This window comes from Thalia democratica, chromosome 9, assembly GCF_965202585.1.
Source record: "Thalia democratica chromosome 9, ktThaDemo2.hap1.1, whole genome shotgun sequence".
NCBI lineage: Eukaryota > Metazoa > Chordata > Thaliacea > Salpida > Salpidae > Thalia > Thalia democratica.
In genome coordinates, this window is record NC_139173.1 from 39,754,344 (window position 1) to 39,898,522 (window position 144,179).

The following is a 144,179-nucleotide window of genomic DNA, read 5'->3' on the forward strand; positions in this document are numbered from 1 at the left end:
TGTTCACTAGAGCATGACGAAAGTGAAAAGGTCGTCACGTTTCAGTGGTTTCGGCCTCAACATGACGAAAAAATGCTGCAAAATTTCAACTTGATTGCAAGGTTGTTTATAAGAACTACATTAAAAAAAGAATTTCAATTTTTTTTTGATTGATTTATCAATTAAAGTATTATGTTAGATAATAAAAATTCTAAAATACATACTAGTTTTTTAAAAACAAATGCAAATTTTTAATTTATTACATTTTAACTTATAACAGCGGTACAAACCAAGGAACAGTTTATTTATGGTTGGTAGAAAATCCAACTAAACAGAAAAAAGTGTCGTTAAAAGAAGCTTCATCTTCTAATAAGTTGACTAAATTGAGCAAAATTTCTACAAATAGTTCAAGAAGTACTTCTAATATTGCCGGTTTATATACTTTATGTATATGTATATAAATAAATTAAATGAGTAAAAACTGTTTACAACAACTTAAATAACTCAGTTTTTTAAATTAAATTGTTTTATTTTCGATTTTTATATTTATATAAATATTAATATAGCTAGTTTATAGAAAACTTTTATAGGGTTAAATGTTTAGATTAAGAGATCATAAACTAATAGACTCTTTTTAAAGATGTAAGGACGTTTAAAAATGCTGTAAGGATTTTGTTTTATTTTGTCAAATGATTAAGGTTCTATTTTAAAATTTCCAGCCCTGTAATTATAACAATATTTACAAACAGATACTTCAGGTAGAAACAGTTGTGAAGACATCTACAAAAATTATTCCCTGCTTTACAAACTACAATGTTGTTATGAGGGGGAAATGACCAAAATAACCGAAATTAAATTCAACAATCAGGCTTCATTATTAGCTGTTGGCGATGAAACTGGATTTGTGTCTGTGTGGAATATTCAAGTTTGTTTTTGATGTTGTTACATTTTTTTTAATTGGGAACAAATACATTCTCTGACGTGAATATAGTCTTATTATGATAACACAAATTTATTTATGTTTTAGGAAGGAACATTAATGAAAAGAATTCGAGGAAATGGAAAATGTGTAGGAATTACATTTAGAGATACTCACATAATATCTTCATTTCAACATAACAGCAACATCACTTTTATTAATGTAAGTTTACAATTTGTTTTACTTTAAAATAAAGTTTTAAAAAAGTATTTTATTCAACTTTTTTCTGTCCTTTCTGTAACTACTAATAGTTAAACTCCTTAAACTTATTTTATTTTCTGAACGGATAAATTTCTTAATAGCCTAGATAAAAATCTCAAATGTAGTCTAATATCATAAAGTAGACCTATTTTTTCTAACACCCAGATTTTTCCAACAGATGTCGCCAAAATGGTTGAAACGCCACCGTGTGGTAGCAAAAGCTCGTCACGTGATGGAAATTCACACGAATAACATAAAAATGAAACACGTGCAGTGTTTCCAAATATTACTGGAAAATTTACACGATTGCCTACATGCCCAGTATAAATACGAGAAAGTTTGTTGATTCATTTCAATTAAATATCATTTCACACTGTACAGCTAAACTTATACAGAACTTAGGATCATAAATTTTAAAGATCGATAGAAATATAGTTGTTTAGTTATTAGTATAACAGCTTTATTTGTTTTAGTTTGTATTTTGTAAGACTTTGGTATATATAAAAATCTTTCGATTTTAACTCTTACAACTTAACATTTATTTTTAACTTTCTTGTGTTAGGGCTATCATAAAACATTAAGTAAGTTTGACACTATTTTCAAAATAGTACTTACAGTAAACTTTATTCGTAAATTTAAACAAAATCTAACCTAACAGTTAGTAGTAATGTGTGGGGACCAACTAACACATTCATCATTCTTGAAAAAGATGGCCTCTCTCTGTATTGGATTACAATTAACTCCTTCTATCTGCTGCCCTCTAACGACCAATGCTCTCACTGTTCGTTTTAATTTTATGTATTTGTTGAATTATAATACATTTTCAGCGTAATAAGAACACTCTTACACTTTAAAAATTTGTTTTTACTTGGTTAAGACCAATTTGCTACTAATACAGAAATTAGACTTAGTTTATTTTTGTATTATATTTTTTTTTCAAAAATGTTCTTTATTGTAATGGTATTTCAATTCGGATTTGGATACAAATTGTAATTTTAATTTTATTTTCTAATTTACTAGTTTGTTTACACTGATAAATAACTAATTAAACATTTAATCGAACTTTATACTTATTTGCACAGAGCACAGATTGGAAGAGTTTATGTAGCGATGTATGGGAATGGATGGTGAAATTACACACAACTTACTCAACAATAAATTCATTTGTAAATAAAAACAAACTTCCAAATGATTATTTATCTTCCGATTACACATCGAATTTTGATGAACCTTCTACCAGTTCTAATATGGATCACCAACCTTTTGTTAGTATTATCGTAGATTAGCGACCATTTTGATTATTTCTTATTAACAACTTACTGAATTTTATTTATTTAAACACTTTTGAACAAGAAATGGGTAAAATTAGAATAGTTTTTGCCACTGGATCTATCTTTTTTAGATTATTTGTGCATTACGACAGCATATTACCAATAAAAAATTATTTGAAAAAGCAAACAAAGTAATATTATTTTATATATTATCATAATATATATTCTAATAAAAATTATAGTAAAGTAATTTATAGTATATTTTTTACGTCAAATAATCCTTATACTACGTCACAATGTTCAGGACAACTCGAAATGGACGATGACGAAGGACGAACAATTAGTCACCTGGGTCAACCAGAGACCGCAGGACTGGCAAGTTGACGGAAAATGTCAGGTGTTCATGTTTGGAAGCGGACGCCACGGACAACTCAGCGACCAGACCACATCGTCTCACTCCCCTGTCCTTGTTAACCAATTCAACCAGGCCAGACAGGTTTATTAGTCACTTATAAAAGTTATTGAACCAATTAAAAACTTTTTGAGCTACGCAAAAGTTTTAAAATAATATTTTTAGAAGTCTAATTAGAAGTTTTTTTTTTCAAGAAAAAGTATAAACATTTTAGGTAGTTAGTTTAAAATATATTTCAATATACAATAAAAACTCTTGTTTTAAAACTGTTTGTAATAAAACAATTAAGCTATTTTAGCAGGACGTCTTAATTATAACTATTTTTAGAACATCATTAAAAAGTTTTTTTATAATAATGTAAGTTAAGGTAAAGCAAAATGTTTTAATTCTTAAAAAATAAGGCTCATCTAGTATAAATTATATGTATAACTTTTATAATTAAAACACTAATATTTATTTTTATTTTTTTATTTTAGGTAATATGCGGTCAGAACTGCACATTTGCGATCACAAGTAACGGAAATGTTCTGTCCTGTGGTGAGGGCAGTTATGGAAGATTGGGACATGGAAATTCTGATGATTTGAATAAACTCACTGTTATTAGCACTTTACAAGGTTTGTTTAAATTATAATAAATAACATTATTAAAAATATTTAAATTAGCACTCTACAATAGTTTAAGTTATAGAAATAAGTGAAATTTCAACTTTAAGTGGTTTGAAACATTTTTAAGTATAAAGTATTTTTCTTAAGTGTTTTAAGTTATCTGTAGAATGGTTAAAGCATATTGTTTTTTTTTGTTTACTTACAGAAACATCTAGCTTAAAATAAAACCTTTAAAAATTAGTAACCTAAAACGTTTTAGTAAACTTTTGTGTTGTAACTACAAATTGTAACTACAAATTGTAAGTAAATATTTTTAAACAATTTATTTTCGTATTTACTCAAGTTGAAGTTTATAAAGTATAATTTAACTTTATATAATAATAAATTAAACAAAATGTAATCAAGTTTTATGATAAAATACAACTGTTACTAATAATAAGTGTTTCTAATATGTAAGTGCTTAGTCATATTTTTTTGAGCAAAAATTAAGTTGCTGAAAATTTTTTTGATACAATTAAAATATACTTGTTCTTTTTCTAAGAAGTAAATATCTCGAATTGCTTTCTAAGAACTAAGCCTACAGTATCGTTTCTTATTTTTTTACTTTATATTTTTATTAAATTTTTCTTTTTTGTTAGTTGTTTTTTTTTGTAAGATGTTTGTAATAGTTTTTTTTTTATAATATAGTATTAAAGTTTTTTTATTCGTTCGTCATAGCAACATTTAGAACTTTATTACTTAAATTACTAACAACTAAAGAATTTTATTGTAACAAAAAGCAATACATATATGTATTTTATTTACTTTGTCAATTTAAGTATTTAAGCAAACAACAATGTTCTTATGTTTACCTAGTAGACAAAACATTGTATTTGCTTTGTTATATTTTATGCTAATAAACTTCATAAGCTTAATGTTTGATATAAATTATACAAATTTCAAAGCTTGAAATAACATATATTTTATGCAAATACAAAGCAAGCATCGAGTTTTGTATATTGTGTCGAGAGTAGATTAGTGACGTAACAAGAAAATTACCAATAATTTCAACAAGCTCCACATATAAATAGTAACTGAATAGTGGGTTAGGTAAAAATCACTATTACTTTAACGAGTCAATTCCCATCAATTTGACCCTGCCATGCCGTATGAGCAGGAATAAAAAATAATCGACTAAAATAGTAAAACATTGAACACTAAATCTGTCTGATCAAAACTTACCAACAATAAAAAAGTAATTCAGAAATATACGCACATACTTTTGAATTAACTATATACAGTGTTGTTATAAGCTTTACTTTTAAGTTTTAAAAGTTATAAATTTTAATTTATAGAAATATAACTATATTTTAATTGTAAACATTATGTACTGGAATTTATTTTAACAACATTTATTATTTTTTTTATATACTCAATGTTTAAATATATACTTCAAGTAAAGTAATTAGTATTTTAGTTCTATATTTATGTACCAATTAGCTATAAGGAGTTTTTTTATAAACATTACTTTCAAGTTTTGAAACAATATGTACAAATAGTTATAATTTTAACTTAAAAAAAAATTACATCTTGTTTAAAAAATTAAATACTAGTGCTTTATTTAAACAAATTGTATTAAGTTTTTTCAATATATATTTAATGTTTAAAAAAATATTTAAAGTAATATAGTTATTATTTTAGCTTTATACTTGAGAACTGGTTAACTATAAACCAATTACTATTCATCTAAAATTTAATAACTAATTTTTTTAAGACTTTTATTAAGTAAATAAACCATAAAATTAAATATTTTATATGGATTTGTATTTACTTTAATGTTAAAATTAACAAATAGTTAGTTAATGATTTTTAACATGTTTTACATTAAGTATAAACCACGTTTATTAAGCAGTTAAAATTTAATTACAATACTGTTTACTTAACTACAAAATTCAACGCGAATTGCATAACTTAGCCGGCAAACCAATTTCTCACTCATCGATGCGATTGAAGACTATTATGACGTAAGAAAGCGAAATTGTCCGGTTTAAACGCGCTCACTTGAATAAGTTGAAAGAAAATGTGAAGCTAATAAACAAACATATGGTTTTACACCCATGTGTGTTCTAATGTGAAAAATTTTAAAGCTGTGAAAACAGTAATACTTGCTTTGTTTTATCAATACCAAAAACAGTTTTATATTTCGTTAGTATTTTAAATTTAAGCTTTTTTGTTTTTATGCAAAAATTCTTTCAAAAGTATAACATTTATAAAATATACTTCAATACTGTAGTAGTTTAAAAAACTTTTTTGCTTTTATCCTAGTTAAACATGTTGAAAGTTTGAGTTTCAAGTAAATTAAATGCACGATAATATGTATTATAAATGATATTTGTTTTGTTTTTTATCATCTCATTTTATTTCCTTTAGTTGTTTAGAAAAAGATTAGTCATTTTTATAAATGATTTTATGTTAAAGTTTTTTATTAAAAAGTATTGGTTGTTAAACAAATTTATATCCCAAGTTAAAAAATGAAGGCCTTATTTTAACATTTATTTATATGTAAAATATGCTTTATTGTGCTTTAAGTTGGAAATAATAACAATAATTTTAATGATTTATAATCAATATTAAAAAATAAAAATTCCAAGATTGAATTCAGTCATTATACATTTAAATTGCATTTTAAACACTTACTTAAAATTTATAACTCATTAAATCCTTTCAAAAAAAACTCAAGCACCAAACATGACAGTTTTTACATAGCAACGAAATTTTCAGGGTTCGTTGTCAAGCAGCTGGCAACTTCGGCGGGTAGCGACGGACATTCTATCGCCCTAACAGAATCTGGGGAGGTGTTTTCGTGGGGCGATGGGGACTACGGCAAATTGGGTCACGGAAACAGCGACAGACAGCGGAGACCCCGTCAAATTGAAGCTTTGAGGGGAGAACAAGTTACTCAGGTTTAGTTGTTTTGTTAATACATGTATCTTATTAATCATTAACTAACTATTTAAATATAGTTACATAATAATATATAGTCTAATTATTGTTTACTCCCAGAGTTTAAACAAAACTCAGTTTTTTTATTAATTTTTTTAGCATCTTTAAAATTTAAGCTTAAAAGGTCAAAAAGTCTGATTATTAGTTTACTAGTTACCGAAAAAATATCTATTTTAGGTTAGTTTAATAACATTTAATTCTGTTTTTATTTAGATTTTTATGTCTGTGTCGACTATATTGTGCTATACAGTTACAGGCGATCAAATTATTTTTTCATTATTTTAAATTAAAACTAGTCAACTTATTTACAGTAATATTTCTAAACAATAAATATTATAATACAGGTAGCTTGTGGGTTCAAGCACTCGGCAGTGGTAACTTCAGATGGAAAGTTGTTCACTTTTGGGTATGGAGATTATGGAAGATTAGGTCATGGGACCACTGCCAATAAAAAACTCCCTGAAAGAGTCAATGCTCTAATCGAACACAGAATTGGACAAGTTTGTTATTAACTGTTGTTGCAATGTTAACTATAAAAACATTTAAACACTTTTTTTCATATTTAATGTTTTGATAACACTTTTTTGTATGATGAGTAATACTTTCTAATATAGACATTAACTTAATATAATAAGTTTTGCTTATTGAATTAAAAGTTTTAAACAACTATTCTGTTTTTAACTTATTACAAGAGAACAAGTAAGTTTTCTTTACCAAAAAGAAAATTGATATTTTTTTTATGTCAAAAACCCCTCTAACTCTTGTTTTTTAACAAAGTTCCTCTATTTTTTAGGTTCGCTGCGGTCTGAACCACACAATTTGCGTGTCGCAGGACGGAATGACGGTCTGGTCGTTTGGTGACGGGGACTACGGCAAGCTTGGACTGGGCAACAGCGCCGCAAAGTCCCTCCCACACAAAATGGACACAATGTGTGGGGTCGGGGTGAAATCTGTTTGTTGCGGGTCGCAATTCTCAGCTATTCTGACACTAGATGGCAAACTCTACATGTGTGGACAAGGTTTGTTATATTATTAAGCAGTTATGTACTCGTAAATTTATGACAAACTAGAATAAATAAAAGTAACAGTATTTTTAAAATGATTAAAAATTTAAATTTTTACAGGTATAACTATTTTTAAATACAGGTATTTCCAAACTTTACAAAACGAATTAATATTTTTCAACAAGTATAAAATAATACTATATATTTAAATTTATTATTATTATTTTCAGACCGAATTTGTGGAAACGCTGAATCCCGCCACAACACGACGAACAGACCTGTGCAAGTTTCAGGACTGGGGAATACCGAGATAGTGCAAATATGTTGCGGGTCTGAGCACATGGTGGCGCTAACGAGTCAGCAAGATGTTTATACGTGGGGATGCAATGGGGAAGGACAAGTTTGATGTTTTATTATAATAGATAGTAATAAAAATGTTTTAATTAGTTTATTGGTTTAAGTTAAAATCTAAAAAAGTTATATTCTCTTTTATTGTTAAGTTAAAGGTATACCAGTAAGTTATTTTAAAAACAGTCTATTGAAAATAAAGGTCTTTATATATTTTTTTCAACAGCTGGGTTTGGGTCACACAAATGCAGTGACGGAACCCACAAAAGTCCAAGCTCTGTCCCAGTCCAACATAAACCAGATTTCTGCGGGCCGAACCCACACAGCGTGCTGGACATCGTCCATGGTCAACATTGAGAAGTCCACGAGGCAGCTTGGAAGCCCTGACAAGGTTCCGGACCAGTTCGAAGCGCTGGCGCACGTCGGAATGGGAAAGTTGAGGACCAGAATCAAGGTCCTTCAGCAACTTTCGGATCTGGTTTCAAACTCCTGGTCGCTAATTGACTTGAACGACATTACAAATAACAACAATGTTTGTTTTTCTTATTAGAAATATTTTAATAAACAAAATTATACTGATTAAAGTTTATATAATTTTGAAACTGTAATAGTTTCAAAGTTCAAATTTAATACTTTTTATATTAGTGAGTTTTATAAATAATAAAGTTTATTAATATTTAATGGTTTTTAAACTTAATGTATTCCACTCATATAAGCTTATTAAGTCATATTTTTTCCATCAATAAAGTACTTTTATGCTTTACTTATCTCACATAGCATAAGCTTCTGTAAAAGTTGTATTTTTTTAATTTTTATTAATATTCAGTTGTTTTGTAGGTAACTTCAAGCAAAATAACGGATTTTAATGCGGCCAGTTTTGGACTTTTGTCAGGACTAGTACGTCCAATCTTGTTTCCAAGAGTGTCCAATTTACCAATGGTCCGTGCATTGGGTAAGTATTTTATTTTTTTGTTTGATGAAGTTTTGAGAGAACTAGCAAGTTCTAAATACTTTCAATCCTCTTTAAATCTATTAAGAAGGCGGCTTAAATTGTTAATTATATTGTTTGAATATAATATTAAAAAAAATATTAAAAGATTATTTTTCTGTATGGAAAAACTAACTAGTTATTTATACATACCTGCAAAGTATTACTTTTGTGTCGTTTAGAAATATCTATATCATACAGGTAAAACGATGGTACAAGGTAGAAATTACGGTCCATATGTGACAGTTAGAAGATTGGCAGTTAGGGGTAAAAAATCGATTCCCGTCTACAAACAAGTTGCACAACAGGTTATTATTTGATAACTTGCTTATAACAACCAAATATAGATAATGAGTAAACGCTGAAGGTCAAAAATATTTTATCAATTTTTAATGCTTTTAATATTTATCAAGTATTATGTTCACTCTTAATTGTTTTATTTTTTATGCAAATAATAACACATTTTTTAAATCAAAGAAAACTAAAATTTGTTAATTTTTGATAGCAGTACTTTATAGTTCATACTGCTTTTTGATACATAAATGTTAAAAATTTAATTAATTTTGCGTTTCACCATCAAAGTTAATTGCTCAGCAAAACGTTTCAGTTAAAAACAATTTAACTTGTACTAAAGTATTGATTTGAGTATATATCTCAAATAATTAAAATATATCTTAAGTTAAAAACAAATTACCAATTATTTTTTTTGTGTTATAGAATTAGAGTACTAAATTAATTTATTAAACTTTTAGATACTCCGAATGAATGCGGCAAATTTGAGGCTTCCATCTAGAGCTTGGAAAGTTCGGTTGATTGGAGAAGCTGCAGACGACGCTGGTGGTGTTTTTGATGACACTATTACAGAAATGTGTCAGGTAAAATGTCATTACTAATATTTATAAGATAAATTAGATGACACAATTACAGAGATATTTAAAATAGCATTACTAATGTTTACAATTTATTTTTGATAACACAACTACAGAGATTATTTATTTTTTAAGTTTTTATAATTTTTAGGATAAATTTCTTGTTTATCAGTTAGTTAAAAAGCTCTTTGCAAGTATAAAAATAGTTACATTTTTGATAAAGTTAGGAAATAACTTTAATACTTTTTTGATTGCAAATAATTTAAAACAAAAAGTAAAAATTTATTCACAGGAATTAGAGAACGGAACATTGGATTTGTTCATTCCAACTCCGAATTCCAACGAAACGGGGTTGAAACAGAAAGACAGATTTGTCTTCAATCCGTCTCTGTCGTCTTCAGAGGAAGATTGTCAGATGTTCAGGTTTCTTGGTATCCTGTTCGGAGTTGCCATCAGAACCAAGAAACCTCTGGACTTGCATCTTGCCCCATTTGTGTGGAAGTTACTTGCTGGTAATACATATTTATATCATTTATTTGTTTATTTTTAATTAAACAAAATTACATGAGCTATGTAATACACATTTATTTTTTTAAAACACAATTTAGGTTTCAGGTTTTTTGCAAATAGATTTTATTTTGAATTTAATTGCTTTTTTTTTTCTTTATTTTATCTTTTAACTTTCTAAACAAATATACATTAGGTTTGTTTTTCGATTTTCAGTTTATTTTCCTATTCAAAACTTAAAGATGTTAAACATTTTTATTCCGGTAATACTATTAAGATTCTAACATTTCTGTAAGATCTACTTAGTAATATGTAATATTTTTATTTAAACTTTGTTTATTATTAATTCCAAATTATTGCTTGTAATCATGTTTTTGTGTAATGTTTGAAACTTTTTATTTAAACTTAACACTAAAAACGCAGTAACTTTTACTTATTTATAAATTTTAAAACAGGCATTCCAGCCACAGTAGCAGATATTGAAGAATGTGACAATTTATTTGTTCAAACATTAAAAGCACTAAAAGATATTCACAATGCTGGAGTAGATGCTTCTAATTTCAATGAAGTTTGTTTTTATAATTATACTTCACCAAAAGATTACTAACCTTGCATTTAATTTCATTTAAAATAAACTTTTTAACAAGAAAAAAACAAATTTTGTTAACAAAAAAATGTTTTCATCAACTTTTTAGCTAGTGCTCTTAACAAATTAGTTAATTTTTAAACAATTAACTTGTGTTTAACAAAAACTCCACTTAAAATTTACGTTTTAAACTATGTTTTAAAACTAAAAAATCTTTTCAAAATAGTTCGTATTTTAGGTAATTCCATTGGATTCATTCAGGGCACAATCCTGGAATAACGGAAAATTTGTTCCTGTGATCACAGGTGGAGACGGAATCCCTCTGACATTTCATAACAGGCATCAGTATGTTGAAAGAGCTCTCTATTTCAGACTCCATGAAATTGACAAACAAGTTTGTTTAATATATTTGTCTATATCAACTACATTTTTATGAATTTAAAGTGTGGTTTTTTTATATTTTAAACTCAAAGTGTTTTTTTTTATCGATGTACATTTAGTAAAAAAAAAATTAACTAACTTTTTAAACTATTATGTAAACTCCATAAACTTAGTTGTTTAAGTGAAAAAACTTTAACATATAAGTTAGTAAAGTGCCAAAACTCTATATAGGTAAGTTGGGTTCGCGAAGGAATGTCACGGATATTTCCACTTCCAATTGTGACACTGATGACAGCTAAAAGATTAGAAGAGCTCGTATGTGGAATGCCAGAAGTCGATTTCACTGTTCTCAGATCTTGTATGAGGTATATAGATTTTTAAATACTCAACTTATTTATTTTTAAATAGTATTTAATAAAATTTGAGAGTTAAAAGATACTGCGTAAAAAATTGAAATTTGTAAAGAACATATCAATATTTCTAAACTAAAAATTAAAACCAAAAGTTTAGTTTATGAACTTTTATTGTTTTAATTTTTAAACATGACAATCTATTTATAATAGCAAAAGACTTTTGATCAAATCAAAACTAACTTTAAACTCATAAAAAGTTAAACTTGCTCATAAGACTTAAGATATTTTATAAATCTTTAAGTTTCAAATATTCAAGTTCTCTATAAAATTGTTGTTGTTTTTTACTACAAACTTAAGTAGTTATCAATCTAAGATGATCGAATTTTTTTTGTGTAAATTGTTCTGAGTATGAAATTATTAGATTTATTTAATAAAGCATTCAGATAAAAAATGTATCAAAAAAAAAATCCTGTGTTATAAGAATACTTAAGTATTCTCCATATTTTCTATGAACACTAATTAAATTGTTCACACTTACAAAAAACTTTTTTCTAACAGATATCGCGAAGTATCTGAAAATTCAGTTCTAATTCAATGGCTTTGGAAGACTTTGGAGGAATTTGACAGAGAGGAAAGAGTTTTGTTCCTGAAGTTTGTTTCAGGAAGATCCAGACTTCCTGTCGTGGCATCCGATATGCCTCAGAGATTCCAAGTCATGAAAGTTGACAGGGTATTTTATTTTGTTTTTTATTAAATTTTTTTGTAAGTTTATTACCGTGAAGTTTACTTAATTACTATTTACATAAAAACTAATAAATATTAAATACGTAAATATAAAGTTGTAAAAGTTACCTTATTAAAAAGTTTTTTTTTGTTGGATAAGTTGCAACAAAAAAAACTAAGTTTCTATAGTAGCAAATAATGATTGTATTAAAGTAAACTTTTATTTTTTAACCTTAAGTTTTTTTTTATTAAGTTTAGTATTAGTTTTCCTTACGTAAAAAATATTTGTAATGTAGTTAACAATTCAACGCATTTTGCAGCCAGTAGACTCACTGCCAACAAGTCAAACTTGTTTCTTTCAGCTCAGGTTACCAGGATACACTTCTCAGAGAATCATGTCTGAAAGACTCAGGTTATTACTTGTATTATAAAAAAAATATATGATAATAATAAAGCGTATTTTGTTTATTTATAGTAATTATTAGTAGGAAAACAAATCATTTAGTAAGAAAAATGTAAACACCATTTTAGGTTAAGTTTAAAATGACGTAAATTAAAACATGTAAAAAATTGTTAGCTATTTCATGTAATACTTTTAACAAATTTATAACATAACATACAATCACAAAATAAAATCTTACATATATCAGAATTGTTGATATAAATGATTACATTTAAACCATAAATTATTATTATTTTAAAAACAGATATGTAATAAGACACTGCAGAAGTATTGATATGGATAATTACATTTAGTTAACTAATTATTATTATTTTAAAAACAGATATGCAATAAGACACTGCAGAAGTATTGATATGGATAATTACATGTTGCTGAGAAACGCTGAACAAAATGAAGATAATGATGAAGGTTTATGATTGGATAACAACATTTGATACTTGTTTTTAATTGGATAAAAATGTTCGTTACTTGTTTGTCATTAGTTTGTTCAATTTCTTTATCTATAGTAAAATCAATTAAATTTAAATTTTTCTGTGATTTTTTTAATCTATGTTTTAAAAATAACTTTTGATAGGTTGTTATGCAAATCAAATATTTAATGAAAATACGTATATTTATATAAGAAATTGATCAATAAGTTTTTTTTCTTATAAAACTTTTTTAGTTGTTAATTTTTCAAGTAAAGAAAAATGTTCTTTTATTTAGCTGCTTTAGTTTTTTTTTAATTTCATTTTATTTAAGTTAAAATGTTGGCACAAATTCAGCACTGATGAGGTTAGAACACTTCTTAATTATTTTTTATTGATGTTTTGTGTTTTATTTATTAAGTCCGTTCTTTTTATTTCTTGCCTCTGAAAATTTCCAACTTTTTCTGTTTTATTTTCAGATTGCTTCAATTAATTTCATTGTTTAACAATAAACTTTGTTTAATTGAAGTTTTGTCTTTCTTATAAATAAGTATGTTTCTACATACTTAAAAGTTTTTCTCATCTAAACAAATTGAAATAGAAACTGGATTTTTATGGTTGATGAAGTTTTCACAATAATATTTATCTATCTAGCAAGTATACTAATTAAATTTAAACAGGTCTTAAGCAAGATATTTATTTTAGTTAAATTATATAACTTAAAAAAAAAAACTTTAGTAGTTTCAAAGCTGAGTTTAGGACAAAATGTTCAATGGCAAAATAAAAAGCAAGATTGCATTAAAACAATAATATGGTAGTTGTTCTTATCATAGTTTTTATAATTTGAGTTCATAAAGATTCTAAAACAAATATACATCCAAGACAGTTAAATAGCATATCTGGTTCATACGGGAGCAAATATAAAATAGTTTGATTCGAAACTTCAACGTACATTAAACATGGGAACCGCTCAGTTCCAACCCGCATTCATTTCCCACTCGATCAAATCCGAGAACCACTTAACGACGAAGGATTAGGGGTAACAGTAAAAACTAAAATTAGAAAATAAAAAAGATTTGGGTGGGAAATGTATAAAATCTTACCGTGAAATTTGTGGTTTTAAGTTTTGACATAACAAAACTAATATTTGTGTTAATTTATCTGTATGAGTAAAAACAACTGTTCTAATTAAGCTTTTGTTGTTTAAGTTGATTCAAAATAAAGCAAACAATTAAACTATTAGTTTACTTAAAACTTATAAGTTTTATTGAGTTTTGTTCAATAACACTACTGTTATTTTATAAGAAGAGCAGCTCTTTTGCTATGCATTTAGATTTGAAGTAAGTTGTATTTAGCTATTCGATACATTTTTAAATGTATCAATTCAAGATTATCATAAGTGCAGCTCTTAATAACTCAACAAACATATTAAAGTTTGTACTGTATTGAGAACTGAGGAGACTTTGGTTATTTCTGTTATACTGTTACGTCCATAATAAAAGTTTTTTTAATAATTTTAGAAGCTCCGGGATTTATATAAATCATCTAAAAACAGTATTTTGCTTGTCTTTTATTAATTTAGTTGCTTTAGGACTGAATTATAAAGTTTGTTTAAAAAACAACTAGTTGCAGACTTCAAAATTAAATAATCGTTGAGCACCTACAGTTGTTACTAACTATACCATAAATAAATTTATCAATCAATACTTTTAAGTATCTATATGGTTAATGCACTAAGAAACTATCTCATTTAACATATTGATATAATAAGCAACTAAATTCCTCTTAAACGTACTTTAATAACTTTAATATTGATATTGTCTTTATTAGATGAAAGCGAAATTAAAGACATTGTGTCAAAAAGAGTCCTATAAACACAATTTTCAAGTTTATAATTACTTTCAAGTAACTTGTCGCAAACGAGAACTTTTCATAAAGCATAAATACAAACAAGCTATTTTTAATTGAAAAAACATACAAGTAAAGTAGCTAAATGATCACTAAAAAAATAATAATAAAACGGATGGCTGTTTAATAAAAGCTACTAAAAGTCTTGAAATTAATAAAACATTCTTTTTACAATTAATTGTAAAAATTTTTTTTTGCGTGGTTCAAAAAAACGACATCAAACTATTTTTTAACAAAATTAATTTCCAAACAGATTTTAGCTGAAATCTAGTTTATACAGTATAAAATACACCTTTTGATTTTTTAAATTTACTGAATAAGTATTTGCTGATGTTTAAATTTGAACTAAATTCTGTCAATGAATCTGTAAAAGAAGCCTTCTGTTCCAAAATAATGTCTTTATGACGAAATAAACTACTTATAACAAAATATGACTTGCTACTAAATAGATAACAGTCAGTAATTTAAATAATAAAGCGAGTCCTGAATTAAAACCAAGAATTATACTAACTGAAACATACTAGCCGAGCTTGGTAATTTACACTAGATACAACTAAACTTCAACATTTAAAATACTCTAAGTATACTTTCATGATAACCTAAAGAAGCTTAGAGTCCTGATAAGTGTGAATTATAATTGGTTTTCAAAAAATTTTACCCACAGTAATACTAAAATCTGTTTTTAAAAATTATTAAAACAGCAGTTTGAACGAATCAACAAAACATTCAAACAATTATACAACATTAAGAAACTGTTTTTTGTTCTAATTAAAAGCTTTAAAATAACAATCAAAGATACTGGTATTTATCTGAGTTTCTCATAATAATATATATATGGTCTTTTATCATACAGTCTATTTTAACATAAAACACTTAAAAAATAGAGATTTTGAATGTGAACATGATTTTAACTTGAACATGATAGCCACAAACTAGAACTGTTCACTAAGGTCTAGACTTAAATAAAATACTCTCAATTAAAAAGTATACAGGACTCAATAAAGTTAATATATTATTACTAAATAACTACTTATAAAAAACTGAATATGTAACAGGACTACTTAAAAAAAGATATTAAAGTTCTTAAAAATAGTAATTTGTTCTTCTCACACTTTAATGTCATAATCTGGTTTTGAAAAAGTATTCAAACAAGGCATCTAATTATTTTTTATTATTTAATACTTCATACTGGTTTAATAAAAACTATTGAGTGAACTTTTATGATTCAAGTACATAATATACAAACAATACATTAAATTTAGAATTATATAGACGTTTAAATTTTAATTGACTTGTTAATCATGTTAGTAATAAAGCCTTCCGTTGAAACAAATATCTTTATGACGTAATAAAGTACTAAACACAAAACATAAATTCTTGTTTCCGAATAAGTAATCGTCAATTTTTATAAAAAAAGCAAGTCGTTCTTGGCTGCTAAGTGTGAACCAAGAACTAGACTGACAGAATAAATTCATAATGTTTGGTAGTTTACCTACAAACAACCAAAATTCAAAATATGCTAGTGTGTTTTTACTTTAAACTAAAGACACTTGAATTGATGATAGAGAGTTTGATCTGGTGATCATGATCATTGTTTGGATTAACTATCCACACCCTCCCACCCTATATGTCTCAATTTGACTAACATTTTTCTGACAAGCTTGCTATTGTTGTGTATTACTGTTTACGTCATAAAGCAATAATTATTCCTTTGATCAATGACAAGTAGAATATACTATCATAATGTGGAGAGTCTTTAGAATCGACCTTTATAGATACAAAAAATAATTTAGGGCATAACTTCGAGTGTCGAGGAGTTATACCCATATATGGTGCTATTCTGATGATGTGGAATAAAAACTTGGATTAAATAAAAATCATGCTAATATTTATACTACGTTGAGAAAACCTTGTTTGTGCTTGTTGTATTATTACGTCACTTAGGTAGGAGTATTAAGATAATATTTATTATGGACTTATTTAAAGCTTCTTATTTTACAGTAAACTTTCTATATCTTTTGTTATTTTATTTATGTTACTTTAGGACTTGTTTTATAAAGAGTATTGTTTAAAACAATATTTTAAAAACAACCAATCGAATTTGTTATAGCTGACCAAGATTAGCAGTAAAAAAGTCTTTCTTTTTAGATGATCTTATATATTGAATAAAAAATAGTGTTTATTGATAGTCTATACATGTTTTGAAAACTTTCATACATGTACTCTCGTTATGAAACACTTAGTAAAAGAATTAATAACCTTATAAAAATTAAAAATAGTTCTTAAAAATCTATACTTTTTCAACTTTAGTAGCTGACGTAAACCCTTAAATTTTATTAATTTTCTTTCTTACAGGGTTGCCAAATGTTTTTGGCAAATTTTCTCCAGGTTTTCAAAATTTTTTCTAGATTTTTAAAAGTACACATGTCTGGGTCTATTTTTAGTTTGAACTTAAGTTTAAGGTAAAATACTGTGTTAAGTAGTACAAAAACATTGAAATAATATTTTAAAGCTACTTAAAATGTGTTTATTAATAAAAAACTTCATCGATGGCAAAAAAAAATCTATCTATATGACAAATTCTAACTATATGATAGATTTTTTGTGTCAAATCGAAATTTTACTACATAACATGTTTTAAATTCCAGGATTTTTTTTCAAAATTTCTCAAACTCCATGATTTTTTTTCAAAATTTCAGGTTTTTGGCAACCCTTTTCTTACTAGTTTTCAAGTTGTTTTTAACTTTAGCTATATATTAAACTTTATTAAAACATAATTTTTATTAATTTTATTAGTTATTAAAAAAATTGTTTTATTATATACGACTTTCGTTGATTAAAGGCAAAACTTTCTACAGGTAATCTTAAGTCTTAGTTTTAGTGGGTTAAGTTAATTTGTAAAGTATTTGATATACTCTAAGTATACTTAAAGTATGGTTGCATCTTGTTTTTGAAACTAGTTCATATTTTAGATTTCTCCCTTACTGCATTTCTCTAAAGAAACCTTAAAATCTATACCAAATGTAATAAAACGATTCACACTAAGTACAGACTTTTATAAGCTTGTAGCTGAATTATTTTTTAGAAATTAAGTTAATGTACTTATAGCCGATAGTTTAGCTTTTACTGTAACGTGGTAAATTATAAAATGTTTTTAATTGGCTAAGTTTGTTCAACTTTTCGCATATTTCTGTAAAGATAACACTCTTACCTTTATTCACTTAAATTTTAAAATAGAACATATTTACAGGTTAAGAACGAGCAACGTACGGCCCTTAGGCTGGACCTAGCTCGCAAAGCAGAAACAATATTTTAAATATGTATATATTAAATATATATGTATGTAAATATGTTTCGAAGAGTAAGATTTTCGACAAAAAACGTCTGCTGTTATTTTGTTAAACTAAATAGATTATTATGAGGCTGGCGTTTTTTACAGAAAAGTATCTTTTATGGTATACACAACATCATAGCTATAAAAACCACACAATACTTAAATTTTAAAATGACTTAAACTTACATCCGTAAAATGGTAACAAGTTATAAAATTGATAAAATCATAACGAATCAAAGAAAATGTTTCTGAACTTTTAAGTTAAACAATAAATAAGTAGTATCCAAAAAAGTGTACATTTACAGTTTTTTAGATAAATACCACTGTTTTTATCCTTTAACTCTGTCTGATAATGTACTGTGCAAATACTAAAAAAGGTTCATTTGTAAGAATTAAAAAAAGATTATATATGCTTTTTCAAAAGTTTAAATAAAAAATATATGACTATAACAGTTTATATTAAAAAATTAGACCTATAAGTTTCTAAAACAAAATGTATAGAAAGACTTAAGCTTATTATTGTATTCAAACAAAGGTTATCTAAATAACGTTGTATAAAAAATAACTGTTGTATATACTTTAATTTCTAATTAAATTGCACATATAATTAATACAACTTAAAAACTTTAAAAGGTTGGCTAAGTGTTTAGCTGTTTAATAAATTTTAATTCTCATATAAAATGTGTAAAAGGTAAACTTTAAACAAAATGTAATACTCTTTTATAGAGTAAGCTATTTAGTTTATTATTTTAAAGTTTGTATGCTTAATTCGGACTTTTATAGCTACAGACTTTCTAGTTTAAACTTTAATTGAATGTAACGTATTATTAATATTAAGTTTAAAATGAATTTGTAAAAAGTTTTGCTTTAAACTCTAATTTTCTATATAGTTTTATTTCAAATGATAAAAATACAGAGTAAGTTGTTTTGAAATAAATATTACTTCGTACTTAAATTTAGTTGGGTATTAATTTTATTAAGTTATAGACTAAGATATAACAAACAATTATTTCTTTAAACAGAACAAATTACTTTTATTAAAACGATAGTTGCTACACTTTGATTAAAAATTTTTCAAGGTTCTTCAAAATTTAAATCTTTCATAATTAGAAACTTGTAAAAATAACTTTTTTTAACACAAATTACTTAATACATAAAACTTTTTTGCACCTTTTTTTTCGAATATTGCACATAAAATTTGAAATTTTTATCTCATTTGTATGCTTGTAATTTTGGTTGTATCAAAAAATATTTAAAACTTTTACAAAAAACAGTTTTGAAATTGAAAATATTATTTTTTATAACGTATTTTAAAGGAGCTAAAATAATTTCATGAAACAATATATTCAACAAGTACAATTTTATCACTTCAAAAAGCAAACAATGTATTAGAAGTTCAGGTACTACCTTTACTTAAACTGTATTTAGATTTGATTTTTAAAAAAATTTTATCGATATGTATTGAAACTATTGCACTTAGTAAAGAACTTAGTTAAAATATTTATTTAAATTGGTTTTTATTGTACAAATGTGTTGGTTTCAGCTTTCAAACAATCAAATGATGCTGATATTGTGAATGTTTTAGTCCAAACGAATACTTTCCATTTCTTTTGTGGACATTTGCCTAAAACATGACAGTTTAGTTATTTTTAATAAAAAATTTAAACTCAACATATATATAGTAAATTTTAAATTGTTGTAAATTAAATCAACAAATAATTTAAGAAAGTTAAATAGTTTTTGTAGTCTTATTTGTAAATATGTATTTGTTATTTAAGATTCAATATTATGATAGCGACAATTGAACATAATTAAATAAATCCTCAGCTAGTCTGTGTATGAATTCAAATTAGTTTTTATAACGAAACAACATAAGTTTACAAAAAGAATCTGTTTTTCAAACATAATCTTTAAACTATATCACTAAGTAAAACCAATTTAATTACTCACTTTATTTATATTTTACCATACTTTTTACTACTAAACATATAAATATGTAACTACAAGTTTTTCCTTATTTTTTAGACTTTAAAACTTTTTTAGAAACATAAAATTAGCATATCCTTAAGTTAAGTGGCTTTTGAAGTTCGATTGTTATAAATAATAAATTAATTATTCATTAAATTTTTTTACGACATACTTGTTGACTTTGTTAAAAACTTTCTTAATAAAATTTATAACTTTACAATTGATTCTAAATTTCTATTATTAACTGATCAATAAAAAACTCATAAACATAAGCGTTTAGAATAAACACATACATATTTATTGAACTAAAAAAGTTTTTGCAGATAGCAATATTTTGTGTTACTGAGAAAAGTTTGAAAATTTTATACAATCTGAAGCCAGAGTTTTCTCTAACTTTTTTTCATGAGGCCCCGTTAGGTTAAATCAAAAAACTATGGCCCCTTCCAACAAGATTTCTTAAAAAACTTACTTTCAATACGTCTGAAACTTTTTTTTTTGCTCTTTTTCATCAATTCCAGAATATCTAAATGAGTTTCAATTTACGGCCTTATAGCGCCTTAATTTCTGAAACTTTCCCACAATATACAGTAAAAGTTTCAAAACTACCCTTAAAATACGCCTAAACGTGTGTTTTGCTCTTCATCGTGAACTTACACCACATTATAATTCAAAAAAAATTTCCATTAGACAATATTTATTTGAATAATATATTTGTTTAGGCTTTTTACAAAAAGTGATGTAATTGTATTACCCTGCATTAAAATTTAATCTAGCAGTCTATGGATTAGCTTGGTGTCTTGTTACACATAATTTAATTTGACATCAACTTAAATACTGGTTGCCTGTATTTATTTAGTTTGAGTTTTTCAGTGTGGTGATGGCTTACACAGTAACACTTAAAATCCTAGTAAAATATATTCTTTACTTGAAATTTAGACAGGAACAACTTAAATTTTTGAACTAAGTTTTACAAAAAACCTTAAAGTAATAGTTTCTAAAGCTACTACATAAAGAAATTAAATACAATTTAACTTTACCATACTTTAATTAAACAGAACTTGGACTTTTGCAATAAAAAAGTCAAGAATTTATATTTTAAGCCCGAACTATTTGTGTTATTGTAAAGTTTGTGTATTTTTAGTTTTAAATAAAATGTGATTATCTAAATTTTTAGTTAATTTTAAGTGATTTACTGTTTATGGATAGAATAAAGTAGCTGTAGTTTTTCTAGTTCTATTTTTTATAAAAAAAGAGTAAGTGTATTTGGATTTTATATAAATAACAAATAAATTTGTTAGTTTTGTTTATTGCTGTAACTTGTTTTTTCCAATTTGGAATTAAATGTCATCATGGTTGAATTTAGGAAGTCCACAGTAAATACTGTGTCTGACACCAAAAGATTTTTGAGGAGCTTGCTTGCCAGTTCGGTAATACTGAAAAAAATCACTCAACTAAAAACTAGAACTTTAAAAGTTTTTCTTCTCAAATTTTCTACAAAACAAAATTTCTAACAAAATCTAAACTTCATCTAAATTGTTTTAATTATTCTATGATACTTTTCTATTTTCTTGTTTAATTTTATAAAACTCATTTTTAAACTAAACCTTTTGACTCAGTCAAAAAAACAGTACAGAATAATATTGATGAACTACATTTTTAAATGATTTACATGATCAAATAAGCACAAACAAATTTTTCTACTTAGATATTATTCTAAAAAACTATTTATTTTATCTTACTTCTTCGGGGCGATGTTGACCAGGTCCTGGACCAATAGACTTTCCGGTTGGCATGTAATTTCTGGAGGTCATGCTGTACATTGGGTCACAGAATTTATTAATACAAGACTTGGTTGGCCCATAAGCTGCAGGACCGGGGGACTGAAAAATATAAATAATATTAGTGATTGAGAAAGTAGTTTTTTTGACATATGCAGACTTTATTTTAGTTAAGGATTGTAATTAAATTTTTTCAATAATTTCATTACTTTATTTGTTACAATTTCTTACAAAAACTCTAAAAAAAATTTGCTAATTATCACACAAAACTGAATTTAAAAGTGAAAAAAAAAATAGCTTTTTACATTTGTCAATACAAAAATGGAAAATTTTAGTAAACAACTTGGTTTCAAACTACATAAAAAAAGTCTAATAATCTTTTCATTCTTCGACATAAAATATTAACAACAAAAATGACAATAAAAATTCAAGACATAAAAGCGTTACTAAATTAAAAAACATTAATATTTTATTAAGAAAATTTTCTTTACTGTAATACTCATGCATATTTAAACAAGATTTTGAAAAAGCTGTTGAAGTATCACACTTTACATATAAAAGTTAAGTTAAATTAAAATTTGTTTTCAGCTTAAGAAGTTTATAACTTTCAAAAGTTAAGATTGCTTTTATAATACAGAAACATTTTGAGCCTTTACTTTAATTTTAAACAAAAAAAAACTAAATTTAAACATAAAAAACTAAAATAATACTAAGTAAACAAGCTTTACACACTTCGTTATTAAAAATCTTTTTTTTTACGTAAGATTTTTTAAACACCTTATTTCAACTATCTTGAATTTTATAAGATCTTTATAATATTTTCTATCACTTCAAAATAAGCTAATATAACTCTGTTCAATATTTATAATACATACTAACTAATTAGAAATATTTTTTAAACTGTGCGAATAAAAGTTTTATCTAAACTTTCTCAATAAAAAATATTCAACTATCTGACCTTAAATTTATCTTTAGTACTTCTTCTAGCATACAAGGAATACTTAGGAGCAGATCCAAGTAAGTCTCTCAATCCGTAAGCAGCTGGTCCTAAAAACAACAAAAAACTCAAAAACTTTAAATATTAACTGTTCTTAAAGTTATAACTTTCCTCCATAACTTTTATTAAGTTTTTGAAAATAGGTTAAACAAAACTGGTTAAAATGAACTAGCTGTACTAAATAAATAAGTCTATTAACTCTTTAATAAATAGATATTAACAAAATCCACAAGATTAATTAAGCTAAAGAATAAATACTCTGATTTAGTACTCCTAACTTATTAAGTATATTCCAATTATCTATTATTTTAGCAAAATTTGGTAACTTAACTTATTTTTTATACTTATTGCTACATTTTAAAACACATATAAAGAAACAAAAGTAAAAGTTTTTAGCTTATACTAAAAAAATATTATTATTAAAAATACCCTAAAAAGTTTGTTTTCTAAATTAAATTATACAAACAAGAATACACAAGTCAATAACTTACTAACTTTTTGTTAAGTATGTATGTTATTCAAGATTTGGTAAACTTAAATTAAAATAAAGTGCATATTTTTCTAGAATTTTAATCAAAAATTTTGCTTTACTCACAAAGTTTAAAAAAATTCTGACTAAATATACAATATAAATTCACTCAGTAGTAAACACTTAAGCTTTCACATTTCTAACAGACATTTTTACAGTCAACACTATACATGCAATTGATATGTAACTGACTTTTTCATCTATTTTGTAAATAGACTGGTGTTTAGTTCTACCACTTGTAAAAATACAAGATGTTTTTTGCATTACACAAGGCAATTTGTAATCTGCTGCCCCTTTTGATGACATTTATCAAACAATTTAATTTTAAAAATGTAAATGATATTTTAGCAGCATACAAAAAGTGTAACTACCGTAGAACTTTATATTCATATTACTTATACAACTTGAAAAAAATTATCAGGTATGATAATGTTTGTAATTAAAATCAATTTTAATCAAAAAAGTATATAAAGGTACAGTCAACTAAGTTTTTTACAAGTATATTTATTAATTTAATTTATTTAGTTATGAACTTGTTTGTTCTTAAAGTTGTTTTGGTTTTATATATAAATTTAAAAAATTTATACAGCAAAACTTTAATAACGTTTAAAAATGAGACGAATTGAATTTTTATTGATCAAAATTATTTGTAGAATTAAAAAGTATCAAGTAAATTAACAAGTGACAACTAACCAGGACTGTGGTCAGCTTTGGACAGTCTGGTCCTCTCATGAAGTGTGTAAGCTGGTGCCATGAATTTACTACTTGGTCCACACATCTCAGGCGCGTATGTTCCTTTAATAATTATAAGAATAATTGTAGTATAATAAGTATAATATTATACTTTCAATTATTATACACATAAATATCAGTTCATTATAAATTAAACTTTGAAAATATTTTAATTTACTAAATTCAGATTATAATTTTTTTATCAGTGCAATTAGAAACTGTAGTTACTTTTGGAGGCAGGTATTTAATATAACAAAAATACATCTTCAAAAAAATTGAAAACATTTAATCTACATTAACATAGAAATAATCTATATACTGATATTTTGCAACTGTATACCTGGTCCTGGATTATTGTAAACTTTCAGGTTTGGAATCCTTTTCTTTAGAGTGAACTCAGGGACTCCATCTTTTCCGTATCTTGTGAAATTCTTCTCAATTTTGTAGATGGGTCCAGGACTTCTCCAATGTTCCTTGTGGTGAGTCCTGTCTCCAAAGACGAAAGCTGGATTTACCTGCTTACGAATATCATGGTTCTGTTTACCTGGAAATTTTGAAAGATAATTAAAATGTTATATAAACTTACTAAAATAAATAACTTTGAATAACTTTTATTAAACTAATGTTATATCTACACTTGCAGTTTTTAAAAACATTAAATATATAAATGAAAATATTTGTTTTATAAATAATAAAATATCAAAATGAATTATAAATATAAGTGGTACTATAATAACATGTGAGAAAATTAAAAAAAATGTATAAATTTAAAAATTACATTTGTTGCTTAACATCTATTATCAAACTAAATAATTAAAATTTCTTACCAATTGAACCAGGCAACATGTATTTTGGTCCAGGAGAATTGAACATGGCAGCAATTGGACCTCTTGGTCTGTGAGGTCTCCATGATCCTGGGTAATTGTCTACCATTTTAGGGGCTTTTTACCTATAAGTAAATCTTTATTTTGATAAAAGCTCTTTGCTACAAGAATATAAAAAAGTATTTAGATAATGTATTGTTAAAATGTTTTGTAAGGATAACAGTTTTGTACTAAATTTGGGGAGCTATACAAAATGGGAAGGTGTCAAATATACCAAAGGAAACAAAGAACTTTCAACATTTTAAGTAATAATATTACTCCTTTTGATAATAATTTTCTTAAATTGTTAAAATAAGACTTTTTTTAATAATGCAAGGATCATGTTCTAAATACTTAAGGTCAGTTTAAAAATAAAGGAGAAAATAGAACTTTAATAAATTTCAAATTCTCATGAAAATTAACAAATGTAAAAAGTATGCTCAATAATTTTATAAAAAAAACTTTTTATGTAATAAATAAATCTTATATCATAACAACAAATTTTCACTGTACTCTTTCATTAGTAAAATAACATATGTTTCTGTGTGTTAACAAACTTCAACAGAGCTTCAACTTTCAAAGATAAATACTGTAAGAAAAGAATAGAAGCTAAAGTATATGTATATTGTATAAATGTATTCTTTTCTTATGATATTTATTTTTTTACAAAGCTCTGTTAAAGTTTGTTAACTTCTAAACGCACAGAAACATATGTTGGTTTTATAAAGAAAGAGTACTGTGATAATTTTTCATAATTATTTATTTCAGTAAACTTGCTTCACTAGGATCTCTATTAGCAAACAATTAACTTTAAATTTTGAATATTTATATCTTATATTATAATTAATACTTTTATGATCCAACACTGACATATAGTTTATACTTAAAGCATTTATACAAGAGCCAACTATTATTTAAATAAACAAAATGTCATTAAGGCCATAAGGGGGTCCAACACTTTATTTTACAAAAATTAACTTTGGCTTTTATATGAAAGCTAAAAGTTCAAACTACAAGTCAGTTTTTATAGAATTCAAAAATATCATTTAACTTTTGGGATATCTTATTTTTTGTAAAAAGTTTCCAATACAAGCCTATGGACCGCAAAATTTTAGGAACTATTTTCTTGGAAATTTTAAATATCACTAAAAATCTATCTCCTCCTTCATTTTTTCAAGCAATCTTCTTCAAATTTACAGGAAATGTTCCTTATACTAAAATAAAAAAAATTTACTAATAAATTTTAATGATTAATAAAATAAAAACTTTATGACAAAAATAATTAAATAAATATTTAAAAATATTAAAATATTTTTTATTATTAAAAACTAAAGTCTAAAGTAGCATTTTTTGTTATTGTATAAAGATTAGACTGGGAAAGTATGAAGAAGATTGCTTGAAAAATGCAGGAAAAGATAGATTTTAAATAAAATAGTCTTTTTTGCTGTTTTAGTTTTTCCTTCCCATAGGGAACCTATTATGCGGCCGGACTTTGACTGGACATACCTCAAAAAATAATTCAAGTTTTTTAAAACAATAAAAAGCATCTTAAAGCTTAGAAAAACTCTATAAAATAAGGTCAACTTGTAAAAAACAAGGCTCACCCCCTATGGCCTTAACTGTCTTACTTTTAAACACATTTAGTACATACACATCCAAATTCTAATTCATAATTAAGGCCAAAAGGAAGTCACCTTGATTTTCACAAGTATATCTTATTAGAGCTTTATCTGATCTATCACAGATTTTTAAGGCCATAGGTGGAAAAGGAGGTAAATAACTTTCTTCACAACTTGATATTGACTTTTACTTAAGCTACAAGTTGCTTTTTACAGATTTTAAAACATTCAAAATAATTTTTGAGATATAGTGGGTCAAATATGGAGAATATAATAGGTTCCTTATGGGAGGCCAAAACTAAAGATGCAAAAAAAGACTAATTCACCAAAAATCTATCTCCTACTACGCTTTTTGAGATAATTAGCTCTTACTTTCAGGAAGTGTTCCTTGGACTATTTTGAAAATTCTATTGTAAAAATATTTTAAAAAAAATTTGAAACAAAAATAAACAAAAAAAACTGTTTTTGTTTTTTTTGTCAAAAATTATTGTTACTTTTATATTTTTAATATTTCAAAATATATTAGATAGCTTTTTAGTGATTTTTAGTTATTTGCTGTTTTAGTTTAAGTCTCTCATGTAGTCTCTGACTCTGATTGGCTATGTCTCAAAACTATTTTAAATTTTTTAATTCTGTAAAAATCAACTTATATCTTAATTAAACCTTATCAGAATAAGATCAAGGGTAAAAAAATAATGATTTACACTCCCCTGCCCTTAACTTAGCTACAAGTTGCTTTTTACATATTACAAAAAGACAAAATAACTTTTGAGATATAACCAGTCAAAGCCAAAGAGTACAATAGGTTTCTTTTGGAAGGAGAAAACTTAAACAGTCAATATTTAGAAAATTTTGTTGCAACAAAATTAAAGAAATAAAAACTTTTAAGATAATAAAAAAAAATGTTTTCTTTTTGTTTTATGTCATAAAATTGTAATTTTTTAATTTTTTTAATTAAAATTTATAAAGTCCTTATAACAAAATTGTTTTAAAACACATAGAAACTTTGAACTATAATATATGCTTACAATTATTCTGGCTTCTTTATCTTAAAATCCCATAATGAAAACATTTGAATGTTTTATAAATGATAACTAAGACTAAAGTCAAACAAAATTGTAAAACATGATATCTTTTTAATTTTTTTTAAATAAAAATGTCAACAAAAATATACAGTAGTGCAAGTTTTGTTCATTGCATAAGGAACTTATACAAACTTAACTGTATGGATTTGTTTTTTTTAATCCAAAACTTATCTTTATAAACTATGAAACATTTGTCTTAAAAGTTTTCTTTTAATATTTTAAGTCCCAAAAAAAATTTTTAAAGAACAAAATTCAACAAAAATGTTGCGCAAAACATTAGATAGGCTAAAGATAATACTTATAGTAGTAGAAGCTTCTCTTAGAACAAAGCAAATGTAGATGTTTTAAGGAATGTTTTTTAACATATTTTTAAGTTTAATATTTTAGAAAATCCAAAACTTTTTTCTTAAAATTTTCAACAGTTTAGGTTCTTTAATGATTAATAGAATTATCAAAATTCTATAACTTTCCATGATTGTAAATTTGTATCTACATATAATCAGCTAAGAGAGGTTGTAAATTGTTAAATAGTTGGAATATAAGCTTAATTTATAACTTTAAAACAATGATAAAAATATTATTATACTTCAGTTTTTATATGAAAACTAAAAAAATGTGTCAAAAATACAAAATTATTTTAAAATTGATATAAAATTCATTTATGAAATTTGTTATTTTGGTTTTAATAAAATGCACACTAAAATACACCATTGAAATTTATATTTAAACCAACTTTTTTTTTAGCATTTAAGTTATGTGTTGTGTCAGAATAAATACAAACTAGTTAAGAACTTTTCAAACTAAAATAAATACACTTTTATTGGGTAAAGGCTAAAGAAGTTTTGAGTTTTGAAAATGTAGTAACAAATTAAAGTTATTATGATTCCGATGTAATTTTTGTTTTTATGCAATAAAATAAAAGTTATTTTTAATATATTAAAAATAATTAAACTCACTTATTTAACAGAAACACAAATATAATGACTCCAAACAGTCAAAAGGGCAAAGGCTAGAGCTTGCTAATAAATAAAACAAACAAACATGAAATGTTAAATGTAAATTATTTACTCTGTCAGTTGGTTACTATATGATGACAATCAACATCTTAATTCTAGCTGTTATAAAGTGATTCAGTTAGAGTCAGGGCAAACTAAGTTTTCAAAAGTGAAGTTTAGTTTTACAATATCATATAAGGGTTCTGTACTGTTTAACTTCGCGAATTTCACCGATACCTTAAGAAAACAAAAAAATACAAAATAAAATCTAGACGAAAACTGAAAAATATCTTTTAAGCTGTTTACTGATAAAGAATAGATTTTTGTTAAAAATTATTGCATTTTCATCTAAAATGTAAGGAATACAATCAAAAAAAGTTTTAATAAAAAATGAAGTCATAACATAACAAAATACGCTTGTAGAAAAGTTACAGCTAACTAATACAGAAGCAAATTATTTAGTACAGTATTACTATTTTTATTTCATACACTCTGGTAATACTAAATTAAAAGTTTGCAAACTTAAGTTAAGTTCAAAATAAGATATATAATTAAACTTTTAAGTAATATGATTTTAGATGTTACTATAATACGTTAAAATTTCATACGCCGCATTCTAAATTGAACAAGTTTAGAATTAATTTCGTAGTGTTATACCATAGATAATTTTAACTCAATGCTTTTTACTTAAATTTAAAAAATTATAAGCTTACTTATTATTAGTTTTACTTAAACTACAGGAATTTTGAAAACTAAACTGAGTATAAGTAGTTTAAATTTCAGAAACAAGAAAATAATTTTAAAGTTCTGCAACATGCTCGCTAATAAAGTAGTTAAAAACACTTAAATACAAAACTATTTTATAAACCAATAACCCTTAGACGTTTAATACAAAGTTTTCAAATTTGAATGTAGACCAATGTTTTTTATAAAGTCTCTTTAGTTAAAAAATAAATTGGCTCCTCTAATTAGATTTCTCGAAAAAAAACTATCCTTATACACGCTTAAGACCTTTTTTTGCTGTTCATCATGAACTCCAGAGTGTATAGTGTAAGTTTTAAGTTATGGTTTCATGCCCTCCCCCCTTTTGCAGCTTATAACCCTCTAACTTTCTAAAATGGCCCACTTTGGCAAACCTTGGTCAGTGTAATTTCAAATTTTTCGTAATATCTAGTGTAAGTTTCAAAATGTTTCTCAAACACAATTAAGACCTTTTTCATATTCAATCACGCCCTCCCCCATTTTTGTTCTTTTGTAGCTTCTTGCCCCTAAATTTCTGAAATGGCCCCAAAGGGGAGTACATGGCCCATTTTTGTAAACCTGGCATAGACTTTTTACTTAAAATAAGAAGTTATTCTAGTAACAATAGATACATCATTCTGAAATTAAAAAAGTAGTGTTAGCAAGGTAAACCTCAAAAAATCTAGCAAGAGAGTAGTTTTCAGATGTCTATGATTTTATAGCAATACAAAAAAGCTTGACGTCTAACATTAAAACATACAAAACTTAAGTAAGTTTTCAGAACTCTTAATTAATAAGAGATAAGCTTTACCTAGATTAAACAATTTTCTTCAGTTGTACAAAAGTTTTTAGTGCAAAGATTTAAAAGCTACACTTAATTTTTAGTTTAAATTAGTTGAAACATGTTTTGTGTGATGTTGTGCTTTGATGACATATGAATAGCCTATAAACTTGTTAATTACCGTTAAAAGAGTAAAAAACTTCATAATAAAAATAAATTAACTTTTTAACAGAAATGTTTTAGAATTTTCATTAAACGTTATTAGCAAAACTTGATTAAGTAATTTTTTGACTTTTTTTATATATTTTATGTAGTTTATTTAAAATTGTAGCCAAAAATAACTAAACAAAAAATCATTTGATAAAATTTTTACACAATTTTGTATATATATTTAGTTTTGTTAGAAAATTTTTCAGTACTAGCTTGTTTACGAAAAGAGTATTAACGGATTTTCAAAAGTTGCAAAAAAACTGTTTAAATGCGTACAAAAATTTTCAAAAATGTTTACACTTTCTATTTAATATTAATTACTTTTAATAAGTTGAACTACATTAAATTTTACTACTAAAATTTAAATCATGTTATAACTTATCTTGTAAAAATAGTTATATATATCTACATATGGTATTTTTGTTTTTTTTTCAATAAATTAGTATGTAAACCTTTTAAAGTTTTAAAATCATTTTATTGCTGACATTAAAAGCTTTTTATACCTAACTTAGTAATTAAACATTTTATCATTTGTAATTTATCTTTCAAAAATTAGTATAGATATCAGTTTTTTGTACTTGTGTTTAAAGTATTGTATACATAGGAGTTATTACTTTGTTTTAAACTTTTAGCTAGTTTCTATAAACTTACTTTTTGTAAGTACTTTTATTTCAAAACATAATCTTCTAATTATAAAATCAACAAACTCATCGACCATAAAAGTTTGAAATGCTTTTTAATAAGTTTTGTTTCGTTAAAATATCATAAACTGCTTCAAGAACAAAGCAAAGGAAAAAAATGCACAAAAAATAAAAAAAACTGATTTGCTGTATAAAGCAGCCAGAAACAAAAAATATAAAAATAATAAGCATCAAATGTTTTTAACAAAGTATAGCAAGAGCTTTCTAAATTAAGCAAATAGCTTTAATAAATAATTTAGTATTAGTAAAATTTAGGTAAACAATAACTAACTTTTAAAATTTTATTTGTTTTAAAAAGTTAACTGAAATTGAGGTTATATAAGAAATTAAAAAAAAAAATTGTTAAAGTAGCCTTAAATGCAAAAACTATAATCAGAATTTCTAAAAACTTGCTTTTGAATATACTTAAAACTAAAATAAGTAATTTAATTATATCAAAACGCAGCAAATACAATTGGCTTTCATTAGAAATTTTGCAAGTTTAAAAATATTATAAAGAGCTGAAATTAAAAGGAAAACAATATAAAATAACGCACTTAATACTTGAAGGCAAAATATTAATATTAAGTAAAATAAGGTAAAAAAACACTAATTTCAAAATAAGGTTGTCGTGATTTAAACTTGCAAAATTCTTTATAAGTTTGTTTACTATTCTAAAACTTATTTTGAACATACATAGTATTTATTAAGGCTTATCACAAACAAAAAGAACAAAAAAGTAATAATTATCTCAAGAATTATATTTCTAGTTCGTTTAAGATTAAGTATAAAAAATCGGACTAAATTATGTTCAATGCAACTTGTAATAACTGTAAAAAGAGCAATAAATTATCTTTATAACAAAAATAAGTTTGCTTACTAAAAAATAAAAACAATTTGTTTTATGTTTGGTACCATCAGAAGTATTTCAAAATTCAACACAGTCTTTTTAATCCAGATAACCTTCTTTTTTCTTCATCACAGAGCATTTAAGAAGTCTTCTAATTCGTCTCTTTTTTCGTTTCTTTTCTTTTTGATTGGTCGTTTCATCGGTTCTGCATCAGTAACCACTAAACCTAAAATAAAACTTTCAGTTGCGTACTAGTGATGTTTTGCCATTGTTGTTATAAATTTAAAACTAACACACATGTCGTTTAAATTGTTAATTTTTTTACATTTTACCAAAGATAACATAGAAACTTTTTAATGCTGTATTTAACTTTTCTATTCTAATAAACCAGAAAACATGAAAAATTTAATTAGAGCAAAATACCTAAATTTACAAAAATTAAATAACATAAACAAAGTTCTAGTTCAATTATCTTGAAACTGTCATTACTTAAGGAGAAAATAGCGGTAGATAACAGACACTTATAAAAAGGAGAAAGTTTGTAGAAATCGTGTGATACTCGGAAAAGATTACGTATTTAATTCAGACATTTTTTATACCTGAAGGTTGTTGTAAGTCGATTGATGATGTGATTATGACGTCATTACTGACTAAATTTCTCCTACTACGTTGTCTGTTCACCATCCTTCTTTCGTGAGCATTTCCACCTGTTAATTGTTAAATAATAGTTTTGTGAGCTTCTGTTTAAAAAAATTACATAAACAAGATAGATGTTGTCTTAAGTTTTTTATTAAATTAAGGATTTCTATTGATTTGAAGAGCAATTATGATTTTAAATTCAAACAGTTTTGTTGAATTTATAACTCTTGGTAATGTATACACGTTTAAAGTATTCTTTACTTTTTTCATTTGTTAAAAATGTTTTAAAATGAAAAGGAGGTATTTTAAATTTTAAACACTGACTGTAAGTTTTCACAAAAAACAAAATTACAAACATATTTTTTATTATTAATTTGTGTGTATATACTATTTATTGAAAGATAAAAAAAAGCTCTCAAAAAGTTTGGTTTAAGGACCTGGTGTACGAAAAAACCTCACAATTATCGAGTTGTACACCACAACTAAGTGTAAGCTAAAAAAATTGTTATATTTTGTTTGTTATAATACTTATTCGAAACCACTTGTTTTTCTGTTTTTCCGAAAATTGATAATTTGTACTTTTAAAAGTTAGAAAAATATTTATCGTAAGTTTGTAAATTTTTTGCAACGTATACATCACAAACCACAAACATCTATTTGAGGTTACAAAATTTTTACTGAACTGCTTAATATGTTTATAAATACGTCAGTAATTTTTTAATAATTATTTTAATGAGATAAGTTATGCTTTTGTATTTTTTATCCAAACTAGCTTACTATTGATATCAATAAGCTTTATTAACAACTTAAGTGAAATATCTAATACATTATTTTAGAACAAAACATTTTGACTTATAATCTCTCTTTGTAGCATTGAAACATTATTTTTAGAGATTTATCTTAAAAAAATCTAAAGTTTTTAAATTTAGATGATTGAAAAAAAGGTTTTTTGTTTGTATAAATTTTAAATCACATCTAAAATAAAACAAGAAATTTAAAGTTGTACTCTTAATTTCTTCATCAAATTAAAGATACACTATAGAAGATATTATTTCAATCAAAAAACATTTATTTTTTTGAAATTCATTTTTACAATACAGTTATTAAATATTTGTTAAGTTGTATTCTACAAAATTTTAAGATTTTAAACAAAATTGTTAGTTAATTACTTTTTTGAGTATAAAATAATGTAGAAGAAAATTACAATTACTTAATAATTATTTTGTACAAACTTATTTTTAAATATTAAACAAAAATAAGATTTTGAAAACTACTTATTTAACTCTAGTAGTATCTAAATACTTTTATGAAATTCGGAGTAAAGTTTGCATATAATAGCTGTAAACTAAATATTTATTCACTAAAAAGTTATTTAGTAAAGAGTTAGTTAGCTTTGTTAATATATTTAAAACAAATATTAAAATTAAAATAGACATCAAATAATTATGAAAATTACAAAAGTTTGCTATATAACAAAAAACACTATTTATTTGTGCACTCTAAATTGTTAAATAAAAACTAACTAGGATTTATCAGAAATTTTAGTATACTTCTTGCTTGCACTTCTTTATTAAATTCATATTTGAAAATAAAATGTTTAAGGTGCACCAAAATTATCAAATGATACTTTTTTGATAATACATTTTAAATATAATAATACAATTTTAGATACAAGACTAAATTTTTTTTGAAATAATTCATAAAAAATCTAAACTGTAAAGTTAACTAGATTATATAAAACTTCCACTTTTAGGGACAAAACTTTAAGATTTCAAGCAAAGTTTTCATTATTATATTTTTTTACTTATTTATGTCTTAAACGCACAAGTATAAAAAAGTAGCTAAGTTTAAAAAAAGAGTAGTATAAATAAAAGTAAACAGTCAGTTTTTGACACTATTTTTACTGAAAAAAGTTATTGCGCTTAATGGTAAAATAATTTATCAAAAATGTATTCTGAAGTTTTATTTTTATCAGAAAAAAGTCCGGTTAACATAAAACTTCCCACTTAAAAGGAAGCAGTAATCAAAATTACTGAGCTACATTTAAATTTAACCTTTAAACAAATAACTTATTGTTTACAATTTTAACAAATGATGTATTGTGCAAACTCGTTTGTAAAAGTTAATCCTATTTACAAAATTAATTTACTACGAATTTAAATGTAAACAAATTATTTGCTTTCAAATTTGTTTATACTTTCATTAAAAATTAACTTATTATATCAATATTTAACTTGGTAAACTTTTACAACATACATAGCTACGGCTTTTTAAAGTCTGTTTTTACTGTTAAACATAATAGTTATAAAATAATAGCTTCAAAATATTGTAATTTAACCATTTAAACTACATAGTATGTACGATGAGTTGTTAGAAAATTCAATATTTACGTTGATATATTTTCATAAAAATAAAACCGTTAATTTTGAAAACAATTATTTCTAATAAATAAAAACTTTTTTTTCACATTAAAGTTACAATTTCTTGAAATATTTATAGTGAAGATTTTTGTAAGTCAACTTGTTTTGGTCTTAAGATATGATGTACAAATATATTCTGACTTTTTTTGTGCTCAAAGTTGAGACTACAAAAAAAAAACAATAAGCGGTTTATTAATTATATTTTACTTGAAAAAGCATTTTAAATTTAATAAATACTTAATTTTTATGAGGATTGTAATTACTCACAGCCAACGAAATGCTAACAAATTAAAATTCAGCCGGTAGTAACCTAAGGACTATTTTAAATTTAAAAACAAATAAAGGCTATTAATTGCAACCTAAACAAATAAAAATTATCATAATTATACAAAAATTCTACTTCTAATAAAAAAAAATACTTGAAAAAACTAATTAAATCTTAATTATTGTTTAAGTTAATTTTAAATGCTGGGACAAGTTTTCAATAGTTAGTTGCCAGTATATGCCTTAGGTTCAAAACTAGATAAAAATCAGCCATTATCTTAAATATTAAAATAATTAATTTAAAATAGTAACCGGTGGTTTTACACGAGTTTATTGCAATTTGCCCATAAAAATGATTACAAAACAAAGAGAAGGCAAATTAATAAAAAGTACTAAAAAAAGGTGGAAAATTAACAAAAAGAGCAAAAATATTCTTAGCTATATTTGGTATTTTAACTTAAAAAATTCAAAATATTGTTGGATTTAAAAAAAAAGTACTTAATTTAAGTGACGTTTAACAAGAAAATATTCACTAATAATATTATAGAGAGTATTGAAAGAAAAGCTATAGATAAAAACTTACATTTTGTAAAATACAGAAATTTTATATATATTTAAATTTCAATTATTTCAAAAAAAAAGTTTCTATTACAATAAAAGAAACATTTCTAAATAGTCATTTTATATGTATAAAAAAAGAAATTAAACAAAAATATTTTCACGATGAGAATATCGACTGCGTTTTAATAAAAATAAAACAAAAAAAAAATCCACAAAAATTTTGTGAATTGTTTACTGAAAAAAAATCCCCTGAACAGAAAGTCTATGGGAGGTTTGGGAAGTCCCCGGCGGCAATTTTTCTAGTGGAGAGCTTCCGGGAACTCCTCCTTCGTTGCGGGTTGCCGAGTTGGTTGTTGCTAGGGGGATCTTCTTGCATGGCGACCGCTGCTAGGGAAAGCTGCTGGTTGGCATGGATGTTGGCGCGAGATCTCGATCTGCTTCGCTGCACATTCGAACCTGATGGTGTGATGTCATAATTAAGAATTGAGGGCGAAGTGTAAAAAGTTGGAAGGAAATTAAAAGTATGTTTTTATTATTGAACAACTATGAAATTATTATAAACTTTAATGAAAAGGTTTAGAATAAAAATGTTTTTATTTTGGAAAGCAGAAATATTTTGATTAAAATTAAAATTTAAAAGTATTAATGAAATTATATTTTTTTAAATAAAATATTTGAAATAAAATAACCCTTTTAGTTTAACAATCTTATTAAAAAAAAAGTTTTATTTAAAGAAATAAACTGAATAATTTTTGTTGTGAGCCTCAAGAAAAATATTTTTGTTAAAATGTTAGAGTGAAAAAATTTAAATTATTTTAAAGATTTCATGTTTTTGTAAATTTTACACGTGAAAGAAATTTTCGTATAAATCAAATAAAAACACCAAAACTTAACTTGAATTTAAAAAATTAAAAGATAATGAAATAAAATTCATGAACATTAAAAATAGTTGAAAACTTTTGACTATGATTTGTAAATAAAATTATTTGAAAAAATTAAACCAAGTTATTTGTAGTGTTAAAACATAGATCTTGATAAAAGATTAACCTATAAATTAATTAGTATGTTCTGGAAAACTTAGTGTGATAAGTTTTTAAACATAAATAGTTTATTAAATTTATAAAACTAAATTTATTTAAAAGAATTTAAATACTTAAAACATATTTCAAGACGAAAAAGTGTTTAAAGTTAAATATATACCGATTAAAATATTTTGTTATCAAAAATTTAATCACAGTAACAAAAAACACAACAAATAAAAACATTAAAAGTAAACAAACACCAAATCTAATAAACAAAAGTGTGCACAGAAAACATAAACATTGAAAAATTTAAATTTAATCACCATTTAAATTTTGGAAAACATTTTATTAACAAGAAATATTGAAAATCGTGCTAACGCAAAACAACATGCACTTTGTGACGAAAGAATCATAATACTATGACGTAATAATCACAATAAAACCACCGGTCTGTTTTTATTATTTTATTTGTTTTCATACTTAAATGGCTGTGACAAGATAAATTTACAAATTTGTTTTAATTTTTCGGGTGTCAAATTAGAATAGATATATGATTTAAAATAAGAGTTGACAAAAACATTTTTGTTTCGGTTTTAGTTCTTTGTGTGCTCTAGTTACTTTTGAATCAAGACGAAAAATTGATAATCAAAAAATACCATTTAGAATTATGGTTCTGACTTATTATTTTAATACAGTCTGGGCTTCTAACTTCATACATTATTTTTTCATTCTATCACTTAAGTTCTACCATAAACAATACTGTAATTAAAAAATGCATTTAAACTTTCATGAACTTACATAAAACTTACGATTATATTTTTTAGCTGATTTATAATTTTATTACTGATTTAAAAAATAAAACTTTTTATATCAAATTCTATCTTAAAAACTTGTTATGTAGTATTTTTCTTTCACAAGTTACTTAAAAATACTTTCGTACTCTGTGTTTATAATACTTAATTAAAGGCAGAGTAAATAGATATACTTGTGAAAATTAATCCATTTTAAAAGTTGCTTTCTGACTTAATATTCCGTCAAACTACTTTGTTCCATGCGAAGTATGCAATCCATTAAACTTTATAACAAAAATATTACATGCAAACATAAATGTACTATTAAGTCATGCAATTTATATTTTCACTCATTAAACTTCAATTTACAATTTTTGGCTACGCTTAAATGCAAGTTTGTGTTTACTTAATGACTTTTAAATTGGATAATTTTGTGTTGAACTGATTTTTAAGTGTGAATAATTTGTCTAAAATATATTCTTTAAGGTTTTAAAAAGCTTTTTGTTAAACAAAAAAAACTAAAAAAAATTATTTACGCTATTTTAGGTGACACTTAGAGGAAACTCAAGGGAAGGTTTTTTCTATTTAACTCAATCGTATTAAAAAATTAACTAAACTGTTTTTTTTTTTCAATGTTACAATATCTCGTTCAAAAGTTAAATCTAGGAAAGCATATTTATTTGTAATTTATCTGAAATATTTTTGTTAACAACCAATTAACTATAATACTCTTACTGTATATAGAGTTTAGTGAAGGTCCTTCTTTACTTATTTTGTTTATCTCTCAAGAAATTTCAATAACAATTGCCCACACTATCATAAATCACCAATTTACTACTTGATTAATCTGTACATTCCCATACTAGTTATTACCCCTTTGTATCCAAAATTTTCTCTAAAAATTATTGGAAAACCCTGATTTAAATTGATCTTATCATAACTTTTTGATCTAATTACTCATGTCTTGTAAATTTCAAACTTAACAACCAAAATTTTTATATAACTTTATATAATTTAATAACCATGCAAACAAATAAATTCAACAAACTTTTATCTGCTCTCGGGGTTCGTTTCTTCCGCTTGCCGAAAGCGTTACCCGTGTTGATGGCTTCCATCAGAGTGTCGATCACTCCATCCTCATCCTCCTCTGTTGTTACGTCATAATGAAATCAAAAAAAAATTAGATGTTTTTAGAGGTATACTTCAAAGTAAAAATTGTAGAAACGGAACAGTTACATTATTTGAACAAAAAAAATATCACAAAAGTATTGTTAAACTTAATAATTGTACATAACTTTATTTTATTATGAGAAAAAACCACAGTCGATTCTTTTATACTTTAAATTTTGATAAATTTATTTTATTAGCTAAATAAATAAACAAACTATTAATTCCATCAATATCGAGATTGGCTTTCTTTTTCTTTCTTTCTTCTTTTTCTTTTTCGGCTCGTTCTTTTGCTTCTTTCGCTTTTCTTTGTTTTTCTTCAATTTCTTTTCTGCGTGCGTTTTCTTTGACGGCGTTCTGAAATAAAATAAATGTTAAAAAAAAACTATTACGTTAGTGAATATTGTTTTGACAAATTTATTAGTAATTCAGTAAAAATTTGAAAACATTTTTCTGTTTTACTCCTCAATTACTATTGTTAGCATATCATCTTAAGGAACGCATATCTTAAAGAAAAAAATACTTTACCAAGTAACTACTTACAAAAAAACAATTGTATCATTGCTTATACTAAATAAAAAAGGTATCTAACTTAACAAAAAATTTATAAAATTTTAAATGCATAAGTAACAAATGATATTTACGTAAACTGGTTATTTGATGATTTAGAAAGCTGATAAAATATTTTTGACCTTGTAATGATATTAGCATCTCATTTTAATATTTTAAAGCTCGTGAATAAATATGGAATTTTTTGTAATAATAAAAACAATTTTCATTATTCTCAAAACAAGCTTTTGCAAAACAATTTTTATAACTCTTAAAACAATTTTCTAAAACAATAAACAATATTGTTTACTTAAAGGAGTTACATTTGTTTTAGTGCTTATAAAACGGAATTTGACTTGCAATTACAGTGCAGTAGCAGTTTCGGCAAGTGTGCTTTAAGTTAAAATGCATTTTAAACACGTTAGATTTAAGAACTAATATTTTCTTGTGTGTTTAACTTTAGTTCTCGTATAGAGTGATGTAATTGTATCTTTGTGTTGTTTAGTTTATGTAAATAAATATAAGTGTTGTTTTGATTGTTGTATTAATATACTATAATAATCCTATTACCCCTTTAACATCTCTGTATCGAGATATTGGAAACCATGTGTGGCCTGTATTTTAGGAATCTTCTGATATTTAGGAATTAGGTGCCTTATCAATTAAAAAACGCAGCGAAAAAAAAACTTTAGTTTATTACTAAACAACTTTTTAACGAGTTTAAAATTTTGACAGTATAATTTGCGATAATACTTTACTTTGCGACATTTCACTATGATAATAGTAAGAAAAATTGTGTGAATAACTTTCTACTTTGAAACAGCAAGTCTACAATTATAATACAAGTGTGTGGTAGTGGTTTATTTAGTTTTGTTAAAAGTGAAGCTTGATGTCAAGGATTTTTTGCTGGAAGTACTATATAATTTTTGCGGTGATTTCTATGTATAGTTTTATATATGCTTTTTTAGTGCTTAGGTGCTTATTTTATTTGCTAATGAGCATAATATTTCTTCTTCTTAGTGCACAATATATGTTGCAACTAACATAAGTCGCATGGGTGCGCAGTATTTCGATCCTAAAAAGCTTAATCTTTTTAGCTAAGGGTATAATATAAGTTGCAACTAACATAAGTCGCATAGGGGCGCAGTATTTCGATTATAAAAAGCACAGTCTTTTTACTCTAGTGCACAATGTTCTTTGAAGATGTTGCAATTTGCATAAGTCGTCAGGGGACGCAGTATCTTAGTGCAAAATTGCATTTTATAAGTTGCCAAGAGAGCGCAGTTATTATATTTTTCTAAGCATAGAAATGTAAAGTAAGAACCGCATTAAAATTTAGAATTACAACAGCAGAATTTTTCTTCTTAATAACGTCGGAGTTTTAGCTGATAAAACAAATTTTCCTATGTGTTTACTACTACTAGTTTATTGTTTTGATCTGCTGATTGATTGTTCTAAAGTATAAATTGTATTTGTTTTAAACCAGAATGTTGCTGAAGTTTAAAAAAAATATTTGAATGAGTTTTCATCTTTCTTAGTCGTAAAAAGATAAGTTTCTTGCTTTATTTTATTACTCGTTTCAAGTTCAAGTATAAAGTTGTGTTAAAATTTTCCCTTTGAAAGAAATCAAAAATAAACTCCCCTTGAATTTAGCAGTCGTCGCTTGTTAAATAAATTGTTGCGTTTGTATCTTTTTAACGTTGTTTGAAGCAAATTGTCGTTTGATAACCACAGCTTTAAGCACACCTAACACCTTGCTACTGCATGAAACTTTAAAAGTTTTTTTGTTTATAAGTACGACAATAAATAAAAGATTGAATGAAGATTTTGTGTTTGTTCCATTACGTCACAATCAAGTTCCTGCTGTCATTGTTTCCGAAGCCAATCGATGTGGTGTTTTGCTGATTCAACAAACCAGCTAGAAGACAGAAAGTCAAATGTTTCCTAAAAGAAACAAGACGTTGTCAATGATCCAATTGATGGTTCAGAAGCCTCTATTAACAACCTGAGGATAACAGCCCGACGACAAGCCCGAAGACAACAAGTCCAAGGATAAGAACTTCGAGGACAACAAGCCAGAAGCCAACTAAATGACTATCATTGTTACCTTGTTGTGTTTTATCTAAGTTTTTGTAGATTATGTAATTTTTGAGATAATAAGAAATACAGTTTCTTTTTCTTACTTTTTTTAAACCGGACTTTTGATACTGTCTAAAAAGTTTAAAGTTAAGTAGAATTTTAAGGATTTTAATTATTTTTTAATTAATTAATTTTACCAGGCTTTAAACGTTAAAATTGAAAATTTAAAAAGAAACAATGTAATGATATTAGCATCTCATTTTAATATTTTAAAGCTCGTGAATAAATATGGAATTTTTTGTAATAATAAAAACAATTTTCATTATTCTCAAAACAAGCTTTTGCAAAACAATTTTTATAACTCTTAAAACAATTTTCTAAAACAATAAACAATATTGTTTACTTAAAGGAGTTACATTTGTTTTAGTGCTTATAAAACGGAATTTGACTTGCAATTACAGTGCAGTAGCAGTTTCGGCAAGTGTGCTTTAAGTTAAAATGCATTTTAAACACGTTAGATTTAAGAACTAATATTTTCTTGTGTGTTTAACTTTAGTTCTCGTATAGAGTGATGTAATTGTATCTTTGTGTTGTTTAGTTTATGTAAATAAATATAAGTGTTGTTTTGATTGTTGTATTAATATACTATAATAATCCTATTACCCCTTTAACATCTCTGTATCGAGATAACCTTTTATACATAACAATTTAATTAATTATTTAAAATAATAAACACAAAAACATTCTAGTCGTTTCTGAATTAATTATTTCATAATAATCACTATCAATTATGTAATAAGCAAACAAACATTCCAGTCGTTTCTGAATTCATCCATAGCGCTGAAGAACTGTTCCATGGTAGTCTTCTTGTTAATAGTGAATATTGACACTAATTTTTCGTAATCTTTCTTCATATTAACATGCATGTCGCTTATTAATTCGAAACTTTCGCCAGCACGCTTGCTGAATCCTGCGTGTTAAAAAACATTAAAAATAATAATTCTAAAAAAAAATAAAACTTCAATTGTTTAAGCAATTATAAGAACACATTGATAATCATTAAAAAACACATATAACATTAAACTTAAGATTAACTCAAACTTAATATATTTAATTTAAACTGATGTGTTTTTTTTTTGATTATTGAATTTTTATTTTAGTATTTTTTGTTGCTGTTATAACTTTAAAATTGGAAAACCAATTACATAATAAAATTGACTATTCTTAAATAATACCTTTCATTACTTCGGAGAATTTATCTTCTTTGTCATTTTTAGAAAGTTTTCCGAAACTATCAACGTCTTTTTCTAATTTTTTTATTTGATTTTTGATTTGCAGCATGTTTTTGTTAAGTTGGTCTTCAGAAACTGAAATAAATTACATAATTTAATCTTTTGTGTTTAGTTTCATAAAATATTTTAAACAAAAACAAAAAAATATAATTATTTCTTTAATTTTTTTAGAAAAAAAAACATATAAAATAAATCTTTAACACACATATTTATAAACATACTTTAAGTGTTTATCATTTCTTGCTAAAACTTTAAGTACAAATCTTATCCTAATAAACTTTATATAAAACAGTATAAGAATTCAAATTTTATAATTAATTATTTTAATTGAAACAAATAATAACCTCTGCAAGCTTTAGGCATGTGTTTAAGATCGTCAATGAATCCGTAAATTGAAGACGTTTCTTTTTCTTTCTTTTCCTCAATATAATTCGCCAAAAAGTGCAAATAATTGAATGAATTTTCTGTGTTCTTTGTGTCTTTCAACTATAAAATAATAAATTTGTAAAAAACTATAAAGGCTAATTTTAGAAAGACAACACTTTTACAGAAATTAGTAATTTCAAACACAATACCCCCAAATACCTGAATGTCTTTTCCTCTATTATAAAATCTCAAAACTTAGATCTTTATAAATATCATTTACTATTCTAAAACTTTATTATTTACACCAAGGGTCGGCAAACTATTGCCTGCGGGCCAAGTCTGGACCACCAAGCAAAAGTGAATGTTCCGTGACAAAAGTTATAACTTGGAAACAGTTTGTACGAAACAATCAAATTTAAGCTAAGAGATTAGTAAACAATAGTACTTCTTAATGATAATTTTGTTATAACTTTAATTAAAATAAGGGTTTTTTTGATTTTTGTATATAATTTTTCATTACTGTTGACTTTTTATAAAGAACTTACTAGTAAATCTTTCTTTACTTATAAAGGGTAGTCGAACACTGCTCTTAACACTTGACCCAAACCCTCAACATTTGACCCTACCAGCAATCTTTAAATTTTATACAAGTTTCACTTTGAAAATATGATTATTTAACCCTAACTCTTTTAACCGTTTAAGCACAACAACCCGTGTAAAAATGTCTTTTAAAGGAACTGTTTAGTTTTTTTTTCGAAGTTTAATCAACTAGTTTGTAATTCAAGACTTATTTGGTTCATAGTGAAATTTTTTCAGTTATATAAGCAGCCCACGCATTTTATAGTAGAGGTTCACGTGTTTTCAGTCTATAGTAAAATTTTATATTTTAAAAGTTTATTCATCAACCATTTCTGTTCAAACTTCATAAAGTAGCTTTCAAATTATCACTAACAAAAATTTAAAGTAGAAAAATACTAAACTGACTGCTTTTTTTACTTAGGCAGTAACAATTTAAAAAAATCCTAATATAGATATGTAAACATTCAACTTTACGTGTTATGAGAAAATAAGCAATTAAAGAAAAACTACCAAATATATAAATATATTAAATTTCCTTATTAAAGTTTAACATTTAATTATGATAACACTTCCGAGTTTGATACATATACAAATGACATAATTAAAAACTTAATTGCACAACTACTTATAATTAAATATATAAAGTATAAAAATAGTTTTTTAATTAAGATATAAGGAAAAAATATAGTTTTATTGAAACAAAGTATAAGCGCTGTTACTATAATACTACAATATAATAATTTAGTTCACAAAGCTACTAAAATGTTAAAACCTTTTAACAAAAAAGAGAGAATTATCTACTTATAAAATAAAACTTTAAATAAATTATAAACATTACTTAGATATCTAAATAGTAATAAAAGTAATCTGGAAAGAAACTCATATATAAAAAGAAAATAAATAAAACAGAAAACATTTTCAAGAATAATAAATAAAATAATAAAACATACTTTTTTGAGGAAACTCATGTCGAATCCAACTGATTTGGCATTTCTGGATCCAGAGTTTTGATAGTTTCCAACAAATAGAACAAAATGTATGAAATTCCTGAATCTAAAATTTTATCTAATTAAGAATATTTTCAGATTTTACTTAAAATTAGTAAAATTAGGCCTAATTTAGATCACTTTTATAAATGATAAGAAGTAAACTTATAAGAAAATTATCGTTTTAATTTAAATATATTGTTATAATACCAAAAAGCTTTTTAAGTTGAACAAGTCAAAACTTTAACATAATAATTTACAATTTTATTGAAGTTTTAATTGCTTACAAAACTTGAGTAAATTATTGCAATAAAAATAAAAATATTTATAAATTTTATGATATTGAAAGTTAAGTAAATATTTTTGTAAAAAACAAAAATTGCATCAACCAATTCAAATATTAGATCACAATATCAAGATTGCCAGAAGTTTTTTATTTTTTTTTCCAAGATTTTCTAATTTTTTTCCAGGTTTTTGAAAGTACAAGTCTTTTTGTAAATAATTAACTTAAAATTTAAAAAACTGTCTTAATTAGTGTAAAAATATTGAAAAGATACTGTAATGCTACAAATTAATAAATTTTCAAATGGTACAAAAAAAAAACTGTTTATGATATATTTTTCGTATCTTATTTAAAATTCATAACTTTACATGTAAAATTGTTTAAAATTCCAGGATTTCCCAGTTTTTTTTTTGCCTAAATTGTCAAACTTTAGTTTTTTCGACAAAAGTAAAATATAAGAAGCAAACTTGATAGAGTTGGATAGATCTTGGCAAGCTGCAGTAACCGATACAATTTCAGGTTTGATGTCGTTCAAAAGTTCGTCATATTGCCTCATAAATTTAATGTGTTCCAATCGAACTGTGATTCTCTTTATATCTGATAACTGTAAGTAAATTATAATAATTGTAAGAAATTATAGTAATTTATATTATAATAATACTAACAGTACACAGGAATTTTTCAGCTTCAGTCAAATCCTCATACTCTTTTTTGAATTCTTTCAACTGATTAATCATATCGGCTTCTGGTAGTTGTTTTAATAAATTGTGAACCAACGCTTCGTCAAGATCGCTTGATACGTTTAATATCATGGATTTTATTTCATTGTAAGGTTTCTTAACAGTTCCGAGGAAAATTGCTGAAAATATTTAACATATTTAACATTAAACATATTTAATACTTTCTAATACTAATGATACTTACTTTTTATATTATATCTCAATGTAAGGCTATTTTACAGTGCCAAGCAAAGTTGCTGAAATATTTTTCATTTATCAAAATTTATATTGGATTTTATTCACACTTTAAGCTTACAAGTTCCTCTATTTTAATTAATACTAACAAAGATTTTGTGCTGCTTTTCCGTCCAATACTTTCAGTTCTTTCTGCTTCTTCTGCGGTTTTTCTTCCTTCTGTTCCACCTTCTTCGCTTTCGTCTTCTTCTGTCCGAACGTTGCTCCCAATCGCGCCATAAGGTCCGCTGATTCGAAGTTGTCTTCCTTGAACGAGTGCCATATCGAGTCGTCGCTGTTCAGATTTGATTAAAGATTAGAAGGTTGTCAGTTGTTTAGTTTAAAAGAGATTATAAGTAAGTATTATAAGTTAATTGAGTTTTCACTGTTGAGATGATATGTGAATAAAAAATAATATACTATAAGAAATAACTATTTTTGGCTAAACAAAAAGTCTTTACTGTGAAGGTTGTTTAGTTATTGAGTAAAAAAAAATTCGAGTAAGAGGTTAAACATTTAGAATGAAGTTAAAGCAGGGTTTCCTGATATGGGCCATATGACCTCCTTGAGGGTATTTGCAGGAATTTAGAAGGTCATAAGCCACAAAGGGGCCATGAGGTTGTAATACGAACTTACACTAGATGTTCTCAAGTTGATGAAGAAGGGCGAAAAAAGTCTTAAGCGTATTTAGCATTATATTTATTAGAAGTGTTGTTGTGGCGCCATAGTTTTTTAACTTCTTCAAAGGGGCTTTATGAAAAAAGTTCGGGAAAGCCTGAGTTAGAGTCTAATAAGCACGGGGTTATATTTAGTTGTATGTAGTGTGCTAATACCTTTAAACAAGTTTTTAAATTAGGGTTTTTCAAAAGGGGCAATAAACATTATTGCAGAAACAATTCATAGTTAAACAGAATAGTTTTTTTAAGAGCGTAGTATTGCTACTTCACTTTAGAAACTGCTGGTTTAGAATATAAGTTAGAGGTAGTATGGAGTTAGCAACTTCAGTAGAAGATTAAATCCCTCCGAATAAATATGACAAGAACACAAAAGTAATATAATTATGACATAACAGAGTAAGCCTCTATGAACTGTTTAAGGCTAGGTCAAACATACACAAAAAAATTTTCCACATAGAATTAAACTATTTAGAAAAAGACTTAAAATTTAATATTAAAATTAACAAAAGCTTAATAATTAAAATAAATAACTGATTTCCTTAGCTTTATTTTGGTTCTAACTTAATAATTCATGTTAAAACAAATAAAAACCTGATTTCTTTAGCTTTGACTTGGTTCCAATTTAATTTTTTCATACTGACTTCCGGTTTGTAATCCTTCCGCTTAGGTCCCTTATTCATCAGGCCGCCGAAAATACCAGGTTTGGGTATTCCACCCGGAGGTGGCGGGATTCCAGGCGCACGGGGAATACCCGGTGGCGCTGGAATACCGCCAACTAGCGGCGGTGGCGGGGGAATTCCCCCAACGGGAGGCGGCGGGGGAATACCGCCAACTGTGGGAGGTGGAGGGATTCCGATCGGAGGTGGTGGGGGAATTCCTGTTTTAAAGTGATACATTACACAAAGAATACAATACGGGGTAATCAGCTCCAAATATGACGACATAATTACTTGTAAAAATATTTTGAATTCTGTTAGTATTAATCAAGAGTTTTTGTAATTTTAAATCAGAAAAAGTATAAATTTATAAACGTTTGCATTTGTGAACAATCTCATAGTTTGTATTGGGTAAAATTAAAAAAGACCATAAAAGTGTGTTTAAAATTCCCTATGTGTATACATTTTATTAACAGTTTATACTAACAGTTTATATTAACAGTTTAAAGTAAGTTTTAAAACAAATAAAATTATTTTTTATTCTTACAAAAATATATTAACTATGTTTTATTAGATGGTTTCTACAATAACTTTAAGTTTGTAATTACAATATAATTTCTTAACACAACTTTCTTAATAATATTTTCGTTAAATAATTTGTGTTTACTATTTAATTAATCAGATCAGGCTAACTTTAAAAAAAATTGTTATTGATTTAAATAAAAAAAATCTTAGAGAGTAAATATAACTATTTCATAACATATTACTACAATATTTAGAAAACTTTTTAGTAAATTGTTTACAACTTAAATTAAAAAATCTTAAAGAAATTATTAAACTGTTTCATAACATATTACTACAAAATTTGGCTTAAAAAACTTTAGCTTTTGAATTGAAATTAAAAACACAAGGTAAAAACTAAATAACTGTTGCTGCATAAAATAACATTAATATTATGATGTGTGCTTATATTACAAAAATGTTACTTTAATTACTTTCTTATTAAAAATTGATTATCTTTATAAATTATTCAGGTTTATTATTTTATCAACTAAAGATCAAACTTTATTTTAAAATTTTATACGATGTACACACTCTTTCATTTATTATACAAGAAACAAGAATGAGGTATACTAATAAACTATTCTAAATACATATTCAAATGCTAATTTACAGCTTACCTCCAACAACAGGTGTTGGAAACATTATTTTTGTATATTTAAAGTTCATTTTAGTTATTTTAATTTTAAATACTTTTTTTTAAACTTACCACCAAGCACTGGAGGCGGAGGAATTCCAACTGGAGGAGGTGGAGGTATACCTTAAAAAAAAAATATTATATTATTTTAATTTACCATCAATAAATTAAATATACTTACAATTACTTTTGCATCAACATAAAAAAATAGTGTTTGCTTAGTTCTAGTGGTGTGACGGAAACTAAAGTTTTGGAACTTAATAAGAGTACATACCCGTAACTTCAGTCCATTTATCATTTTTACTTATTTTAATTTGTTTACTTTAAATATTAATATTTCAAACCCATTGTGCCATAATTTTTTATTCAAAAGTGACATTGTGGCACACACATGAAATAAAAATGTATATTATTCAACAAGTTATTAAAAAAACAAATTAAGATGTTTAATATAAACACTAAAGTAAAAAATATAAAGGAAAGGACAAAAAACATAAAAATAAATACTAAAAACAAAAATAACAACAAGAGTTCACAAATAAAGTAAACTTTGTAAAATAAAACTGAGAATTTACATTACCAGTCAATAACAAGAAATAAATAATAATTGGAAAAAAAAGTGAAAAACAAATAGAATAGGTGTATTTTAATTAGTAAAAGAATACATCACTAAGTTAATAAATAAACATTATAAATAAAACCAACATAAACATGTTATTATAAAAAAATATTATTTTTATATTTTACCTTGAGGTGGTATTCCTCAAATTTTTATATAAAAATTTGCAACAAAAATTATATTTTACTTACACTTTATTCTTTGTAAAATACAAAAAGTGCCCAAACAACTTAAAAGTAAAAGTCAAAATCTTATTTACATTTCAATAAGAAACAAAATACTTCAAATTAAAAAGTAGTATAACAGATACGATCAACAAAACATTTTATTAATATTTTACCTTGCATAGGAGGAGTAGGTATGCCTACAGGGGGTGGGGGAGGTATTCCTAATAATTAATAAAACAAATGTTTATCATAAAACTACTTAGTTTACAAACTAAAAAATAGCAAATGTAAAAAATCAAACATACGAAACGTGAAAAAAAAACTAATAATTTTAAAAGAGTTAAAATGCTTATAAGGTTAAACAAAGTTTAATTGAAAAAAAATTGAAAAGAAAATATATACCTTTTTATTAATATGACCACATATTGTAAACTTAATCAACTAAAAAAAGTTGTTATTTCACAAATACTTATTTTTACATTAAAAGTAATAAGTTAATGTTACTGGTATTAATCGAAAAACACACACTAGTAAAAAAATACAAACAAGTTGCAAAAAGAACTAATAAGTTAAAATAAATTAAAATACAAAAATACTTGTACTGTTGTAAAAGTTGTTATTAGTTAAAAAAGGTAGATTTTACAAAGAAAAAAACTTTGTATATTATGTAATATTGTTAAAGTGTTACTGGATATACAGAAATAAAAAATAAAAAACGAAAACAACTAATTGTTTTTTTACAAGCAAAGTTACAAACTTTTTATTTTATTTTTATTACCTATAGGAGGCGGAGGTATACCAACTGGAAGTGATGGAATTCCTGAAGTTAAAATAATTGTGTATATAAAATATTTATAATATTCTAACTACACATGAAAGTGATGTAAGAGGGAAATTTTGAGTTTTTGAAATGTTTTAATTTTTTTATTAAAGTCGATTGTTCCCAGGTTAGCATGTATAAATGAATTTAAACTTTATTCTAATCAAGAATAAAACAAGACTAAAGTAGATATTTTATTGCTAATAAGATTTTTAAAACAACTTAAGATGATAATACACACATAATCAAAACTTTTTTAATTTTTGTATACAAAAAAAACATAATTAAAGTTTAGTTGAATACAAAAATTTAGATGGAAAATGTGTCATGCTTCAAAATATAAAAAAGGATATTTTAGAGGTGAACACTTTTTTAAGAAGACATGAAAATGCTTGTATTTGTATAAAAATCATTTTTGTAGATAACAAATAAAAAGTGTTGAACTTTTTATTAATTATATATTGTTACGACTTGTAAATATCAAGCTATAGATCAGTGAGTAAACCAAGTTTTCCTCAACAAACAATGTTGTTGCAATGTAAAAGTTCAACAAAAAAAAAAGTAAATAAAGCGTAACAAAAGGTATATATATATACATAGATTAAAACAAAATAATTAAATAAATTTTTCTACCTATAGGTGGCGGAGGAGGTATTCCTGTAGGAGGAGGTGGAATTCCTATTTATTTGAATAATAATAAATATATTACATTTGTTTAAAAAAACATTAGATGAAGCACATTAATTCGGTTTTAAAATAAAAGTTGATATAATACACCTAAACAACAAATTAAATTTTAAGTATTTTATATTAACAGCTAAACTAGTCACTACTACATATGAATTAATAATTATAACAAAAGTTAATAGAAAATATAATTAAAAGTGTAAACATTTATTAAAATGTATTTAAACGTTTACAAAAGCAACAATTGAAAGTTACATTAAAAAATTATAAAGTTATAATAACTCACACAAAATTTGTACTAACTATACTGTTGCTACAACGTAAACAACAAAATTAATAATAAAAACTAATATCTATAAAAAATGTATATCAAAAAACAAATATTAGACAACAGTTGTTTATTTATAAAATAAACAATCTAGCACATAAAAAGAAACAGAAAGTTTAATACAGATAATATTAGTAAAAACAAATAAAAAGTTTTAGATTAAGATTACTAACAGAATTTAAAGTCAAATAAAACACAACAATAAACAAAATATTAAAATATTTTGATTTACCAGCTGGTAACATAGGTGGAGATGGTATTCCTTTTGGAGGTATTCCTGGTTATTTCAAGAAACAATAAAAATATCAAATTAATTTCAAACTATAAAACACTCAGAAATGTTGTATGATTTAGATATTACAATATTAATAATGAATTATAAAAAAGTAGGTATGTAAAACTATTGTTATATGTTTAGTTAATTGTTAGGTTTAGTTCTTAATATAAGTTACATAAAACAGTTTTGAGAATCTAGACAAAACTTAAATGTTTTCCGATATATTAATTAAAATGATCAACAAGAGTCATGGGTATATTGAATTCACCCGCTTGTAGTATCAAGACAAATATTTTAACAAAAATTTTATCTATGATTAACTAATAAACTTTAAGAATAAAACAATTTATTATATGATAAATATCAATTTTAATCTTCTCAATGTTTTTTACTGAAGTTTATAACAAATATGTTTTCTACTGTTAAATAAATATTACAAACCAGCCATTGGCGGAGGGGGAGGAATGCCCGCCAGTGGGGGAGGAGGGGGAATACCCGGTATCGAGGGTGGCGGGGGAATACCGGCAGGTGGCGCTGTTGCTACGGCAGCTCCGATGGCGACACCGTTTTTCACCTGAGGGAGTTTTATTGATATGTTATACACATATTAATTTATTAATTCAAATGCACAATTAAATATAAATAATAAGAATAACTAATAGGAAGTATACTTTTTTTTTTAAACCTTGAAGACATCATTAATTATTTTTAATTTAGTCTACTTCAATAACGCTACTCAATTTAAAGTCAATGCGTACAAGTTAATATTTTAATTACTTTATCTTTGAGGTCATTATTTTCTTTCTGTTGTTCTTCCAACTTCTTTTGAATTTCTTCAATTTCCTGAATTTTTTTCTTGTATTTCGTTTCAGTTTCCTGCCTCGCTATCAGTTCAGTTTCAAACTAAAAATAATTATTAAGTTGAAACAATAAATTTATAGTTAATTTGTTACCAAATACATAGCAAACATAAACTCTCTACATCAGTGGTCGTCAAGCTGATCAAAATTGCAAAAAATATGTACGGTGCACCCCCATAGACTTAAGTAAGATCGCCATTAGTGGTTAAAAGTTTGTGAACAATTGATTTTTTATTCCTTATCGGAAATCTTTGTGCTTTTAGTTGTTTTAAATTATTTTAGTTGTTTAAAACAATAAAACTATCTTCATCAGGGTTTCCAAAAGTGGGCCACGACAGATGCTCAGGCGACCATGAGCAGTAAAGCGGCAAAAGAGGGGGCTTGAGCAGTAAAAGAGCCACCAGGGGGCCATGAGGTAATAATTTGAAATTTACACTAGATGGAGTTGCTTATAAAGAGCAAAAAAAAACGGTCTCAAGGGTTTATTATGGCAGTTTTAAGTATTCTTGGTATACGGGGACCATAGCTTTTTTAATTTCTCTAAAGGTGCCATTTGAAAATAGTTTGGTAAACCCTGATCTACATGCATATACACTATAAACTAAAAATATATAAACAAACTAAACAGTTGATCTTATGTCCATTAAATTTTTTGTTTTTTAATTTTGTATATTTTAGCATCAGAATTTTACTTTGTCTTCAGTATTTTACACAGTATTCCTTGTGTCCTACTGATTTGTCAGGCGTTCAGATCATTTGAAAAAACATTCGTGAATTTTTGGAACATATGTGTGTCATTAAGTTTTAAAGAAGTTGTAAAAATGCTCATTTGATAATGTTTTGCTATATAAAAAGTGAAGTAATAAAAAAGATTTTAAAGTAAAAAAGCCAAAAATTTTAAAAATATATCTAAAAATATCTAATTAAAACAAAAATAAGTGTGGGTAAGTCTGAATTTTATAAAACTAGCCTGAAATATTGAAAAGTTAGTTTTTTTTGAGTCAGAAAAACTATTTTAAGTGACCTTGATTGACTGTCCTAAATCAACCTAAGATTTAAAAATATTGTAAATATATCTTTAAAAGTTTAAAGCTGCCAAAGGTCTTTGAAAAAGAGTTTTCTGAATTTTACCAAGTTTTCAAAAGTACATGTTTTTGGGTCTATTTTTACTATGAAATAAATTTTAAGTTAAAAAACTGTCTTCAACAGTATAACAGCTTAGAAAAGATACTGTAAAGCTATATTAAATGTGTCTTTAATTATAAAAAAAAATAGATAACAAAAAATGTATATATATATTTTTAATAATTTTTTTGTGTTAATTTGGAATTTTGTTACTTCACATGTAAAAGTTCTTTTAAATTCCAAGTTTTTTAGTGTTTTTTTTTTCAAAATTTTAATTTAAAAAAAAATTCTAATTCCAGGTTTTTAAACCTAAAATGTCTAATTTTAAGATTTCAGGTTTTTAAGAAAATCTAAAACTTACAAATAAATTTTCTATAATTTTTAAAATAAAAAAATCTAGTTTTTGAAAAACAATTGTTTTATAGTATCAAAGTATAAAATTGGAACAACTAAATTTTATACATAAATAAACTCTAAAAATAAATGACTAAGAGATTTAAAAAAATTATAATATCTATTTTATAAGTATACTTTTTTATAGAATAGTGAAATTGGTCTAAGTTATTATGATGTTATTAAAAATTCCTTAGCTGCTTTGAGTATTCTGAGTGACCATTCTGAGTGAATGGCAACCCTAAAATATTGTAAAGACTGAGTTATCCTGAGATCTGAGTACACAAAACCCTGATAGTATTATTACCTTTTTTATTTTAAAGTTATTAGAAGTATATTTTATCAACTCATCAAATTAAAACAATTCATTACAATAAAATGGTATTCATTTACTAATTAATAGTATTGTATATTTAATTATGATAATATACTAGGATTTTATATTATAGAACAAAACTTAAATAAGAAAATTTTATAAATCTAAAAATAAATTGAGTACTTACCATATGTGAGTCCTTGAGAAAAATATTTTGGGAGATTAGCTAGGATAAGACTTTTTACTTTATAAACTTTTTTTACATAGAAATTATAAAGAAGGTACGAAAATGGTCTTTTATTAACAAAATGGTCATAAAAAGAGGATTTAAAATATGTTATCAGGGCTGTAACTAGCTTTACTAATAAACTTCATCGCTTAAAAATAATAAACCGTAGTTTTTTTTTGCATAACCAGAAAAATTCATGCACCCCAAAATACCTTCCGTGTACCCCAAAAGTTTCGTGCACCCCAAAATAAACTTCGTGTACACTAGTGTGCACCAGTGTACACTTGACGACCACTGCTCTATATAAGTATATTTAACCAGGTTAAAAAATTTTGAAGTGTTAATATTAAATATACTTTATTGTATTAACTTGTGAAAATATATAAATATGATCTATGATCACGCTATTATGTTGTTGAGTTTATTAATACGTCACTAAGTATCTATAATCTATTACGCTGAATGAGTTTGTAGTCTAAAATTTTCTATAAACTAAAATGAATATTTTATTTGACTGGCAAATTCAAAAAAGTTATACAACATTGTGTTAAAACAGAGGCCGAACAGGCAAGATTAACATGTTTCCAGAATCTTTTTATTTTAAGGAACAATTTAAGCAACTTAACAGTTACTAATTTGGTTCTGTAAAAAGTCCTGAAATATAATTTATTTTACGGGTATAACACAACCCGTTCCAAACTAGTAGAAGCGTACGACTGCACAACTAACAAATGGTCAATGATTTATTATTTTGTTGATTTATATACTTTCTATTTGCATATTTGTTTTGTGATTAAATGTTAATGACGTCACTAAAAAGGATAAGTTATTTACTTTTAATTAGTTTCTCTTCCAAAACCTTCTAACAAAAATGTCAACTTCGTGTGTATACCTTTTTTATTTTTTATATTTTATGTACGTTTACTAAAGTGAAAAAAAAATCCTTATCCAATAAAACTAGTTTCTTGCTAGTCATAACTTGCTAAGAAAGAGTAGAAAATGAGTTCAAGTCCTGGACAAGACGTTAAAAGGTATCCGTGGTGTGCGACTTTATAACCGAAAGGTTCTTTGTGCACCAGATCCTAAGACCAAATATTTTGAGAGTCTTTAAACTTTTAATTGTAAATAAAGTCTTTTTCAAGTTACTTATTTAACAAGCATATAACTCATCAGTTATAGCATTTCAATATAAGTCACTGAAAATCTAAACTTCTTGCTGGATTAGTTAGTATTCTGAAACTTCTACATAATAAGTAATCTTTATTTGACTGGTGTATCGAATGCATACTTATAAAATTAATAACTATTGTTTTAAAATAAATAATCTACACAGAATAATACTAACTTAGTTCTTATAAACCAAACAACTGTTTGAATGCGAATATTTTATTGGCTTGCCACGTTTCGCTACTCATAGAATGTGAAAATTGTACAGTGTATATTTGCGTACAAAAGCAGTTGTTCTAATTTTCAAATCAGCTCAGATTAGTTTGGAATCCTAGAATTTAACGTCTTTTGATGTCATATCAAAGAGCAGCAGTTCAAACCTGGGGTAGACTTACCCTAGGGGTAAATTTATTTGTTTTAGGGGGTAATTTTTTTATTACAAGATATGAAAGTTCATGTTTTTAGTTGTCATTATCATTTACAAGTAAGTATTCAACTGTATTTTAAGTTTAATAAATTTATTATTTATTTTAGAATTTTTCTTATTTAGAACACTTATGGTTCAAAATATCGAGATAAAATTCCTTAAAACGAATCTTCAAAAAATTTATTAGGGTAAATCTGGCAATTACGTTGAACCGCTGTCTTAGAGGTTCTGAAACATAAATATTTTACGGATATAACTCAACCCGTATCAAATTCGTTAAAATAAACGACGGACGTGATAAGTAATCGTGGTTGGTATTTAAACTTTTTAATTGCATATTTGTTTTGTGATTAGAAGTTAATGACGTCATTAAAAAAGAAAACAATGAACTCATTACACTTGATTAGTATTGCTTTATATATAAACATCAACTTTATTAGTTCACCTTTTTTACTGTATAAATTTTGCATTATATATACATATGAAAAAAAAGTCTTATTGTTAACAAAAGACAGTTCAGTATATGATAGCTTATAACGAATAAGTAAAACCATTGTCTTTTTTTTTAGTATTTTAGCTGAAAAAAACGTCTTTTTCAAATTATTTATTTAGATTATTTAAATCATCAATTTTAGTATTATTATGAATTTAATAACACTTATCTTACTTAATCTTAAACTATAATAGGTTTTAGGAATTTCCCTATACATAAATATTATTTGGATAAGTAATATCTTCAAACAGAAATCAACATTTTTTATCATTCTATTTTTACAATAAGAAATAGTATATAGAACAAACCTGTTTTTGATAATCTTCTGCCTTCTTAGCAAACTCTTCAACTTTAGATGTGTCTACTAACTGCTCTATCAATACGTCCACATCTAGTTGGAATTTTTTACGGTACCTGTAGAAAAAGTTAAACACTAAAACCTGCTACATATTCTAAAAATTAATATCAATATTGCGGATCAATTAGGCAATAGAAATATAGTTATAAAGAATAAAGATGCAGAAAAATCCAGCTGTATAAAAAAACATTAATTCTTTAATGAGTCTTGCAACTTTGTAAATTCACTTAATATTGTAAGACATCTTTCTTAAAAGATAAATTAAAGATCTACTTACGTAATTATAAAAAGATTTTGTAAATTTATCATCAAATGTACCAAATTTAAATAGTTTTAATTAATGAAACCCATCAGAACAACTAATTATTAAAATAATCAAAAACCAACCCGAAATCAGGATCCATTCCATTTCTGTGAAGAACGATTTGACTGACGCATTCTTCAATTAATTTGTAATATTGAGGTCTCGCGTATTCATCATCCCTGATAAATATATAATATTAGTTATTTATTTTATACCATATTAGTACTATTGGTTATTCGATTAATTTGTAATCTCTGATAAATAAAAAGTATTTGTTATGAGAGCTAAAGGTTTTTTAAATAGTTGAAATGTAATAGTTATATATGATAGATCTATTTAAGGCCATAAGGGGGGGGGTCCGACATTATTTTTTACAAAAATTAACTTTGGCTTTTATATGAAAGCTTTAAATACAAACTACAAGCCAGTTTTTATAGAATTAAAAAATATCATTTATTTTTTGAGATATTTTATTTTTTGAAAAGAGTTTCCGATACAAACCTATGGACCGCAAATTTTTTGAGGTCAATTTTCTCTGAAATTTAAAAATTAACTAAAAGTCTATCTCCTCCTTCATTTTTCAAGCAATCTTCTTCAAATTTTCAGGAAATGTTTCTTATATTAAAAGGAAAAAACGTTACTTTAGAATTTTAATAACGTAAAAGAATAAAAACTTTATCACAAAAATTATAAAAAAAAGTGTTTTTTTTTTTCAAAAAAATAATATTTTTACAATTTTTTTTTTAAATTCTAAAGTAACATTTTTTTTATTGTATAAAGATTAGACTGTGAAAGTTTGAAGAAGATTGCTTGAAAAATGTAGGAAGAGATAGATTTTAAATAAAATAGTCTTTTTTCGCTGTTTTAGTTTTCCCTTTCCATAGGGAACCTATTATGCGGCCCGATTTTGACTAGTCATATCTCAAAAAATAATTTGAATTTTTTAAAACGATAAAAAGCATCTTCAAGCTTAGAAAAAATTCATTAAAATAAGATCAACTTGTAAAAAACATGACTTATCCCCCCTATGGCCTTAATATTAGTTTGATCTGAACCATATATTGCCTACAATATACTTTCTATTTAATACCAACCTAATAGTGAGCAGATGTTGAAGTATTGACAGCATGAAAGGCTCGCTAGGTGTCTCTGTTACAAGGTTACGGACCAGTTCGAAACAATCGTCCATATTATCGATGTTCAGCCGAACCTCCTCCCATCTGTTTTGACGTCATAGTACTCATATTAGTTTTGTTGCCAATATTGTGATTTTAATATAAATATATATGAATGAGTGAATATTTTTAATAATTAATTGTTAAACCCTTTAAAATTTTGTTTTTCTACGTATCATGTTGATATGATGTTATTTATTTTTAATTATTTAAGATTTTTTTTCTGAACTTGTGCAAAAAAAAAGACTTATATTTTACAATCAGAAACTATTGGAATAAAGTTTAACAATAATTAAAGGTTCTAGTGATAAAGTATTTACTTATAACTTTTAACCACACTACTTTTATGTAGCTTAAAAAAAATTTTAAATATATTTATTTTCTAAGTATTTTAATAACATTAAAACAAATTTTATAATTATAAATTTTCAAGGCATCTAAAAATTCTTTATTTCTTATACAAAAGCGAGCCAATTATCTTCATATTTACAAAGCTTTTTTAACTATACAACTTGTAGATTTGACTTAGTAAGAAGTATTTGACATATTTTAATTGTCTTTGAAGAAAAAAACTTTAATCCTTAAAACAACCAAACTTATAAGTTGTTTAAACATTACATAGGTTTTCAAAAACCACAGGATCTTTATTATTTTTATGAACGTGTATTTGTATTTAAATCTTTCTTTTCATTAAATATGGAAATAATTAGCTTCACAAAATAAATCAAGTATTTATATATTATATTAGAATAATGTTTATTAAAACATAAATTTTGTTTATAAAATATAAAAACTTAATACTGTCAAGTTTATTATTGTGAGAAATAAATATGTTGTTATCGTTTAAAAATACTCACAAAAACTAAATATACTTCAGTTCTACCCATAATTTACACACCGTATTTTTGATAAAATTTAATTTATAATTCATCACATTTAAAATAGAAACTAAGAAAAGTAATGTTTAAAATTATATAAGTACTAATAAATAATATTTTAGTAAAAAACTGAAATTGCACTTGTCTATCTTAAACATTGACGATTTTAGAAATTGTTACGTTAATTAGACAAAAAGTAGTTTTATAAATTTAATTAGTTTTAAATAAGCTATTTTATTCTAAAGCTTATTTCTTGTTTCGACATTTTATTTCCTTTTAAACGAATACAATTATTTAAAAATTTTAAATTAATGTCTGCTATTGTACTTGATTAAAAACAAACTGAGTATTTTATTCAACACAAATATATTTCAACAAATTTGATTTTAACAATTTTCTTTGTATCACACTGATAAATTTATTGAAATATGTTTGCGTTGAATAAAATACCTTGTTTGTTTTTAATATTATTTTGCGTAATGAAATAAATCAAATTATAAACTTGAACTTAAAAAATCACTTACGATTTTCAGTACCTTTTAACATTATTAACTTTTTAGACTAAAAATTTTTTTAAACTTATCAAACTAAGAGGACAATAGTTCTGAATTTATTAGGAAAAATTACTGATATATTAAGTAAATCTTGTTGATACTTAGTAAGCAAAAAAAATATACATACGAAATATTACATAATTTCAAGGTTTTTAACGTGCAAAAATGTTAATATTATCTTAGAATCTGCTTACCTAATTTTTCTAAGTATGTACTACTAACCTGTTAACAGTTAGGTCTTCAAAATCTTCATCTCTGTGATCTTCAAACACTGTAACTTGTGTGTCAAGATCTTTATTTCCGATCTTCTTTAAATCCTATTGAAAAATAAATTTATTATAATAATTAATACTAGTTTGTTTGGATAAAATAATTTTATTAACATAGTAACATTAAGCAAACTATTACTAAGAGTATACTTTTGATGAGTAGAACTTCTAAGTGTTTATTTATTAGTATTAAAAACAAACTTCGAAGCAATGTATGAGTCCAGCCCTCATAATTTCATTTCTGATGTGCATTCTGAAATCGATGTCCACAGGGGTACACACCAACACATTTACCAATTGTAAACAGGCCACTTTTAATTGGATTCCTGTAAAATTGATTTTAGGTTAAAACTAAACTAATATATTTCATATAAGTTAGTAAAGCATAGGAAAAATATAAAAATGGGAAAAGTACATTAAGAAGTAAATCAAGTTTTGTTTTGCCTATAAATTGTCAACCAATGACTTTCTGTCAATATTTATCTTTTAAAAGCTAATTGAAAAGTAAGAATAAAAATTTAATAAAAGCTACTAAAAAAGTAATAGATATTAAGTTTTTTAATCGTTTAGATTTCAAAGGATTTTATTAAATTTTTTAACTGCATCAGACTCATTACTTTTTTAAAAACTTACAGCCCATTGCTTCCTATAAAGTGAACATGTACAAGCTTACGTACACCAAAAATGTATACTTAACTTCTAAAAACTTGCCTATTCTTAGAGCTTTTTTGAGGTTAGTGTGCTTTTATTAAATTTGTATTGTTTGTAGGCCATTTTATATTTTTATGTTTTTATTCCAAACTTTGTTTTTAAACCATAAAGTTCGTTTATAGTTACTACTCACATAAACACTACACATAATTATATGATTTTTTTTTAATGTGTGTTAATATTTTATATTTTATAGACTCCGTAGATCTGTTCTTAAATTTATTTGAGAGCAGTGAAACGCCGTTAGTCGGAATAAAGTTTTGACACTAAAACATCTGTGGTATATATTCCGATACGCTTAGCTTATCAAGATCTCCAGGATCTAACACTTTTTAACGTTACATCTTACTTAACTTTTAATCAAATTATTACAAAATAAAAATACATAAATTTGTTTGTAAGCTTTAGATTAAATTAAATATAATGAATTGTTATTAAATTCATTTTATAATAACTAACGAGCTTATTAAACTAAAATTTGGCATTTCTTTGTATGAACTTCGAATTTATTGATCTAGAAACTTCAAAGTTCATAAATAAACAATATACCAATCAACTCTTTTGGTTTATAATCTTTCTTATACTTTTAAAATATAAAATGAAGATTTTTTTTTCTAACAAAAGTTAACTCTTCATACTTTATTTATAAACTTTATGATTTTTACATAAATATTTATCTTAATAAACATTTTGATAATTGCACAATATTTCCTTTAATTCTTTTTTAATACTTAACATTTTAACAAAATTAAAAAACATTTGTTTCAGCATTATTCCGTAAAACCTATCTTATAAAAATTACAAAACATAAATATAAATCATGTTTTTTTTTTCAATTTTAATGTGAACTTTCGGTATATTAACCTGTCTGTGTTGTGTCGTTCGACCTCAACCCTTCAATTAGTGGGTCGAACCTCGATGGGCCGACGGGCAAAACCGCGTGCTGTTTGTGGTACTTGTCGCCGGGTGGCGCTACGGAGAGCATCAAATTTTCGTGGCAAATTGTCAACCCTTCCAACACTTTGTCGTGGCTGTTTGCATATTTAATATTAATTTTACAATTTTTGTAAAACAATTATTAACTTCTATGATAAGTATGCACATTTGAGAAAAAATATTTTTATTCCCTGGCTTCATTATATTATAAAACAGTAAAAAACTTGTTCAAAAACAGGTATTAAAATAGTTTACAAAATTTTTTAAACAGGTCAAATAAATAAAAGTTTGTATAGTTATCAATTTGCATTGTGTATTCTGTTTAGTAGATCTCATTAAGTTATTAACAAAAGAATATTTTACACAATCTAAAAGTTTAGTTCTTTGTAAAACGTTTTATTAATTCAAAAATGCAGACTTGCAGTACGTTAATTTAATACTTTACCACCCAAATGAAAATATTTCAGAAAAGTTCAGGTTTTTTATCTTACAAGGTTAAAAAAAGATTTACTGATTTTAAAAAAGTTGAAACAAATTAGAATGATGTACTGCTATAAAGAAAAAAGTTAACACAAGGTCAGGTCACTTTTTAAAAATGGCAGGAAGATAATTATTAAGTTTTCTGAAGAAATGGCAACTAAGAGTTAACGATAGAAAATAAATAGTAGTTTTGGTAAAATTTTTTGTAGAACTTTGTAGCTCATTAATATAAAATTCTATAATTTACAGACTGTTCTATTGTTAATGAAAAAATATTTGTATATAATATAAAAAGTTGTTCTTAAAGGTTACTCGTTCAAATTCTATAATACAATTTCACTCATTTATTTTATAAAACAATCAAGCAACAAAAAACTTTCAAATTTTTATCAAGTAAATATTTATCTTCATTAAAAATAATTAAATATTAGACATATACATTTCACAATTATTTAAATTTCAACACCTTGAGTTATGAAAAAATTAAATTACATATAGTTTTATTTAATTATAATAAAAAACAATACAAGTAACCCGTTTAGGTCAGGAAATATTTTACGTCTGAATATAAACAAAAAACAAAATATTAATATTTGTTAGTACAATTAACATTTACTTATTGATTATTTTTCAAATTAGTTAAAATTTTATAAAAACACCAAAACATTTTGAAATTGATTTTCTGTAACATATTTTTCATAATCATTTTATATGTAATTAAAACAAACACACAACATATTTCACAAAATTTTACCCTGAAGATATGATTGCTAATTCCGAGTTATTATTCCTGAATACAAAAATATATAAAAAAATTGTTAGTATCTAATAAGTTATTATTTATTGTAGTATAGTTAAAATTCAACAAAACATTAAAGATTCAAAAAACAGTGTAAAACAATTTAATGAACTAAAGACTTATTTAAATAACGTTTTTATTATATATTTAATAAGACATCTAGGTGCACAAACTTATAATGCTTTAAATTTGACAATTTGTTAAACTTACTTATTATTTATCAATTATTTATATTATTATATTTTTATTTATATTTATATTATTATTATATTTATATTATTTTATATCATTTATCAAAAAGTTACCTGTTTAAACCAGGAAAATATATTTTACGTCTGAATACAAACAATAAAAAAATCATTTTTTAGTATAATATAATAAACCTTATATAGTCATAAGGTAATAATGTAAAAGTAACAATAATGAGCAAAGGGTAACATATAAGCAGGATTTGAAACTTTAATTTTATTGCTTATTAAAAAATGAAGAGTTAACCATGAAATAATACACCTTCTCTAAAATTTTAAACAAATACTCACCCATCGCCAATAAGACAAACAGCAGCAACTAGTTTTAATGTATCGATCATCATTATTTTGTTGCTTGGATCAATTGCTCTACATAATGTTACAATTCCAAACTCTCTGTCAAATATGTCCCTTATTCCAAACTGTTTTCAATATTTAACACATATTTATCAAGTGTTAATTTGTTTTGTTTCAATAATAACGTTTATATACACATGCAACACATATCCTTGTCCATTAAAGATTATTTTTAACTAAAATATTTACACCGCAGTAGTTTAGTTTAAGGGATAAAATTACTTTATTTAACAGGAAATATCTTATACAGTGTACATTAAGAAAAATTTAAAACAATTGTTAATTTCTTACAAAAGCATATAAACACAAACCCGATTGTTCATGAAAGCTTTGAGACATCTTATAATTTCGTGTTTTATTTTACTGTTAATCCCGTCTCTTTTACCGAAATCATAAGAATCATTGAATATTCTCAATAATAAATCCAGTCCTTCCCGACCGAAATTCTGTACCCAGCTGAAAAAATAAAATTTAGATGTTAATTCAAATAAACTTTGAATTTTTATTTAATAATTTATGTAATTATCCATTTGTGCATCTACAAACTCAAGTTTTTAAATTTCTTTATTGACTATATAACTTAAATTATACGATGAATAACCGTTATTAACAATTTACTTTTATTTTTTAGGTTACTCTTATTATTTTCGAATGTAGTCAACTTTTGAGTATTTTTTTTCTTAGATTACTATACAAGATTTTTTTATAATAAATATTTTACAAATTATTTAATACTAACTACACACATTTTAAATAAGATTTTTTAAATTAGTTTATGCAAATTAATAACCACATCAAATAAATCTTTGATGACGCAAAAACAAAAAGTTTGATTATATCAAACAATTATACTTATAAATGACATAAATGCTTAACAAGGTATACTTTCTTCATTACCTTATCGCCGTATTAACCATTTTTTACACTTTTAAACAAAATTAAAAGTTAAGAGTACAATGCTTGATACCATCTGAAGCGTTTAATTTTGTTAAACACAAAAATAAACAAAAAACATACGTATATAAACAAAATCTCAAATACACTAAAAATTTACTTTTCATTTTGCTTTAAAGTCAAAAAAAATCTGTTCAACTCTTTTGAATATTTCCTTTTTACAAAAATTCTAAATCCATTACTAGAACAATTCAATGTATTTATAATAACTATTCTGACCAAAACTAGAAAAACAAAGCTCAACATTTTCTTTTTTTCAAATAAGCCATTTTTCTACAGTTTCACAAAATTAAGTATGATTTAGTTGCTTAGCAACAAAAACTTAAATGATTCAAAGTAAATAAATCTAATTTTAGTTATAAAAAACAAAATTTAAAAAAAACTTTATTGCTTTTCTAGTTTTAGAAGCATTTAATTATCTTTTACAGCTAAAATTTTAGAAAAAATAAACTTAAAGTCTTTATACAAACTTAATATGAGACAAAATTTTATAATTATTAAATGGTAACACTATTTTGTTTAATAGTTAACTTTTCAAATAGAAAAGTAGTGACTACTTAAATTAATCTATAACTTATTGACATTTATTTGAAAAATGTATTACTTTAATGTTTTTGAATATGCACAAAAATAATTTTTATACACCGGCTGGTGTTGACATAATATTTTTGTGTATTATTTCTAAATTCTAAGTAAAATTTAAGCAACAATTATTACCTTATTTAATTTTTTTTAATTGAATTACGAATAAAAAAAGGGCTTTGTTTTCTAACAATAAAGTCTGCATACTTTTAAACAAACATGAATAGCTACTATCTTTATTAAAACTTTTTTACTATATTATAAATTTAGGTAAATCGTATACTAGTAATAATTTTTTTCTAATTAAGTAATTACAAAAACAACTAAGTTAAATCACTTTTTGTGAACATTTTCAGCTTAATAATTTTTTCGAACATAACCTACAAAAAAATAAAGTATATTTAGACCCTAAGTAAAAGGTTTAAGTTTTTTTTTATGTACTTTGTTTTTGTATAAGTATAATGTTTTTAATTTCCATGTTTATATAGGTATAAAACAATTATCTTAGTTTGCAGTATTAATATTGCATTTCAGTTGCAAATATCAACTACAAATTGCAACTAATTATTATGAAATATTTAAACTTGAAAAACTTTGTTAATGTTAAGTAGTAATATTTAAACAAAAGTAGTTAGTTTGCAAGTTGAAACAGATAACTTGTTTAAAAAAATAAAAGCATATTTTTTAGTAAAAACCGTTTTCGGTAAATTTTTAAGACCTAATACACTCTATTTTAATACTTTAAACTATCAATATACTAATCAACACCACATCTCTAAAATAATTAACTTATAGTATCATTTTTAATTTATACTTTTGCAAAATACTAAACTTTCACAACAAAAAAACACTTTCACTAGCTAAACTGTCATACAAGTATTTTCAAAACCAATACTTTAAGCTGCTAGTATTTAAAACATAAAGCTTATATTAAGAAACAAAAAATTACCTCATTCCGAAAGTATAGGTTACATTTTTGCTGAATTTATGTTGAACAAAAACACTTATTTTAACAACAACCATTTATTACATAGTAAAAGTACAATTAAAATTATTAGTAATAGCAATAATACTGACTTCTATTTATAATGTGTAAACGTCATTTAAATTTTCTTTTGTATTTTTTATCTATTCAATAGGTAAACAATCAAATTTTACTCCTATTGATTGTACAGGGTTAAAATTAAGTGATTAAATACAAATATTTTAATTTCTATTTGTATTTTTTTGTACTCCTAATGTTAATATATAATTTATGTATAGAATCAAATTACTTACATGTTTATTGTATTAACGTTTACAATTAAAATAAACTTAAATGTGTTTCTGTTCATAATACATATTATGCATGTTCATAAAAGTTATTTTTTATTTTACTTATATTTAATAAACTAAATCATTCTTTTAAATTAGTGTGTTTAAAATTAAAATAATTAGTAATTAGCTCAATGGTTGTACAGAATATTAGGTGTGTTCTAATTACTTTTGCCATAACATAAATTAAAAGTTTGTTTAAAAAGAAGTAATATTAAAAAAGTTCAAGAAAAGTATGTTTCAAAAAATAAAAAGTTGTGTATATTTTTTACCAAATGTGAATATGTTAGCTGCAAATTATAATTTTTATGCAATAACAATCATTACTCACATGTTTATAAGCCAAATACGTATTTTTTTAATGATAATGTTAAAATCAAGGTTATACTTACAATGCATTGAATTATTAAAAAAAAACTTTTGTTAGGTTTGCTTAATAAACCATAAAACTTTCTTAATTAATGGTAAATTCTACACATTTTCATACATCCATGTTTACAACATTTTAAAAGCTAAAATAAAAAGTGTATAATTTAAATGTATATTTAGTAATAATATTAACTAAACATTTTTTAACTTTAGCGTTCACCAATTAAGTTTGTATTTAAAAACTTTCTTATGGTTTAAAACAAGTTATATTTTTAATAAAAATATTATAACTAAAACTTGAAAGTTATTTTTATTTCAATGTACAAGAAGCTACTAAAGGTAAGAAATGATTACTGTGACACATTTAAATTAAATAAAAATAAATAATAAAAAACTGGTAAAAATACTAACTGATGATAAATTAACTGATAATAAATCAAAAACATCAAAACTTAAAAAGTATACGTATTTACAATAAGCTCATCAATTTAAAATACATATACTACTTACTGCATTCTTTTAGATTAAAAAAATAGAAACTTTCATATATAATAACATATAGTTAAACTTGTTATTCACCAAACTTGTTAATAATCTTAAAAGATTAATACAAAAATTAATGAACTATAAGTCAGTGAAACTTTGATACAAGAATATTAATTGTATATGCAACATTCAACTGTATCTGACCTCAATGGATTTGAAGTGAGTGAAACTTTCAAAGATGACAGCAGGTGTAACAGATCTCTCAAATATTCACCCCTGTTAGCCTCTTCTCTTCTCAGTAGATGCTGAAGTTCCAGTATGAACTGCTGTGGTGTCCTCGCTTCTGTGTTCTGTATGTTTTGTTGCTACTAATGTTATGTTGATAAAAACAGTTTAAAGTGTTTATAAAAATATATATAAAATAGCCGGTTTTGTTAAATTAATGTATAAATTTATATAGAAGTTTGTTCTTTATGTTGCAATTAGTGGGTAGTTGTCAAATATGCACGAAGGGACACTTTTGCACGGCGTCAATTTTGTATGAAGGGTCTATTTTGCACGGGGTGAAAAAATGTTTGATTTTTTATTTATCAACTTTTTTTTTTACTATAACTGTTACTCTTAACCCTTACACTCAGTCGGTAAGTCTTTTTTAATTATTTCATTTATATTAATTTTTTATATCAATACTTTTGTTAATTTTTATTTTAATTTTACAATCACTGTTACCCCTAACCCTTACCCTCGGTCGGTAACTTTTTTTTATCTAGTTTTTCTGTTAATAATTTTAATTTATTTTATTTTACTATCACTGTTACCCCTAACCCTTACCCTCGGTCGAAAACTTTTTTTTTTTTGTTTTTTATTAAAATATCCTTTTTTCTTGTTTTTTTTAACTTTTTTTTACTCTATACATAAATGACCGTTTGTGCAAATGTGTCTTCGTGCAAAAGTGTCGTCCCTTCGTGCTAAAATGTATTTAAGCATATTTCACCCGTTCCAATAAATAGTATAGTTAAAAATATTTATTACTGTTTCATTACTAAATATATTGTTTTTCAACATAAAATATTAGCATATTTGTTAAGATTTAATATAAACTAATAAAATTTTGTCGTTATTAGTTAAAAGATATTCTAAGAATAAACAAAAATATAGTTATATTTAAAAGCTAAATGGTTCGATATTAGTTTATTTAAATAATATTTAGCTTCAGTTTTATCTTATTATCGCATGTAGAATGTGTTAATAATAAATTTCAAGCATAATTTTGATACTTATTATATTAGTTATGTAACATCAACCTAAAATTCAATGAGGTTTGTTCTTATTTGAAAAAATCCTTTTAACTATTTTTAATTATTTACATATTAAAAGCTAATTAATGTATTTTATCTTATTAATAATATAGCGGCAAAAAAAAAAATCAATTTAATGTAATTACAAAAAGATTTTTTTATCTCACATTCCAAGCTTACCAGTTTATAACTACTTTTTGAAGATTTCAGTTTATAAATTGTCAACTTTAACGTTTTAAAAAATGTCTCTGGCTCGTTACTTATTATTTTTTTCTTTTCTTGATTCATAAACTGGGACTGAATACAAAAAATACAAAAATGTTTGATTAATAAATTTACTTATAACCAAGTACTAGTAAGACTGTATTAAGCGTTATTTCAATAATGAAAAATACAAAAATATTTATAGAAAACTTTTATCTTTACAACATAAATTCTTTTTCAAACCCTAATTTTGTGGTTTTTGGAAGTATAAAGGTATAACACTTTCAAACCCATTCTAATATACTTAATATTTTCCATATTTATAATTTTGAACTCAATTCATTAGTATAACTATTGTATAATTTGGTATAAACTCGTTTAGTATACATAAGTATAACGTCAATAGAAAGTTTATGTTGTTTTAAACAAAAAATTATACATTAAAATCTTATGAACTTATACTAATTTGGTAAACAAAAAAGGTTATAACAAATTAATATTGAAAAACATTATTTTTATAGTAATAAGTATCTCAATTAATAATAACTAAAACATTTTGTAATGAATAAAAACATTTAATAATTATAGCTCTTATAAAGTTGTTCAAGTTTAAACAAGAGCTCTTGGTCTTATTTTATCATTAAAAATTTATACATTTTTGGTTCTATAAGTAAAATTTAAACGCCAGAATTAATAGATGAAAATAACTTAAATCATGTTAAATAGATAAACTCATTATGTTTTTAAAATTATAGTTTAATATAAGATATAATAATTATGTTAAAACAAACTGAAATTTTCTTAGCCATAAATATTATTTTGTTTATTCACAATATAAAATGCCAATATGTGAAAAATTTTACGCTGAACTTATGTAAAATATTCAAAACAAATTTAATAGTTTTATACAAATTAAAAAAAAGATTTATGTTATGTAAAATGTTAAGTCCGCTGGGAAGACTTCGGTTTTTCTACTTTGAATAATTATGTATAAAATCGAAATAATAACTTTTATCTTACATAAGAATTTTCTTTATTGATTTTAGAAACCAATTTTTCTTCGCTTTTAAATGAGTGATTAATATTTACAAAAAAAAATTTAAAAGGATTAATTATAGACATTAGTTGAGAAAGTATTTGTACATTAAAAATATAAATGTTTTGCTGTTTTATATTAAATAGTAATTTTTGTCTCAGTATTTTTTTAGTAAAAACTTGTTACACAACTACATATATAATACTTATTAAATAATACCACTATTTATATACAAATGTACTATTTGTAAGTTACATTAAAAAATACATAATTTAATATTATTCAAACAAATACAACTACTTGTATATATTAAATTAAAATACAAGATTCGACAACTAAATTAAATATTTAATTTATTTAACTTGTTTATACTATGAAATATATAAACAAAACTAATTGCTAGTTTTTCTAGGATATTATTGAATAAACACACAATTTAGTAAGAAGTATTAAAATAAAGCATGTTGTATTGAAATTGACACGTTTAAACAATTATGTGTAAGAAAATTGCATGATACAATTAGTAATTTGATACTAGATGGTCAACTCACATTTTACTTGTAAAATATTTAACTTTTTTTTGTTGATTGTATACTAATTTTTAAATTTTAAAACTTTGTATATTATTTTTAACTGTTTTTGTGTAAGTCTAAATTTATTATCAAAGTTATTTATTATGAACCATAAGTGATGCAAATAATTTATTTTAATAAAATTAAGTGTTGATTTTTCTTTGATGTAAGTTTATAGTTTAATATCAAATTTTTCATATCACGATTATTCTACAAATGCTTTATAAATACATAAAAATTGTTTTTGTTATATTAAGTCTTTTGTACAAATTACTTTCCAGAAAATAAACCTCAAACGATTATTTCTGTTTGTAAAGTGTTAATTTTATCAATTTATAGTCTTTTTAAAATTTAAATATATATAAAAGTACTTTTTTATATTTTTAGATACAAAATAACAAGTATGTCATATCGTTTTCAACCTAATTTGCAACAATTTGTAGTTTCATTTTAAAAAAATTGTAGTAATTTAATATTACTGAGAATTTTCCTTAAATAGGGTGATATTATTCTTTTTTTCTCAGATTTATATCTATTAACCCATACATAAATGTTTATTATATCCTTTGCAAACTTATTTAACCAATAAGACTTTTTACCTTAGACCGTGATAAAATGTTTAGTTTTATTTTATTTTTATACGGAATATTCTTTTTATGAAATTAAACCTTCAGTTAGAATTTAATATAAACATTTTTTGAATAAATAGAGTTATATACACAATTATAGAAAAAAAACTTAAAATTTTATTTCTATTTACATAAGCACATACACTTCTTCTTTAGAAGTGAAAACTATTTAAAACTAGAATGTAAAATATCTTATTGAAGTGTACTTAAAAGTTTAAGCAAGACGAGTAACACTTGTATTCATTTTATTTTCATATCATTTTAAAGTACTTTTAAGTTTAAGTAAATATAAGCAACACTTATTAAATTCTTGGAATTTGTATGACACTAGAACACAGATGCTTTATTAAATTTTTCACACATTTTTTTCAGGTTTATTTATACTTGTAATATATTTGTTCTTTATTAAAAAACTTGGTTCTTTTTTTGTCTGCTAATTTTTTGTTAGTTAATGTAAAAACTTATGTGAAAAAAGAACAAACGTGTTGTTTGAAATGTTACATATTTAAACTAACTTTTATAATTCATATACATCAAGCTTATTTCTCTTCAAACTAAAAATATTATCCTGTTTAATATAGAAATTTGCTTTTTAAACTTTAAAATTTTTGATTATTTTTTCATGTATTTTAAATCATCTTAAAGTAAGTATATTACTTAAAACTCAAATAAAATTAAACTTAATCGAAAACTATCAGTGTTTCCAAGAAAAAACTTTTTGAAAATTATAAAAGTTTTAGACACATTGAAACACATTTAAAAGGAGTGATTTTGCTTCTAAATATAAACCGATTTTATTCGCCTCATTTCAAAATACAATAAAAACATTGTAAGCGTTCCATAAATAAAAAGAATGCGTCGTTACTTTCTGTTTAAATTAATTTAAATATTTTACGGTAAAACTATTTTAATGCTTATAAGGTTTTCCAATAAATTTTTGTTTTAAAACTTAATATTTTAGAAAAAAACGTTTAAATTCAGGTGCTTTAAACTGTATAAAAAACTTTTATTATTAATTAACAAGATTAAGTTCAGTCAAAAAAAATTAAAGTAAACTTATTTAAAACCTTGTAAACTTTTAAGTTAATAGTTTAAGTTAAGTTTAATTTTAACCATCTGTTTAATGATGGTATTTTACAGAAATTAAAAGATTAATTCAAACTTTAAATTCTGTCATTTGTCTTAATAATTAATAATAAATAAACTTGATGGTATGTTTATACTTAAACCACTGTTTTAATAAAAAGTATATAATAATATTAATAGTTACGAAGCACGTATTAATATTTGGTATATATTTCAATTTTGACTATTAAGTAAACAATAGTTTTACGGACGAACAACTTCTTCACATATTTGTGACGTCATAATAAATTGTCATAAAAATTTTCATTAAATTTGACATTTACAAAAATGATAAATTATTAGCTTTTGAGTGATTGATATAAAATGCTTTTAACTATCTTGCTGATAAAACTACAATTTCCGTAATATAAAAAATATAATATAATTTTTTAGTATTTTATGATAAAATTAAGTCAAAATATTTTAAATAATTTACAATTTTTTAACTGCAGAAAAAATTAAAATGAGGAATAAAACTCGTTTATTATAATACAGAAGTGTTAGAAAACGTGAATATTAAAAATTAATAAACTTGTACACTACTATACATAGGCAATATGCTAGTTTTAAAATAAATTTATAAAAAAATTATGCGTTTTCTTATATAATAAAGTAGTTTATCAACTTAATTAGTCTTATTTGTTTTAACTTTATTGGTTTGTATAGTAGTATTTATTTACCTCAACTACAGTTTTTATTTTGGCCTTAAATTAAGTTAGATGTTAAGTTATTAGCAATAAATTGGTACATTAAATCATGTAAACATCTTTCGTTACATTAAGTTAGATGTAAGTTTTAAAAATAAATACGTGTGGTTTAAATCCAAGTTATTTTAAACACTAAACTTAATTACACAATAAACATTCATAAATTCTATTTTAAAACATTAGCGGTTTTAACATAATTGAGGAAGTTGATTTAGATTATTTTAAAATAAAAGAAAACAAAATTATTCTTTTGTTAAAAATATAATTATGTAGTTGTTAAGTTATTTAAACCTAAACATTATTAAGAAGTTTATCGTTATATAGTTTTTAATTTTTTACTAACGTTTCTCAACGTATTAACCGAATGAATGACAATATATAAATTATAACTATATAAACACCCAAATCATATAAGTATTGAAAAACCTACGAAAATATAGAGTAATTACCTTTTAAAACTTTTATAACACCATTAACAAGTAGTAAAAGTAGTACTTAAACTTAAAACACTTACTAAAATTAAAATAAAATAATTTATTTAAATAATCAACTAACATTAAAGCTAGTCGATTTATTTAACCATTGTACCACCAAAGCTCTTTTTACTTGCATAAAAGCAATATTTTTCAAATCAACTAACATTAAAAACTATGTTTTGAAATAAATAATCAACCAACATTGAAACTAGAAGATTTATTCAACCATTGGACCACCATAGCTCTTTTAATTGGCATTCCTTTTTGGCGAATTGGTCCTTTCTTATCATCTGCTAAATTCATGTCATCCTGTGTAAATAAAAAAAGTATTAAATTATATACTAAAGTTTTAGTTAACTTTACTATTTATTAAATAACTAGTTGGTATTTATAGTCATTAAAAACATTTAAAGTATTAACAAGTTGATTTTTTTTTCACATTTGCTAGTTATTATTTTTTAATACACAAATACATAAATAAAAATAATTTTAAATAGTAAAAACTATGAAAAATACTACAAGTAATTGAATATGTAAATGTTGTAAGAAGGAGATTATGATAAGATAAAAACTGTTTCTTTGTTGAACAATTTAAAGCATGCATAATTTATTATGCCAATTTTGTCATTTTAAAATTTTTCAACAAACAAAAACAAATTTAAATATATATTGTATTTCCTATGCTTGATATTTTGAAAACTATCCTAGATATTTTGATAACTAGGAAACAGTTTTAATATTTCAATACAATTATTAAAGTTATAAATATGTTTATTTTTTAAACTATTTACTGTGCATTCTTTTTTTATAACATTAAATACTTGCATTTGTATATGTTTACTGCTAAAATAAAATAAAAAATATTTGTAAAAAGATAGTTTTATATATTCAATTTAACTTCTTGTCCATACGTGTCAGAATAAAATACTGTTGAAAGCTATTTCTCAATTTAATGACTTTAGTTAAACAAAAAGTTATAATATTTCCTTTTATTATAAACATACTTTTTTTTCATGGATAAGGGTAAGCAACACAAAATCAAAAACCTCTTGCTTGCAATGTATTTTTCAGCTTAGTACTATCTTGTACAAAATTAAAAAAAAAATTAAGCTTTTTAAATGATCTAAAGTGCTTGTTAAATTATTTTATTTTACATATTTTACTTTTAAGCATTAAAAAATATAAACAGGATAACTTTCTAAAATATGCTGCCTGAAATTTACTTTCAAACAGGTCCAGCAACCAAAAAGCTTTTTAGGCAAGTTTTGAAAGATTCAAATTGTTATCAAACAAACCAGCATTTTTTCAAACAGCATGTTGATCTCCCCATCAGCCAGCTTCTCGGCAACCTGTCCCGGCATTTTGTGGTCACCATGGTGATAAGGATGGTTGCCATGGTGATGGTCATCAGTCACGCTTGGTTGTTTCGACGGGGGCTTCTTTTCCTTTTTGCTTTTACCTTTGCTGAACTGTTTGAATTTATTTTGATATTTATTTTGCTGAACTGTAAATCATTGATTGCATTATTGCACTTTGCTTTTTCACAAATTTTAAGTATTAATATAATAAATTAAATTTTAATTTATTAAACTTGTACAACTTTAAAAACTTAAGGGCTATAGGGGAAGGTCCAATATTTTTTAAGAAAATTAACATTATTTTCAAATAATAGCTTTAAGTATGTCATAGAAGCCAGTTTTTACAGAACGATTAAATTCTAATATTACTTTAGAAGATATAGTAGTTTAAGAATTAAGTTATATCTTATATCCATATGTTTTTTTTTTATTTTTAAACTTGACCCTTCTAAAAGAAACATATTGAACTTATTTAAGTTAGCCAGTACCTTTATATCTCAAAAACTATTTTGAAGTTTAAAAAACTATAAAAACAACTACTAGCTAATTTTAAGATTTTCATAATGAGATCAACTAGTAAAAATTTCCTTAACCCCCTATGCCCTTAAACTTATACTCTATTTGAAGTTTTTATAAAACTGAATACCAAAATAAAAACTACATACTGAACACATAAAAAAAATTATAATATTATAAAAGTCTTAATATATGATTAACTTATTTGCTTTAGCACATATAAATACATAACTATAAAAATTGAAATACATTTCTTTTTTTGATTGTCTCTTAACGTGGTGTACAAAAGATATGGCCTAAATAATAAATATATACAATTTTAAAGTTTTAAAGAATTAACTAATAAATAAATAAATGAAAACTCTAGTAAGTAAACTCAAAAGCGTAATTTATTTTAGTTTTTGAAATTTTATCTTACCTGTAATATTACATACAAAAATAATTAACTGCATTTGAAATACTAATTTTTCTTTATCTGTAGAATAGAAGTATAAAAAAAAAATAAAACAAAAATTTTGTAGCAATAACAATATTGTTTTTCTAGAATATCTATTAAAAACTAATTTAAAAAACTAACCATTTTTGACATTTGTTTTTTCTTTTTTGAGTTTCCTCCTTATTTTCATTAAATACAAATATTCATGCAAAACTTATAAAATACCAGGCTGTAAAAATTATATTGAAAAACTTATTGTAATACCAAAATCATAACTACTTTTAAAGATAACCAGGTTGTAGAAAAAACAATTTTTTTTTTATTCTTATACCTGCAAGTATTAATATGAAGTTAGTAAAGACTTTTCAAATAAAAGTCTGTTAACAAATGAAGAAAAAATAAAACCATATACTACTGTTTACGGTGAAAATTATTTACAGCAAAGAACATTGTACATTTACCTTATTTTTTAACAAGACTACAAATAAAACTAGTCTGTTGTTTACTAATGAAAGTCGTAAACTGAATATTCCTTTTTTTAGTACAAAATATTTGTTTGTTTAGCAACTTTTTAAAATGTCATCAAACATTTTAATTACAGATGCAATGTCAATGGTAATAAATTATAACTGAAACTTTTAAAAATGTAAAATTTTACATACATACACACTTGAAGATTTAAGAAATTTTTTCAATTACTGCAACATTGCTGTCCAAAAGATCAATAGTTTATTGAATAACTTATATGTAGTATAACAAAAAAAAATTCTAATTATAATGCTATGATTAACCTTTACCAAACTTTGCTAAAAAAACTTTAATTGTGAATTCATACAATTAAATTCACTTTTCTTTGTTCTAATTTAATATTAAAAACAAAAAACAACCTAAAATGATTAATAACTGAATATATTATTAAATTTCAGAAACAATTAACTAGTTAAGTTTTATGAAAAGTTTCGATCTATCAAAAAAATGTTAGTAATTCTTTTGAAAGACTTTGAAAGGAAATAATAATTGTCATAAAATAAAAAATAAAACTAACCAATAAATGTTAACTGTTAAAAGATAGTTTTATTCGTTTTGCTACATTTATATTAATTACAACGTTTTGTAAAAAAATACTTTTCTAAATTAAACTAAACAATATACACCGATTTAAATAAGAAACATCAAAACTAAAATATTTGAGGTTTATAACACGAAAGTAGAAACCTTTAAGCATTTAAAATAGTCCATTTAAAGAAAAGAAAGTGTTAGTATTAAAAACTAATCTAATATGCTAAGACTTTGTTCTACAGTATATGTTACTTAGTAGTTTTATTGTTTATAAATTAGTGAACAATTATAGCTGTGCTAATACACAAAAGAACCAAAACATCTAAGTTTAAAAAAAACCTTTAATACTTGATAACAAAGATAGTTAAGTTTTAATAGTTTTACTTAATATACAAACTTTTACTTTTGATAATTAACTAGTTATAATCTTTTAAAAAACTAAAATACTGCTTACTATATTTAGTAAAGATTGAAAGTTTTATTTTAAATAATAACTAAAAAAAACTGATATTTCCAATGTTAATTTATTTAATGTAAAAATAATAAGAAAAAAAGTTTTAAGCTATAAGCTGTTTTGTTATTACATTACAAAACGTTTATTTAAATTTATAACTAGAGTAAAATGTTCCTAATGAAATTAATACAACTAAAATTAACTCCCCTTGTCCTTTAGCAGCAACTATTCAAAAAATTTAAGCAATGCATATTATACAATTTACTAGCTGAATATAAAAATAAACTTTTCCAAAATAAAAGCTACTTAATCTCCAGACAGTAAGAAAGTAAATATTTAGAAATGTTTTATTAGAATTAGCACAAAAACAGTACTACAAGAGATTATAAATTTTCTAAAAACATTTTTAATTATCTAAAACATAATCAAAGTATTTAAAAAGATGTAAATAAATTGATATTGACAATAACTAATTTAATTAAAACTAAATTTAGAATTGTAGACTTTGCATACATTTTATTGCAACATTGATTGCATGTGTTTTAATAATATCTTTGTATAAAAACAACTAAAAACAAACAATAACTCATTAATTAACTTTTTATTACTTAGCTGATTTTTATAGCATATATGTGGCAATTGCACAATACTAAATACTTTATATAATCTTTTTGATATGGTATATAAAAAAGTTAAACACAAATAAAAGTTACACAAAGTTCACTTTAAATTTATTTTTTGATTTAGTACATACTCAGTCAGTTTTTAGCAAAATTAAACTTTACCTTTTACTAAACTCAAATGAACAAACCTGTAAAAAGGTTTTAATATGATTTTTAGTGTCAGAAAGCAAGACATTTTTTTGATAAAAAAATTTAAGAACTTAACAAATAAAATTATTGTTTAATAGCATAACAAGACAGTTTCCATTATAACTAAGGTTTATTTAGAATTATACACAATTAAGTTTCACACTTATTCATGTGTGAAAATCTTTATTAATATGAATGCTTATTTCTATAATCCTCTTTTTTAACTGTTTTAATTTTTATTTAAGAAGTTTTCACACATGAATTGGTTGCATAACACCAAAACTTAGCCGTGTATAAGTTTTAACAAAGCTTAATTAAAATTCTATCTTCCCAGTCAAGAAATGAATCACTCAAGAGCAATTCAGTTAAATATATTTTATTACAACACTACTTTAAACACACCAAATAACTTTCCCAGTAATCTAGAAACTAAACTTTAAATACTAGCCATTTTTTGCAAATATCATAAGACTAGTAACCATAAATTTATGTGTCTGAATTAGTATTATAAATCTACATAGAACAAAATTATAACTAGTTGATTAAGTAACAATGTTTGGAAAACACAACTAAATTAATATTTTTCATGTTTTAAAATATAATTGTTATTAAAGTAGTATTTGTGTTAACAAACTGTCTGATTAATATTCTGAGTAAAAACTTTTCAAATACCTAAAACTAAAAGTTTAATTTATATTTATTATTAAAACAAATAAAAAATAATCATCAAACAACTTTTTCTACTATTACATTATTAATCCAATTAAATTATTATACAACCCACTCATGAATACTATACGATCGTTCATCATACTGTGATTGTAAAACTTAACTAAAAAAACTATAACTTAAGCCAAAGAGTCATTTTACAAAACATTGTTATTGGGTCATTTTACTAAAAACTTGTCGTAATAGTTTATTGACCATAATATCATTGTAGTAAACTACTATTGATTTTCAAAAAATGTAGTTTGCAAAAAAGTAGTTTTATAGTTAATTATAAAAAATAAACACTATATTACAGATGATTCTAGTTCAATTTTCATCATTAAAACCACTCACATGTTTTTTTTTCAGAGATAATATTAACTAAAATACTATAAGAGTTAACAAAACATAAAAGATTTACTTTTTTTAATTAAAACTTTATTTAATTTTACTTTTTTAATGCACATAACACAAATGCTGTTTTACTGTATAGCAGTGTCAAAAAATATTTTTAGCAAAAATTTAATAAAAGTTCTTTATGTAAAATACTTGTATTATAAGCTATAAGTTGTTCTTATAAAGTATAAATGTACAATTATTATTTTGATAAATAGCCATAACTTGTGAATAGCTTAGAGGATCTGTGAAATATAAAACTTTTTAATGCCACGTTTATTTGTATAATTTAATTTATTCCTTTTTAAACCTTCAAATTTTTAGATAGAATTTGTTATAAGTTTTAAAACTTTTTAGACATTGTAACATAAATATTATTAAAACTGTACAACACTGTTTTGCTAAGAAAAAAAGTTTGTAGAACAAATTTTCATTTACTTATATAAATTCAAAACAACTAAAAAATAATTTGTCAAAAATAAGTTGAAGAACTAGCCTAATATTGTGTAAAATATTCAAACTAGCCCTAGTTTAAAAAAATTGAAAAGCTTAAGTTTTTCAAAGATTCCAACCTAACATAGATTTTTCTGAGTAGCCTGGTACATCATAGCAAGTTGAGTGAGTTTGAACCTCATCAAATTTACTTTATTTAAGCTACTTAACTTTTATTAACTATATCAAACAAATACTCTCAAACTTAAAAAAACTGTGCATTGCAAAACAATAAAAGATAGTATTTTGTTACAGCTTTATTACTAAGCTTTTAGTTTAAGAACAACTATTTTTTATAGTTTTAGTTTATTTAAAAGTACATCACATATTGAAGTAGGTTAAGATCTAACTACTAAGTATATATTACATAATGAAATGTACACTTTTATCTTTGATTAACAAGATTTTTTTGAATACAGTTATGCACAAAATACTAATTTCAAGAAACAAACAAACAATCCATAATAAATACCATAATTGAAGAGCATCTAGTTTGTTTTTTTATGGTATAGCATAATATATTAAGACTTTAAAATCAATGATTAACTTTTACTCAACTATATGGTAGTATTCTAAATATTTGTTTTAGTAATATTCACTTATTAAATTGTTTAATAAAAAACTTTTTATTGTAACTAAAATGACACAGTATTTAAACTATCAAAACTTATACTGTCTTATACACATAAAAAAATAGATGCCTACCTAATTTACAAAATTTTTTAAGTTTTGTAAAATAAAAGTTTGTTGTATTTTGTGAACAAATCCTAGTATAGTTATGCTAAACATACAAAAATTAAAAATATTGAGCAAATGGTTTTTGATAAAATCTCTTACTATCTTATTCTACTCATCAACCGTTTCAAATTAATCAATGTAAACTTAGGAAAACATTTTAAGCTTAAAATCAAGTCAATGGTAGGTTGACTTTAGTGCACAATTAGTTAGTACTTTTTAGCACTTATTTTTGGTTGTTTATGTTGAGATTTAAACTTTGTGTAAAATTGCTCTATGACAAGCCATCAAGGGTTTTAGATTTTTAAACATTTTTCCCATTTTAAAAAACTAGTAATTTAAGGAGCAGGATTTAAATTACACATGATAAACTTGCTTGACTTTAGCAGAACACTTAATAATCAAAAAGGGAAGGTAATTAATGGTTTGTTACAAAAATAAAAGTCATAGTAGTGATGTTGTCTTAGTAAAAACACTTTTAGACCAATAAACCCTTTAAAAAGCAATTATTTCAAATTTACTCAATTAAAAATTTATAAAATTTGTATACACAAAAAGACAAGTTCAACACAAAACTGAAAACTAAATGAAGGGCATAGGGGGTTGGACACCTTTTTTTGAAATTCGATCTTATATTATATGGTTTTATCTAAGCTACTAGATGCATTTTACAGATTTAAAAAATTCAAAATAACTTTTGAGATATAGCCGGTCAAAGTCAGAGGCAACAATAAGATCCTTATGATAGGCGTAAACTAAAACAGCAAAAATAGACTATTTCACTAAAAATCTATCTTCTCCTACATTTTTTGAGATAAATACCTCAAAATTTCCGAAAAAGTTCCTTGATATATTTAGAAAATTCAGTTAGAAAGAATATTTAAAAAATTAAAATTTTATTTAAAAAATAAACAAAAAAAACTCTTTCCTCCTATGCCCTTAAAGTTGGCATGTGGATTAATTATGACCTCGCATCAAAAATATGAAATATCTTGTCAAATGATCATAAAGCACAACCTATCACACAAGTTGTTGTTCTCTTTCTTTGTCTTCTTCTGCAATAAACTTTATGCAAAAGTCAAGCAAGCTTTGGCATGTGCAATTTTTCCTGCCTCTTTAATGACTAACCTTTGGGGTCTATTTCTGAGAAGCAGTTGCTGTACCTTCCAAGTTTTAAGCCACATATAGCATATAAAAATTCATTGAACAGAACTCACTCGATTTTATCCAAAGATGAACAATAAAAATAACTATCTTTTTTAATTAAAACCCCTTTGTGGCACACAAGTTTAAAATCTCAACACTAAGTGTTGGAAAACTCTGAAGCTCAAGTCAAAACAACTGTTTATGAAGTAGCCATAAAAAGTACACTAACAATACTACTGCTCCAAAACTGTTTACAATCGTTTTAAAGGCAGAACAACATTGGTACCTTTCTTACCTCTACAACAATAAACATTTTTGCAATTGAAGCAAGAAAGTTACATTGTGAGTAATTCTACTTACCTCTTTAAAAGTTAATATTAAATTAACTAAAAATTAAAATATATTTTTTAATTCAAAAAATGTATGGCCTCTTGACGTGGTGGTTCTAAAGATGGCTTTAAAAACTCTGAGTTTAACAAGATTGAAACCTATGGCTGACACATATACAAAAACAATCTTTGTGACACATTGTTTGGTATGTAGCTATATTTATAAATAAGCTTGTAGAATTTTAAATTATTCCTATCTGCATTTATTTTATTATGATTTTTTGTTCTCCATTTTGATTTTAGATCATAAAATTTCAAGTTAAACCTATTTTATTGGGTTGAACAGTTGAAATTATTTCTCCTTACTTTATTCTTTGACCATATTTGTGGTGCGTGTACTGTATCAAATAATGATGTATAAAAATTAATCAAAACTGTGAAAAAATCAAAAAACTACTACAGAACTTCAGAATTGTTGTAAAAACATTGTTCTATTTTAAGGTAGTTTTTTCAATTCATGTGCTTAATTGTTTACAATAGGGATTGCCTAAGGCCTATTTCACTCCACCTATTACTAAAATGGCTTCTGATTCCATTTTCTCAATTGAATTGTGCTATCAGGGTTTTACGGAAACAAAAACTCAACAGAAAATTTTGACCAAGGACTAAAAAAAGTCTCAATAAATTTACAGCGAGTGTGAGTTATTTTTTTTTATAATTTCAAAGTTCAAAACATTTTGTACATAAATTAATGAAAAAATTAGAACTTAGTAGTACTAAATATAAAAACAAGATTAACTTTACTACAAATCGATTTACTGTATTTATCTTAAAACTTAAAGCTTTTTACTCACAATATTTTTGGAAAAGTGTTATATGCACAAACTTTAAAAAAAAAAATTATAAAGATTTTTAATAAAAATTTAAACAGCTGTAACTCTTGAATAAAGTATGTTTTTTTAAACATAAAGCCAGTAGTTTCCTCAAATAAATAACGAGAGAATTAAAAAAAAGTTAAAATTACTTTTTTTGGCAACTTTGGCTTAAACTAACATAAAAGTTTGTATTTACTAGTATTTAGATAACCTACCATAGTATATTATTTCTAAACTCTGAAATTCGCTAATTCCGATTTCCGACCAGTTCTAACCAAAATTTACACAAAAGAGGGTGTAAGATGGAACTCCTTATGTAATTAACAAAAAGTTTAGTAAAATACAAACAGCTTTACTTATGCCTATATTTTATTAAAAATCTGTTTAAATAATGTTGGTGACAAGTTAATGTATTAAAAATTAATGTAAATAACAAAATAATGAAAAGATTAGTTTAACAAACAATAAATAGAATAAAATATTGTTTTTTAGTTTGCCAGCAACTACGGTCTACTTTTTCCAGCTTTAGTAGAAGTAGGAAAACCTAAATGACCAAATTAATTTTATTTTTATAAAGCTAGGAAAGAGTAATTAAAGAAATACAAAGGTTAAAAAAATTTTTTAAAGTAATTGAAACTTTAAAACAAAAAAAATATTAAAGTTTATCATTCAACAACTATATTAAAATAGTTCAATTGTATAAACGACACTTTTTTAACAAAAACTGTTTTTTAATGTTATTGCATTTAAAGCTATATATTTTTTAACAATATTAACGAAGGTTTTTTGAATTTATAAAATGGTTACAGTTTGTGAGAAGACTAAAAATCTATCTAATTGCAGATATATATAAACTTTTAGAAAGTTAGCTAAAGTGACAAATAAAAATTTTAGGGAACTTTAATCAACCCATTACTTTTTATTTATATAGAAAGGGTCGTATTAATTACAAGAATTATATGACGAACTAGACTTGGAAAATAAGTCTACGCACACCGCCTTATTTAAAAAAAAATTATCATAAGATTCAATGTGAAAGCAAAGTTTAAATTTAAATTTTTTGATAAACACTTTACTGAAAACCAAGTTAATAATACGTTTGAAGTATTTGTTATAAAAATATTTTTCAATGAACGACATAAAAAAAAAATTCAAAATATTTTATTCTAGGACCTGGTGCACGAAGAACCTTTCGGACCGAAAGTTTCGGTTATCAAATCGCATACCACAGATACCTTTTATGTCTTGTATGTACAGGACAAAGCTTTACTTTATTTCTTTAAAAACTAAAATTAATTCACAGGGAATTCGAGCTACCCTACTGTAGTTTAAGACTGCATAAATTTTTACAGTTTTATTTTGTCTTTTACATTTTATGAGCTTATCTAATAAAAAAAAACTTTTGTAAATTTAAAGGCTGTTTATTTTTTAAAGAGTAACAACTAAAAGCAGCGAGAAAACAAAATCTAATAATAGCTTTTGACTTTAAAAACTTTGACTATAATTAAGCTTTAAAAAATACAGTTTTAAATGCAAGATATAAAAGTTATAAAAAGATCAAAACTTAAAAAAATGAGTGTTAAAAAATAACAAAAACTTAAACATAGAGAATTAACGATTACCTAAAACAACTAAAGTCTTAGTTTGAACACCGATGAGCTCTTTGAGCAAAACACTGTTTACGAAACAAAGTTTAGAAAAAGTTAAGTAGCATATTTCTCTTCCTCGTAAAAGTAGCGATATTTGATAACTGTTTTTAAAAACACTAAAACGAATAATAGTTTTACAAATACTTAAACTTAGTATTTTTAAAACTAGTACAAACAATATATTGTGGTGGATATAAGGTTGGGTACAAGGTATATGTGGTGTGCAACTCGATAACCGATAGGTTTTTCGTGCACCAGGTCCCAGGACCAAGTATTTTAGGCGTATTTTTTGCCGCTAAATAAACTATGTTATTAGTATTATATAAACTTACTTTAAATGGTCATTCTTAAATTCAATTTTTATACACCAGTTCTAGAAAAGGAGAAAGGTTTGAAAAGCTAGCTTTTATAGCTTAAAAAGTTTATTATAAGAAATTATAAAACATCGATCAATATTTACAAGTGCTTATTTACTATTATTATTAAAAAAGAAGAAAATGTACTTGTTTATAAGTGAAATAATTTATTATGCAACAGTATCACAAAAGAAAAAAAAAACATAACTTAGTAATTGATCTTAAAATAACTTGACGTATTTATTTTTAGTAGTTTTAAGCAATTATAAATAAAATTTAGGATAGTTTGACCTAACAAAGTTTGATAAGTATTCAATAAATCTGTCAACAATAATAGTCAAACCTGATGCCCAATGTGACTTTACATTCAATAACAGAGTCCATACCTAACTTCTACACCAGGGTTTCCAAAACTTTTTCAAAAAGCCCCCTAAACAGAAATTGAAAAAGCTATGGCCCCCTCAAACAAGATTACTCAAAAAATTGCCTTTAAAAACACCTGAGATCTTTTTTTATCTTGCTGTTCACCATCAGCTCAAGAATATCGAGAGAAAGTTTCAAATTATGACCTCATTGCCCATTTACAGCTTAATAGTTTCAAAACTTATATCTGTATCTTTATGTTGTTTTATAATCATTAAAGTATTATTTGATTTTATATTATTCTTTAAGAAGTAGACGAAATATTTGTTTTTTTAATTTTTTGAACGGTTTATATTTTTATTAAGAATACTAGCTAAAAATTATATAAGGACAAAATATGAAGGTTTATTTTGATAAAGTAGCAAAGTAAAGAAGGAATTTATATGAAAAACAATATTAAAATACAAACTTAAAATACTAAAACTATTGAAAAAATAAGTGAAATCAAAAAAAGGTTGACATAATTAATTATTGCATAAAAAATCTAAATATCAATTAATGCTTATATAAAGATAATATTTTTTTTTATAATTGAAAAAAATCTTTACATGTTGATATCAAAAATTTAAACTAAGAATTTTACTAAAAAACAAAATAAATGAATAATAAAATGAAATTTTTAATTCAGCTCCAATTTAAACTCAAGTTTATTACAAAAAATCAATCAGTAAATAGTTAGTTCAACTGTTTTATAAAAAGTGTTTCTACTAGTTACTGCCTCAATATTTATCCTTCATATATTTAAATATGTCTATAAAAAAAATAACAAATTTTTACAAACAAAAAATAATTAATTGAGTTTTTATAAAAGCAAGGGGGTACAAACTTGGCAATATTTTTCTACTTATTAAAACAGTGTATATGTTTTTACAAAATACAGAAGTAAAGTTAATACATTACAGAAATAAAATTACTCTTTTAAGTCGGTCATTGTCTAAAAAGATACGAAAAAAGTTTTATAAAATAGTTTAATTTAAGTAAGTTTGAATCTTAGTTGTTAAAACATCTAAAACAAAAAAATATTAGTTATATTTATAATATTTTTTAATAATAATTATTTGATTACAAAATAGAGCTTGTCTAAAGTACAAATTGCAAAATAAATACTACTAAAATTTTCTTAAGTTAAATCAACTTAGCCCATTCACAACAAAGTCTCTGATAAATGAAAACTTTCATAGAATGGGCGAATCTTCTTTTTAGCGGACTTTCTTTCCAGGTATCATTCCACCGAAATTGAAGTTTCCTTCAGGAAATTGGAAAACCAACTCAGGAAAACCAGAACGTCCTAAAAAAGAACATTTTGTTGAGTAAACGAAAAAAATTAACAGAATATTTAACTAAATTATATGTCCCTTTTTTACCTAAAGAAAGTTAAAAACTTCATGTCTAATGAAAATGTTATTTAAAGTTGGTTGAAAGAAGAAAACTATTTTTTAAGCTATTCAGTGTTAATTACTTGTATCTTTACAGCTAGTCTAGTTTAAATAAGTTATAAGTCTTTAAAAGTGGATAAACTGCAAAACTTAGTAACATTTTGATCAGTCAAGATGTTTATGTAATCTAGACTTTCCAGAATTGTAACATAATTTAAGCTTTTGTTATCTTAAAAGATTTAATTATGAAGTTTGTTTATGCCTGAGGCATTATGAAGTTTTAAACTGTCAAAGTTTCATTCAAAAGTTTAATTTAAAATTTATCAAGATAAAGCTAATCTTTTGTAGTTGTTTCTAAAATGTTTGAGCTTATACAAATTATACTTTAAAAGAGTTGTTTTTGTGGTTGAATGTATTGATTAAATTTCATAGGTATTAAAAATGAAGTTGTATAATTAGAATTTGATTAAAGTTTTATTAATACTAACATAACTTATTTTAAAACTACGTTTAAATCAAAAAAAAAATCACCGACTGTTTGAATACTACTACTTAATAATTTAATTTTTTTCTGATATAATTTAACTAAAATACTAAGTAAAACATCACATTATTCAAAACTGTTTATTATAGAAAATGCTTCAATCCTTAATAAACATCACTAAAGTTTTACAAAACCTTATTGTTAATATAAAAACAACAAATTATTCTAACCTTCACCAACGACTCTAAGGACACTGTCATGTTGTTTTATGTTTCTTGAAAGTCGGTCAGTCAGGACAGTTTGTGTCCACGATGATAATGGGGCACCCAAGTACAATGCGGACCCTGAAAAATTGTTTTAAACGATTTTATTTTGTTTTAGTATGATGTATATACTTTAAAATAAAAATTTTAATAGATATCAATGCAACATAGATGATTTTTTGATGGTATAGCATGTATATACCAATTAACTTAAATGATGTTGTCAGTAATTAGGTTACATAATTCCATCGCTGCTTTGAGTAGATATTTAAAAGTTTGTTTCTTTACTTTAACAACGTACAATTAACTTTTTGATTTCAAGAAGAAGAACAAAGTAATATATTTAACAAAATAATGTAACACAGTTCCTTGCCTAAATTATGTTATCATTAAACAGTTCGATAAATATGTTAACTTTAAAGTTAAGACAGCTCATATAACAATATTAATTTATACATTATAATTTTTCTTACATTTTAACATTTAATTTATTCAGCTGAAAAGTAATGTAGAAAAAATCATATTTTTAATTTACATGTATTGTATATGCGTGAGTTTTAATCTTGACCAAACCCTACACATTTAACAAGCCCACTAGAGTTAATCTAAGATTTTACAAGATTTTGTTAATTTAAATCTTAAACCAGACATATAAGTGTTAAAACATTGTACTACATCTAAGTAAAGTTCACTAAAGTTAAACCCCTAGAAAACTCCCATAGAAAGAGCTAAATTAAAATAATATAAGAAAACTTGAACATGAAATGAACACATTGTTAAACATTCAACTTTCGAATATTATTAAAACATTGTTGAAACAAGAATTTACCACGAAATAAAACATGTCAAACCGGTTTACAGACTAATACGTGTGCATTCTATAAATATTTCATATAAATCAATCATATCAGCTTTGCCCCTTTTTTTTCTTTAAATTTTGCTTAAATTAGCTTCTTTATGTAACAAAAAGTTTCTTTATAAAGAATTTTTACTAAAAGGTAAGCTTAAAAGTTTAATCGACGATAAAAATATTTTACTTTATTTTATCATGTTTTATAACTTATATAGTTATTCTGTCAGGATTTTTAAAGTTTATTAGTATAGTCGCATAAAGAATTTATCTAAATTCTTGTGCACTTCAAAAAGTTTTAATCAATCAAATCGGTTTTGTTACAAAATTTGTAATGCATTGTACGGCAAGTCATCTAGAAACCGGTTTATTTCAAAATTTGTCGCAAATCTGCCTCAAATGTTTATAAATAAATACTGAATACGTGTCGAATATTTTACTTTTATAAAATTCTAAATTCTAAATGTTTAGGTAATAAACATGCATTCATACAAAAATAAAATCATAGCTATTTTTTAACTCAACAAGAGATTTTAAAAATTTTATAAGCAGCTACATTATGTAACAGTTCGATTACGAACTGTAATCAAATCCAAATTAGTTACTGAAATCTGATGATAATTACAATACAATAAACAATAGTTTTAAAGAACTACGGTAATTTATAAAGTACATTTAAATTAAACACAAATTAAATTGAATTGAAAAAAAAATCTCTAAATTAAAAGTGCGTTTAATTTTATTAACTATTATGTCTTGCTCAAATTGAATATAAAGGAAACCAATATTAAAAGTTTTATCTTTGTTTGATATTAGTTCTTGACGTGAATTATATCAAATTTGAATTAAACTTTTTTTATAGTTATAAAAATTTCAAAAATCACTTTCAATAGATAATTAAGTTATATTACGTACAATGTCATACTTTATCAAGTTTAGTTAATGACCGAAAAAGAATTTAAAATTGTATCCTTTTTGGTGAAAAAAATTGATAAGTATTAAACAGTATCAGATTTTTTAAAATAAACTTTAATCTAACTTATACAGTAAGTTTTGCAGACGATGGTGGAACAGTTATTAAAGTTTGACAAAGTCTTTAAAAGTACAAAATATATCAAAAGTAACTTAACAACTTAATAGTAGATTACTTAATTGATTTTGATATACTAGTAATATTAACTATGATAATACTAACCCTAAGAGTATATTAATTTCATATAATAGTGTTCATTAATGACTTTTTGGGAGTTAACTATATATTTTGTGTTTAAAAAAAAATTTCACTCACCTATTTTTTAAAGGCTTATAATTAAACTTAACAGTTTTTTGATGAGCAAAATTTTTATACGTTTTATTACAAAACTCTTTTGAACCATAATCAAAACTTGAAACTAACTGAAGCAAATTTCTTGTTCAACAAACGAGGCTTTGTAATTGTTCGTCATAAAATCAGGTCCCTCTGTTTTGACTGCGTACTTTTCAACATCATCCGAATAGAAGAAGTTTCCTGGGAAGCTTTGGTTGAACAACCTGATCAAATCGATGTTCTGTTGAACATTTCAATGTTGATGGTCTAATAAGCATAAATTAACGATTAATTTGCACTTTTGTAATGTTTAATATTTCATGATTTCTTATACAACGGAAAAATACTTTAAAGATTGTAATCAAAAGGGTCGATTATGCCAATTCGATCATCAGACCACAAATTTCGGTAGACTGAGACCGGTTTCGTCCTTATTAGGGCTCATCAGTCAGTCACAATCGAAAAACTTGCAGTCGTCAATCATTGATTTCAACTACTAAAAGATTGACGACTGCAAGTTTTTCGATTGTGACTGACTGATGAGCCCTAATAAGGACGAAACCGGTCTCAGTCTACCGAAATTTGTGGTCTGATGATCGAATTGGCATGATCGACCCTTTTGTTAAACTTGAGCTTGTCTCACGGCAAACGAAAGTCCAGGCTTCTGCTTTGCTGACTTTCGCCGATGTTTTTTGTAGATTGTAATCATTGTATAAACAATATAGTGTATTTTTATTAGTACAATCGTTCTACTGACATTAGGAGGAGATGCTAAGAATAAGGTGCGAAAATTTTGCTCATAAAAATCATAAAACAAACCTAATATGTTGTTACAAAACAAACTACTCACATTAGGTGGAGAAGCTAAGAAGATAGTCTGGAGATTGTAATCAGCAAGTTTATCCTTGATGGCTTGAATGAAATTGTTCCTCACTTCATCGTCATAGGTCAATCCCATGGTGATCCTACATATCTCCCTGTTACGTTCACGTGCTCCCTTCGGACGCGATGGTTTGCACCTAGTGGATAAAAAATAACTTGTATAAAAATTAATGGTGAAGTATAAACTTTATGCCAACCTTTTTAAATGTTTCTTAAAATTCTTAGTTGAATGTTAATTGGCGGGTAAAAATAATGTCATAAACTTTACTGAGAAAGTTTCTTACTAAAGTTGTGAAAAGTATAAAACTTTGTGCTAATCTTGGTATTTTTCTTTAGTTTTTATATTAAAGATTAAAAGTTATTACTATGTAGCAGTGAAAATTTCAAAATCATAAGTAAGCGTTTATGGCTATTCTGAAACTAAAATACAAGTTTATAAAAAAATTGTCAAAACAAAAAAATATGAACTCGATACAAATACTTAACTTTCACTATCCAGAAATTAAAAATACTAAAGTTTCTTAAATAATACTTTAAATTATTTAAAATAGTTGTTTTATAGAAAGATGAGTTCTTAATTTGAACTTAGTTTAAAGTGAAAGAAAGTTGTTAACATTGTTTATCAAAATAAAAAAATAAAAACTTAAAGCTTAAATATCCGTATGTTAGTTAAATTGACCAACAACTAATAACTTTTATATTACAATATTAATAATGGTTTAAGTTAAAGAAGGTTAAATATATTTGACTGTCATTTTAAAGAAAGAATTATGACTTTTAATATTAAATCTATATTATAGCTTGTCATGTAAAACTAACATATATCTTAAATGCTTAAATTGGTTGAACTATCATATACATGTTATTAGTAGACTCAAAAGTTTAATGCTATAATACCTTGTAAACTAATTGTGGTCTTGTTTAATATTCAATATACATTATAATCTAAATGAGCTTTTCACTTGCAGCAAAACCACAAGTTTATATTGAATTTAACAATTGAATAAACTTTTCTTTAAAGTTAACCTCAAACTTTTATTACGAGATATCTCGATAAATTTTTCAACTCATTTTAACTTAAATCAATTAGGATCAAAATGTTTAATTAAAACAGTTAATAATGATTCATTTTTATTCGATAACTACAAGATTAATTCTAAATCTCTGTTAAACTAGTTCATTCCGTTTAAAAAACCTACACCATTTAAATTTGAAATTAAGTCTTTTTTTTTAAAGTTTAAAGCTAGTTGAAACTAATTTACAAAACTTCATTTTTCTTCCTTATACTTAAAAAACCTTTTATTTTGAAAAGAAAAAAGTCGGCATGTTTTAATGGTGAATTTTTCTAAAATATTACGTTTGTATAGTCCAGATTTTAACTTTTTAAAGTCTTTAGTTGAAAAAAAGTCAATTTACACAATCGTATCTATCAAAACAAGTAGCAGTAACATACATTTACATTGTGTATATTATGATGTTTTATATTTGTATATATAAGTATAAAATAATTTTTTACATATCGTCATAACTAACATATCCAGCCAATCAGACTCGTATCTCCAATGAACAGCCATAAATTTTCTGTTGTTCATCACATTTTCGATGAAGTTCATTGCAAACTTACGCACGGGGAGGGGTCTGTATATAACAAATTAGTAATAAAAAGAAGTAAATTTATATGGTGAAATATCGAAAAAAAAGTTTAGTTTGTAGTTTTCTCCAAAGAGAAGCTACTATTAATTTCGAAAAAGTTTGTTTTAAATTTGTAAGACCTTATTATGAACTATCGCTGTTAAAGCTTTAGTAGCACTTTATGAATAAAATATACTTTTATTTTAATTGTGGTAAAATATTTTTTGCTGTATAACTCAAAAAATGTATGAAAAGTAGCTTAAAATTTGAAGATTAAAAATTAATTTAAAAATATTTTGCAATCGGAATTACAAGCAGTATTTTAAGTTTGGTCGTATTAATTCAGCATCCAAAGATGTGCAAAACTTTGTAAGAGAGCTTTAAACGAAAAAGTTGTAAGTACTTATGTTATGTTAAACTTCAAAAACTTTTAAGAATTTTTCTGCAACTAACTAAATGTTAATAAGTACTAATATTCAATTTTTACCTCCAGATATACTTGGAATTTCTAACAAATGTTTATTTTATTAATACTTTTCTTACCTCCAGAAGTACTTTGAAATTCTGGCGAAAGTGGCCAACCATCTGTCCTGGTCCGGGAGACATTTCTTTCCGTAAATAACACCGAGACATTTGTACTGGTTGGGTTTGATGATGCCAGGAGAAAAGTCGTTAGGAACAAGCTCTTCGTAAGATGCAATCTCTATTTCTTTCAATACCTGTTAAAGTAATATTTTAATTAAAAATGCCTTTTAACTTAAGATCTGTATTTCTTTCATAATCTAGGTTTTTATGTTTGTTATACACCATAATGAAACCAATACGAAATTAGGTCAAATGATCAAAAGAACTATCTATCATCAAGCTACACACCATTTATTTACTACTGTTTTTATCAATTTAATATTAAACGCAAGAAAATTTAAATTAAATAATGTTGTTTAAAATAGTAATTAAGAAATCATATTTATAATATAATGTAGTTTAGGTCTAAGAAAAGTTAAGACTCTATAAACTTTGTTTTTATTCAGCTTGATATTAAAATAAAGTGTAAGTTCCTTACATTAAAACACTAAATCTTAAATGAAACTTATAAATTTTGTGCATACATTTACAAACGAAATATAAACCATTGTTGAGTTTTAAAATTTGTAAAAATTAGCTTTTTTTCGTGTGACTGTTGCTTTTTTAGTTTATTTATTTTAATGTACTACTTTTGTTGTATACGTACATATTAATCTGTTTTTAAACATTTTATAAAAGAGTTTAAAAAATTGAATACTACTTTTTAATAAACAGATAAGATCTCATCGAAAATGTCTTAAATTAAAACGTAGATGACCTTAACTTTCCGAAATTTAATGCAGAAGTAATTAAGATAAATATCTGGTCAGGAATAAAGCGCTAATCTGTTTAATGTCAAATTAAAAAAAAATTACACAAAGATTAAAAACTTCTTTAGTTTAACAAAAAACTTTTTGTTTTCCAAAAAAAGTAGCTACATTGTTTTAAAGCTTGTAAGAAACTTATGTCAACAGCTTAAATTAGACTTGTAAAGATTTAAAAAAAGACTTATAACATAAGTTGTTTGTATTGATAAGCTTCGTCAAAAAATAATATTACCTAAACGTTTAAAAAATAAAGTTAATACATGCAGTTTATATTTTAACTGACTTAACAATTGTTTACAGATTAAGTTACACCCTAAAAACTTGTTTAAAGTGCTAATCTTACTTAAAATTAGCTCGATTCGTATTTTGAAAAAATTATTTTTGTAAGAATTTAAAACCAGTTCCAATTAATGTAGTTCATAGCTAGAAATCTTGTATGTATTAATAGTTAAAGGAATATATTAAAAACCATACAAAAGTTAAAAGTGTAGTTTAGCACACAATTAGTAAAATTTCTATACTCTTTACTTAATTCCTTTCGTATTTTACATATGAAAATATAAGCAAAGTTTTTACATCTTTTTTAAATCAGAGATTTTTTTACACAGTGTGATGTTTGTATATAATACCTTCATATCGGCGGCTCGTTGGAAATGTTTAATTCCGTCCAATCTTTTAGGGTCCAATGTTCCACATTTAACCACTGCGTCCAATTTACCCTGACACTCTTTCTTGAACTCTTTCATACCGTACACCCCCATGAACTGTTATATTGTCATTGTGACGTAGATAGGTAAATGTAGAAAAAAAATTGTGTTAATAATTTGTACGATTTTGTACTTGTAAAATTTTAAAGTTTGTTTTTTATAAAATATACTCCAGTAATTTAGTAAAACCATTCTAAAACTGTTTCAGAATAGTTTATTTAGATTTTAACTTAACCACTTGATTTTTTTTAATAAAATCTATTACCCAACAAAACTACTTCCGTCCGTAAATCAAACAAGATTAAACTACTTGAATTTATGTGTATGTTCCCACAAGAATATTTAATGTTTTTTTGTTTAAAATTATGTCTAAATTGTATAAAAAAACAGACTTTTTTAAGACTTCCGACATCGACAGTTTCACCTGGAGACCACACAAGATCAACCGTGTAATTGGTATCGAAAATCGGGAGGACAAAAGGGTTTTCTGCAGCATCCCCCATACGCGGATGTCTGTTACGTCATACTAGTATTATAAACGTTGATGAGTGTTACGTCATATAAAGTTACTTTGTGATGTATACTACATTGTGATCAAAAGTACATTTAGCGTTTATATCATGTAAGTTTTTTTTTTCTGTTTAAAAGTAAAACTTAATTGATTTGTGCTGTAGAGAGCTTGCTTAGTGTTTGACTATGTAGAAATTGTTTGTATATTTGTAAACAACAGTGAGTTTTTATACAAAACATTAAAGTTTAGTTATTTCGTGTTTTCTTTTAGCACAATTAACATAAAGTTGCCATAGAGAATTTACCGCTTTCGACACTCGTAGTATTTTAAAAAAGTATATATTTTAAATTGAGTTAATTCAAGATAGTTTTAGAATAAAGAAACAAAAAAATTAAACTTAAGGTAAGAATAAAAAAATATGTTAAAAAGTGAGTATTAAAGTGTTAAAGTTTTTGACTAAAAGTTAAATATTAAAATCCGTGAAGTTTTTAAACCATAAAGTATGCCTATAATAATATTAGACATTAATAAGATTAAAATGTAATAAATTTGTTACAGATAATTTTATAAATCAGTTTGTTACGTTGAAGATATCAAAAACTTCAATACATACTAAAGATTTTTCTTTGCGTAAACTTAAAAAAACTATATACGGTGTTTTTAAGCTTTTTATTTTTTTGATAAGTTTTGTTTAGAACCTAATGTGTTTTTTGAAAAAAAGGTGATCCTAGCTACTCGGAAATTATAAATACTCAATTTTCGAGATTATATAAACTTTACCTCATTAGTTCTAATTAAATTTTTTGAAGATGTTTAGTCAGTTTAGTTAAACACTTGTATTTAAATTATTAGAAACTGAATATATACAAAAGTGGTTAAAACTGCGTAAAATAGATACTAATTTTGTACACGTGTAAAATAGCTAGTCACGATCTTTGAAGATTAATTTAATTTTAATGTTGTAAATCATGAATGCTAGATTTAATCTTTGATGCAATTAAATGCAGATTGCTTTGTAAGTAAAATTTATCAAATTTATAAGGGTGGAATAACTAGTTATTAACAAAAATAGCTTTAACTTACAAAAAAACATCTGTAAAAATCTAATAGTTAATTACTGATAATCTGAATAAGATTTAATCACTCGAAAAATAAATGTTTAAATGCTTATAAAAACAACTTCTTGTTTAAAACTAAGTAGTCTTAACCAATATTGTTTTAATTAAACTATTAGTTTTTCAAACTATTAAAAATGTAATCGTTGTTTCTATTTGTTATATCACTTAAAAAACTTTCTAAATTTTTATATACTTTCAAAATTAATTTGAAGTTATATCAGCATGATTAAGTATACTTTTTCAAATAAATTTTGAAGTTTTATACAACAATTTGTATAGCACACAAACCTAAATTTACGTATATATAATGATGTGACCGCTTGCTTAAACTTGAGGTGAATTTATTAAACTACGCCTAAAAAATCAAGTTTATTTAAGTTAGAAGTCAAATTCTTACTTAACAAGTTTAAACCGTTTTCAAAATGAAAATTTTATCCTCATTTTATGGTTTCAACTAATGTTTGAAATACAAAGTTTAAGCATAAACATGGTATAAACGTGGCTTGTAAGTAAAGATTAACTTGTTTCAATAATAAACTTAATTAAAAGTATAATTAAAAACTTAAAAAAATTAAAGCACATATAGTTTGATAGCACATCTTAACTATCTTTTAAATTAAATAGAAAATATATAATATTATTTACTTGCTAATTTTCTGCACCTTTTAATTTTTTGACGACAAAATTGTTTAGTTTAAACTTTAATAATCATTAAACACTTACATTTGATTTAAAGCAATCATAAAAAAATTGTACACTTTTGAAAAAGCAATAAACACAATTATTTAATCTCACAATTAATAAACACAATCAATCTTTAACCTGTAAAACACCCTAGTATATGATAGTTTTTAAAAATCTAATAAAAACAATAATTTTTTTCTCACCTGTGAAACACTGGCACAGCAACATTTCTTCCCATTTCGTAAGCAGTAACAACACCTTGTCTGAATAATCTGAACAAATTGTTCGGACCCATGTCGAAATACAGCATCGGAAGAACGAAACCTTTCGATTTTATCTTCGGTTGCGGCTGAATAATTAAAATAAAGTTTTAAATTAATCAACAAAACACATTCTATTTAAGAATTATAAGTTGTAGTGATGAACACAAAAACTAAGTGGAAACTAATAGGTTTGACGAAAATAAAATGGTATACATATGCTGTTTATTTTTGTACAGTTATATAAAATATTTATGCTGAAAAGCTAGTAATAAAAATAACTAAACATCAGAAACTTCTTCTTTAACGTAACAAATTATTTTTTCGAAGAACCTGTTAGGTTTAAACTTTTTAAAATGAAACTGCATACTACTTTAATTTAGTAGTTGCACAATAATGAGAATATAAGTACATATTTGTATTATACTGTTATCAAAAAACGTTAAAAATACAATTCAAAGCATTACCTAAATTTTATTTATTATTAACAAGCTCTATACTTTTTTAATGGCAATTTAAAACCAATATTTGTTTATCTTGTTTATCTAAGGCCTAAATCATGTTCTGAAGTCAAATTATATCAAAATTAATTTAATTTTTGTTTGCAAATATTATTTCTACCTCATCTGGTACAATTTTATACCCATTAAACTTTCATTAAGGCTGTAGAAAAAGTAGTTTTTACCTTTAATCTTCAATAATTAATGAAAAAGTATGATTAGAACTTAATCTTACGAAGTTTATTGCTTTGACTTTATAGTGAGTTTGTTGGTTTAGAATTATCAGAAAATATAAAATGTTGTTGCTTTTAAAATTTCTTTTAGCAGGTACTTGAAACTATTTTTAGCAAAACTAAAAGTTTTAATACTTTAAACATCTTATATCAAACTTATAATAAAACTAGTTTGAAAATGACAATATTCATTTTTTAAAACTGATATTATTTAAAAAGTTATTAGTTCAAAACGTACTAAAATAGTTTTTTTAAGTCGGTATTAATCAATGAAAACATACATTAGTTTTAAATTTAAATTATTAATTTTTTCGAAGTTGATATATTAATCAATTAAAATGAACATATTTATCAAAAAAAGTTTATATCTATCTATAAAAAAATATACAAATAAAAAACTAACAATGTTCATTTTTTCGAAGTTGGTATTGACACCCAAATCAGGTGAAACTTGAGGACCTGCAGGTTTTGGTTTTGCTGGTGGTCCTGAAAATATAACATTAGGTGTAAATTTGTTCATAAAAGATTTTGAGTTTAAAGCTAGCTATTTTAAATAGTGGATTGATTTTTTTCCATAATGTAAAAGGGTTAATATTTATTTTTATCAAGTTTTCTGTGGTTGAATATTAAAAAATTTTCTTGTCTGTAAGCTACTAGAAAGTTTCGAATAGTACGTAAAAAAAATTTAAACAAAATATTCGATGAACAATTTTTTGAGTTTGCATAAAACAAATTGTACAACAGGTTAGTTGCGAAATATTTGGTTTATAAAACTTTTAATTCACCTCGATTAAGGAGTGGCAATATTTTGATTAATCAGTTTAAGTTTGAGATCTTTTATATAAAAGTAAAATTAAAACTTCAGTTCGTAGATTTTACAGATAAAGTATGAAAAATTAAATAGAAAAATCATGAAACAAGTTCACCAAAAAATCAACATTATATTGATTTAGAAATCATATATTAATTAATCTTTTGGTTACAAAATTTTACTGGTTTAAAGTATATTTTTAAGTACTAATAAAGAAACCAAACATTTAAAAACATCATTAAAGTGTATATATAGAGCAAAAGTTTATTATCAACAAGTTAATATTTTTTTGTTTTTAATTTAAAAATTGTTTTTTTTAATTAATCAAAGTATAATAAACTTGCTTTTGAAAATAAAACTCAGTACTTTTTATTGTTTTTTATTACCTGCTGGTTTAGCTGGTACTGGGGCCGGCTTTTTATCTGGTGCAGCTGTACAAATATACATCTTGTTTTAATTTACTTTGTTGTTTATATATAGTTGTTGTTTCTGTTAGTTCTACTTTTATTCATGCGCTAGACAAAAATACGTTGCGTAAATTTAGTATCTCTCATAGAAAGCTTATACTTTTTTATTTTACTTTAAAAATTAAGATAACCAAACTTAAAGCATAAATAAATAAACTATATTGTTTTGTTTTAAATCCAAATTATTAAATCAAAACTGTTTATTCCGTACTGTATATTCTTTTAAACGTACCGTGTATTTTCTCGTTCATTCGTGATCCTTGAACTGGCTGGGGTGGTTCCTGGTTGACCTGGACTTGGACTGGTTGCGCTGGTTGCGCTGCTGGGACTATTACTGGTGGCTGCTAGTGAAAATAATGGTTAGTATTGGTTATGTAACGGTCAAAATTGGTCAAGTTTGGTTAATATAGTGATCGAAAGTTGTTTACTAAGATTTAAAACAAAACAAATTAATGAAACCTGAACGATTAAAGAAAACTTATTCTTAATTCTTGTTAAAATAAAGTGTTTCATAGCTTTTATGATATCAATAAGTTTGTTTAGTTTGTATTTTAATTTAAATGTTAAATGATGTTAGTTTATTATACAAAAATAAGTTAATAATCAAAAGTGTAAAAAATATTCAGCTAATTTCTTAAACCATAAACTTTTGTAACATTATGCAACTAAAAAGTAAACTAGTTTCGTTATGTAAGTAATCACTCAATGTTTTAAGGTGTTTAGTTGATGGTTTTTGAGGAAGTTTTGGTGTTAAGTAGTATTATGAAGTTCTAACCAAATTTTTATTGCAGCACAATAAAGTTATCAGTCTTAAAACCAATAATTTCGTATCAATATATGACATAAAAGAAATTATTTATCATTTTGTAACTTTTTAGTACGTTTAATGAGTTTGTGCCATAAAAAAAATCGATTACTTAAAAATTTCTTAGTAGTACTTTTAAACGAAGTTTATAATTCAAAAAATAAAAAATAAAAAGTATAAGAAGCTTATTTTGATTTTGACACAATCCAGTTTTTTAATCAAACAACTAATTACGTTAGAACAAGTATAAAAATTATAAAAAAAAATTTCAATAATTACTTCTTTAAAATTTTATTGTTTAGCAAACTTTTTAGTCGTGTTTTTTAGGAAACTTAACTAAATAATATTCTACTACTACTGACTTAATTTTTAAAAACATCAAAACATTTTTTATAATTGTTTAAGCTTGTTCAAAAATAGTTTATCCTGCATCAAAAACCTATTGTGTTACACTTTTACTATCTTTTTACAGCTTGATACGATTGTGGTTTAAATTTTTGTAAACAAAGATGTTCTTTCAAAATTCAATGTTGTATCCAACAATACTATATAAGACTTAAAACATTTTTGATATAAGATTACACAGGTATGTGTAGTGTCTAGATTAAGTAGTCTTGTTTAATGTGAAAAATGATACCTTTTTTTTGCTTACCAAGTCGTATGACATGCATCATACTTTAATAAGCTTACTTTTATAACTGTGTTATTTTCAATGAAACCATATAAAAAGTCAGTGAAGGTTTTTTTTCATGTTTATAATTAAATGAAAAACTTTCAATACAACTCATACTACTAAATAATGGTATAATTATTAGTTAAGAAAAATAAAGTTACCATAATGTTTTTAAACAAAAGTAGTAATACAAGAAAAATACTTTTTTCGAAGATTAAATAGAAGAAAAAATAAAAATAAATTTTATCTGTTACTATATTAGAACAACTTTTGACATTTTTTTTATAGTAGTATTTATTTTTATCTATATAATAAAATCTTACCACTGCTTCCTTGACTTTAGCTTGTTCTGCTCTTAATTCTGCTAGCTGTAAAAATATTAGTTATTTGTTTAAGTTGTAAAAAAAAATATTAAAAATTAATAAAATTTATTTTATGGTAAAATGTTCTATACGAACTAAGACTTTTATTAGTTCAAGGTTGTTTAATATCTTTTTTGTAAGAAACGTAAAAGCTTTGTGCAACTATATCATATGATTTAGTATTGAACTAAGTGTCAATAAAATCATCAGTTTATAAATTTTCAAAGTTATTTTGAACGTTGGCAAGTTTCCAAAATGTTCTTTACATATTAGATTATTCTTTGTATGTTTATTAAACAAATTTTTAAAAATCTATTAATGTTTAATAGTACTTTACGTTTTACTAAATATGTTGAAAGTTACTAGAACTTTGTATTGTAACTATGAGAAAAGTTATGTACTTTTGAAATTACTTAACAAATACTATGTGCATAATATATTCAAATCTTCTAAAATCTTTAAAAATCAGTGATAAAAAGTTGATAAAATGTTTACAAACAAAAACTAACGGCTTGATGGAGTGATTCGATTTGTTTTGCGTGTTCATCTATCGGATTTGCTTTTACTTCTTTTGCTTCAAGGTTCTGAAAAAATACCGACGATAAAATTCTTGTTTATATACAAGTTCAAGTACACGTGAAGCATTATCAAATATGATGTAAATCTTTCATGCAAATTGTATTGTTATTTAAAAGTTTCAATCTTACTCCATTTCTTTAATAAAAACATTTTGTTATTAATGTGTTTATCAGGGAAGTATAAGTCAATAAACACAACAGTTAAACTTTTATTCAGTTAAAAACAAAACTAACATCATCATGTTTAGTATTGGAGTCAATCACATCGATTATAATATAAACAATCGCAATTGCTCCTATCAGCTCCAAAGATCGCTTTATAAATCTCTTCCTCATTTTAATTATCAAGTAGTTGATTCTGTTTCAAAGTTAATTCGTTCAAGTATAAACTGTTTTTTAACTTAAGTACGCTTATACTTAAGGGATTTTAAAATTCTAAATGAGTTTAGAATAAAAAAAATACGTTAGTAGTAAACCGTTATGTATTATATTAAATTATTTTATGTAGTATAAATGAATTTTAGAATTATAAAAGTACATATTTTGTTATAAATACAGTCATAAAAAGTACTAAAAAAAACTGAGAACAATACAGCTTTTTAAACTTTTAAAGTTATTTGTATAATGATTAAAGTTAATTTTCTAGAAGTTATCAAATTAATAAAAACTCTAAAACCCACAAGGTAAGGAACAAACATCCTTATAAAAAATAGAAACCTTCTGCAAAGATTAAATAATTGTATAAGTATATAACTTTATTCTAAATTATTACTGTCCTGGATATGACAGCAAACTGTATATGTGGTGTATGACCCGATAACCAAAGGATCTACATACACCAGGTTTTAGAAACAACTTATTGAGCGCTTTTTTTGTTGTTTAATAAACTTAAGTACGGTGGTCAAAAAGCTTTAAGAAAATTTGTAGCGACTTACAATTAAATGTAAAGCTTTTCATTTGCTTTTATTCAGGAATCGCTTATAAAAAGCTTAACTTAAGTTTATTTAAGGCTTATTAGTTTAAACTGCTAACCAAGCACACTCATAAACTTAAAAACCAATGAAGCAACACTTAAAAAATATTTGTGTTTAAATTAATATACGTATAAAACAAACAACTTTTGACAAATTGTAAATGTTTAACACTTGAGAATTGTAGTAAGGTTTACTGTTTAAATTTACTATAACAATGTATGAATGAAATATAAAGAAAAATGTTTGGATTATAAAATATAAAACTCAGATAGAAGTATATTAAAACAACCGAAGGATGCAAAAAAAAAAACTTTAAACTTTAAAACTATCTACTTTTAATAAAACAAAGATCTGCACAGCTGTTTAATAAATTTTTTTTTTTAATGAAAACTTCTAACTTCTGTTGGGAAAAAAGACAAACAATCAAGGTACAAAAAAAGTTAAAAAAATAATTTTTATACAGCAAATTCTCAAAAGTAAACGAGCTTCATTTTACTATAATGCTGCAAAATATGTACATTGTACTACTCAGACAACGAGAGTAGTTTTAAACTTGGAAAAATTAAAGCTTAGCTAGAAATATTAAATAATGTACGTTACTAAACTATTCACGACTAAAAGACCTAAGTGTATGTAAACAAGTAACTTTTAAATTGAAAAACAAATAAAACCACCACAGAATTAGAGTTTCAGTAAAAACGTTTACTGTCTAGCACTAAAGACTATTTTAATTTCTAACAACTCTACTTGGAAATGAAGTTTTTACTTTATATAAACTACGACCATTAAAGATAATTGAACAAAACTTTTCCTACTAAGCTGCAACGATTAACAAATTTCACATATTGGAGAGTGAACACTTGAAAATTTAGAGCAACACGTAAGAAACGCCTGAGGACAAATAATATGCCATCTAACCTGAAAGTTTACTATTGTTACGTCATAATACACGCTAATAGCACAACATTATTTGGCGATTTACTTAACTGCAATACAAGGCCACAATTAAATGTTCTTTTCTATAAATAACATAAGGCTACTAATGAAAAATATTTTCTTTTAATATAAAAGCTAGTTTATAGTTAAACTATATAAAGTCTTATGTTGATATTATTCAATCTGAAGTTTTGAAAACTTATAACTTGAGTGTCTAATCCGTTTAGCACAAATTTTGTTGGGCTTAAATAACTTAATTTGTGATATAAAAAATTACACAAATGAAATTTATCTGGAAATTCAAAAAAATATTTCTCTTTGTATTCTATTCAAGCAACAAAAAGAATTAATGAAAACTACATAAAGTTTCAGTAAAATTAATTTCTAGTGTCATTATACTTCAAAATGCTGTTTGTAACAAGTATTCCGACAAAAATTTACTCCAGCAGTAAAAAATTCTAGGCCTTTAAGAGATTTATACAAAAGACCACAACTTTAAACTAAATTTTTACGTAAAAGTTATAAGCAATCTTATGTTTTATTATACAAAGTTTAAATGGTGATGTTTGTACTTTTCAATAGCTTGTTTAATAATTAGCTCGTCAGTATAAATTTAAATATAGTGTTTATGGTTTATGTGTACACTTTTATGATTTAGTCTGTGAGAAAATGTTGTTAGACCGCAAATAGATTAATCTATTAACTAAAAAATAAAGAGATTTTTGTTTTTTTAAAGTTAAAAAAGGGTTTAAACGGATTAAAAATAACTTTTTAAAGCATGAGAAATTTTACTTTTTAATGCTATTACTAAACCTTAAAACCTCTTTAAAATGTTATTTGTACCAGTTTAAACTTTTGAAATGAAAGTTTATGAGTTTTTGCATACTACTTAACTTAACCTCTTAAAGTTAAAGTTTATTATTCGATCGACCAAACTTCGATATAATTAATAACATTTGAATAAAAATGGTGACATATTACCAAATGAATGTCGTTTTTATTAAAAAGCAGTATAAAGGGTGTATAAATGCTTATATTTGCACGTTGATTTAATTTAAAAACGTTTTCAAAAAGTATGCCTTTTTGAAGTTTAAAATTCGTTTTAAATTTTGGTTATTTCACGAATTTGTTTACCGTCAACACTTAGTTAAGCTTAAAGATATATATAAAAGATTACAAAGTGAAAATAAAATACTTTTTGAAAAACTATTTTGTTTAATTAAAAAAACTGTATTTTTTAAATTTTCAGCTTTAATTCTCGTAAAGTATTATCTACAAAGGTTTAAAATCAAAATAAAAATCCTCAACTATATTGTTCATATATTACTTTTCATGTTTTTAGATTTATTGTTTAAATTAAATTCATTCTAGATTATACTAGAAAAAGCAAAGCTTAATTAGACAAGACAAAACATACTTTATCCATTAAATTTAATCTTTATATAAATTACTTTATTTTCTTATAATTTCTGTTACCGGTATAACTACCACACCTTACAAATAAATTTATATTTAGCCATAATTTATTATTGCTTCAAGTATTTTAAGAATTTAATCATTTTGTAAACAACCAATAAGCAGTATGAAGTTGCTTTTGTTTTTAATAGCTTGTTGTTTAACAAAAAACATATTTTATCGTACGAAAAAATGTTAAATTTATTTAATGAAGTTTAATTAACCTTAAAGAAGACAGGTAAGCACTAATTAGAAAGCTAATTAGCTAAAACCACACATTTTATAATATAAAAAAAAAGAGTTTTGGTAAAACATAAAACTTTCAGAAAAATATTAAACAGTAAAACCAGTTCTAATTAATTACAACTTTTGATTAAAATTTTTGTGCCTGTTTTTTGTGAGTGAATAAAACCCCACAAAACTGATTTTTTTACCAAGAAACTTTAATTAGGTTCAATAATAGCGTTTTTTTTTAATTTTGATAAAATTCATTAAGTTTATTAATAGACCTTTATTCAATTAAGTCAAAAGCTTAAAGTTTTTAAAGAGTAGAACTTTTTACCTGTTGTAAGTTAACATATTAGCAAGTTTAAGAACTATACTGTCAATAAAGCTTTATACATTAATTTGTTATTAAATGATTTTCAATAACAATCACCAAGCTTTAGTTTATTGGTTCTTAGTATAACATACATTCACAACAGTCACAATTAGTATAAAAACGAAAAACTTTCATTTAACTATTTAAATAATTTTTATCCAAGTAATTATTGTCTATACATACAAATAAAATAATCATTAGCTTTTATATTTATATTTTATTGATTTCCGGTAGTGTATTCATTCACCACAGTCACGGTGACTCCTCCTGCTGTAGTCTCTCCTCCCTCGACTTCTCCATCTTCTTCTCCTTCAACTTGATCTTCTTCCGTGTCTTTCTTCCCTCCGAAGCACGGACACCATCCCTTCTTCTTTTCTGCTTCACCCGTGCTTTTGCCTTCTGATGTTTTCTGTGTTTTTTACATACATATTACTACAACTTGCTATTGATTACATACTTTTAATTATAAGTAGATTTGTGTATTAGTAAAAATATATAAAGTTTTCAGGTAAGCTATTGATAGCTACAAGTTATTTCCTAGAGTAAATTATTATGTTTTACTGAAAATCCTCTAAAAAGTAGCTAATTTATTTAGACATCAATTATAATGAAGGCTTTGAGCAAAATTCACAAATTTAAACAACTTGATATATAATTATGTATTTCAGATTATTATTTTTTGTTATATACACCAGCAAATCAATGTATAACTTTAAATCTTATTGAAATACTTTGATCATGTACCTTGTTATCTTTATTCTTTTTGGCTTCTTCCCACATATTATTGCGTTTAAAATAATAAAGTTCGTAGAAAGCTCTGTGAAGAAAAACTAATCCGGATATAATTGAAACGACTCCAATACCAATGTATACTTTGAATGCTGATAACTAAAAAAATTAAATTTATAGACACAACAAAAACCAATTCTTACTTGTTTTGCACACTTTTTTTTTAATTTAAATTTTTTTTTAATAAACTTAAATATATACTTATAAAGCAAGAAAAGGTAAATGCCTAACATAAGTTCAAAGTACAATTTTAAACTCATGAAAACAATCTCAACAAAACTTTAGAAAAGAAACATAGAAACTACAAACCAGATTTTTTTCAACGAGTAGTTTCAACAGGAGTCCTCCCTGAGCGCAGCTCCACACCCCTAATGCGAGGGAAGCCCCGACACTGAAAATTACCCACAAAAGTGTGAACTTGTGGATCAAGTCCTTGTCGTATGCGCAATTCATAACGACACAAAACGCCATCGTTAACACTGCTATACCCCAAAATGGGCCCTGTAGAAATAATGTTACAATAATTAAACACACAAAAATAAACAGTTAAAACTTCTATGCCCCAAAATGGACCCTTTAAAAGTTTTATTATAATAATTAAACAAAAAGATACTGTTGAAACTGCTATGCCCCAAAATGGAAACAATTTAAATAACGAGAATACCAAACTGTTTACAAAATATCTGAAACTTTATTAGTTTAAGTTTGTTTTAGTATTTTTCAATTGCATAAACTTTTCTTAACCTGGTTATCACTGTTTGTTCTGAATAATTCAATAATCAAAAGCAGCATCATCAGAAAAGACATGAACAAACTCAAGTTGTTTTCATAATCTGCAAAATAAGAATAAAAACTTTTAAAAGTACATTTTAGTTGCACTAATGTTGCTAAAGCGTTTCATGTTTTCTTAAAGCTTGTTTTAGTTGTTGTATAAAGATTAATAACTTTTCTAAATATTATATGACTAAGTTACATTAAATTAAAGGTTCTGAATATATGTAATTAAGTACACTTAGGTAACAATAGTTTAATCATTTCAGTATATTATATAGTAGCTATATGTTTTTTGGCAAGGTACTTAAGCACTACTTATTTATTTATCTATTTACTACTGCATTTTTAAATTTAAAACTTATATAAAGATTTGTGTACATTAATTTTACTTTAGATCCATATTTTTTTAATATATCTTATATGTAGTTTAAAATTTTTATTGAACTAATAGTTTTTGGTTAAAGCCTTTTGATCTCAAACATACCTGAGCCAAACTTAGTTGCCATTTTAGAGAATTTTTCAGTTCCTGTTTAAAAAAATTAATTACAAAAAAAAAAAATATTTTGTAATGTTTTACTACCAAATCATGGTTGTGTATCTAGTTTTGAAGTTTATGAAACATTATAGCTAATTTATGAAGTTAAATAATCTAAACATTGAAAAAAAAACTGGTATTTAGTTATTTTAAAAACCTTCTTTTAAATTTGTGATTATGTATGAAAAACAATAGCGTGTTACTTAAATGCACTACTGCTCATTTGTATATTTAAAATTCGGTAGGATTAATTACAAGATAAGTTGTTTTCTTTCCTATCAACAGCAGTCTAGACATAGTTTTCCTAAACAATTTCTAATTATTTCCTGGACAAGACATTAAAAGGTACCCGTGATGTGCGACTCAATAACCGTAAGGTCCTTGTGGACCAGGTCGTAGGACCAAGTATTTTGAGCCTTTTTTTTTTAGTTCAATAAACTTTAGTGTTTAAATAAATTTGATATTGACAATAGCTTTTTTGTTTTAGTAAACGTTTGTCTTATTTGTGTTTAAAAAACTCAAAATTCTTAAGTTAATAAAATTGTTTACATAAATCTAGCAGGTTTTGAACTAAAAAGCCGTTTTTTAATGTTCATAAGTTTTACATGAGTAACTTTCGATTGACATCTAGTTTATCATACAAATATATTAATTTTTTTAGACTCATTGTAAAAGTTAAAATAAGCTTTTTATAACTAATTAACTCCTTTATAAAGAATTTTATATTGTCATGTTTCTTTTACCTTACTTTTTATAATTACTAAACACTTAAATAGAGTTGGTATTTGGTAAATTTGGTTATATAAAAAATTACGAACCTTTTTTATCAAAAACTTATTTTTCTATCTGGGTTATCAAAACGAACTAATCCATCTTGCCTTGTAGATTATTTTATTTGATATATTATGATTTACTTTTAAAAAGTTAATAAATTCTAAAAAAAAAATTCAAATTGTTGTTATGACGTACTTCAAAAAATTTTTGAAGTTATTTTTAAATTTTCTGAGGTCTGCAAAATAATCTTGCTATTTCCTGAGACATATATATTTTTATTGCTTAGAGCAGGACTCGGCGGTTTTTTATGAGTAACAGGTCACATTAAATTATTCCGTCCACTACATTTTTGAAAAGCTTTACTTAACAAAAAGTTCATACCCAAATGTGTAATAAAATAAACACAGCAGTTTACTTACAAGCAAAATAGAAGCATATCTTTATTATAAAAATGCTAAAACTTTGTTGTTCTACATTAGTACCAACGGTTTTTGCTTAGAGAATATTTTTTCACTTAAAACCATTATAAGTAGAGATTTTTTTTTAAGTAAACATGAATTACACAAATAACTATGAGAAAGGAATTAGTTTTAACAATTTTTACTACACAAACATAGATGCTTATTACAAAACAAAATTCCAATTAACAATTCAAAATATTTATTACAATTTTTTATTCAAGACCCTTTTTTACTTCATGCTCCTCTTAGAAGCTGATTTCTTCAAGTGCTCGTTCTTGAACATCTCGCTCTTCGGCTGTCTCTTCCTCCTCGGACCCGAGGGAGAACCTTTCGGAGGATCTTCGGTTTTCAGGTCGTTCTTCATCACAGTTTCGCTCATCATCTTGTTGATGTTATCGTCTTCATCGTGATCTTCTTTGATGGAATCTGATCAAAAAAAAGTTTTATTATTCAAGAGTATAAGTAACATTTTAAATGTTTTTCTTTTGCATATACTGTCCTTGTTTTTTTGTTGTTGTTCAAAAGGCTAACATAAGTTTTAATTCAAAGCTAGTAATGCATTTTTAAAATTGCTTAATAGTTACAAAAAAAGAATTTTTAATAAAGTAAGAAGTATAAGGTAATAGTTCAAAACTTTATGATATACATTCGTAGAAACAGGTAAAAATCTAATCTTATTGGTAAAAACATAACTTAAATTGTAAAAATAGGACTTATACCTTATGAGTATAAAACTATTAATAATTAATTTTACAACATATAAAACATTTTTGTTAGTAAACAAAAGATTTTAAACCTGAAGAATGAACACCTTTACTGTGCTTCTGGTGCTTTTCATCAACATGTTGCTTTTTTGGCAAATCGTGCTTACTTTCTCCCTTTTTCACTTTTACTTTCACTTTATTATCCTTCTTTGAATTATGCCCCCCTGAGCTTTTCTTGTCGTCTACTACTGTAGATTTGCTCGGCTCCTTCTTAACTTTATCTTTTTTAGGGTCGTGCTTTCCAACACTTACTTCTGACTTGCTTGCACCTTTCTTGACCTTCCCTTTATTCTTGTCTTCCTCTTTTTCTACCTGAGGGTTACTTGGCTCCTTCTTAACCTTAATCTTCTTAGAGTCGTGTCTCCCTAAGCTCTTGTTGTCATCTGCAACTGTCGACTTGCTGTGTTCTTTCTTCGCCTTCCCATTATGTTTGTCTTCACTCACCACTGTTGACTCACTCGCCACTGTTGATTCACTCGCGACTGTTGATTTACTCGCCACTGTTGACTTGCTCGCCACTGTTGATTTGCTCGGCTCCTTTTTCACTTTCTCCTTACTCTTTTCATCATGCTTGCTGTTCTTCTTTTTCTTATCTTTGCTCTTCTCCTCTTTCCTGGACTCCCTCTTGCTTGCTTCTTCCAATTTTTTAGGAGCCACTTCTTCGCTTGAGCGTTCTTCATCTTCGTGGATTAACGACAATTTGTTCTTCTCTTCCGGTTTCTTTGCCTGAAAAATCATATAATCGAGTAAAAAACTAGAAGTGCAGTAAATTCTTATTACAATTAAAAATTTATACTTGGACTTAATAACTGACTAATCTTTCATATGTTTACTGTTCAAAAGTATTTTGCTTAAAGGTAGTGTTCAAAGATGTTTATTTACTTTACACGAAAAGTTGTCAACAAAAATTATTGGTAAAATGCAATTATTAAAGACGTTAATCGTAAAAATAGCAACTTTAAAGTTCAAATGAACACAAGTATACTCAAATAATGTATTAAATAATGAAAAGAATTAAAAATTAGACTTTAGAGAAAAGTTTTATATTTTTCTTCAAAAACTTATGTTGACATATCAGTATTAATTTAGTAAACTAAATAAATTGGAAACATTAATTTTTAAGCTTTCAAAAACAAGTAAATAGCTAAACTTTAAAGTCTTTATATTGTTTATTGTGTTAGTTTTTTTTACCTAATGAAAGTTTTAAAATCTTTACTAACATCAAAATTTTCAAAACTTTGCAATGCTTCTTATTCTAATTAGTTTTAATAAACTATTTCATTAAACAACAGAACGTAGATATCGCAACAAACTTTCGAAGCTTTTGAAGCTTTTGAGTGTTTCTTTTCGTGCTTCTTCTCGGCTTCATCTTCGCTCTTCAGCAGTCCCTTGTACTCGAGATGCATGTGACTCACCAGTGTTGACGTGGATCTCCTGTCATGATCTTCATCCTCAACTTCCAAGTTGTCGTATCCGGATGATGAGTATCTGTTTCAGTTGGGATTTTATAGAAAAAATATGTAATTTATTTTGATAAGTATCTGTTGTTTGAAAAGCTATGCAGATAATTGATACTGTGTGAGTGATAATTTTAATTTTGAAAGTCTTCTTTTCTCTACATTTTATTTAAGTAAACATCAACACTGAAGTATTTTGTAAATAGTGTTTTGTTAGAAAAGTATGATATATTACTTCTTATCGAACTCTTAAGTTGAAAGTTTCATTAATTTATATCAACCATTAATTATTTCTATACTACAAACTTAGCAAGTATAAGTCGTTTTAAGATAAATATTTTATTTTAATAAAAGTTTTGATATAAATCAACTCACCTCTCTTATATTATGAATAAGGTAGAGTAAATCTTATTGATACTTAACTTACAAAGCTCTTATCAATTATTAATCTCACCTCTGATTCTGTTCCGAGTTGATCCTCACTGATCTCTTTTGCCTGATCTTGGCAAACTCCTCTTCGTCTTCCTCGTTAGTCAGCGTGTGTCTCTCGTAATTATTTCCGCTAGATGGTGCATTTCGCACAGTTCCCGGCTGACTTGTCGCCCTTGACCGGCTCGTACCTGATAAAATTTTAGCATTCAACTTAAAAATAACTGTAAAATTGTGGTTAAATATTTAAATTAAAATTAGATTTTAACAAGTATTTCATAAGTTTTACTTTTTATTAATTAAAAAACACTAAGCTTGGAATATATCAAAAGCAACTGATCAAAAATGAACAAATTGTAACTTTAAACAACAGTTGATTTAAAATATATGAACTATACAACTATATTAATAAATTTTACAGCATTTCAAACGCGCCAATCAAAAACAATAAAATTGTTTCATACAACTTTGTACAAGCTTATTATATATATACTATGTTACATATTACACTGAATTGTTTATACCTGGTGCGCAATCAGGTCTACTGGTGGAAGATCCTCTGTACTGGCTGTACCTCTTGCACTCATCCTCATTCTGACCTCCGTACTTGATGGAGTGGGGAGCGCAGTTCAGCTGTTCCTCCTGACCGGCCGCCTCTCTCGTCCTACTCGGCCTGATGCAAGGTTTGCTCGGCGCCTGACTCGTCCTCGCGGGCTGCTTGTTTTGCTGGTTGTCCATCTGGCTCGTCCTCTGCTGCAAGTTGTCCCTGCTCTTAGTTTTGCTGGGCCTTATGCACGGCTTGCTCGGGGCCTGGCTCGTTCTCTGACTGGGTCTGCTTTGCACCTGAGACTGCCTCGTGTCCTGGTTCGGTCCGTTCTGAGACTGGCTTTGTCTGTAGCCCTGTTCTTCGAAGTTGTCAGGGTTCTGACTCGGCCTGGCGTTGTTTTGTGATTGGCTCTGTCTGTACCCTGGTTCACTCGGCCGCGGGTTCTGCTGACTTTGACTCACATTCTGACTCTCCCTGTATCCTTGCTGGTTCTGACTCGGTCTGACGCTTTGCGCTTCACTCTGTCTATTTCCAGAATAATCTTGCCGATAGTAATCATTATTTTGCTGACATTGGTAATCATCTTGATCATACTGATCCTTATCTTGACACTGATTATTGTATTGATTTTGATAATCATCTTGGTACTGATCATTATCCTGACACTGATTATTGTCTTGATTTTGATAACTATCTTGGTACTGATCATTATCCTGACACTGGTAATTGTCCTGATATTGGTCATTGTCCTGGTATTGGTCATTACCTTGGCAATTTTGTTGTTTTTGGTACTGTTGTTGAGACTTACGTAGGTTCTTTTTACCGCCAGATCTTGCATATTCAATACAAGGATCAACTTTCCTCTGTTTCTTTTGATGTCCTTGGCAACGACCATTGTCCTGATGTGGACCATTTTGACTCGGTCTTACATTCTGCTGATGGTTCTGGCTTGGCCTTGCACTTCCTGGTGTTTCACTCTGCCTACACCCTTGTTGACTTTGCCTCACACTTTGCGCTTGGCTAGGTCTTGTGTTTTGAGGGTTTTGAGTCTGTCTTCCTTGAGGACTTTCGCATGATCTTTCTTGACTCTGACCTCTTGACTGTCCTCTTGACTGAGATCTTCCCTGACTTTGTCCTCTAGACTGAGATCTTCCTTGACTCTGGTTTCCAGAGTTATCTTGCCGGTAGTAATCATTATCTTGATGACATTGGTCGTCATCTTGATAATACTGGTCATTATCTTGACACTGACCTCTGGATTTAGATCTCCCCTGACTCTGGCCTCTGGACTGAGATCTTCCTTGTCTTACACTGGAAGGCGATTCACCTTCCCTGTAACCTTGTTCATTTTGATTACCACTTTGCGCTTGGCTGGGTCTTGTGTTCTGTTGTGGATTTTGACTTTGTCTTACATTCTGACTCTCCCTATATCCTTGCTGGTTCTGACTCTGCCTCACACTTTGTGCTTGACTGGGTCTTGTGTTTTGAGGGTTTTGACTTTGTCTTCCTTGAGGACTTTCGCTTGGTCTTCCTTGGCTCTGGCCTCTTGACTGAGATCTTCCCTGACTCTGACCTCTTGGTTGACCTCTTGACTGAGACCTTCCTTGTCTCTCGTTCTGAGGCGACACACTCTCCCTATATCCTTGCTGGTTCTGACTCTCCCTATACCCTTGTTGGTTCTGACTCTCCCTATATCCTTGCTGGTTCTGACTCTCCCTATATCCTTGCTGGTTTTGACTCGGTCTTACACTTTGCGCTTCACTCCGTCTATTTCCAGAGTTATCTTGCCGGTAGTAATCATTATCTTGATGACATTGGTCGTCATATTGATCATACTGGTCATTATCTTGACATTGATCATTGTCTTGGTAGTGGCCATCATTTTGATATTGATCATTGTCTTGGTACTGATAATTGTCCTGATGATACTGGCCATTACCTTGATACTCTTGTTGTTCTAGGCAATTTTGTTGATCTTGGTACTGTTGTTGTTGAGACTTACGTAGGTTCTTTTTACCGCCAGATCTTGCGTGTTCAATACAAGGATCAACTTTCCTCTGTTTCTTTTGATGTCCTTGGCTACGACCATTGTCCTGATGTGGACCATTTTGACTCGGTCTTACATTCTGGCTCGGTCTTGCATTCTGCTGATGGTTCTGGCTTGGCCTGGCACTTCCTGGTGTTTCACTCTGCCTACACCCTTGTTGACTTTGCCTCACACTTTGTGCTTGGCTAGGTCTTGTGTTTTGAGGGTTTTGAGTCTGTCTTCCTTGAGGACTTTCGCATGGTCTTCCTTGACTCTGACCTCTGGATTGTCCTCTGGACTGAGATCTTCCTTGTCTCTCATTCTGAGGCGATTCACTCTCCCTATATCCTTGCTGGTTATGACTCTCCCTATATCCTTGCTGGTTCTGACTCTCCCTATATCCTTGCTGGTTCTGACTCGGTCTTACACTTTGCGCTTCACTCCGTCTATTTCCACAGTTATCTTGCCGGTAGTAATCATTATCTTGATGACATTGGTCGTCTTGATCATACTGGTCATTGTCTTGACACTGACCTCTGGATTTAGATCTTCCCTGACTCTGGCCTCTGGACTGAGATCTTCCTTGTCTTACACTGGAAGGCGATTCACCTTCCCTGTAACCTTGTTCATTTTGATTACCACTTTGCGCTTGGCTGGGTCTTGTGTTCTGTTGTGGATTTTGACTTTGTCTTACATTCTGACTCTCCCTATATCCTTGCTGGTGTTGACTTTGCCTCACACTTTGAGCTTGGCTAGGTCTTACGCTTTGCGCTTCGCTATGTCTAACCCCAGATTGACTTTGCCGATGGTTACCCTCATCTTGGTACTGACTGTTTTGTTGACTTTGGTACTGGTCGTTACCTTGGCAATGATGTTCAGACTGATTTAGGTTCTGCTTAGACTTACTCTTAGATCTGGCGTATTCTGCACAATGTTTCACTGTGTTCTGTTTTTTTTGTTGTTTTTGACCTTGACCATTATTACCATTATTTTCTTGATGCTGACCATTTTCTTGATACTGGTTATTTTGACCCTGTTTTGCGTTTTGCGCTTCACATTGTCTGTTGCTTTTTATATCTTCAATCTCCCTCATGTTCTTACTCGGTCTGGCATTCTGTTGTTGGTTTTGTCTGGTGTTCTGGCTTGGCCTGGCACTTCCTGGATTTTCACTCTGCCTACACCCTTGTTGACTTTGCCTCACACTTTGTGCTTGGCTAGGTCTTGTGTTTTGAGGGTTTTGAGTCTGTCTTCCTTGAGGACTTTCGCATGGTCTTCCTTGACTCTGACCTCTTGACTGACCTCTGGACTGAGATCTTCCCTGACTCTGGTTTCCAGAGTTATCTTGCCGGTAGTAATCATTATTTTGATGACATTGGTCGTCATCTTGATCATACTGATCATTATCTTGACATTGACCTCTGGATTTGGATCTTCCTTGACTCTGTCCTCTGGACTGAGATCTTCCTTCTCTTACATTGGAAGGCGATTCACTTTCCCTGTAACCTTGTTCATTATTACTAACACTTTGCGCTTGACTGGGTCTTGTGTTTTGAGGGTTTTGACTCTGCCTGACTCCTTCAGGATTTTGACTTTGCCTGACCCCTTCAGGATTTTGACTTTGCCTGACCCCTTCAGGATTTTGACTTTGTCTTCCTTGGCTCTGTCCTCTTGACTTAGACCTACTTTGGCCTCTGGACTCGCTCCTGTCAACTTTTGTCTTAGACCTACTTTGGCTCTTGTCAACTTTGGACTGACTCTTTTTCTCTTTGTTGGTCTGGACGTAATGGTCACTGGAACCGGGACTCGATTCAAACTCGTCCCATTGGCTCACATCGTCGTCATGGTTATCGTTTACGTCGCTTCTTACGTCATCATTGTGCTGTCCATGATCATCATTGTGCTGCTGACTTGTGACGTCATCATTGTGTTGATGTTGTAGGTCTTGATTTGACTTCTTTCCTTTTGATCTCGCGTACTCTGCACAGTGGTTCGGCTTCTTCTGTCTCTTTTGCTGTTTGTTCTGATGAACACTTGATTCAGCACTTTGTGAACTTTCAATGTTTTGTTGTTGATTTTGTTGATCATCATATTGAGGATTGCTTTGGTGCTTTTGACAATTTTTTTGCTGATTTCTTTGTTGATATTGACTATTTTTTTGCTGATACTGGTTGTTTTCGTGATGTTGACCATTATCTTGATAATGACTGTTACCTTGGTGATATTGGTCATTGTCTTGGAATTGATCAGCATCCTGATATTGGTCATTTTCTTGGTAATGTTGTTGTTCTTGGTGTAGGTTTTGGTTAGATTTTCCATTAGACCTGGCATGTTGTGCACAAGGACTTGCTTTCTTCTGTTTTCTTTGTTGTTGTTGTTGGTATTGATCATCATTATTTTGACTATGACCATATTTATCTTGATATTGACCGTTATTATGATTATTTTGCCTATTATCTTGGTATTGATCGTTATTTGGCCTAGTTTGTTGACAATTACCGTTATTTTTGTTATGTTTACCATTATTTTGCTGATATTGGTCATTATTTTGTCTATATTGACCATTACTTTGATGATATTGACCATTATTTTGTTCATAATTACCATTAGTTTGCCTATTTTGACCATTATTTTGATTACATGGACTATTATCTCGGTATTGGCCATTACTTTGTCTATTTTGACCGTTACTTTGATGATATTGACCATTATTTTGTTCATAATTACCATTAGTTTGCCTGTTTTGACCATTATTTTGATTACATGGACTATTATCTTGGTATTGGCCATTATTTTTCCTGTTTTGACCGTTACTTTGATGATATTGACCATTATTTTGTTCATAATTACCATTAGTTTGCCTGTTTTGACCATTATTTTGATTACAAGGACTATTTTCATGGTATTGACCATTATTTTGCCTGTTTCGACCGTTACTTTGATGATATTGACCATTATTATACTCATAATTACCATTATTTTGCCTGTTTCGACCATTATTTTCATTACAAGGACTATTATCTTGGTATTGACCATTATTTTGCTGATGTTCTTGGTACTGCTCGTCACAATGTTGGTTGTCATAGTACTGTTGGTTGTCATGGTACTGTTGGTTGTCATGGTACTGCTGTTGAGACAGATCGTAACCCTGGTTATCGTCACAGTTCATCTCATCTTGGTCGTCAAAACTTTCATCATCGAAACACCCCTGTTGCCCCCGGTTACCTGATCTCGACGACCCCTGGCCCTTCTGGTTCCTGCTCTTTGACCTCGCTCCGTTGTTGGGTTTCCTGCTCTTGCTCCTTGCTGGCGTCTTACCTCTACTCTTGTTCCTCGCTGGCGTCTTTCCTCTTTTAGGAGCTTTCTTCTTCTTGGACTGGGATCTTCCCCTCTGGACACTGTTGGATGATTTTTGTTGGGACTCATCGTTTTGTATTGTTCTTCGCTGCATGTCGATGAAATACCTTTTAAACAAGTTGATTTAAACACCTCATGAGTGTAGCTTTATAAAACTCTGCTGCTCTTTGTTTGGTTGTGCGTTTTTTTTTATACATACTTCAATGGTCTGATTTGTGGTCTGATGATCGAACTGGTATGTTCAACTCTTATGTTAAACTTGAGCTTACGGCATACGAAAGTCCAGGCTTCTGCACCGCAGACTTTCGCCGATGTTTTGTCCATTGATTTATGATCAAACTTTACATAACTTAAAAGTAAGCAGTTGTTGAACAAACAAACAAAAAAAATTTAGCTGTTAAAGTTTAACAAACTTTTCTGTTTCAAAAAGACAACATTGATGTTGTTGTTGAGTTATAGCACCAAAAAAAGTTATAGATACAAACATTTTAAAGTATAACAAACTTATCAGTATTAATAATACAAGATTAATGTTGTTGTAGACTTGTAACAATAAATAAAAGATAAACATTAGTTTTTTATGAAATATAACAAACTTTTCAGTGTCAATGAGACAAGATTGATATTGTTGCTGAGTAGCTGCTGGAAACCTCATTTGATGTTGGGAATCTTTTGAGTAACATGAAGATTTCATTGGCATCTGATTGAATCTTGTCTTTGCATCATTACCATCACTGTATTCTATTGCCATACTGTTGAGAAAATAATAGATATCAATGTAATTTATAACTGTATAAATAGTCACAATACAGACTATACTATATAGTCATATTGCTACAATTGATAGGTATCTTTTTAAATAAGTATATTGAAACAAAATGTAATAGTTCAAAATCGCTGTGTTCTATTGTCATACATTTATGTTAAGATATTTAAAAAAAAGGTAAAATATAAATATCTAATAAATCACAACCACTATATTCTATTGCCATACTTAGAAAAAAGATATGATTGAAACAGAAAACAATATAACTTCATTCAATCGGTATTTCCTAATTTAATTCTGTTAAAGTTTATTTCTATTTAGAAACACAAATAAATTAAAAATCGGAAATAATATTTTATTGTCGTACTGTTAAAGTTTAAAAGTAATAACTTACTATATTTTATTATTTAAAAACTTTGTTAGACAGTCTTAATTTACCAAAAATAAATTATTATATAGAACTTGAATTTACAACATTTTTACGGGTCAGAAAGTAGTTAATAGATTTATAAAATGTAATAAGGATTTACTTTTAGATGTATCATAGTCATTTTATTTTTTTGTGCTTTATAACTAGTAAAAACTATAAGTTAGTTAGAAGAAAAACTTCAGTTTTAAGGGTGTAGTAAGAAATAATAATTAGAAGTTTAGAACTAAACTGTAATTAAGCTATATTAGCATTACATTTATAAATATTACTATAATCAGCTCATAATCATTCGAGTCACTTAAAAAATACAAAACAAAACTAAATTTAAGTGTTAGCAAGTTTTTGTAAGTGATGAAAATCATTTGGACAAAACCTAAATGTTGCTAATGTACTAAAGTTTTACATTTTCATTTTACAAACTTTGTTCTACTTTGATCAAAGTTTCAAAAAGTTGTACTTAAAAAAACAAATCTAAGTCTAGTAACATTAAAATCATAAGTAATACTAGTCATTTAAACTATTATAAATCAACACAAAAAGATCTTCTATTGGTTAAAAATATCAAAGACAGCATATAACTATGTTATGATAAGAAGACGAAAAAGTTATAAAGCTGATGAAATTTTTTAGACATAATTTGTAAATCTCTTAGTTCTAAAGTTGTTAGAACTTAAAAATAGTGGTTGTATTGAAATCAAAAAGTTAGCAAAAATACGAAACATTATAAGCTATAACTACAAGTAAACATATTTTTTTAACCAACCTGATAACTTTTAACTCAGGTGATAATTTGTTCTGATTCCAGAAGTTCTGCAAATTTTCATTCTGATCATTGATTGGATGAAACAAGAAGTTTAATTGATCATGCGTGACGAATCTTGCGTATTCTGTCAACACCTCACCCTTAACACAATGTCTGTATTCTAAAAAAATATTATTAATTTGAATATATGATTTACTTTTTACATAATTATTATTTACTCTTTACTAAATAACAGTAGACTGATTGAAGTTTTAACAAAAAGTAGTCTGTTTTATTTTTTTAGAATAATTTATGTATTGAAACTGTTTGTTGAAATAGTAAATAAAATATTGTTCAAATATTACGACTTTAAGAATGAAGTTTATTTGTTTGAGTTTTGTCGATACACACTTACCGTCTACCTAATTGATTGTGTTTAAAATATTTTACTTTAGGCAAACTATCATACATGAGTAAGCAAATAAATATTACTTTAATAATAAAATTAGATTGAGATGCATTATAAATTCTAAATAAGCAGATAAAAATCGATACAAGTTGTACATCTAAACTCATTTGTAAAAAAAAAAAATATTGACTAAAAATATGTTAAAATAGACACCTTAAGGCTTAAATGTTCACATTTTAATAAATTAGAAGTTAATTAATTAATATTTTACTAAACTTTAAAGCTAAACGTTATGAAAAAGCTACCATAACAGTTATTGAATTTAAACACAAAACAAAAGTTTTTATTATAAGTTTTTAATTAAATATAGCAGCTTTATCTAAAAAGGTTGTTTATCCGACAACTTAGTTTAGATGTTTAAACGTCTCTATGATTTTACGATAATGCTTCGAAACTACTTTTTGGTTTTTAAACTCGTATTGAAAATATTTTCAAGACTAAAAACAGATGCTATAACACCAACGAATTATTGTTTTAAACAAACAACTAACTGTTTCTTAACACTCCATACTTGGGTGTGAAATCATAACTATCTGGGGCTTCTACTTTGTAAGCGATAAGTGGGCATTGTTCGTTGCATTCACATTCCAACAAGAAGTTGAATTTCAAACTGTTTTTGTTACCAGGTTGCTTTGTCCATACTAATATGCTTTGGTGTTCGCTGTTTGGAAAAAATTGAGTATGAATTGCAAATATATATTTTGATATACAATACTAAAAAATGTTTTTTGTGGATTATAAAATAAGTATATATACGCTTATATGAAAACCATCATTCATAATAGTTTTAAACGTGCTGACTATTACAAAATTAGCTTAAAAATTTCAATCTAATATTGAATAAATTTATGTGACAATTTTATGTGCTCTATATTAACCTGACAATTAACATAAAGCATGCACTTTTATTTAGATGTTAAAGTTTAATAAGCAAAGTTTACATTAAAATTTACTCAAGTAGTGTGTTATAAAAGTAAATAAAATCATAATGATAAAATTTTACAGTAATAAAAAAATCTGCATGTACTCAAACTTTTGTAATTGGTAGCAAATCAAATAATCTGGTGTTCACTGTACATAACTGCTCTTTAAATAAGTTTAGAAATTTTTTAAGTAAAAAACCAGAACAGACAATAATAATAAAATAAAAAGTATAACTTGCTTTTGTAAATTGATGTTAATTGGGTTTTTCAAACAAATAAATTATGGATATAATAGCATTAAGTTAAGCAAATAATTGAAAAGTATATACAATATTTACTTCAAAAAAGTAAAACATTTTAACTTTAAAAGCTTTTCTCTGAAATAAGCGTAATTATCTTACAAACAGTGTATTGTACACGAACTATTTTTTCGACTAACAAAGTTTCGCTTTATAAAAATCTAACAAGGAGTTATTTACAAAAAACAATGGTTTTGATTTTTGACGACTTTGCTTGTCTTTTATTTAGAGCTCATAAGTTTATTACTATATTTTGTATATAAGCTTATTTCATAACATATTTTGCTATTTTATGTACCAAAACTGTAATTAGCTAAATCTTTAAATCTTATATAAATTTATCAAAAAGTTTAAAGATATTAACTTAGATTTAACTAACAAGTAATTGGTAGGACACCAGTCTGAACAACCTTCTTGATTTTCCATTTTATTAAAACAATTTTAAAACACACGAACACAAAACAAACAGAAATTTGAAATCCAGTATGAAAATTGACAGAAGTTATTCAAGTCTAATTATTACGTTGCTAACATGTTGAAAATAATTTCGTTGTTAAGAAAAGTTTTTAACAATTTTTTGATATAATTTTTCTAGTTAGCTCTTTCAAAACACATAACTAGTTTTGTTATCATTTTTATACAAGTTTATCAGAAGACTTTATAGTTAGATAACTTAGTTAGAAATTAATCTACTTATTATATTAAATTTTTAAGTCAATTTCAATACATATTTATTCACTAGAACAGCATTTCTTTGTATGAAGTACGAAAAAAGTCTTTGTATCGAAATTTGAATATTAATGGAATATTTTAACTATTTTTCACCACAATATCTTTGAGTCGGCAGGCCATTAAAAGTCTTTAGCAGGCTAGAATTATTATAAAAGTGTCCTAGGACTTAGCGTAACTTTAAGTAATTCTAGTAAAAAAACTAAGAAACTCTTAAAAAGCAGAATGACAGTAAAATAAATATTCAATATACACTATCTTGTACTAAGAATAAAGTTTAGACAAATTTTTTACTTATAAAAGTTTAATTAGCAGTTTTGGTTTTGTCAGTATCTTTAGACTATCTAAATTTAAAGATTTTGTCTATTGTTGATTTTATTTAATTAAACTGATCAGTTAGTTTCGTTTTTTAACATATTTAGTTTCACAATCAGATTTTTCGGCAATTATAATTTTTTATTTGTATAACTTTAAATAATCATTAATTGGTTTTTAAATTTTTCTTGTTTTTACCTGAAAAACTATTTTGTTTATAATTGTCTACTGTTTGTTTTTCAAGATCAATATTAAAAAAGTTTTATAAAACTTTATATCAAACTTTTACAAAAAAAAACTGTAAGAGTTTGACTTTGAAAACATGTTTAAAAATGGTTTTACAATTAAATGTCTACTGATAAAAACACCATTTTGTGTTGTTCTTACTTTGTTGGAATATCTATTTGTCAAATTATCCCAAGCAAATTGCTTGTTTAAATCTGCTAATTTACATACCTACCTTTGTAAAGAACCATGTCAATTCTATTCGAAGACCTTACATAAACATCTTAAGTTGCCACACTTCAGGAAATTTTTGTAAATTAGAAGGATTCATAAAAGTTTTCAACCGTATCCATAAAATTAGATTCCGGCCAAATCTGAAACTTTTATTTAAAATAGAATCTGACTTGATCCGGATCTTGATTAAGATTATTATCCTGACGGATCCGGATTATATTTTTAAATTAGGATCCGGTTGGATCCGCATCTAAAAAGGTATTGTGCTCTTTTATAAAAAGAGTACTGGTAAATAACTTATTCGAATTGCTCCGGCCCGCAAAAGACAAAAATTTTCCGGATCCGGCTCGCTGATTAAAAACGTTGCTCACCCCAAGCATTGGTGAACAATTGTAAAAATTATTTTTCGTATAATGTGTGAAACATTTCAAATTTTCTACATCATCATTGTACTACACTACATCATGTCATTTACTTTTTATCTATAACTTTACAGTTAATTTGCCACTTTCAAGCATTGTAGATAAAGTTGTTTTTTAACGAGATTTAGCTTGAACGAGTCTGTAAAACTACAACTTTATTAAATTAGTGCTTATTATTTACATCAATTAATGAAAATAAATCTTGATGTTATTTTTCAAACTATATTAAAATGAATAAAATAAAGTGTTAAAATACTGTTGAAATATTAAACTATTGGTTTATTTGTTGTAAATAAGTTTATAAAAAAGTTATATTCATATCAAAAAAGAGTTTCACCATGTGCGAAAAGTTTAACACTAAAACTTTTAATTAAATATATACTTATTTAATAATTGTTTTACAACTATTAAGAATTAAAACAGGTATTTACAACCTTAAAAAAACATATAGTAAAATACTCTTCCTAACTATGAAAACACATTCAATAGTATTTTTTATAGAAATCATATTAATGTTACGTGCAAGCTAGAAATTTTATAATAGATGGTGTATAAAAACAAAAAGCAAATTACATTAAAATTGTGGTTCAAAAGTTGATAAATATTTACTAATATAAACATAGAACAATTTGTTTAGAATTCACACTTCATTAATAGTTTTTTAAGACATTAAGCTGATATTAAGAAGATATTTTATAACACAATTTAAATCTTTAGATATAGTTTATTGAATGAAAAAAAAATAAGGGGCTTAAAATACTTGGTACTAGGAACTGGTGCACGAAGAACCTTACGGTTATCGATTCGCACATCACGGGTACCTTTTAATGTCTTGTCCAGGAAATAATTAGAAATTGTTTAGGAAAACTATGTCTAGACTGCTGTTGATAGGAAAGAAAACAACTTATCTTGTAATAAATCCTACCGAATTTTAAATACAAATGAGCAGTAGTGCACCTCACGGATACCTTTTAACGTCTTGTCCAGGACAGCTATTCTTTAAGTAGTAAAAGTAACCTAAGGTGCAACGTTTTAAACAAGTTGTAAGTTGTTCGACATATTTAAGCAAAGAAATAAATAATAACAACTATAGGTGTTTCTGAAAAAAAATGTATAACGGTTTATACAGTTTAAAGGTAGAACTTTTTTTTAATAAACTGAACAAAATTTATAATATGAGTTTGCTTAAAGAATAAGCTTTAAGTTAGAAAAATTCGTCAACATAAAAATTACGTTTTATATATTACAATGCAAGAACAAACTAAAATATTAAAAACTAATATACTTAAGAGGAATTTATTTACGCTTTAATAATAATGCTTTAAAACATCTTGAAAGAATTTAATAAATATTATTTCTCCTCTAGAAACTGAGATCTTTTTATTGTTTTTCGATAAATCAAAACATCTAATACTAATGAGGAGTCAGCTTTTAATTTAGGTCAATAGTTCATCAAGTTTAAAAACACAGTGTTGTTTGTTCAGTCAGTAGGGCGTTTGAACTTATTCCTGCGGACAGATATCCAAATATTCCCTGCTAGTTTCTTATTTTATACAAATTAAAATTACTTAACAATTGTGTTCTGATTTTGTTATTGTTTATTGAACGATAAAAAAAGCGCTCAAAAAGTTTGGTGTACAAAGGACCTTGTATTATGATTCATATACGTGTTTTTGTTTTTAATTATATGGTTATAGTAATCAAACCATAGTAGTTTTTTACTAAAACTTAATTTCAACAAACTACTAGACAAACCCACAAAATTTATGTTTAAGACATGTTTAAATTTAACTATAACTATAAAAACTTTTAAATGCAAAATAAAAGTAGAATAAACTAAGACGAATGGAAAAAAACTAATTCTATTTTTGTAGCATATTTAGAACTTGTAATAGATTCTAACTAAATTTGAATTGAACTAAAACTGGTAATTTTGAAGTTTCACCTATATGTCACAATGCGTTTGGTTTGAGTACACTGAAATAATTTTTTACTACTTGTTACATCGTTAAACATTTCCATAGTGCAATGGATGGCGCGTTGGCCCTCTACTTAATGGCATCCGGCTCGAATCCTCGTGGAGCTTTGTTTAATAGCTCGGTCGTAAGGTTTACGGCCCTGAATTGAGGTTCTGCTTTCTTTGAAGTCGTGTGGGTTCAAAACCACCTACTGCTATTTTCATATTACATGTTTTTATTTTAAAATAATAAATGATATCTAATTTTTATTTTGTTTTTTGGATGCTTCTTAAGGTTTTTAAAACTTCGTATCACTAAAAACAACTTAGTCGTTATTTTGAAAAGATTTTTTTTAATTTTTTAGTTTACTACTAATCTTTATTTATGATATAACGTTGTTATCTAGTTTTTAAACTGTGAGCTACACATTTGTTTTAACTTGAAAATTACTGCTAAAAGGAATTAGTTTTTTTTTATCACAAAAGTGTTAAAAACCTTAGTAAATTTTTGACATTTCAACAAACTATTTAGCAGAAAAAACAAATTTAAAAACAATGCACCAGTGAAGATAGAGATATAATAATGGTGGTAAAGCCTTTTATAATCAAAATCTTAACTTTATAAACATTTGTTTGGGTTGCTAAGTAACAGTAGTACAATTTGTGCCTGAATAATCAGTATTTTACATTGAATGTTGAACTATAATTTTAAAACTGAGTTGATTTTGTAATTGTTTTATTAATTAATTATTTAAAGGTTTATATATTTTTAGATTTGTAAGTACAGGAATTAAACAAACACTATTTAAAATAAGTTTCAAATACGTACTTAGACTAATTTAATGGGTTTTTTTAAGTTTTCTCATTTAAAGTATAATGTATCCACTAGTGGTCCTACTCTTCCCTTGGTTTTGTTGTTTAGATAAAGCAACAAGTTTTTAAACCACAAGATTGATATAATCCTATGCATTTTGTTATTATTAATATTAGCTTATATTTTTCACTTTTTAACTTATAAAACTTAACATTTTATGAATATAAAACCTCTTATGTAAGTATTATAGCTTAAATTGGTAAAAATAAATGTTTTTTAGTTTGATGGCACACTAGGTCCATTAAACATAATTGTGGGTATTAATTTTATTACTTATGTTTATCAAAACAAATTGTTTGTGATCAATAAACTATGTTAGTAAAATATCATAAAGTGTAAAGCTGTATAAGGGGATCATAGACTTCTTATCACAGTGTAGTAAGAGTAAGTTTTACTTTACTTTGTATATGTGTTAGCCATGGGCCTTGATCTTACAACATTCAACTCAGAGAGTTTTCAAAGCTGTTGTTAGGACCAATACACCATCATCCCACACTTATTGGGAGTGTTGTTATGTCATAAATACTGAAAAGATTGACTTAAAGTTTAGTAAATGTTAAATACTGGTTTTTTTATACTAGGCATACAAATTTACATCAGTATAGGTGCAGTAACTTGCCATAAGGTTTTTTTTTAAGATACTTTTTGGTTAATTTAAAAATGAATATTAATGGTACTAGTAAAGTTATACATGATGTAACACACTTGCTTTTTCCTAAAAAACAATATTTTTGTAAAAAGTAGAGTTAGACTGGTGTTTTTGTCCATTAAAATATACTTCAATATATAACATATATAATATTAAAAATTAACTGAGACTTAGCTTTTTTTTGTTTGTTTATTCTTATAAAAGGTTTAGTCAAAACTCTTAAACTATTTTTTATTAACTTATAAATTATTATTGTATTTATTAATAAAGTATTACCTTTTAATACTATAATATATACTGCACTGATATTGTTTTTAGAATTACTAGTATTGAAAAATTTCTACAGTTTTTTACTAATTTTCTAATTAGTTCTAATACTATTACTGCAACTATTGTTTTCTATTAAGTAAGATAATGTGCTTTAGTCATGTTAGCTAATAATTAAAAAAAGTATAATTAACATGAATAAGTAAAATTAGATCAAAGTTATTTTTAATCATTAAATGTTTGAATGGAAATGTAAAAAAAAGATGATAAACTGTTTTTATTTATTTTCAGTTTTAAAAAATTTTTCTTTAGATTTTGTAGTTATAGTAAACTTTTTGTCTATTATAATGATTAATTAGATATAACTTTTTAACTTTTAACCTGAATAGTAAGTTTATAAAAAAACAGGACTCAAAACAACTTTAAGTATAAAACTTATAAAAGTTTATAATGATTTTGTAAAAAGCTACATTTTGTAAGTAAGCTTGTCTAAAAGTTTTTTATATAAAAATAAAGGATTTGTATTCATAATTGGTTGAACGCTTTTGTGCTTTTAATATATATAATTTTTTAATTTTAATATAATATATTAAAAAAAATAATTGTTAGAATCTTTCATTTAAACAAGTAATATTTAACACATTTGTTTAAAATCAACTATTTATAAAACTTTGTTTATTATTACCACAATAAACTATTAAACAAGTAATACTAAATATAACAAAATCATTAACAGTAATTTTAATAAGTTGCGTTGCATGGCTGATGATTTGAGGAGTATATACAATTTGTGCAATCCAGATTCCAATGATTGCATATTGACCTCTGTACTAGTTGAAAAGCTCCAGCAACAATTTGATCCAGATCACTTGTTGAAAATTCAGCAAACTATTGACCCAAGCAAGAAGGGACAAATAAATTACCAGGACTTCTGTGAGGCAATCACAAATCTTTCTTACCAAGAACAAAGGTTTGAAAAAATATAGTAAATAAAAAATGATTACTTGTTTGTTTATGACACATTTAAATCATTTATAATAATCTTGTTTATTTTTGTGAATTTTTATGTTAATAAAGTTCTTATATTTAAATTTTTTACATTATTGATAATATTTTTTAGTGACAACAAATCAATTTCCGATCAAGAGTATTCATACAACGAGTATGATGTCATAGAGGGTTCATCAGGAGAAGGATCCAAGGAAGACATGGAAAATTACCAGGCTTTAGGGGAGTCCCTGAACGCATTGTCCCCAATCAGGAACAGTTTAGGGGATTCACCTGATTATCAGCAACCCAATTCGAATGGCTTTCAAAGAAGAAACAACTCCATGAGAAAGTTTGTTGTTAGCATTGAAATTTTGTGTTGGATAATGACTATGGTATCTTAATAATTATTTAGACTTTGGATTGTCACACACTGCAGCCTAGTCATAAACTCTGGCTAGTTAAAACGTAACTTAAAACAGTTTTCTAAGGCTGTATTTTTGCTTCAGAGAGTTGCAACCCTGTAGACTTTTTCAGGTAATAAATATAAGTTCACAATTTCCACACATTTAGACTAACTTTAAAAAAACTAAAGCCAACCCAGGCTAGTTTGAATTTATTTTTTAGGTTATCTGATAAACTCTGGCTAGTTTTGATTTATTCCCTAAATCTAAAGCTAGTAGTTTTTATATCTTAAAAATTAACTTTTAATTATTAAAACCTTGTATCATTTTAAACTAGTAAAATTTTTCTTCTTTTTGTAATTTTTTTAAAGAGTTAATACTTTTCTAGTAGGTTGTTGATCTTACTATTTTTATTTTTTGAACTCAGGCTAACTCAAGTTAGTTTTTGGTCATTTAGGTTTTTTTTTGCTTTAAAGATTAGCAAACCTGAGAGCTTTAATAAAGCTTGATGGATTGATTATTGAATTTCTTTATAAGTGTTTTAATTGTTCTGTTTTTATATACAAATTTTGTTAAAATGTCTGTAAATAACTAGTTTGTTTATTTTTGATTACTTAGGGGGTTTTATATAAAACACTTTTAAATAATCACTTTGTCTACCAGGTAGTGATTAGTTTAAAAAAAAAAGTTTTTTTACAAACATATATGTTAGTAAAGTTATGAAACTCTACACAACATTTATTGTTTTTTTTTTCAAAAGTTTATTTGGCAAGCTTAGTTTTGCTAAAGAGCCATTAGATCTTAAATAAAAAATCTTATTAAGTTATAATTTTTTATTTCAAAGCAATCAGAAGCTCTTTGAGCAAAACTTTATTTGCCAAATAAATTTTTGAAAAAAAAGTTTTCTTTTCTAAAGTAGAGACCTTTACTTGTCTTTTCAACAACTAAACCTATAGTATATATTTTGTAAAAATAAAATTATTGACTAAAAAAAATCAAATCATATCTTTATCAAATTAAAACAATCTTTTTGGTGTGCTCAATATTTATAGCATAACTACTTATAAACTTATTTAGTAGCTACTTTTCATCAAAATATTATCTACTCAACAAATATTTTACATAATTACAAGTTTTAAAGTTTAGTATTAAAAATAAACAACTTTAAATGTGGTCTAATTTCTTTATGTGTACAAGTATATTTATTTCATTATTATAGTATCTGTTTGTTAAGTGTAAACAGTATGAAAAATTTTTATAAACAATATAGTGTATATTTTTCTTCCTAGATATGAATAATTAGTTATATGTTATATTTTTTAGTCAAATGTTTAAACTTCTTTATATATAATATTATTAAAAATAATGGCACTTATCAGATTTTACTCTCTTATTATAATTGAATATTTATAATGTAAATATTTTTCTGGATTAAAAAATTATTTACAATAGATATACACGGAGGTCTTACAATATAAGAAGGTGAGTTTAAAAACATTTAATTAAATATTTCACACTGTGTGCAGAATGTACTGTTTTTATTGGTGGTTTTACAAACTAATAAATACTTTTGGACTGAAGTTAATGTATGCTGCTTTTTTTGTAAAAATACAATATCTCTACAAGGCTGGTATGTTAATTATTAATGGTGACTTCTACAAAAAATATTTAGTAAAAATAAATAAAGTTTGTAAAAACTGTAATTCTTGAATAATTTATATATCGATGTTATTTAAGTAGTACATGTATTTCTAACTTCACTTAGTTTGTTTTATATTATTCACATTTTAATTTTACACTATTTGCAGTTATTATTAATAAATAGGGTATTTATAACTTTTTAAAGGATGGTTTATTAATTAACTACTTTTATTTGGTGACTTTAAAACTTTCTCTACTTTAATTACCACTATTAATTACTAGTAAAAACAGCAAATAACTTTTACAGGAACTGAATATTAAGTTATCTAATTAATTTTTGTAGCTTGTCTATAAAAATTCATTTGGCTATTTATTTTACATTCTGTTCACATTTAGAAGTATGCTGTTGTTAGAACCACAAAATGTGTTTGAATAAAATTATTTTACACAGTAATTTGATATTAATTACTGTTATACTTATGAACTTAAATAATTACATAGACCTTTAAGAATTTTCACTTACTTTTTCTTATGCACATTTCTTTATTACATTTTTGAGCATGTTTTTATGTTTGTTTATTTACTGCTGCATAAAAACTTTCTAAAAGATGTTTTTATCAACTTTTTGATTTATCATCTTTGATTGTTAATTTTTCTATCCGTTGTAATTAAATGTAAATTAAAATATTTTATGTTTTTTGTTATTAAACTTATTTAGTTAAGTTAAGAATTACTGTTAGAGTGAGATAGTTTTAAATTACAAAATTACAAAGCATAGTAAGTCTAAAAAAAATTTAGTTAAATTATTCAACTACCAAGTTTTAGTTTATTTATTGTTTGCAAATAAAACAATATGAATAAACTTTTATCTGAAATATAAGTAAACGTTTTGGTTTTCAAGTAAAAAAACCTTTAAAATAAAATATAATGTGCTCACTAAATAGCATTTTACAACTAATCACATATTATAAATATCAATTATGTATACAGATCACATCGCAGAAACAGAAGTTGGAATCTTCCTCAACAATTAACAAGTGTCGATGATAATGCTTCAAATGTTTCTTCTGAAATTGATGATTTGAGTGAAAAAGTCGATATTCTTCAGGTTTGTTGCAATGAAAAATGAAAAAAATACATTATTTAATCTAAAGTTACAACTGCAATAAATTAAAGTTATTTAATAAATTGTTGTAGGTAATATTATAATTGATTGTTTTTTTTTCTAATAAATTTATTAGTTTAGTTGATGAAACTTATTTGTAGCCAGAGTTATCAAGTAAAAAGTTTCTTATGGGGCAAATTGGTTTAAAAAGGTTGTACTAAAGAGTTAAAAATCAGTTGTTTAAAAATGTAGATGTTTGATAAGTGGAAATCATGTTTGATAAAAGTTTTTTTTTCAACAATTTATTTTTAACCCTCCAGTACAACCTACTCTAACCGATTCTTCCCACACAATATACTTTACTGGATAAATCTGGCCACAAATAAGTTTTTTTTAAGCAAAGTAAAAATTTTTTCAATTTTCCCACTTTAGCATTGTGACCATAGTTGCCATATTCTTACATTTATTGAATTATGATTATATCTTTTACTTTCAAATACTATAAACCATTAGAAAAATGTTACAACAACTTTATTCAAAACATCTTCTATGGTAATTTTATCATATGACTCTTAGCTTGTAATTAGTATGACATCTATGCTTATTACAAACAGAATTAACAAAATAAAAATGTAAAAATCACGAATCGTGCTTGCCAGTTCAGTAAAAATAATATCTTGATTTATTCAAAACTACCAACCAAACTCATCTAAAACTTTTTAGTGAATTTTGTTGTTTGTGGTAATAATACCTAACTTCAAAAGTTTCATACGAAAGTATTAACAATAACTAGTTCATTGAGATACTTTTATAAACATAATATAATACATTTAATATTCAAAAAATTTTCTAGCTAATACTAATGGTTTTGTTTTACAATTATGTTATTGTTCCTCTGTATTTTTTGTAGTTAAGATGTTTATTTTTATTTTTTCTTGTTTTGCTTCTCTACAAACTATAAACTATTGAAAATCTATTAATCTAAATCTAAAAATCGTTATACCTTATAATTATTTTTTTAAATGTTTTAATTGTATTAAGTATTTAAATTTTAACTTTGAAAAAGAAAAATAAAATTAACTTGATTGATAAAAAATAAGTTTTTTTTTGTCAGTTTTGCTCATATCAAGTATACAGAAGTATTTAAAACTTTTGTAATTGCTGTAAAAACTAAAATAAAAAATATTTAAGCAAATGTACTTTTTTAAAGTACTCAACATGTTTTTAAATAAAAAAATTTCAACTATGACTTTAAAAATAAATGTTACTGAACCAACAACTTTTTAATAAATATTTTTGTAATCTTTCAGCTGTAAAAATTTACAATCAATTCTATCGATCATTAAAATTATCTACATCGTGGTTAAATGTTTTACATTTATCAGATAATATTTGTAGGTTTTATTATTTCTAATAGTAGTAAATATTTTTATTAGAATAGTCTGTTATTTGAAGCTTGTAATAAAACAGTCATTCTTAACCTGGGGGTAAAATTTTAGCTTTACCAGGTAAATTTTATTTATTACAAGTTATGTAAATAAATGTATATTAGTTGTCTTTAATTTATGAGTTTTTATTTGACTGAAACTAATTAAAATAGAATTTTACGATTTTGTATATTTAAGGCCATAGGGGAGGTGGAGGGTCCAACACTTTTTTTTACAAAAAAATACTTTGGCTTTTATATGAAAGCTTTAAGTACAAACTACAAGCCACTTGTTATAGAATTCAAAAATATCATTTAACAATTGAGATATTTTATTTTTTAGTAAAAAGTTTCCGATACAAACGTATTGATCTCAAATTTTTCAGGGTCAGTTTTCTTGGAAATTTTAAGATCACTAAAAATCTATCTCCTTTTTCATGTTTCTAGCAATTTTCTTTAAATTTTCGAAAAAAAATGTTACTTATGAATTTTAATAATTAGAAAAAAAAAATTATTGAAAAAATAAAATGTTTTTATATTTTTTTCAAAAAAAAAAATTAACTTCAACTTTTTTATATAATTCTAATTTTTTAAAACGATTAAAAGCGTCTTAAAGCTTAGAAAAGACTCTATAAAATAAGATCAACTTGTAAAAAAACATGGCTTACCCCCTCCCCCCTTGGTCTCAATAAAAAAATCTAGTTTCTTTCCTCAAAATCAAACGCTATTTTGTATATTTGGGAAAAACTTAGTAATAACCTTCCAAAAATGGGTAAATTTGGCAATAACTTTCAAAAAAGGGGTAAAACATAGATTAAGAAGCGCAGTTCTAAACTGATTGAAAGTTTATTTATAGTTAAACATTTGAAAATATGCACGACAAAACATACCAGTGTTACATAAATAAAGAGTTGAGTTAAGAACTGGGAAAGTATTTAGTATTAAAAATCAAAGTGCTAGAGTTATACGAGAAGGAAAGGGTTATTGATTATTGTAAAGATGTAATTTATTTTTATGGGTTATAGTTAGTATTTATCCATGCAACAATGTTTTGATTAAAATAAACCTGCAATATGAAGCTTGTTCTAAAGGTTTCCCTAAGGAGACGAAAAAGTAAATGGGTAATTATGTATTAAAGAGAAAAAAAATTATAACAGGATGCGTGACAGTTAATCACGTGATAATTAAATCATTTTATAATTTAACTAAAGTTTATAACTCAACAGAGCACAGTACTGAAGCTGACGGAGGACAAAACGCTGCAACAGAACCACCAATCGACACAGGAGGAGAGGAGAGGGTACGTGCGGAGGATCAACGAGTTGGAGGGGGAGGTGGAGGAGGTGAAACAGAAGATGGAGGAGGAGGTAAGTAGGGGGAAGAACAAGTTGGAGGCAACTGTTGAGAAAATGGAGAAGGAAAAGTTGTTGGAGTTGCAGGTTTGTATGACATATTTGTTGAAATTGTAAGCTTTCTTCTAATTGATTTTATATTTATAATAGTTTTATTAAAGATTTTAAAATTTTATTATCATTTAAAAATTTTTTTAAAGTTGATAATAAATAAATAATACTTAAGTTCAATAAAAATATATAAGTAGAAACCAGTATTAGAGAACGTTTTAGAAATTTAAGTCGCAACATGTATTACAGTACACTACCGCTTAAGTACGCAAATTGAACCCGACCAAAAAGTGCGTACTTAGCACGGGTAGTGCGTACTTTTTGACGATGTAGTATAATATGAAATTTAGTTGTTTGTTTTCTTTCTTACAACTAGCCACAAAATAATTATGCCAAATAAACAAGTCATTTATTTTAATTAAAATTTAAAACATAATTCTAATTTGCAAATTTTTTTAATAGATTTATAAATAATTTAGGCAAAAAAACTGGAATTTCTTGAAGTTCTAGTATAACATCCTTTACTTTGTCTTTCTGGATAAGTGCGTACTTAAGGCGTGATGCGTACCAAAAAAAGTGCGTACTTAAGCGGTAGTATACTGTAGTTGTAAAACAAGACACAATAATCATTTGTTTACATTAAGTAGTTCTTATCAAATGATTCAAAAATACCTTATAAATTCTCATTACAAGTTGTTATAAAAACTCCTTCATTAAATTTTTAATCTTTAGCTTTTACATATTTATAGAAGTTTTATATAAACCTTAATTGCATTCCAAACTTATTCTAGTTACAAATTTTAATAACAACTCCTTTAAACTTAATTTAAGCTTTTTATGTTTCTGCTTTAACGTATTTAAATATGTTTTGTCTATAATGAATATTTAGTATAAAGTTTGTATCTGGCTTAGAATATTATTTACAACTTACATTAAATTTTTTTGTTAGTATAAAACAAGTTCAATCAAATACGAAAAATTAAGTGAAATTTTTAATGATTTGTCTTAAAAAAGAAGAAAATGTTTGTAGTCTTTTACTATTTGTAGTTCTAAAAGTGATTGTTATAAATAATAGTTTTTTAATGAGATTATAATTGATTTTATTTGTCTTGTTTTTCAACTTCAAAAGAAAGTCTAGAATTTTAACTTTAAACATTTTATTTATAATTTAAAGTTAGTAAAACTACATTCTTAGTTTGCTTGTTATGTAGTAAAAGTAAAAATTAAAACAAAATTTCTAAAACATATAGCTTAAAAATGCTTTATGAATATATAATGAAAAAAATTGTACGTTCTATTTCTGTGTAAAACTGATAAATAATAAATGAAAATATTTTAAAATACGCATTTAAACTGCTGTAAATTTTGCTTTTAAACAATTAAACAAATTCGGAGCACTTATGATAAAAGCTGCTGACAAAAAGCTTTTCAAATTAGAACAATTAGTCTTATATGTAGGGTAATTGAATTTTGACGTATGAGAATATATTACGTATGTTTGCTGAAAGATCCAAAAACTTTATGTGATTTAAATTTATCAGTTTTAATTTAAATAAAGGTTATGTTTTAAACAATTTTTAACATACTTATAAAAATTAAAACTGAAAATAGTTTAGTTTATTTTAATTTAACACAAAATAAGAAGTAAACCGTATAAAAGGCAACTGATATTTAGTAAATATTGCTGTTTTATTTAATACAAAGTTTTGTTCACTACTTTTAATTAAAAAAGATATTAAAATGTTATATGCTATTTTTTAAATCTACTTAAAATTGTTTTCACACATCATATAATTACTACTTTTAACACATATAATAATTTCATACTTACTTAAGAACAACTTTTAATTATTTTTTTTGTCTAATTTTATTTGTGTACGTTTATATACATTAAATTTATATGTATTTTTTTCTAGAATGATATGTTTATAGCATTAAGTTAAAACCAAAATTAAAACCTATAACAACAAAAACAACTCTTAAAAATTTCACAGATTATAAATTTTATTTACATTTTTTTTATTGTTCGATTATCTTTGTTTTTTCTTCAAATACTTGTGTGTTAACGATTATATAAAGGCTTGTTCTCTTTAGGAGTTCTGTATATTTTTCTTAAAATTGATATACTAACAAAAGTTGAAACAATTAAACAGGTCCTACAAGGCCAAATAGACATGTTGAAGGCTGAAAAGGACAGAAATTCAAATGAAAACAAAGAACTAGTTGAAACTAGAAAAGAATTAAAAGAAGAAGTTAAAAGTTTAAGGAGAACAAATGAAGATTTCACCCAGCAATTAGTTGAAACTAATGAACAATACAGAAAGTTTGTTGAACTGTTTATTGAAATTAATTAAAATTTGGCACAGTTTTTCAAAATAGTTGTTTGTTTTTAATTGTTGTTTAAATGTTTGATATACAAATTAAAAAAATAACGGTGACAACTTTTTAAAGTTAGAAGATTGAAAACAAAAACTCTACAAATAATTACAATGTATAATCAGCTGAGTAACTAAGTTTAGGTTTTCGTATCTTTATAAAAACTAGCATTTACCTATCAAAAAACAGTTATTTTTCTTATAAAAACCTCTGTTACTGTTATATAAATTTCGCTTCTAACAATTTTTATTATGTAGATTATAAAAATTGAATGTCAGAGAATGAAACGTGTTTAATATTTCCTGTTTATATTTTTTATTATAAAATTCCAAACTTTATAAACATTATACAAAACAAAGTTAATTACTTTTTATAATAAATTTAAATTTAAGTAGTAAAGAAAAAACTGCTTACCAATACATATACAAAAATAGAAACCAAGTAATACAGCATTTGAAAAATATTATCTAATTAAAAAAAAAAAACACAGTATAACACTTTTTTTAATTTATAGTTACAACCTTTTTGTTATGTTTAAATTTTAATTTCATTTTAAATTCTATTTGCAGTTAATTAAGGGTAAAGGGGAGTCAAAAAAAATTTTTTTACAAAAAATATCATTGGCTCTTATATGAAAAGCTTTAGTAAAAACTACAAGCAAATTTTTATACAATTAAAAAAAAATATTTATGTTTTGAGATATTGTTATTTTTGTAAAAGGTTTCGATACAAACGTATGATCTGCAAAGTTTACAGGGCCAATTTTTTCGGAAATATTTAAAAGTTAATTTTAAAATTTATCACCTCCTTCATTTTTTGAGCTAGAGACCTCAAACTTTTAGGAAATGTTTCTTTTATGAATTAAAAGACTTTGAATGTTGCTATTTTAAAAGTATTAAAAATTAAGAATTTTAGATAAAAAAACAAAAAAAATAGGTGGTTTTCTTTAATAGAATTTTTATTTTTTTAAATTACAAAAATTTCTGCATTACATTTATTTTAAATTTAGTAGTGTACTTTCTGTGAAAATTTGAAGAGTACTGGTTAAAAAAAATTAAGGAGAAGATGAATTTTTAATGAAATACTTTTTATCCCCATTTTTAGCTTGCGCCTTCTATTAGGAACCTATTGAGCCCACCAATTTTGATCGCTTATATCTCAAAAGTTACTTTGATTTTTTTTAAGAGGTTAAAAATGTCTGATAGCTCAGATAAAACTTTACAAAATAAGATCAATTTGTAAAAATCAAGGTGGACTCCCCTATGGCCTATTTTGCCCTTTTTAATAACTCAACAGTCAATTAAATTTTTTTATAAACAAACATTAATACTATTAATTTTCTTAAGTTAAATAGAAGTTTATAAGTTACAGCATTATGACATCAAGAAGGTCATCTATAATTCTTACTGTTACGTCATAATGCCATATGTTGCTAAAAATTTAACTGCAGCAAAACTAAACTTTCATTACAAACCATAATAAAAGTGAATTGAATATCACGGAATTTGTTTAAAAATTACTCGTATTAGTAATTGAGTAGAAATAATATCAATCACAGCAAAAGTTGTAATAAATACCTTTCATACCTATAATTGTAAGTTCAAATTAATTTTTGTAAATATTTTTCAATTATAAATTTTAAATTTTATTAACAATACAATGTTTCTATACAATACAAGCTTGAAACTAGTCAAACGAGATCTTTAGTTGAATAAAATCTGTAAAAATTTATTTAATAACATGTAGGAAGATAAATATTTTTCTTCAAATTTAAGTTTCAGTCACAACAATATTTTTAACTATGTGACTTGGATTTTTACAACTTTTATACTGCAGTATTTTGTAAAATATAAGTGTAAATATATTATCAAGCTTCGTGTGAATAAAACATTTAATGTAAGCAAAATTTATTACTTCAAGACAAAAAGTTAGACCCTAAAACACTTTGTTATGTTTTTTTAAATTCAACATTAAACCGTTGAATTTTAAAATGTTAGTACTTAAATATAATAATTTTCAATTTAAAACTAAATATCTTCGGATAAGTTCAGATAGTTATTATTTGAACTTTTAAAATCACTTTAAGTATTTAAGCTTATACATACAAAGTTTTAAATAAGAAAGTTCATAGATGAAGAATATTATATATAAATTAAAAACACCATAAAAAAAAGTTATCACCTAGTTCAATTGTGTAGTTTTAAATTTTTCAAACAAGTCCGTAGTCATGTTTTGCAACTTTTATTTAATAATGTTTGAATATTTTCAGATTGAGTCTACAGTTCGCTTTACAGCAGGACAAGCACCAATCAGAAGTTGACAAGTACAAGGAGGAAATACGTCACTTGTGCGCTGAAGCGGAACGTAACCATGTTGTCACGTCACAACAAGACGACAGTGACGTAGTAATGCAGCTCAGGAGCGAAGTGGAGTCGCTCAAGCGTGAAAACGAGCGGCTTCGACGGGATAATGACGTCATAGGAAGCCAGCTAGCGGATAAAATGGCTGATTTTCAATCCGCCCTAGATCAGGTGGGAATGTGTTTAATACTCACAGCTAGCATTGTATTGATAATCTATCATGACTAGATCACGTGACATTCGAAAATGTGTCACAAACGACCAAATTTGCTTTGTTGCTGGGAAGCTTCTACTATTACTAGTAGTATCTTGAGCTTGTCTAGTATGTTGAGTAACATTTATACTGATGGTATTTTAAGGGAACTGAAATTATTAAATGAATCTCTTCATGGCAAAATTAGTTTTAGCTATTTCAATTAATGCTTCAAAACAATAGAATCTCAGAAAATTTTTCAGTGTAATTCAATAGTCAAAGTTTGCATTTATTTTTCTGAACTAACTAACGATAACGTTAAAAACTTAGTTTTATACAATTTTATCTAACTAAAGTCTTGATTTGACATAAAATTCAGAAGAATCAATTACAAAGTTAGGGATCCAGAAAAAAAAAATTATGGACATATTGTTATCTTGATCAAAGTTTCTTCGCTTTAGCAATGCTAGGTTGTTTACAACAGTTTTTTTTACAAGGCCTTTAAAAATTTGACAAATAAAAAATTAATGTAATCAAACACATAAAAGTAGCAAAACATTAGTTTTCACAAAAGCAATTTAAGTTGTACTCAATTTTTAAAAACTAGCTTCGTTTGTTAAAGAACAGTATTTTACAATAATTTTAAAGCACCTTTCTTATCTAAAGTTTAAATTAGAACAAAAAAGTTCTATTCTAAAAACTCCAAGAAAATCAGAAAAAACTTGAATAAATTTCCAAAAAACTAGTGGCCATCCTGATTTAGCTAACAAGGATTACAATAGTTTATAGTATTAATTTGAAAACATCAAAAAAGCACAAAAATAAATGAAAAATATTTGTGTGTGGGTTAGTTACTAACCATTTTTTTTTTTGATAAAAGTGTATATTTTCAAGTATTCACCAAATAAAATTATTTTCAACTTTGTTTAAATTTGTTTAAGGGCTTCCATAAGTTCGTAGAAAAAAATCAAAAAATATATATAGGTTTGAAACAAATTTACCCAGTGATTAATTTCAAGTGTAATATGGTTATAACATTTGTTTTAGAATAACAGTAAACTACAAATAAACAAAGAGATCTCTTTTCTTCAAAAAGATAATAAGTAAAAACTTATACACTTGTACAGTTTTATAGAACATATTAGGTTGAAATTTGAGCTCCAAGTAAAAGTAAGAAGATATAGAGATTAACATGTGTTTCAAACAAAATAAAACAGCTGAATAATACTTACTATCAATTTAAATAAGTTTGTTTAAAAAGTTTTGGGTTTTTTCATGATAAGTTTCATTTATTATAAGTTAAAATAAAACATAAATAGTTGCTTCTCAGTTCAAGATAAATGAATATTAACATAAAGGTATTAATAACTTAAAAAATAATTAGACTATCATACATGTTTCATAATAATTACTTATATTTTCAAAATAAGTAAGCACAACAACAGATTTTAACTTTCTTATCAATTAAAACTTAGAGTCAATGTTGTTAAAATAAAAACAATTAAACTATTTAGAAAAATGTATATATTCATAATTAAAATTTGTTTTTAAATACAATTCCTATGTCACCATAATGCTATATATATTTAACATAATCAAATAGTATTTAGATTTAGTTAAAACGTTCTGTGACTAAAGTTGAATATTAAAATAAGTTATCATTTTTTAATGTTAAAAGTTTGAAATAAGATTTCAATACTTCTCTTCATATAATATTCTTATAAAAAATTTCATTATCAATAAAAGTGAATTTATTAAATAATAAAAACATTACTTAATTTATGATTTTAAGTAAACTTTTATAAGGTATATTTTCAAAAGTAAATATTTACCTTTTATTTAGAATTATTTTATTAGTTTTTAGAAACATTTTCTACAAGTACAATCTATTTAGGTTTGATTATAACAAAGTAATTATATCAAGTCAAAATACTTCAAATAAAATATTACTTATAAAAATTAAATAAACCACCTATTTTAAAGTATGTATTCCTTTATTCCATCGTTTAAGATATGTTTTATTATTAAATGATATGCTTAAATTAGATTTTTTTATAAAAGTATACATAAAATATAAAAAATTAAAGCTTTAAATTCAAACATGAAACTGAAATTTTCTGAGCAATAATAATGCAAAATATAGTTTTATAATTTAAATATATTTTGTTTCTACTAAAATTTTTGTGTATAAATACAAAATAAACTACTAGCATAATCTAGTTTGCAAGTTATAAATAGTTATTATGTCGTCATAAAGCTTTATGTAAATCTCCTTTTGCCAAGATGCATATGCTGACAGTCAAGTTTTTCCCTTATGAGAAATATAAACAAATAGTAATTCAATAGTGAAGTTAAATTTAACTGAATTCAATTTTTCATATGTTTCAGTAAATTTTACGTCAAGTTTTACTATTTTTATGAAACTATTTTTCTTTTCTAGTAAATTTACTTAAAACATTTTATGTAAAAAAATTCAAATAAATTTTTGTAAAATTCTACTTGCTACAGTATGTTAATTAAATAAAATGAATAATGTTAATTTTCAAATATAATTTGTCACTAATAGTTAAAATTTGTATTTGATTTTAATTTATTTAATTAGGCACTCTTTATTCAGGCTTTAAAACAACAAAAAAAATTGAATTATCTCTGTAAGAGAATGTATTAATTTTTTTTGTCTAAATATAGACAGCAAGTATTATTGTTTAATAACTTTTATTACAGTAATTTTTCATCTTTGGTTTTTGTTTCTAATTTTCATATAAATAGTTATTTGCGTGTCAGGTTAAGTTTTGATTGAAACTACTTTGCAAGCATGTTAAATTTTTTCAGGTTCCAGGTCTGAATCAGGAATCTCTGGCATCTGAGATGTCGGACGCGTCAAAAGACGAGTTGTTGGAAAGAATCAGGACGTTGGAAAGCAACAACGTCAAGTTGAACAAGTATGTTGAAAATTTGCTGCAAACTGTGCTGGAGAGAGACCCTACTTTGCTGGAAATAAAAAAGTAGGCACACATCGTGGCACCCAAACCGAGCAATGTGGATGCCATAGCAACTGTATGGATGGTTTTGGGGACCATAGCAACCAAATACCTGATACAGGCATCCAAAATAACGATGCAAGCTTCGATTTTTGGTGGCTTTTCTGGGATATTTTTTTAGATGATATTTAAGTTATACATTTTGGTTGCTAAATAATTTAATAAAAGTTTATGGCCTTCAAATAAAAACCTGAAATTTGGCTAATTGTTCATCACTTTAATAAATGTATGGTTTAAGTTTTAAAAATAAATTAGTATTTTTATTTTTTTCATTCTATTTTATCATTCGTAAGATCTTACTAATTACTTCAAAAATTAATATTTCTTACAATTTATTTTTGCAATAGTTTCCGTACACTTTTATTAATATGTACTATAATTTAATTCTTTTATTGTAAAAATTTTAAGCACCTTGCCTCTAAAAGAATAAAAGAAGCAATAAAAGCTTTTTAAAGTTATTAAATATTAACTAAAAAGTTACTAAAGAATTTTTTTCTATTCTAAAACTTATAAAACTCATTACTTAAACAAGTGTCAAAAATTTTAAAGCTAAATAAAAATTCAATAATACAACTTTTAAAACAAAAAAGTACTTCTTTATTTTATCAGATAGTAAAAAGTACAAAATTCGTACTTATACGCACTGTAAGCTTACGTTAGTTTTTTTAAATCATTTAATTTTGATATATAAAACATTATGTATTTTTTAATATTCAGACGCCTGAATGAATAGTGCTTTCAATTTTTCATATAAAAATTTAATTCTGTGTTTCTGTACTTGCAGTTGAACTACTTTAAAAGCCTTCATATTATTATATAAGTTCATATTAAAAATATATATATATTCTAAATGAAATACATTTTATCTGCAGTTAATTAAATCTAGCGTACAATTTTTACAATTGAAACTAATTTAAAAATGGATTTTGTGATGAAATATAGTACTTAAATATTATTAAAAGAACCAATATAATAGTTTAAATTAATTCAACAAACATTTTAAAGTAACATAATTAAATTCACAAAATTTAATTCGAGTTTTCTCTTCACATTTCGATCCATGTTCAATTAAATCATTGTGACGTAATAATAGCTTTAGAAGCGATTTAAATATTGCTGAATTGAAGGCAGCATTTCAAAAGTGTTACTGATTGAATTATTACCTAGATTTCGATAAAAAGGCATAAATTTAATCATTTTTACTTTTTGATTCGTGTTTTACGATTAAATTTAAATTTTCTTGATTAAATGATTGAACTTTTCAACTTGAAATTTGACTTTAATAGTTTTTGGATAAGTTTTAAATGATCATGTTATTTATTTTGGTTAGATTTGTTTTTGATGAAATTAATCTATTTTTTAAATTCATTTTTATAAATAACAGTTACATGTTTCTAGATTTTAGTTTGTTCAAAATTGAATTCAAAAAAATAATACGTTTGAACTTGTTTAAACATAAGTTTTTAGATTTTTTAAACTCTAAAGTCACATAAATATTCTAAAATAAATATAATTTTGTATACAAAGTAATTTTTTAAGATAAAATTCAATTACAATTTTTTTCACCACATAAATTATATTTTATAATGTAATTACTGTATTTTGTAAACATGCAATTTCATACTTCATTGAGTTTAAAAAAGATTAAAATTTGAAACTTTAATTTTAATACAACTTCAAATTATTTTATTTCAAACATTCTTGTTAGCATTTCAACAAAATTAGATAACTTATCAATAATTGATTAAAAACTGCAAAAGAGAATTATACTTCAGCGTTTGAGGCTTTCTAATGTGTAAAAAAAATTAAAAAAGCTACAAGTTTATTTTGAAAAAAAAAAATTAAGTTTTTTTAAACTAATAACAAAGTTCAATTTTTTTTTTCGTATTTGATAAATTTAAAAAAAGAGTTTTTCTTAAACTTCATTTTAATTATTTTAAAACGCTAATTAGTGGTTACATTAACTTTAAACACAAATTTTGCCTAAATATAAACAAATAGAAATACAAGTTTACAAGGTATAAAAATAGTAACTTTTCCGGAATTTAAATAAATTACATAACTTACTATTTTCCTGCTTTAGGCTATGTTATAAATCAATTCATTACTTTTTGCTTTTCTTGGCTTGTTTTGTATTGGTATATGAGTATATGTCGATTTTATATTGTTTGTTTAAATTGTTTTTATTTTATTAAAAACCGTATGACTTTGAAAGATGTTTTGAATTGCCTTTAATATAAGTGTTTTCTTTTAAGTACTTAAGTTTTTACAAATAAGATTTGATTAAACACTTTATTCTTATAAAATTTAGTATAGTTTTGTAATATATTTAATTAAAATAAAACAAGTTTATCATTTTAAGCGATCTTTTTCACACTGTGTTACAAATTATATTAAAATTTTAATGTTTTTTTGGTGCTATAATTTTGAAAAACGTACTTAAAATAAGAATTTGTTGTTCATTGTTTTTAAAACCAGTTAATAAAATATAAATTGAACTTTATTTGGAGTTTTTTATTTACGTAAACTGTAAAATTATGACTGGAAAAGTAAAAAATAAGTTTTATTGTTTAAATTAAGTCGTAAAAGTCATTTGTTTAGTTTTTTGTTATATTTCATTGATTTATTTATTTAACTTGGTAAAAACAAAAATTGTTTTCAAAAATACGAAGATGTAGAAATTAAAGTCTTATTCAGTTAAATTATGGGTAATTAAATAAAATACAATTATAAATAGCTAAAAGTTATAGCTTAAAAAATCTATAAAGTTTACAGCTGTTAAACTAAAATTTAATTTAATATTTTTAATACAAATCTGTTTTATTTTCAAGGTTAAAATTTTTTAGTATTAAATTTAATTATTGAAGTTTTGCAACTTTTTTACACTATAACTTGATTATATGGTTACTCATACCTATTTCAATATCAGAAAACAATTTATATTTTCTTACATTTCTAAAACCACATTTTAAGACGTTATTTATTTAATATCACAAAAGTCAAACAATAAGATACAAGTTGAATAAATCTAGATGTTATGTAAATAGAAAATTTAATCTTTTGTATAAGTTTGTTATTTCAAACTGGTT

General features: G+C 25.3%; 5 protein-coding genes across 7 annotated transcripts in view; 2 read left to right on the top strand and 3 right to left on the bottom strand.

Moving 5' to 3' along the window:
- The window catches only part of LOC145845254 (putative E3 ubiquitin-protein ligase HERC1), a 61,716-nt gene extending 48,314 nt beyond the window's left edge, over positions 1-13,402 (top strand). The window contains exons 71-94 of the mRNA XM_082952679.1: positions 1-101; positions 260-411; positions 729-904; positions 1,007-1,120; positions 1,338-1,496; positions 1,818-1,940; positions 2,242-2,424; positions 2,735-2,926; positions 3,319-3,457; positions 6,209-6,390; positions 6,775-6,930; positions 7,224-7,449; positions 7,665-7,834; positions 8,009-8,314; positions 8,620-8,734; positions 8,972-9,078; positions 9,523-9,645; positions 9,932-10,151; positions 10,602-10,714; positions 10,971-11,126; positions 11,345-11,478; positions 12,025-12,196; positions 12,510-12,601; positions 12,975-13,402. The exon at positions 1-101 is cut by the window's left edge and continues 80 nt beyond it. Coding sequence (XP_082808805.1) covers positions 1-101; positions 260-411; positions 729-904; positions 1,007-1,120; positions 1,338-1,496; positions 1,818-1,940; positions 2,242-2,424; positions 2,735-2,926; positions 3,319-3,457; positions 6,209-6,390; positions 6,775-6,930; positions 7,224-7,449; positions 7,665-7,834; positions 8,009-8,314; positions 8,620-8,734; positions 8,972-9,078; positions 9,523-9,645; positions 9,932-10,151; positions 10,602-10,714; positions 10,971-11,126; positions 11,345-11,478; positions 12,025-12,196; positions 12,510-12,601; positions 12,975-13,068 — 3,705 coding nt within the window. The 3' untranslated portion in view covers positions 13,069-13,402. The remainder of the gene's footprint in view (positions 102-259; positions 412-728; positions 905-1,006; positions 1,121-1,337; positions 1,497-1,817; positions 1,941-2,241; positions 2,425-2,734; positions 2,927-3,318; positions 3,458-6,208; positions 6,391-6,774; positions 6,931-7,223; positions 7,450-7,664; positions 7,835-8,008; positions 8,315-8,619; positions 8,735-8,971; positions 9,079-9,522; positions 9,646-9,931; positions 10,152-10,601; positions 10,715-10,970; positions 11,127-11,344; positions 11,479-12,024; positions 12,197-12,509; positions 12,602-12,974) is intronic.
- A 6,368-nt stretch (positions 13,403-19,770) lies between these two features.
- LOC145844230 (ciliary microtubule associated protein 1A-like) lies at positions 19,771-28,934 on the bottom strand. The gene is made up of 7 exons (XM_082951601.1): positions 28,829-28,934; positions 25,133-25,254; positions 24,646-24,849; positions 24,267-24,368; positions 23,766-23,866; positions 22,009-22,149; positions 19,771-19,925 (listed from the first exon to the last, which is right to left on the bottom strand). The coding sequence occupies exons 2-7, from the start codon at positions 25,236-25,238 to the stop codon at positions 19,848-19,850; spliced, it is 732 nt and encodes a 243-aa protein (XP_082807727.1). The 5' UTR covers positions 25,239-25,254; positions 28,829-28,934; the 3' UTR covers positions 19,771-19,847.
- A 2,814-nt stretch (positions 28,935-31,748) lies between these two features.
- LOC145844659 (protein diaphanous homolog 2-like) lies at positions 31,749-75,881 on the bottom strand. 2 transcript variants are annotated; one of them, XM_082952062.1, is made up of 27 exons: positions 75,792-75,881; positions 74,636-74,809; positions 73,542-73,649; positions 67,498-67,643; positions 63,900-64,044; positions 63,523-63,653; positions 61,633-61,799; positions 60,259-60,383; positions 60,011-60,105; positions 58,276-58,401; positions 57,265-57,360; positions 56,828-56,933; positions 52,287-52,412; positions 51,951-52,083; positions 48,684-48,734; positions 47,349-47,634; positions 46,191-46,375; positions 45,793-45,986; positions 45,595-45,731; positions 44,809-44,911; positions 43,258-43,399; positions 42,857-42,988; positions 42,431-42,591; positions 39,212-39,350; positions 38,875-38,973; positions 32,729-32,836; positions 31,749-32,355 (listed from the first exon to the last, which is right to left on the bottom strand). In XM_082952062.1, exons 1-27 carry the CDS (start codon positions 75,801-75,803, stop codon positions 32,258-32,260), a joined length of 3,525 nt encoding a protein of 1,174 aa, XP_082808188.1. In that variant the 5' UTR covers positions 75,804-75,881; the 3' UTR covers positions 31,749-32,257. The 2 variants fall into 2 exon arrangements, with proteins under 2 accessions (XP_082808188.1, XP_082808189.1); XM_082952063.1 differs by lacking the exons at positions 31,749-32,355; positions 32,729-32,836 and adding an exon at positions 36,171-36,469.
- Positions 75,882-85,690: 9,809 nt separating this feature from the next.
- LOC145843919 (uncharacterized) lies at positions 85,691-101,331 on the bottom strand. 2 transcript variants are annotated; one of them, XM_082951194.1, is made up of 15 exons: positions 101,212-101,331; positions 100,909-100,983; positions 100,361-100,405; positions 98,792-98,900; positions 98,479-98,523; positions 97,685-97,767; positions 96,492-96,637; positions 94,368-94,488; positions 93,898-94,032; positions 92,421-92,596; positions 91,779-91,883; positions 90,214-90,382; positions 89,454-89,604; positions 87,175-87,288; positions 85,691-86,372 (listed from the first exon to the last, which is right to left on the bottom strand). In XM_082951194.1, the coding sequence occupies exons 1-15, from the start codon at positions 101,311-101,313 to the stop codon at positions 86,284-86,286; spliced, it is 1,665 nt and encodes a 554-aa protein (XP_082807320.1). In that variant the 5' UTR covers positions 101,314-101,331; the 3' UTR covers positions 85,691-86,283. The 2 variants fall into 2 exon arrangements, with proteins under 2 accessions (XP_082807320.1, XP_082807319.1); XM_082951193.1 differs by having other exon boundaries at positions 98,792-98,903.
- Positions 101,332-126,895: 25,564 nt separating this feature from the next.
- On the top strand, positions 126,896-141,769 carry LOC145843987 (rab11 family-interacting protein 4A-like). Its single transcript, XM_082951289.1, has 7 exons — positions 126,896-127,124; positions 127,275-127,493; positions 130,177-130,294; positions 132,944-133,156; positions 135,274-135,443; positions 137,766-138,027; positions 140,882-141,769. Exons 1-7 carry the CDS (start codon positions 126,913-126,915, stop codon positions 141,056-141,058), a joined length of 1,371 nt encoding a protein of 456 aa, XP_082807415.1. The 5' UTR covers positions 126,896-126,912; the 3' UTR covers positions 141,059-141,769.
- The last annotated feature ends 2,410 nt before the right edge of the window (positions 141,770-144,179 follow it).

Bases quoted from the DNA above. Each gene is read 5' to 3' on its own strand.
- LOC145844230 (XM_082951601.1), bottom strand. From the start codon at position 25,238: ATGGTAGACAATTACCCAGGATCATGGAGACCTCACAGACCAAGAGGT. The intron at 22,150-23,765 runs GTCAGTTACATA...TATATTTTTCAG, and splicing joins TTTACAAAATAGATGAAAAA to TCCCCCGGTCCTGCAGCTTA. The intron at 19,926-22,008 runs GTAAGATAAAAT...GTCATGTTTTAG, and splicing joins GTCAACATCGCCCCGAAGAA to GCAAATGTCCACAAAAGAAA.
- LOC145844659 (XM_082952062.1), bottom strand. The intron at 67,644-73,541 runs GTTGGTTGATTA...CAAAACATACAG, and splicing joins ATAAATCTTCTAGTTTCAAT to AACACAGAAGCGAGGACACC. The intron at 32,356-32,728 runs GTATAAAAAATG...GTTTTATTTTAG, and splicing joins CGACTTACAACAACCTTCAG to GTTTAGTGGTTACTGATGCA.
- LOC145843919 (XM_082951193.1), bottom strand. From the start codon at position 101,313: ATGAGGAAGAGATTTATAAAGCGATCTTTGGAGCTGATAGGAGCAATT. The intron at 100,406-100,908 runs GTTAGTTTTTGT...ATATTTTTACAG, and splicing joins TCGAATCACTCCATCAAGCC to CTAGCAGAATTAAGAGCAGA. The intron at 98,904-100,360 runs GTAAGATTTTAT...TATTTTCACTAG, and splicing joins CTAAAGTCAAGGAAGCAGTG to CAGCCACCAGTAATAGTCCC.
- LOC145843987 (XM_082951289.1), top strand. From the start codon at position 126,913: ATGGCTGATGATTTGAGGAGTATATACAATTTGTGCAATCCAGATTCC. The intron at 133,157-135,273 runs GTTTGTATGACA...ACAATTAAACAG, and splicing joins AAAAGTTGTTGGAGTTGCAG to GTCCTACAAGGCCAAATAGA. The intron at 138,028-140,881 runs GTGGGAATGTGT...AAATTTTTTCAG, and splicing joins TTCAATCCGCCCTAGATCAG to GTTCCAGGTCTGAATCAGGA.